This window comes from Pseudochaenichthys georgianus, unplaced genomic scaffold, assembly GCF_902827115.2.
Source record: "Pseudochaenichthys georgianus unplaced genomic scaffold, fPseGeo1.2 scaffold_674_arrow_ctg1, whole genome shotgun sequence".
Classification (NCBI taxonomy): Eukaryota; Metazoa; Chordata; class Actinopteri; order Perciformes; family Channichthyidae; genus Pseudochaenichthys; species Pseudochaenichthys georgianus.
Window position 1 is genome coordinate 1 of NW_027263228.1, and position 103,068 is coordinate 103,068.

Below are 103,068 nucleotides of genomic sequence, written 5' to 3' on the forward strand. Positions count from 1 at the left end.
CTTTCCTCCCTTCCTCCTCCCCCTGTCTCCTCCCCCCTCTCCCCCTGTCTCCTCCCCCTGTCTCCTCCCTCCTCTCCTCCTCCCCTCCCCCCTCTCCCCCCCCCCCCCCCCCTCTCTCAGGGTGATCAGGGTGACTCTCCCTCCCAGCTGGAGGCCTCTCTGCTGGTCAAAGACCGAGAGATGCTGCGTCTGCTGGAGAACATCCAGCGGCTGCAGTTCACTCTGCAGGAGGTGCAGGAGAGCTCGGCCAATCAGATGCTCGAGCTGGAGCGCCAGCTGGCCTATAAGACGGAAGCTATCGAGGTGAGCGGGGACCAATGGGGAAGAAGGGGTTGAAGTTAAAGTAGCAATACTAAATAGGAAAGATCGTCTGGAATTCAGACTTTCATTTCAGAGAAGAAGAAGTATGTATTTGATGTTTTACAAATCAAAAACGTACTTTAAATATGTAAGTAAAAGTACAAAAGTATTGGCATATAAATACACTCAAAGTACCAAAAGTACTTGTTATGCATTGCATGTGTGATGTATTGAAGTACATTTACTCAAGTACTACTTATGTACACTGTTGACGTGTTTAATGTCTTGCTGCTGTATTCCCCTAATCCTACATGTATCTGAAAGCTTTAGTTATTAGCTGATATAAAATGTAAATCAACCGACACGTAAACATTGGCTCATGATCAGGTTCTCCAGCAGCAGAATGTAAAGTGCTTACGATGAGATGAACGCCTTCATGCATCAATGATACCGGAGTAATCCTTTACTTTATAATATATACAATGCAGGACTTTGACTTGTAACAGAATATTACTTAAATCAGATATCCTCCATTGCAGTTAATTCTATTAAATATATACAAAGTAGAAGTTACTCAGATAAAGTTCCTCAAAGTTGGATTTAAATACAGACTATTTTTCATTTAAACTTTCTTTTCCGTTTCAGAGATTAGAAGCTAAACTGCAATCCCAGGTGGATTATGAAGAGATTAAAACTGAACTCAGGTGAGTGTTTCAGTCGGAAAGGTTCGACACTAATTAAATATATGTTCATTATTCAACCATGCGGTTTATTATTATTATTCACAGCACTTGCTTTATGAATTAGTGTATTATTACACATCACTTCACACAATGAACTGCTTTTAAGCATTATTATTAAACTACTGTATATATTGTAATAAACATGTATTATTGTTACAGTATATATTGAAGTAACTTTATTTAAATATTTGTATTTAATTGTTTTCACTTATTCATCAATTTGATTTTTAAATAGTTTCTGATGTGTTCTGATCTCCGTCCGCAGTATCCTCAAGGTGATGACGCTGGCTTCAGCGAACGGCAGCTCGTCCCAGGTACTGAACATTATAACATCGTTAGTGCTATTGTACAGACTCTTCCCCAACGTATGCTTTCCCGATGTCTTTGAATGCATCACCAGTTGCTTTCAGTCAGAAGCAAATCAACAGCCATCAAATAATAACATCTTAACACCTGTGTGTGTGTGTGTGTGTGTGTGTGTGTGTGTGTGTGTGTGTGTGTGTGTGTGTGTGTGTGTGTGTGTGTGTGTGTGTGTGTGTGTGTGTGTGTGTGTGTGTGTGTGTGTGTGTGTGTGTGTGTGTGTGTGAGCAGGAGTCTACGAAGGCTGCAGAGGCCACTCTTCTGGATAAAGAGGCCTTTCTCCCGTCCCACAAGTACCTGGTGGAAAAAGCCCGCATTTTGCACAACGTTGGTGAGATAAGATAAGATGGACTTTTATTAATCCCCGTGGGGAAATTGTTTCTCTGCGTTCGACCCGTCCTAGTGTTAGGAGCAGTGGGCTGCCATTTTGAACGGCGCCCGGGGAGCAGTGTGGGGAACGGTGCCTTGCTCAGGGACACCTCGGTAGCACTTGGTCTTGCCGGGAATTGAACTGGTGACCTTCCAGTCCCTATCGACTTCGCCACCACCGCCCAAGAAGCATTGTTCTCATGTTTGATCTATAAAACCTACAGATTACATTCGAACGTTCTACTGAGAGAATGAAAAGCCGTTTTCCAGCCAGTACGACAAGTGTTCCATTCTCAATACAGCATTCTTATGTTCAATGGAGTATTTTTACTGTGACGTATACGTACTTAACACTTTGATGTCCTAGCCTAGGTAGTATACGTCAGCCATCAGAATATGTTTGCAGAGACGTCTCATTCATCGATAAATAGTTGTCAGGCCACGAACACAACAAAAGCATACATGTGTTCAGGTTACACAGAGAACAATACGTTACTAGCCGTCAGTCGAATGGTTTTCTAATCCAACACGTTGTTGTAAAATCATTCAGTTCCATCAACAAAGACAAATTAAACATGAAACATATTAAACAAGGTGACGGACATTTTCCATCATAAAATAAATACTGAAATTAGTAAAAAACCAGTCGTGGATGGAAACATATTAGATCGACTCAAGTATGGTATTTAAGTACTGTTCTGACGTACTTCCCCGCGAGAAATGTTTGGTTCTAAAAACAACGGCCCGTCCACACGGCGGCGTGCGTTGAAGCTTCACCGTTCACTTTGAATGGTGAAGCTTCACTTTTCGCCGAACTGCATTGTGGGAAGCGACGGGGAGCGTAGCTGGCGTGGCTCGCTGCAAAAGTTGAGCAATGTTCAACTTTTGACGCCTCGGCAGAAGCGTCAGCCAATCGAATCGTATGCCAGTACGAGCTCTAGCCAATCAAACCGCTGCTTGTGTGTCGGGGGCGGGGGATTCACGTGATTGGTTGTTGGTCGAGTTTCAGACACGCCCGCCGGCAAGCGTCAGCGCACGCCGCCGTGTGGACGGGCCGTGACGGTCGTTGTTCCAGGAAGGTTTTCAGCGGGAGGTTTTATTTTGGTTTCCAGAATGTTCTCATCAGATTAAAACGTTTCTTTAAAACCTTATTCGAACCAAAGTTGTGAGACCGTTCCCCGCTAGCTGGGTTGAACTTGACTTTAGGATTCATGTTCGTGTTTTAGTATCTTTGCTTTTAAATTAATGGAAATGGACACGTGCCTGACGTTGTGTTTCCTGTCTCCAGGCGACGAGCGGTCTGAGGACACAGGTAGGGAGTCAGCCAGACCCCCCCCCTCTCTCTCCTCCTCCTCCTCCCACCTGGACGTCCGTACCTCCCCCCCTCTGAACGGATCCTCCTCCAATCACGACCTCCCCCTCCGCCCCTTCTCCGTCTCCCCCCTATCCTCCGGGGACAGGCTGTCTGGAGACCACGTCCTCCACAAGACGCTGCTCTCCTCTCCTCTCCACTTTAAGAAGGAGGGTCTCATGGCCTTCCCCAGCGCTCTCTATGCAGCTAAAGTGTCCCTGATGTCGGGGTCCAGCAGCGGAGACGCAGGCCTGCCCAGCGACCAATCAGAAAGCGGCAGCTCCACGGCGGGCGATGACGACCAGCTGGACACGTCCGACATCGCAGTACAGGTTTGTTGGAAAAATATCACTCGTCAACGGCTTGAGCTTCAATCCTGAGCTTTTTCTCAAAATGGTGGCTTTTTTCAAAAAATCTTAAAATTCGGACTTTCTCAAAATCTATCTTCAATCTCAGGATCCATGCTGATATGCAAGAGAGGGAGTCACACAGTCACAAGATGTTTAGTCAATGTTTACTTCAGATTAGCTCCACGTCAGAAATGAGCATGCTTGTCATATGTCTCTCTCCATAGAGGCTGAGTCATCATGTTCATCACAGAGCTATCATCTGCCTCAAACAGTCCTGATGCTCTTCCAGGTCATCTCACATCCTGTCATGTTCACAGCTACAGTTGGGACACCTTTGTTAGCATGTTACTCTCATGTTGGACAGAGAAGGCAAGAGTACACACATCCTTTACTCAAGTAGAAGTACAGATACTCGTGTTTAAAAATACTCTGGTGAAAGTAGAAGTACTGACTAAACTTCTTTACTCAAGTCAAAGTAAAGAGGCTTTGAAGTGTCCTTCAGTAAAAAGTACCCATAGCAAGCAGCTGCTTTAAAGAGTACCTGACCTCCCTTTATATCAATAGAACAATAATGTCATTGTTAGCTAATGAATGTTTCCATGGTGACCAACGGCAACATGACAACGTTTCCATCGGTCCCTCTTCTTTAGAGAAGACCAGGAAGTGATGGATACACGGATCGTGTTCCAACCAATAGGCACGCAGTGACTCTGAAGAATAATGATCACGCACCAACACACATTCAGACTAAAGGAACCAGCTGTTTGGGAAATGAGAGAAGTAGAAAGTTCAGGTATTTGTGTTCAACATGTAAGAAGTAGAAAGTACAGGTATTTGAGTTCAACATGTAAGAAGTAGAAAGTACAGGTATTTGTGTTCAACATGTAAGAAGTAGAAAGTACAGGTATTTGGGTTCAACAAGTAAGAAGTAGAAAGTACAGGTATTTGGGTTCAACATGTAAGAAGTAGAAAGTACAGGTATTTGAGTTCAACATGTAAGAAGTAGAAAGTACAGGTATTTGTGTTCAACATGTAAGAAGTAGAAAGTACAGGTATTTGAGTTCAACATGTAAGAAGTAGAAAGTACAGGTATTTGAGTTCAACATGTAAGAAGTAGAAAGTACAGGTATTTGTGTTCAACATGTAAGAAGTAGAAAGTACAGGTATTTGTGTTCAACATGTAAGAAGTAGAAAGTACAAGTATTTGAGTTCAACATGTAAGAAGTAGAAAGTACAGGTATTTGAGTTCAACATGTGAGAAGTAGAAAGTACAGGTATTTGTGTTCAACATGTAAGAAGTAGAAAGTACAGGTATTTGAGTTCAACAAGTAAGAAGTAGAAAGTACAGGTATTTGGGTTCAACATGTAAGAAGTAGAAAGTACAGGTATTTGGGTTCAACATGTAAGAAGTAGAAAGTACAGGTATTTGAGTTCAACATGTAAGAAGTAGAAAGTACAGGTATTTGTGTTCAACATGTAAGAAGTAGAAAGTACAGGTATTTGAGTTCAACATGTAAGAAGTAGAAAGTACAGGTATTTGAGTTCAACATGTAAGAAGTAGAAAGTACAGGTATTTGAGTTCAACATGTAAGAAGTAGAAAGTACAGGTATTTGGGTTCAACATGTAAGAAGTAGAAAGTACAGGTATTTGAGTTCAACATGTAAGAAGTAGAAAGTACAGGTATTTGAGTTCAACATGTGAGAAGTAGAAAGTACAGGTATTTGAGTTCAACATGAGAGAAGTAGAAAGTACAGGTATTTGTGTTCAACATGTAAGAAGTAGAAAGTACAGGTATTTGTGTTCAACATGTAAGAAGTAGAAAGTACAGGTATTTGGGTTCAACATGTAAGAAGTAGAAAGTACAGGTATTTGAGTTCAACATGAGAGAAGTAGAAAGTACAGGTATTTGTGTTCAACATGTGAGAAGTAGAAAGTACAGGTATTTGAGTTCAACATGAGAGAAGTAGAAAGTACAGGTATTTGTGTTCAACATGTAAGAAGTAGAAAGTACAGGTATTTGGGTTCAACATGTAAGAAGTAGAAAGTACAGGTATTTGAGTTCAACATGTAAGAAGTAGAAAGTACAGGTATTTGAGTTCAACATGTGAGAAGTAGAAAGTACAGGTATTTGGGTTCAACATGTAAGAAGTAGAAAGTACAGGTATTTGAGTTCAACATGTAAGAAGTAGAAAGTACAAGTATTTGAGTTCAACATGTAAGAAGTAGAAAGTACAGGTATTTGAGTTCAACATGAGAGAAGTAGAAAGTACAGGTATTTGTGTTCAACATGTGAGAAGTAGAAAGTACAGGTATTTGTGTTCAACATGTAAGAAGTAGAAAGTACAGGTATTTGTGTTCAACATGAGAGAAGTAGAAAGTACAGGTATTTGAGTTCAACATGTGAGAAGTAGAAAGTACAGGTATTTGGGTTCAACATGTAAGAAGTAGAAAGTACAGGTATTTGGGTTCAACATGTAAGAAGTACAAAGTAAAAAGTCGTCAGAAAAATAAGTAGTGGAGTAAAGTACTGGTACCAGAAAAATGTACCTAAGTACAGTAACGAAGTATTTGTACTCCACTACTTCCCCCCTTTGATATTGAAGAGTGTTTTCCCCGCAGGTGAAGGAGCAGCTGCTGAAGCACAACATCGGGCAGCGGGTGTTCGGGCACTACGTCCTGGGTCTGTCTCAGGGCTCCGTCAGCGAGATCCTGGCCCGGCCCAAACCCTGGAGGAAGCTCACGGTGAAGGGGAAGGAGCCGTTCATCAAGATGAAGCAGTTCATCTCCGACGAGCAGAACATCCTGGCTCTGAGGACCATCCAGGTCCGACAGAGAGGTGAGGGGAGGAGACCATGCTTTATTCACAGAGGGCCACTAGAGACGAATATAGGAAGGGCCGGGCCGCTCACTGGAGGTATATCGTCTCTTCAGTTCAGCTATAAGTCCAAACCAATCAGAAGCAGGTACAGGATGCTCGTGAGTGTTACCAGCTCAAGGCTGTATTTCAAGCTTGTTGTGGAAATAAGTTACTGGGCTTTTTTCTTATCAATATGTGAGTAAATGTTTCCAACTTGAATTGACTGAATGTATTTGAAAAGGGATCTTATTACCACATGAATACTACTGTGCGATATAAGTTTACATTCATATTTAAGAAGTACGATATAAGACAAGCACAAGTTTCATTCGTGGGCCGTACTCCATTATACTTTTTGAATTTGCTGAGGGCCCCGGGCCGTAGCTTGGACTCCCTGATTTAGTTCTGAGAGAAGAATCAACATGCTGCATGACAAGATAAAACACAATGACCTCTATCGGCTGACGCCAGCAGGCAGGACCAGGGAGACACAACACGGCTCAAGGTCGTGCTCGGTGAGGAGGACAAACTGATGAACTGGGTCAAAGTTATGAGCTCAGGAAAACAGTACGCAGGTCCTTAAAGAGGCGCTATGCAGATGGGTTCCCTTTCCTGTATTTAGGTCTTAATGCGTGTGAATGGTCTGAAAGCCCTGTGTTCCGTCCAGAGGGACTTTCCCTCCGCCCGAAACGCCTCCATTGGACTCCTTTGTTTACGTCTGGAACATAGTGACATCATTATCCAATCCAACTTTATTTAAACTAATGTAAAAGCACGAGACAATAAAACCATCCTTATAGCCACAGACTGAAAGAACCGTCAAACACGATGTAAAAACATTTTAAAACACAACAAAATACAAAATAGAGAACCCCAATTTAGAAAACACAGTCCGATACGTGTTATACGTGGTCTGCAAAAGCACGGGAGAACAAGCAGGCCTTTGAACGAGATTTAAAAACAGGCAAGTCTGATCATTATGGTCATTATGTAACACTCGCTACGTGATAGGCTAAGGGGCGGGACATCTCTCAGCGGTTGACCAATCACAACAGAGCCGGCCAGCTAACGAATCAGAGCAGACTGGGCTCTGGTTTCAGACAGAGGGTGAAAAGAGGTGCTGCAGCACAGGCAGTATGAGAAGAATAAAGCATGTTTACTGAAGAAATAATAATAATAATAGTTTTCTTATTATTTAAAAGTCCTACTTGGCATCACTTTCTCATAGACTTCTATACAATCAGAAACACAGTTGAGTTTCTCCTCATCTCCTCAGAGGACCATGATTACAAAATGAACAGTATGCTGTATGGAAGAAGATGAATCAAGATAGAATTAGCATACTTTTCTCATAGACTTCTATACAATCAGTATACTGAAGAAAAAAATACTGCATTACATTACTCTTGTTCCTTTTTAATCTGGAGCCCTTCAGAAAAAGATTATAGTCTCAGGGACACAACGACATGCTGACTGCAGTGGGGTTTGAACCTGATCCGAACACCAGCACACAACCAACTGCACCACACGCCTCCATAATACAATTATATGTTTAGAGCTTCAACTTTCAGGACCTGTGCATATAATCCTTTTCATAGACTTCTATACAATCTGTCAAAAAGTGGAGTCTCCCTTTAAGCATCGTGCGAGGCTGTGGCACAGTGGCCTAGTGTGTTGGTGTTCGGATCAGGAGAGCACAGGTTCAAACCCCACTGCAGTCAGCATGTCTTTGTGTCCCTGATACACTTCACCCCAAATTGCTCCTGTGGGGATTGCCCACAGTGTTGAGTATGTTAGTCGCTTTATCATCTAATTCAGTGGTTCCCAACCTGGGGGGCGCGACCCCCTTGGGGGGGCGCCAAAGATCGCAGGGGGGCGCCAGGCCTCAGATGATTTGAGGCCAAATATCATATTTAGACTTTTATTTTTTACATATAATTGTAAAGCAATACATGATAGTCGCTACAAGCCTTGTCTATACATTACAATAAAATATAAAAAATAATTGATCAATTAATTTGAATACAAATTCAAGTTAGTATTAAAGGCATAAAAAGAAAGAAATGTATAATTCTTTCGATAGAAATGTTTCTTCTGCCCGCAAAGTGTCCAAACCGGACTTGTCTGGATAAGCGCATTTTTAAAACATAGTCATTGTCCACACCGGTTTCAGTTGGATTATTTGTCACAGTTGCTCCGATCAGATCGGTCTCCTCCATTTTGTAGATTATTTACGACGACTTTTGAATCCACATAAACACATCGGCAAAATCCGGCTTACTTTGAGCACGTGTTTTAAACAGTTTAATCCCTTTGTGAATTGTTTCCACTTGCGCCGTCCTTTAATTTCTTCATACAGCGGGAATCCAAGTTAATTCATCCCGAGTCCAATAGCCATCAAAGTCGCTCCAATAGCTCCTTGATTACGCTTTCATCCTCCTTTAACAAAATACTTCACAGTCATCCAGTTTGTGACAGTAGCTGTAGCATTTTGAGACTTTTCAACTTCAATTACTTAATTAATAATTGCGCCCCCCCTTGTGTGTGTGTGGGGGGGGGGGGCGCGCGCAACTTCCAACAGGCTTCCCTGCTTATGTCGCTGTTTCATTTGAGGGAGCACTTGGGAAAAAAGGTTGGGAAGCCCTGATCTGATTGGCTCTTAATGAGACCATCACTTACTAAATGAGCTCTGTCCTGAACCGGAGAAGACTTCAAACTAGAGATTGAAACCATGACCTCATCACCAGGTAAATGGATCAGGGGAGAAGTAGATTGTCTTATAGACTTCTATGAAATGTGTTAATAAGTTAAAGGCACTTCTGCAATGGCTTCTGAGCCGTCTTGATGTTATCCTTTCTCTGGTTTCTTTTTCACCTGGAGCACTAGTTAGTGTTCCAGCGAGAGCATACACATACTGTATAGTCCATAGCAGATGTCATCATGCAATCGCTATTCGGTGGCTTTAGTTCTGGACCTGTGCGTCTAATCGGTGCCTTTGTTCGACACCGTATGACATGTGTTATGACTGAGGCAAAGTGAGAAGTCGCGTCATTCCCTCACAGACTAAACAATCTGACCTCGATGTAATCCTTTCTCTCGTTCATTTCTTATCTTTGTTGTTAGCGTTTCAGCGACAACATTCCAATATCTTTAAGAGCACATATCATCATGCAACCTTTATTCAGCGGCTTGGTTTCTGGACCTGTGCATCTGCACCCCGCCTTCTCCTTCTCGTCTCCCTCCTCCGTGTTTGTAGTGTTACTTTTAAACTTTGTTTTCTCCCCAGATTCTCAGCGTTTGAAAGTTGAGCTTCCCGTACACTGCACCCTCAGACAGCACGCGCTCAAAGGCAGCCATTGATCTAGCAGTCAAAAGCAAAGCCTTGGAAGTGCTCTCTGATCAGCCATCCCACTCACCCTCTCTCCCCCCTCCTCTCTCTCTTACCCTCTGTGGCAGGGAGCATCACTCCTCGCATCCGAACTCCTGAAACTGGGTCAGACGACGCCATCAGGAACATCCTGGAGCAAGCCAAGAAGGAGATCCAGTCCCAGAGGGGAGGTGAGGGGGAGGCAGAGAGAGATTGGTTTGACTTTAATTGATGTTTACCGTCTTTATCATGCGTTTGGATCACTTTGTTGCAACTTGATATGAAAGGGCGATGTCTATAATGCATTTTTTAAAGAAGCGTTACACAGTTAACTGCTTATGTCGCTGTTTAATAATAATAATATATTTAATTTATATAGCGCTTCTCATCTGCCAAGACAAATCTCGAAGTGCTTCACAACAAGGGATACTGATACGCTTTGAGATAATAAAAGACAAATAATTGTAATAATAATAAGAAATCAAAAAATAAAATATAAAATAGAGTACAAAAATAAAAGTCGGAGATAGCGATAAAAATGGCAGTACTCCAGGTGTGTTTAATTGTCATTGTCGGAACGCGTACATATTTATCATGCTGTAAAACAGTAATTATGGAACATTATGACGCATGTTGTACCTTCTTATAAGGTCAAGTATCATAATACTAAAATTGCATTCGATTCATTTTTGCAAGAACCAAAGAGTAGCAGTATATTCCCACAATATAATGCATTTTTTAAAGAACTGTTATACAGTCAACTTCTTTAATTATCAGTGGAGAAACACGTACATATTCATAATGATTTATAGCAATAATTATGGCACACTATGAAGCATGTTATAATATATCATAATACTAACATTCAGTGCATAAATACTGCTCAAGCATTCAATTTATTTTTGCAAGAACCAAAGAGTAGTAGTTGAAGTAACTTATTCCCACAATATAATGCATTTTTTAAAGAACTGTTATACAGTAAACTGCTTAAATCGCTGTTTAGTAATCATTGTAGGAACAAGTACATATGTATCATGCTGTATAACAAAGATAATATAACATTATGAAGCATTTTATAATTACTTATAAAGTCGAATACCATAATACTCAATAAATACTGCTTATGCAATGAATTTATTTATCCAATATGTATTGTATTTTCTCAAAGTTGTGATGTATTATAATCGCCGTTATAATAAAGAAAAGGTTAAATAAATAAATAACTCTTATTAAAGTAAACAAGCCCACTGGTAAACTTTAAACCACATTATTATACATTTTAAAGGGGACCCATCATGCAAAATGCACTTTGTGATGTCTTTTATACATCAACATGTGTGTCGGTGTGTCGGGGCAGAAAATAAAACCCTCTCTCTTTTCCTCCGTACCCAAATCTCTAAAAACGGGGAACAACGGAGCTGATCCAGATTTGCGTCCGATATGACGTAATATCTGAAACGTGGACCCACGGCCCAATCAGAAACGTTGCTATCAGAAACAATGCCCGACTGTTTTGGACGTAATATGGTCGGTGTTAGCATTAGCATCGCTAACACTCAGAGCTAACCTGTGCTGGAGAGCATGTGTGTGAAGAAGCAGGAAGTAGAAAGGAACTCACCTTGTGGTGTAACCGGCAAGAGAGAGAGCCTTTGAGCTCCAGACTGTTTCAGATCCTTGATAATCCATGATATGGCGTTTCTTCACGGCAGCATTTAGTTTAGACGGTAGCTGCCGGGTCCCGCATGAGCCCAGACCCTCCTCTTTAAAGCTTTATACCCAGAATCAGCACTTTAGAAACAGGAAGTGAAACAGAGGGATATGAGGCGTGGCTAGAATGATCTGATTGGTGTTTTGAGCAAAACACTTCATAGACATGTTTTTTATATATTTGTATATATCTTTGTATATATCGGAGACCTTTGCTATTGCCTGAAAATAGCATGATAGGTGACCTTTAACTGTGACTATTGTCCATTGCAAAACAATTATATGTATATATATTTATTATGAACTTTGATAAAAAAAAACGTGAACCGTAGACATCGGTTGCTAAGAGTTACGCAAAGTTTCAAGAATGCACACGGCATAGCTTCAAACTAAAAAAATGTATGAGCAACTTGTTGGTCCTAACCTTCATCTGGGAAAACACATGTTCAAAAGCTGTTTTTAAAGTCAGAGTCTGTCCCAGGCGACGGGAAGCGTTACACAAATATATATATATATATACATTATAGACATGGGTTGTATCGAAAGTGTTACCTTAGGGTTGAAAATCAACTCCTACACTCAGTGCAACTTCCCAAAGAAGACATTATAATAAAAAGTAACTTGAAACCAAAAAAACATTTGCAAAATGTTTCTACCTTCCAAAAAGTGATTTTAGAAATCTTTCTTACGGTTCAAAAACAAATCAAAGGTAATATGCACACAGTGTAGAAATGGAAATGAAATTATTCTGACCCGAGCTCTTCCAACAACATATATAATAAAATACAAAGTAGTGCAAAAAGTCTATAACACGTACAAGAACAGAAGATGAAATTAAATAATGTAAATTAAGACGCAGTTAAATACGGTTGATTGCGGTTCAGCAGTCGTATGGCCGGTGGGATGACATGTGAATACTTATGAGTAAGCATGCTATCTTTAATGCAATACAGACATGGGTTGCATAGAAAAAGTTACACAGTAAGTAGCAAGTATGCACACGGCACAACTTATCTCATCGGGCAAAACAAGTCTTATCGAAAGTTGTTTTCAAAATGTGTTTTTCAAAGTCAGTGTGTTTTCAAAATGTGTTGTTAAAGTCAGAGTGTGTTGTTAAAGTCAGAGTGTGTTGTTAAAGTCAGAGTGTGTTGTTAAAGTCAGTGTGCTTGTGTCCCAGGCGAGGGGCGGTCTCTCCTCAGCTCGTCGTCGGGCCGCAGCAGCATCGGGCCGGGCAGCAGCTCCGATGACACCATAAAGAACATCCTGGTGCAGGCGAGGAGGGAGATGGAGGCGCAGCAACACGCCATCATGGAGATGGAGGTCTGTGGGAGGAGCCCCTCTGCTGGATCCGGCCCTCAGGTGGAGCGCCTGGGCCCCCCCGAGCGCTCCAGAGCCCCACAGAGACCCCTGTCCATCAAACAAGAAGAGGGAGGAGTCACCCTCTGCATGGCTAACCCAATCAGCAGCCCGCAGACCCCCCTCAGCGTCCTCTCCCCCGCCGCTTTCGTGCAGAACATCATCCGCAAAGTGAAGTCTGAAATCGGGGAGGTGGGGAGCTACTTCGACCAGCACTGGAGCCACGAGCGGGGGTCCATGGTGCTCAGTGGAGGGGGGAGTTCTCTTCCTTTTAATTCAGTCTCCCCCTCCCTGTCTTCCACCTCCTCCTCCGGACCCCCAGTTCTCCCCCGACCGTGGCCCCGCCTGGAAAATGGAGAGTTTCAAACAAACAGCGAGGAGGCATCGGGGGCCGAGGAGGAGCTGGTGAAGGTGAATATATATATATATATATATATATATTGTTGTTTTGTTTCAACCATTTTACCCTTTAGTAGTGATGTTACTGTTACTCCCTGGTCCCCGGCTTGAGCTTCAGCCTCAGGATCCATGTATCTGGGATCCTCTCCAGAATGGAAGTAGTCATCACATGCAGAGCATCAGCTAGTTCCTGAGCAGTGTCCTTCACATGCTGATATCCAAGAGAGGGAGTTACACAGTCACAAGATGGAGGAATTCTGACTTTTTCCTAAAAATTCTGACTTTTTCCTCAAAATCTCAAAATTCTGACTTTTTCCTAAAAATTCTGACTTTTTCCTCAAAATTCTTATTTTTTCCTCAAAATTCTGACTTTTTCCTCAAAATTCTTACTTTTTCCTCAAAATTCTTACTTTTTCCACAAAATTCTGACTTTTTCCTCAAAATTCTTACTTTTTTCTCAAAATTCTTACTTTTGTCCACAAAATTCTGACTTTTTACTCAGAATCTAAAAATTCTAACTTTTTCCTAAAAATTCTCCCTTTTTCTTCAGAATTCTAACTTTTTCCTCAAAATTCAGACTTTTCCTCAAAATCTCCAAATTCTTACTTTTTCTGAATACTTAAAAATGTTAATAATCACTGGTCACCAGCTTGAGCTTCAACCTCAGGATCCATGTATCTGTGATCCTCTCCAGAATGGAAGTAGTCATCACATACAGAGCATTCTGACTTTTTCCTAAAAATTCTTACTTTTTCCTCAAAATCTCAAAATTCTGACTTTTTCCTAAAAATTCTTACTTTTTCCTCAAAATCTCAAAATTCTGACTTTTTCCTAAAAATTCTGACTTTTTCCTAAAAATTCTCACTTTTACTCAGAATCTAAAAATTCTAACTTTTTCCTAAATATTCTCACTTTTTCTTCAGAATTCTAACTTTTTCCTCAAAATTCAGACTTTTCCTCAAAATCTCCAAATTCTTACTTTTTCTGAATACCTAAAAATGTTAATAATCCCTGGTCACCGGCTTGAGCTTCAACCTCAGGATCCATGTATCTGGGATCCTCTCCAGAAAGGAAGCAGTCATCACATGCAGAGCATCAGCTAGTTCCTGAGCAGTGTCCTTCACATGCTGATATCAAGAGAGGGAGTCACACAGTCACTAGATGGAGGAATAGAAAGCAGTATTCAATGTTTACTTCAGATTAGCTCCACGTCAGAAATGAGCATGCTTGATGTCTCTCTCCATAGAGGCTGAATCACCATGTTCATCACATAGCTATCATGTGCCTCAAACAGTCCTGATGCTCTTCCAGGTCATCTCACATCCTGTCGTGTTCACAGCTACAGTTGATACCTTTGTTAGCATGCTACTCTCATGTTGGAGGAGGACACTCAGTATTTTCCCAACACTTATGAAGGTGGTGGAGGTGAAGGTGGAGTCGGACACCTCAATGAGCGGGGAGTCTCCGGGTCCAGGGCCACGAGGAGGCCTCTCCTACTATCCGGCGTACATCCCGCGCGCCCTGAAGCCCACCGTGCCCCCGCTGACCCCAGAGCAGTACGAGATGTACATGTACCGCGAGGTGGACACGCTGGAGCTCACGCGCCAGGTGAAGGAGAAGCTGGCCAAGAACGGCATCTGCCAGAGGATCTTCGGAGAGAAGGTTTGAGTCTTATGAATCCGCTTTCTGAAGTGTGTTATATAGGTTTTTATGTGTGTGTGTGTGTGTGTGTGTGTGTGTATAAACGCCTCCATTGGACTCCTTTGTTGACTTCCTGAACATAGTGACATCATGATGTAACACATGCGCTTCTATTGGCTAGAGCTTGTGATCGGTTGACCAATCACAACAGAGCCGACCAGCTAACCAATCAGAGCAGACTGGGCTCTGGTTTCAGACAGAGGGTGAAAAGACACTACATACTGATATACACCTGCACATCAGCAGGAGAGGACTCTTTAAAGTAGAGACACTCCATACTGATGTACACCTGAACATCAGCAGTAGAGGACTCTTTAAAGTAGAGACACTACATACTGATATACACCTGAACATCAGCAGGAGAGGACTCTTTAAAGTAGAGACACTACATACTGATATACACCTGAACATAAGCAGGAGAGGACTCTTTAAAGTAGAGACACTACATACTGATATACACCTGAACATCAGCAGGAGAGGACTCTTTAAAGTAGAGACACTACATACTGATATACACCTGAACATCAGCAGGAGAGGACTCTTTAAAGTAGAGACACTACACACTGATTGATATACACCTGAACATCAGCAGGAGAGGACTCTTTAAAGTAGAGACACTACATACTGATATACACCTGAACATCAGCAGGAGAGGACTCTTTAAAGTAGAGACACTACATACTGATATACACCTGAACATCAGCAGGAGAGGACTCTTTAAAGTAGAGACACTACATACTGATATACACCTGAACCTCAGCAGGAGAGGACTCTTTAAAGTAGAGACACTACATACTGATATACACCTGAACATCAGCAGGAGAGGACTCTTTAAAGTAGAGACGCTACATACTGATATACACCTGAACATCAGCAGGAGAGGACTCTTTAAAGTAGAGACACTACATACTGATATACACCTGAACATCAGCAGGAGAGGACTCTTTAAAGTAGAGACGCTACATACTGATATACACCTGAACATCAGCAGGAGAGGACTCTTTAAAGTAGAGACACTACATACTGATATACACCTGAACATCAGCAGGAGAGGACTCTTTAAAGTAGAGACACTACATACTGATATACACCTGAACATCAGCAGGAGAGGACTCTTTAAAGTAGAGACACTACATACTGATATACACCTGAACATCAGCAGGAGAGGACTCTTTAAAGTAGAGACACTACATACTGATATACACCTGAACATCAGCTGGAGAGGACTCTTTAAAGTAGAGACACTACATACTGATATACACCTGAACATCAGCAGGAGAGGACTCTTTAAAGTAGAGACACTACATACTGATATACACCTGAACATCAGCAGGAGAGGACTCTTTAAAGTAGAGACACTACATACTGATATACACCTGAACATCAGCAGGAGAGGACTCTTTAAAGTAGAGACACTACATACTGATATACACCTGAACATCAGCAGGAGAGGACTCTTTAAAGTAGAGACACTACATACTGATACACACCTGAACATCAGCAGGAGAGGACTCTTTAAAGTAGAGACACTACATACTGATATACACCTGAACATCAGCAGGAGAGGACTCTTTAAAGTAGAGACACTCCATACTGATATACACCTGAACATCAGCAGGAGAGGACTCTTTAAAGTAGAATCTGTTCTCACTGCAACAATTACTCTCCTGAACCGAGGACTTCTCATACACTGGAAGAGATAGCATAAGCATTTTACACCGAGTAGACATATTTAATAAAGTCCAGTAATATAACTTGTGACTTTTGATATGGTAATCATATTGCAGTTGCATCGCACACAGCCAGCTTGCAAAATAATATGTTCACTCTTCAAACCAAACGGCTTTTGGATGTTCAAAATATAAGCAGCTAATTTGCATATATTTTTCTAGCCGGTAAATGGTGCTCATTACGTCCTTGGCGTCAGGTCTGCATGGGTATCCTAGTCCTATATGTAATCTTTATTAGCAAACCAAATTAACTGAGGCAAGACCAGGTCCAGTGTGTAGACTTAAAGAAAGAAAGAGGATTTGAGTTTGATTGAAAGCAGGTGAACGAGAAGCAGTCTGAAAGTCTTTCGGGGCGTTATCCTAGAAGTTGTCCGAGTGAATAAACTCATGACCATGCATGTTCTTTATCTCCATGAAGAGTGCTTAAACTGCGAGTAAAAAAAGGACTTATAAACATTTGTAATGTAATGTCGCCCTCTAGTGGCTGTTTGCTCAAAGTGCATCACTGAGGCTTTACAGAAAGAGCTTCTGTTCTATGTCATCATCATTTCTTTAATACATTTCTTGTTCGTATTGTCACAAAAAGCATGTGCAGGTTACATGCATCAACCTGTATTACATACACAACGTATAATTAGCTGTATTTCATATATAAAACATATTTAAATGTGTTTCATGGTGCAGTTGCAGGTACAATGAAACAACCTGTATTATATATACACTGTAAAAAAACAAAAACAAACAAAGACCCTTAAATTAAAGTAAAATACTTTAACTGAAATAAAGTGAATAAGCCATTAATTTACGAGAATTGTCCTTAAAGATTTTACAGGAAAACACTGTAATTTTACAGATTTATCCTCTCTTTTACAGTCAATAACATTTAATAAAAGTACAGCACTAAAACTTCTACGGGCAAAAAACCCATAAAAAAACGGTCAAATGACTGGCCAAACAAAAACCATCAAATGAAAGTAAAAATACATTAACTGAAATAAAGTGCAAAAGCAATTAGTATACAGAAATTGTCCATAAAGATTTTAGAGGAAACTTTTCTCTCTTTACAAAATCCATTGTCTTAAAATGTTACATTCAAATACCTTAAATAAAGTTCTGATGAGAAAAACAGTTTACATTTTGTTTTATTAGATTTGTATGATCAAACACTAAAATAAATACAGAACCTAAAGTTTAAGCTAGAATACTGTTATCTTACAGCTTTCTAACATTTCCCAATCAAACAGGTTCAACAAAATGTTCTGTAGGAAACAATTACTCTGAAAACTTAAAATATAAAAATATTTGTAGAATTATAGTACAACTAATGAATACAGCATTTAATATTTAAACATCATACTTATAAACAGTAGAAACAAAAAGTAAGTTGAATTTTTTAAGATTACTTTGAAACATTCTCAACTGAAAATAACAGAAATGGCGACATATGTTCACATTGTCAATTTGAAGGAGCAGTGTGCAGGATTTAGTACGTCTAACAATGGGGATGTAGGCTCCAACCAATGGATAGCTTGTTCACTCACCCTCCTATCCCAAGTCTGTAGGAGAACGAATATTGGCTGCAAAAAACGTGAGGCCCAATCCTGTTTCCTCTGTCCATTCTGCGCTACTGTAGACGTGGCAGTGCAACCTAGAGGACAAACAGATCAGAATCAGAAACGGGTTTATAGCCAGGTAGGTTCACACGTACGAGGAATTTCACTAGGTGTCGTGGTGCATACAAATTTAAAAAATAAAATAGTACACAGATAGCGAACTATATTAAGAACACTGTAATACAAATATAGTCAGATAGAAATAAAATAAAGCAGTAACTTACATCGAAATAGAATGCAATAAATTATAGAATATAAAATATGTGCAGTAAGCAATATTTAAACATTGTATTATTTACCATCCTGTGATCTCCATTATGTAATGCATAGAGTCTGCATTGTGGCTGAGGTAAAGTATAGTCCTCACTGTCCACTGGTGCTCTGTCAAAAGAGTGAACATCACAGCCGTCATCTTAACCCTTTGTTACACAACATACAACCAACATGTGTCAAAAGTGACCCGAATTAGTTTTAATTGTAAATATCTTTGCAATAAATTACGTGAACCATTCAGGATTCCAGGTATTCCTCAATTAACCTGTTTTGGATCAACACCAATTCTAAATTTAAATGTTTCCCTTTCTTACTTTTTGAATAAAAATCATGTTTGTATCACTACACTTCTAAGGCACAACATGGGTCAAACATTACTCGTATTCTTTTGCTATGTTATTTCATGCATGGCTGAGTGTTTCTTTACTATACATTTTCAAAAATAATTAATTTTAGCAGTTATTTGGACCAAGCATGTATGATGTAGTAATACAAAAAGTATTTTAGTTCACAGTGTGACATTAGCTAGTTATGTTAGCTTGTAATATATAGAGCAGAGCTAACTAGCAAGTTAGCCGAACGTTAGCGGTTAGCTGTTTATGCTATGCTAGCTGTTGGCTACTGAACATTAACAAACTAGATTCCGCTGTAAGAAAGTTGTGAAACTGTACATTAAACTTGGCGACAACACTATGATACCCCACTGCATGTTTATGTGTAATTCTCCCGTGTTGGAGACGAGAGGGTGGGGACAGCACTGCAATAAGCTGTAAGCTAACGTTAGCAGCCACCTGTTAAACCGGGTTTCCTGGGCGCAACATCTTGCAAGAAACAGCATGTCAGGGCTTCTTAACATTTAACAACCTATTAATGATGCATACCAACTTAACGGGAAGAGACTCAGCTAACTAGAAGAAGAAAAGTAACCTTAAATAAAAAATAAAACATTCACAAACTAAGTAAGGATTATCTAAATACATGTTTAACTCCATTACAGTTGCAGGACTCACCAGATCTCAAGTCTTCTGTTCTTTGTTGACATCCCGATGCTCATATAACGTGTAAAACGATCCCGATATTAATCCATAAACTCCTGCAGCAGGCATACAGACAGCTGTAGCTCCAGCAGGAGGAGACCCGCTCAAACTGACTTGGATGTTTCAAATGTGAACGACAGGCGCGGACAGTTCTTCGATGCGTTTATATTAACCAATCAGGAGTGTTGTGGACTCATTCCAAACATGCCTGACTTGTCTGCCGTGTTTTGGCTGAATTCTATTTCAAGTGCCGTAGCTCTGGCTGTCGGCCAGAATCCGAAAACCATACATTATACTGTAACACTAAGGTTTATTACTGTAAATTTACCAATGGAAAAAAAACACAGCAACATAAATAAAACAAGGATAACTGTGACTTATTGTTGAGTAAATAACAGTGTGTTTTAAACCTGGGTCCTCCCTGCAGAGATTTTTTGTAATGATATTGTCAACTGTAGATGTTTACAATATAGTAAGTTAGGAATTTCATGAAAACATATTTATTTACTTTTGTTTCAACATTGGATATTTTGTGTTTGTGGTGGATTCAATCGAATATTGAGAACATGATTTATGTAAAAATGTTTTACTTAAATTTTACATTTTTTTTATTTCACGCTTTTTTTACAGTTTTATGTTTACCTTAAAATTACAAAGACAATCTTAAAGTCTTATAATAGTAATACACTTTTATATTACGAGTTACATATTTAATTGAGGGATAAAAACATTTTATTTTACATACATCTGCATATATTTTCTGAAAGTGCAAAAACACTGTAAATATTATATAGTAAATTTACTGTAAAAAAAAAAAAGGAAATAAACGTTATTTGTTGTTATTGTCAAAATACTTAAAATAATGTTTTGGGTTGTTAATTTATAGTTCATATCTGTCATTTTACAGGATTTTGCAAGTTATTTAAAAAAAACATGATAATTACTATAAAAATGTACAGTTATTTCCTGTAAAATTACGATCTTTTTTTATATATATATAACAACTATATAACGCTGCAATTGATAGTGCCGATAAAATGCACCTGCACCTGTATTATATATGTAAACTAAGATAAGATGAACCTTTATTAATCCCCATGGGGAAATGCAGTTGTACAAAGCAGCAACAGGGTAAGCGTGAAAAAACAGGACAGCAAAGATTCATAAAATCAAAAATAAATAAAATCAAGATTTTTTTTTAAATAATAATGATAATAATAATTAAAGACTATGAAATAGGAGATGAGTAAAAATAAGAGTAAATAACTGTCAGTATATATACATGATTGGTCATCTAAGTTATAAAGTACGGAATAAGTTAAAGTGACAAGTGAAAATTGACATCTGTACACATAGTGACATATCTATCTACCTATTTGGTCTACTACTAATAATATGTTAGCATGGGTTGTGGAAACAGTGTATATTTATGTCCAGTGATTTCATTTGATTTCTTTTCATCATTAACCCCTTGTTGTGCAGCCTGATGGCGACAGGCACAAAGGACTGTCCGAGGCGCTTGGTGCGTTGTCGTGGAGGGACGAGTCTGTGGCTGAACGTACTCCTCGTCTTCACTAGCTCTGCGTGGAGTGGGTGGGAGGGGTTCTCTAGGATGCTGTCGAGCTTCCTCCTCGTCCTCCCCTCTGCCACCTCCTCCAGATTGTCCAGTTGTACTCCCACTACAGAGCTAGCCTTCCTCAGAACTTGTTCAGCCTGCCAGTGTCCCTAGTGTTTGTGTTTCCACCCCAGCACACCACGGCAAAGAAGAGCCCACTGGCCAGCGCAGACTGGTAGAACATCTGCAGCAGCCTCGTGCACACGTTGAAGGACCTGAGCCTCAGCTTGCTCTGTCCCTTCCTGAAGAGAGCATCAGTGTTATCTGACCAGTCCAGTTTATGGTTTAAGTGCACTCCCAGGAACTTGTAGCTGTTCACCGCCTCCACATCCTCCCCCTGCTGGTGACGGGGGTCAGAGGCGTCTTGCTGCTCCGCCTGAAGCTCCTTAGTCTTGCTGATGTTGAGCTGGAGGTGATTGTTGTCGCACCAGCCTACGAAGAAACCAGGGCCCTGTACTCCTCCTCATTGTCATCTGTGATGCAGCTGACAATGGAGGAGTCGTCAGAGAACTTCTGTAGGTGGCATGAGCCGGAGGAAGAGCTGCGCAGTGCAGGCAGCCACTCTGGGCGGCGCTCAAGAGAACTATATTTACCTGTAAGAGATATATATTATAAGCTGTGTGATATGGTGCAGGTGCAGGCGACATGCATGAACCTGTATTAATATATACAGTACCTGTGTTGTGTATTAAGTTACACTTCCCTGTGTGCTCTGCAGATCCTGGGTCTGTCTCAGGGCTCCGTGTCCGACATGCTGTCCCGACCCAAACCCTGGAGCAAACTCACTCAGAAAGGTCGCGAGCCGTTCATCCGCATGCAGCTGTGGCTCCTGGACCAACTGGGCCAGAGCCTCAACCCGCCCCTCCACCACGGACACACTCTGGGTGAGACACACACACACACACATTAACACACACACACACACACACACACACACACACACACACACACACACACACACACACACACACACACACACACACACACACACACACACACATTAACACACACACACAAAGAGAAGCCCACCTTCCATAGTCGCTGTAAGTCTTCCTGGTCAGTATGGGTCTCTTTAAATGATATGTTGCCGATGAAGTGGCGTTGGGACACTTTATAGGTATCTTGGGCTAATGCCCGTTTGGCCTGTTCAATTTCAAATGTGGGAAATAAAGACACAAAACAGTAAGTTTAGTCCTTTGAAGAAGACAAATTGATGCATACGTTAAAAAAAGTACAGTCTTTCTCTTTCGTTGTTGTGAAAGTTGTTTTTTAAATGTCCTGTTTTCCTTCAGATGCCGATCAGAGCCCGGTGACGGCCCAGTCGTCCCCCTCGCCGCCCCCCTCCCCCGCTGAGAGCCCCCTGGAGCCCGGCAGCCTGTCTCTGGAGAGCAGCAAGGAGAACCAGCAGCCAGAGGGCCTGCTGCTGCCCCCCCACCCCGACGGAGGGAAGCCCCCCCCCGGCCTCATGGCCCCCCAGCAGCCGCCCCAGCCGCTGGGCATCCAGGAGCTGGTGGCCGTCGCCTCGGAGCTCGACACCTACACCATCACCAAGAAGGTGAAGGAGGTGCTGACGGACAACAACCTGGGTGAGTGCAAGATTCAAGGCTTTTCTATGTTTCGCTTGAGTCTCTTCCTGGTCCGTAAGGGTCTCTAAAGTTACATATCGCAGGTGAAGGCAAGGGGGGGGGGGGGTGATGTGTTGGTATCTTGGGTTTATGTGTGTTAGACTTGTTCATTTAGAGTTCTTGCTAACTGAACGGTGTGTGTGTGTGTGTGTGTGTGTGTGTGTGTGTGTGTGTGTGTGTGTGTGTGTGTGTGTGTGTGTGTGTGTGTGTGTCTCCCCAGGCCAGCGTCTGTTCGGGGAGACGGTCCTGGGCCTGACGCAGGGCTCCGTGTCCGACCTGCTCTCCAGACCGAAGCCCTGGCACAAGCTGAGCCTGAAGGGCCGCGAGCCGTTCGTCCGCATGCAGCTGTGGCTCAACGACCCGCACAACGTGGACAAGCTGCGGGCCATGAAGAAGATGGAGAAGAAAGGTGTGTGTGTGTGTGTGTGTGCACGATGTGTCTCTGTAGGAGCCATGAATATGTATTACACACGGCATCTACTGCACGTCTGTCCGCCCTGGGGGAGGGATCCTCCTCCTTTCTCTCCTCGAGGTTTCTTGTACCTTGAGCAGGTTTTCTCTCAGTGATTGTGCCGCTATGTTAAATGTATTGTGTCTTGATATGTGTCCACGTTGATGTGACACGTGGAGCTGCTGAGATGCAAGTCCTGTGTCAGACTTGATCTGACATTGAAGTGTTATCGTGTCTCTCCAGCGTACCTGAAGAGGCGCTACGGGCTGCTGAGCACGGGTTCGGACAGCGACTCCCCGAGCGTCCGGTCGGAGTGTGTGAGCCCGGCGCTGGCCTCTCTGGACCTCTGCCCCTACAGCCAGGCCAAGAAAATCCGGGTGGTGCTGGGCGCCGAGGAGAAGGAGGAGCTGAGGAAGGCCTACCTCCTGGAGCCATACCCCTCCCAGAACACCATCGAGGTCCTGGCCTCGCAGCTCCACCTGAAGACCAACACCGTCATCAACTGGTTCCACAACTACAGGCGCGTACAACCAGCTCTGTTCAAAGTCAACTTTATTGACAACCTTTCAGTTTGTGTGTACAGACAGAGAGATAGAAATACCATGTCCCACAATCCTGAAAACAACAAATATATATATAAAAATATGTATGAAAATATGTATATACCTATATACTGTACACACAATCAACAGACATGTATGCACACTTAAGACCTAAATAAAAGTACAACAATTATTTCACTGTAAACTGCAACTAGTACTGTACTTAAGTACTATTTTCACGGACTTGTCGTACTTTTTGCTCGACTACTTTTTATTTAACGCTTACTTTTTACATATACTGCACAAACCCATTGCACTGCTGTACTACTACTACCCAGTATTTTACAAAAGTTGTGGGCAGTAAATGTACTTAAGTATTGTCCTTTTGCCACATAGACATGACATGTAACACTCAGGGCTCCTATTGGCTAGCGCTCCAACACATTGTTTGTGATAGGCTAAGGGGCGGGACATCTCTAAGCAGTTGACCAATCACAGTCTAACAGCAGTTTTGTGTGCGCAGGTCCAGGATGCGACGGGAGGTTTTGATGGAGGGTCTGCAAGACAACGACATGGATGCTGAGCCTCACAGCTACTCTCCCTCAGCGACACGGAGCCCCCCCTCAGAAGGAGAGGACCGGAGACCCCCGTCAGGACACATCCTCACCTCCCTGCCTCACGTCAAACAGGAAGAAGAGGGAGGTGAGCTGATGAAGTCCTCCAGGGTCCAGTGTTTCTCCACCGCCGTGCAGTTCCCCCCGCTGAAAAGCGAGCACGAGGACGCAATGTCTGGATGTCGGGAGCCTCACCTGGAGGGGATGAGCAGCCCGGGTCAGGGTCTGTACGCTGACGGCCCCCAGAGGAACGTCCAGTCCAGGCACGAAGGAGGGGGGGAGGAGTCTGGGAAGCCCCCCGTGGATCCGGTGAGCTTCAAGGCTTCGTCGGAGCCGTGCCGCAGCAGTTTGGAAGTTTCCCTGAACTCCCCGTCCGCGGCGTCCTCCCCCGGACTCATGATGTCCGTCTCCCCCGTCCCCTCCTCCTCCGCCCCCATCTCGCCCAGCCCCCCCTCCACGAGCACCAATCACAGCCTGGACCCCGGCCAGCTGCAAAGCCCCAAAGTCAACAGAAGCAGTCAGAGACGCAACGAGAAAATGGCCAACCTCAATAACATCATCCACAGGTTAGAGAGGGCGGCCAATCGAGAAGAAACACTGGAGTGGGAGTTTTAATGAAACCCCCCACCCACGTCTTTTTGCGTGTATGTAGTGCAGATGACCCTCGCGGCACACAAGGGGGTCGTCCTCGCAGTGGAGCCTGGCTCCCGAGAAGACGGGAAGCTCACCGGGAGAAACTGAATTCCCTGCAAGAACTAGAAGAGTTGAGAAAAAAAAAGTTTCTAATTGTGTATTTGTTGTTTTTCTTTTGATAATGCATACTCCTTTGAGATATACGTGACAGCACTAGCTGTTGTTTTACCTATTGGACTTGACATGAAGACTTTTGCAGCTATGGTGTCATAAAATGTACACTGAAGTTCTGTAGATTGCCACTGGGTGAGATTAAAAAAAGACCCCTGTCTTAAGCCATTAAAAGCACTATAACTATTTGAAAAAGAGACATTGACCAAATTTGCTACTTTTTGAATAGCAACTTTTCAGATTGCGTCTGTAAGACTGGACAGTTGAAGTCATGTAACGTGACATCCTACTGACCGAGGGATAGTCCTTTAAGACTCTAAATACTCAACATCTTGTCTGTAACTTAGTTTCTTGGTGATATGTTTTGAACTATTTGTAACTCACACGTATAAAATGTGGTTGTACATGTTGTAGGATTGTCTGCAATAGCCTTCTCTGACCCCGATGTAGCATGGTACTCACCCGACCCACCTGGTATCCTCTGTAGTTAGTCACCTGTGATTATACTTGAGCGAAAACAAGAGAAAAAAAAGTTGAAAACCTGCAAAAAAGAAGAAAAAGGAGAATCTAATGAGTAGAGTACTTTAGTGTTTTAGTTTCTTTGTATACTCCTTGAGGTTTACAGTGTAGGGCCCTCGTGCTTCACTCCACGAGCACAGTTTACACGCTTCCTTTCAGACGTACCTCTCTGACCCTCCTGGCGCTGGTTCTCAGACTGCAACACCTGGTTTACCTCACATTATGTTGATGCGCATCATGCAATGACCATGTGTTTCGTCCTTATACACAAACATGACACACACGTATCGAGCGGTGCAGGGATGACGTTCGCAAAGAGCTTCCTCGACAAAATGTGATTATTGCAGATAATCTTCGACACACTTTTATGAGACTTACACGTTTTATTCAGCAGGATCATCTCCACATATTAACACCACTGTTATAATAGCTAACGAGTGAATGCAATGTCCAGAAGTAAAAAGCTAACGTTTGGATATAAACAAACTAGAGAATGGTCACATGACAGGATACACGGATGCAAACTCCAAAAGCTAATGTTGGGCTGTAAAGGAACGGTCACATGACTTCCCGTCACCACCGCTAAGCTAAAGGCGGCTAATGTTAGGCTATAAAGGAACGGTCACATGACTTCACGTCACCACCGCTAAGCTAAAGGCGGCTAATGTTGGGCTATAAAGGAACTACAGCACGGTCACCTGACTTCACGTCACCACCGCTAAGCTAAAGGCAGTTAATGTTGGGCTATAAAGGAACTACAGCTCGGTCACCTGACTTCACGTCACCACCGCTAAGCTAAAGGTGGCTAATGTTGGGCTATAAAGGAACTACAGCACGGTCACATGACTTCACGTCACCACCGCTAAGCTAAAGGAGGCTAATGTTGGGCTATAAAGGAACTACAGCACGGTCACATGACTTCACGTCACCACCGCTAAGCTAAAGGCGGCTAATGTTAGGCTATAAAGGAACTACAGCACGGTCACATGACTTCACGTCACCACCGATAAGCTAAAGGCGGCTAATGTTGGGCTATAAAGGAACTACAGCACGGTCACATGACTTCACGTCTCCACCGCTAAGCTAAAGGCGGCTAATGTTGGGCTATAAAGGAACTACAGCACGGTCACATGACTTCACGTCACCACCGCTAAGCTAAAGGCGGCTAATGTTGGGCTATAAAGGAACTACAGCTCGGTCACATGACTTCACGTCACCACCGCTAAGCTAAAGGTGGCTAATGTTGGGCTATAAAAGAACTACAGCTCGGTCACATGACTTCACGTCACCACCGCTAAGCTAAAGGCGGCTAATGTTGGGCTATAAAGGAACGGTCACATGACTTCACGTCACCACCGCTAAGCTAAAGGCGGCTAATGTTGGGCTATAAAGGAACGGTCACATGACTTCACGTCACCACCGCTAAGCTAAAGGTGGCTAATGTTGTGCTATAAAGGAACTACAGCACGGTCACATGACTTCACGTCACCACCGCTAAGCTAAAGGCGGCTAATGTTGGCCGTGATGACGGTTAGTCGTCTCATTTGGACACTTGTTAGCAACCGCTGTTTTATAAATTCATATTCAGTGGGTATTTACTGAAATCTTGCGTTAACCACAGACCTTCATTTTCGGTAGCAAGCCAAACACAAACTAAAACAAGACGAGGGACTGAGAAGTGGTAACATGCTAATGCTAAGCTAGGCTCAAGCACTCATTCCTGCACCGCTCTATAGAACCAATGGAGGGGTCAGATCTGTATCATGCCTCAGACGTGATGGAAAACATGAAGCGAGTTTTAACGAACACAATCTGTCTTTTACAAAGAACATGCTGCTCTGAGCTAATATTATGTGTATAACATGATCCTCCTCAACCCGGATTGAGTGCACTTTTTAAAAATGTGGGTCATTTATTGTAGCTAGAATACTGCGATGTGGGGCGGTTTGAAATGCAGACCTGCCGTGAGAAACACTGCAGTGCTGTGAATTGATCTGAGGGCATGATACAGATGACCTCTAATCAACATAATCTAATCTGTAAGTACACTATATTCAAGGACACACAAGGTTACAGGTACCCCTCATCTTTGACCACTTGTGTATTGTGTCTGTGGAAGTTTTTTTGTCATGCTTGCGAGATGTTCTTTATGTGTTTTGCCTCTATTTTATACTCAGTTAACTAGATATTCAATACCTCGTGTATGAACTACTTACAGCACTTAGATTTTGATAATTGTGAGGACTTGAGAGAAAAATTTGAAATATCAACATTAACCGAACTTTAGTGTCCACAAGTCTTTGCCTTTACTGTATCGTTGAAGTTGGTAGTAAACACTTGCACATGTCTACATAGTTCAGAGGACTTGGATTGTATTATGTAGAGATATATATTACACGATTACTAAAAAAAGAAGAATAATATCTTACATTCTTGGAACAAAATGTGCTGATTATATTGAAATAGAGTGTACAGATTTAATAAACCAAACCCATTCAAGCCAGTTCTGGTCTGGCAAGCTTGCCCACGTTTTAGACCTTCTCTCAGGGTAGTCTTGCTTTTTAAAGCTTTACTGAAAAACAGTTGCTCATCAGTGGCGGTGACTACGATAAAACATGATGTGGTGTACAGAAAGACTCCGTTAAATATTAAATGGATCCGTGGAAAGTTGCGTGTATACGGGAAATGCAACTAGGTGGTGGTGTGAGTTGGAGAGCTGTTTCGTAATCCATTACTCAGACGTGTCAAAGTGCAGCGTTGATGGGAAATAGCAGGACGAGGCCGGTGGGGTTTCAGATCAGTAGACTTTGCTCTCTAAAATACTCTTTCTGTTTTCTCTTTGGAGCCACAGAAGATTTTTTTCTGGTTTTCGTACCACCATTTTTTTGTGCATAATATACTGTATGATTAGAAGTGGCATTTCTAATGTGGAAATAACATTGTCTTTCATGGTAACATGGACATATGACTGAAACAGAAATGTATTGATGCATTATCTCTCCATGTAAAGCTCATCTCATCGTTTTGCATGCAAATCCATTCTGGTCTCATGACAGGGGATAGGGCTGTGTTTTTGTGTTGTTGTTCTTGCACAGGGACATTGAGTCAGTCGTTCTACATTAGTGAAGTCCATGCATGGTGCAGCTGATAAATCTGGCTCTCACAAAGTCATCATCAAACAATAACTTCCAGGTAAATATTGAAATCAAGATTATTTTGTGCCATATCATACGCCTCATGCATTATCCTAACGGGAGTACAGTGGTGAAGTGTGATTTCAGACGGGTGTGGGGCTTTTTTGTAAGTTAAGAAACAGAGCAAAGCTTTTTTCATAACGGCAGCCCTACACATGAGATGGTTTTATTTTGACACGAGTCACTAAATAAAGAGGCAATTGGTCGGATTCAAAATTTGAATGATTGTTATCAGAGTTGTTAATATAAAAACACTATTTACAACTCTGACTCTGAGGGTTTGTCACAAGGGGAAAACACATTGGGGAAGTCCGCTGTGCGAGCCAATAAAGAGAGGCGTCCTGCAGGCTTCAGTCACACGTGTCAGGCTCGTCATGTTAAAGAATGGACAAAGGTATGCCAAGCGTCTTGGAAATTGAATTTGCATATGTAAGCCATCATTCAATACATACTTGTTTAAGATCCTGCTGTGTTGTGTTTTTATTTCTTCACGGTGAAGTGCACACACCCACAATACAGATACATACACACAAATGAATGCTAACATTACAACTTAAACTATAAAAACCTCACTGTAATGTGTAGCCTATTTCAGGAATCTAAAACTACAATGTTTTACTGCATTGTATACTAGGGATGCCAGCGATTATTCTATTATTCGCTACAGTCTCCATAATCGAATATTATTTTTAAAAATCGATTTTATTTATATATATTCTTTTTTTTATGTTTTTTTTTTTTTTTTTTCTGGCTTAGTTTCAACCAAAATATATATAAATACATATATGCTAGTAATAGTATTAATAATTGTAAATGGTCATTCGGTCGAATAATCGATTATTATTCGCCAGGGCTGCCGAATAATCGATTTTGATCATGGTCAGTTTCTGGCAACCCTATTGTATACCTCAGTACATTTTAAGTAGTAAAATGTAGTAAAAGACATAAACGTAACAGACCCTGTACTGAAAAAAAATATATATATATAAAGATGGATTTGTATAAATGCCAATCATTCTTTATCCCTAAAGAAACAGTATAACAGTGCTGCTGGTTAATTCATTACAAAACATGCACACGTCTTAATCTGTAAGTAAAATATGTAGTGAAATAAAAAGTTACACATTTCCCTCTAAATGTAAGTTTAGTAGAAATATAAAGTTGCAGTAAAGAAAATACTCAAGTTAAGTATAAGTACCTAAACAATTGCACTTAAGTACAACTACATAACAACCCTGTATTCATTTTATTTCAAGTGGTGTAAAGTAACTAAGTAGATTTACTCAAGTACTGTACTTCAGTAAAATGTTGAGGTATGTGTACTTTATTTGAGTATTCAAATGTTGTACTTGTACCCCACTACAATTCAGAGGTATATTGCTTACTTTCACTCTACTACATTCATTGAATATCTTTACTTACTTTTGGATTATTGATACGAAGTTAACACTTAAACAGGAATTGAGTTACACCTGGAGGAACTTTCACAGGCTACCCTGCAGTTTACAACATCTGATCATTCTTCAATCAATCAATAATTAAAGTCAGAAATATATATATATATATATATATCATTCTGAAATGGACCAATCTGCACAATGACTACTTTAACTATATTTTGATGATAATACTTTTCTACTTTTACTTGAGGAACATTTTGAATACATTACTTTGACTGAAACTGAGTATTCCTACACTGTGGTACTTCTACTTTTACTCAAGTACAAGATCTGAGTTCTTCTACTTTAACTCAAGTACAAGATCTGAGTACTTCTGCTTTTATTCAAGTACAAGATCAGAGTACTTCTACTTTTACTCAAGTACAGGATCTGAGTTCTTCTACTTTTACTCAAACAAGATCTGAGTACTTCTACTTTTACTCAAGTACAAGATCAGAGTACTTCTACTTTTACTCAAGTACAAGATCTGAGTACTTCTACTTTTACTCAAGTACAAGATCTGAGTACTTCTACTTTTACTCAAGTACAAGATCAGAGTACTTCTACTTTTACTCAAGTACAAGATCTGAGTACTTCTACTTTTACTCAAGTACAAGATCTGAGTTCTTCTACTTTTACTCAAGTACAATATCTGAGTTCTTCTACTGTTACTCAAGTACAAGATCTGAGTACTTCTACTTTTACTCAAGTACAAGATCAGCGTACTTCTACTTTTACTCAAGTACAAGATCTGAGTACTTCTACTTTACTCAAGTACAAGATCTGAGTACTTCTACTTTTACTCAAGTACAATATCTGAGTTCTTCTACTGTTACTCAAGTACAATATCTGAGTTCTTCTACTTTTACTCAAGTACAATATCTGAGTTCTTCTACTTTTACTCAAGTACAATATCTGAGTACTTCTACTTTTACTCAAGTACAAGATCTGAGTACTTCTACTTTTACTCAAGTACAATATCTGAGTTCTTCTACTGTTACTCAAGTACAATATCTGAGTTCTTCTACTTTTACTCAAGTACAATATCTGAGTTCTTCTACTTTTACTCAAGTACAATATCTGAGTACTTCTATTTTTACTCAAGTACAAGATCTGAGTACTTCTACTTTTACTCAAGTACAATATCTGAGTTCTTCTACTGTTACTCAAGTACAATATCTGAGTTCTTCTACTTTTACTCAAGTACAATATCTGAGTTATTCTACTTTTACTCAAGTACAATATCTGAGTTCTTCTACTGTTACTCAAGTACAATATCTGAGTTCTTCTACTTTTACTCAAGTACAATATCTGAGTTATTCTACTTTTACTCAAGTACAATATCTGAGTACTTCTATTTTTACTCAAGTACAAGATCTGGTTATTCAATTCAACTCAAATAGCTTTATTCGCGTGACCATAAAGACATACAGTATCGGCCAAAGCTTTGTACAGTTGTGTCATCTAAATACACATTTGAAATATAATTTTAAATTCATCAACATTTGTGAACAAATGCAAGAAAAACACGTTTTCTTAGTAACCAAAGGAAGTTAATTAAATAAAACAATGAATTAGTTTAAAAAGAGTTATGTGAGTTGTTGATTGTTGTGCATGCTGATAGTCAATTCATATAATACATAATACATTAATAGGAAAATAATAATAAAATACCTGAGATGTGGGACCTGGTGTATCAGGTCAGTCTGATTCTCTCATGTTGTGGCAGGCAGAGACAAACTGTCCTTCAATAATGCCGCTTTTTTCATTTCCCCTAGTAATACTTTTAGTTTCCCACTCCCTCATCAGTCCCAGTGTTTACATGATGGCACCGCATGGCGTGTGTTTAAGCCTAAGCCCCGCCCCTCTTGGCCTGAGACGTGGTTCTGACGCGATGACGTCACCACGTAAGTTGTTGGGTTGGAGACTTTGATGGCGTCGAAGGCTCGGAGCTGGAGAGGGACGCAGTAGAGATGGCTTCGGCTCGGATATTATGACTAATGCCTATTTGATCGACGTTTATGTGCTGCTTACTAACTGCACGGGTTTCGGGTGCACCGTTGGCTTCTCATCGGTCCTGCAGCTGGTGAGTTATCCGCCGGTTGTTCTCTTTCCTCGGTTTGTTTTGACAGAAGGCCTCCGTGTTGGGTTCCGCCCTCTATCTCATAACAACAAAAACAGTTGGTAGCTTAGCATGCTAATAGGTAGCCGGGCAGTTTACTGGCTGCTCTGTGCTTCAGCGACTACTGGAAAACTCTGTACAGTAATATACGATTAAAAGACAACATATCATTAACTTTTTAGTAAATGTTAAAATTGGCTAATTGCGATGTTCATATTCAGTTTTTCGGCGTTAGCTTGCTAGCAATACTTTTAACTATTTAGCTAACTATTGACGTTAGCTCCAGAAAAATCCATCCTAAAGCTAACCTTACCCACAGAGAAGTCAGGGCAGCAGGTATGCTGTTTCTGCTAGCTCTACTTCTATCTATTGACATATATCTAATCTAAATTATTATTTAAATAACGTTAGCTACTGGCTTTTATGTGGCAATAAACAGTGGAGGAAAGTAAGTAGTATTTAGTATTTTAGTATCAAGACTTTTAATGCTACTACTTTGTACTTGTATTCGTTTAGTCAACTTCAAATAACGTTAGTATTTATGTTGCTTTTCTGCAGTTCTTATTATACCGGCGGAATTGTGTTCCGTGTTGGAAAGGGACTCAGATCCTTTACTGAAGTACAAGTACAAATACTATGGTCTTAAAATACTCCCCTACAAGTTAAAGTCATGATTTCAAAACGTTACTTTAGTAGAAGTACAACGTAACACCATCAACATGTACACAAAGTACTCATAATGCACAATGCATGGCCTTTGTAGTCCTGCACAATACAAAAGTATTATCAGCTAAATGTACTTCAAATATCACAAGTAAAACTCCTTAACAGTATTGTATTATTGTGGTTAATATATTATCCTGTTTTATACATTTTAGTATTGTAGTTTCTAAATGTGAAATGTATACTTTAAATATTGTTTTAGATAAGTACTTCAGTACCACGTCAGCATATCATGTGCTTTTATATGTACTAAGTAAGTAAGTGTGAGTGTTAAATGAATGTAGTGGAATCAAAGGAACAATATTTACTTCTGAAATGTAGTGGAGTCGAAGTATAAAGTAGCTTTAAGTGGAAATAGTAAAATACATACTGTATATGTCAAAATAGTACTTAAGAACAATACTTGAGTATACTTAGTTATTTCCCGTCACAGCTTGAAATAACGTTCATATTTAACCTAGCACTTGAACCGCTCATTTGAATCCAGTTGAATATCGTTTTTATGACACAAATCTAGCCGACACGTGTGAGTTAATCCCTTTTACCGCTGTTGTTTTGATCACCCTCACACGTCCATGTGAAGTAACTGTCACTCGATGTACTTTATCGCCTCAGTCAGTGTTTTCTTTTCAACTTTAATAACATGAGTTAGCAGATCGAGGCTGTGTTGCGCTGCAGCGTGTCACGGGACAGCAGCAACGCTCAGGCTCTAAGGGGCTTAGCCTTCCTCTCTGAACTCAGACCTGGCTGAGCTGTAAACAGAGCCCTGTGTGTGGCAGATATGCTTTATCAGGTGGCACCGGCAGTAAGGGCTAGACTCCTACGTCAGCCAAGTTATGATGACTTCCCCCCCTCTGGCAGCCTCACGCCACTCTCAATGACCAGGCAGTAATACTCTTAAAATACTCAACAAGTCAACTTTATTGTCGATCTTTCAGTTTGTGTGTACAGACAGAGAGATCGAAATACCGTTACCCACAATCCCTAATACAAAAATACAAATATATATAAACATATTTATAAAACGGACAAGTCAAATCAAGCAATCTGATTGGTTCTTAGCCGTGATATACTGAGCGTATACCACGGGTAGAATTGTAAGTTACTTTTCACAACAAGTCAGGATCCCTCCGCGTCTGAGAAAAACAGTAGACTATACAGTTGCTTTTCATACTGGAACAAGAAAGCAGCGGAGAAGTAACGGGGCAGAAACCCTCCTTTTTACGCAGCGGTCCAGACATAGACATCAAACGGCAACACATATTCAGTGTGCAGTTCCTTTGGCATGAGGGCAGGATATCTAGATACTTCCCAAGGTTTGACTTCATGAATTGAGCTACTTTTAAAGCAAGCAACGATGTTTTCAAATCTGTAATCAAAGAGGTCCGCAAAAACACTATCGGCCAATCAGATTGCTTGATTTGACTTGTCAGTTTTATAAATATATTTACATTTCTTCCGTTACGAAACAAACTTACAAAGCATAAGATGGAAACATGTAAGGTTAACTTGGACCTCCGGGAGGTCTTACTATGGAGGAGTGGATTGAGTGCCTATCTCCAGAAAGCACCTAAACGACGACATGCAGAGCTACGTGAAGAGCAGGTAGACCAACTGGAGAAGTAGCACCATTCCAAAGCTTTCTGATGCGGGTCTTGAAACAAAGCAGAGAAATTATGACCGTTAGTGGCCACAGGTGCGAAAGTTCTCTCTAGAGCTACTGTAAGCCGAATCTCGGGGACCGGAGAAAGTGGAGCAATATTCTCACCACGCCGAGCAACAGCCTAGAACAACCTCAACAAGTGACCTCGTAAGCCATGCTACTGGTGCTGGACAGGTTTTCAGTGGCGGCACAATAAACGGCAACAAACAAATGAATGTAAATAAATAGCTAAATAATGGATCAACGCTCTCTGTCTAATATGTTCGCTAGCTGTTAGTGTTGTTGCATAGCAACCACCTCGCACTATGTTTCGCGCAGAAGGCAACGGAGGGACTATTTTATTTTGAACATCATTATTTACTAATAAAAACTATTTAAATTAGAGTGTGTATTTTCATATTGCCACACTTGGTAACCGTTTTATAAAAGCAATAGCTCACTTCAGGCCGTAATATATGCTCATTATATCACAGCTAAGGGGGTTGTCGACCCTCCGCGAGCATATACCACGGCCTGTCGTGAGCTATTGCTTAAGTATATCCTTATATATACACAATCAACAGACATATTTATTATGCACACATTAAGACATAAATAAAAGCACAACAATCAATAAAATAACAGTCGCTTCAATGTCCTTGGGAAATGTACATTAGTGTAAGACTGTCCGTAGCAGCGTAACAAGTGCCTGGTGCTGGATTTGAGTGTCTGAGTCCAGCAATTGACGACAAGTAAAAGTCCTGATTTCAAAATGTTACTTAAGTAAAAGTGCAAAAGTAACAGCATCAAAAATAAACTCATAATGCACACTGTCCCATTTCAGAATAATACAAAGTACAGAAGTATTATCAGCTAAATGTACTTCAAATATCAAAAGTAAAACTCCTTGTTATGCAGTATTGTATTATTATGGTAAATATATGATCCTGTTTTTATACATGTTAAAACATTGTCGGTGTGCCTTTAACCCTCCTGTTGTCTCAATCATACAGTATATTGTGTTTTACATGTTATTGCCTCAAGGCCTTATGATGTCCTCCACAGTAGGCCTTTGAACATATAACATTTCTGATCACCACTTTCATTTAACTTTGAGTGGTTTAGTCAACTTTGTAACACCTATATTGACCGCCATAGGAAGTGAATGGGTTTATATTCATCCATCAGATCGTACACTACACACCCACAAACCGACAACAATGTTATTTTTGGAATTCATGTTCAGTTTCTCTTCTTGAACATTCACTGCAGTTATAGATAGATGGATGGATAGATGGATGGATAGATGGATGGATAGATGGATGGATAGATGGATGGATAGATGGATAGATGGATAGATGGATAGATAGATGGATAGATGGATGGATAGATGGATAGATGGATAGATGGATAGATAGATGGATAGATGGATGGATAGATAGATGATGGATAGATGGATGGATAGATGGATGGATAGATGGATAGATGGATAGATAGATGGATAGATGGATGGATAGATAGATGGATGGATAGATAGATGGATGGATAGATGGATATCGTTTTATTTCGATAACGTTGTTTTCGTAATCGTTGGAAGCCATAATCGTAATCGCGATTAAAATACGATTAATTGCGCAGCCCTAACGGAAAGTGTTCTGCCGGCGAGCCTTGACGGGGGGCGCTAGTGGAGCACACTGCAAGCGCCGGAGCCTCGCAGCGGCGAAACTGAGGCTCCGTGGTGAACTGTGGTCACATGAAGAGCCGGTTCCTCTTAGTGAGCCGAAAGAGCCGGTTCCTCTTAGTGAGCCGAGAGAGCCGGTTCCTCTTAGTGAGCCGAAAGAGCCGGTTCCTCTTAGTGAGCCGAAAGAGACGGTTCCTCTTAGTGAGCCGAAAGAGCCGGTTCCTCTTAGTGAGCCGAAAGAGCCGGTTCCTCTTAGTGAGCCGAAAGAGCCGGTTCCTCTTAGTGAGCCGAAAGAGCCGGTTCCTCTTAGTGAGCCGAAAGAGCCGGTTCCTCTTAGTGAGCCGGGCCAACTGATCCGGCTCACTAAAAAGAGCTGGAATTCCCATCACTAATACGTAAAGAGAGAGTATCTATAAGGGACGGCTCCATTCAGAATTCAAGCCCTGGTCTGGCAGAAACACTGTGTCTTATCAAATAACTCCAGACTTAATAACAGGTTTGTTGAGTACAGTTTCTCATTAAGTAACTAATCTTTTCCAAATCATCTGGGGCTAGCTTTAACCACAGGAGGCTCTATTTAAAAAAAGAAAGAAGTACGTCCCCAATACCTTTCATTAGCTGGTGTTGACCTCCAGATGTGACGCAGCGGGTAAAATAATATTATGCATCAAGTGTTCGTGTTTATTCCTGCATGTGGACGTTGCATGGTCCGTTCATAGGCCGCCTGTGTGCTGGTAGACTGCAGTTAGTGCTTTAGGATCCAGATGGCTTTCTTTCCATCCCACAGCCGAGTGTAAGTGGTATCTCTTCCCTCACATGCACGCCACTCTGACCACCAGCTATATTTACGAGGCAAAAGAGCTTCTGTGGCTTGACTTTTCTTTGCTGAAAAAGTCTGCTGTTTGCAACTTTGTTTGTTAGGAAAATAATTAGTTTGTCTCCACAGATTTCCATGTCTGACGTGTAAGAGTTTCCAAACAGGATCATCAGGCCTGCTCACTGTCCGATACCGATTGTCTGGTAAGTCGACAAATATATAAGGTTTTATTTGCTGCTTCTTTAAAAGTGCTTTACTCCATTTTATTTGTGTGTATAATTTAGGGCTGCTCGATTATGGCAAAAATCAGAATCTCGATTATTTGGGTCAATAATTGATATCACGATTATTAAAAACGATTATCCATTTACTTTGAAAACACCCATTTATTGAATGAAAAATGTGAACGGTATGTTTTGAACAGTTGATCACCCTGAACTTTAAGTATCACTCAACTGAAAAATCGTTTTATCGATTATGTTGTTTTCATAATCGTTGCAAGCCAAAATCGTGACTGCGATTAAAATACGATTAATTGAGCAGCCCTAGTATAATTGTATCTTTACTGGAGGAGTAGGGGGTTTCATTACATTACGTTCAAGATTTCAATATGACACCGAAAAGGCACTTTCTCCAAAAACAAATACCAACTACTGATCATCCATAAAACCAACGATGAGGGAAAGAAAAGAGAAACACATTGGAGTTCATGCAGAGCTGGTTGGCATTCAGTTATATTTCATGCTTCCAAAACTAAAAACAAACAAACTTTACGACATTTTAAACAACTTATCATATGACTTACATCCTGCCCAACATCCTGCCCCTGCTAGCCAAGCCCCGCCCCCTTTGAGTGCCATTTCATGCAAATCGACCATGGGCTCTGATCAATTCTTTGCCCAGACCCCTGAGGAAGTATTTCCACATGCCTGTGAACAACATCCCAAATGGACCAGGTCAGCAGCTTGACCTGCAGACCCCCCCCTGCATAGCAAAGCCTTTCTTCTGAGCCATTTGAACATCTGCAGTCTCAGCCAGCGAGTTAAAGGACAGGTGGTTGTTGGGTTCCTCGCGTCAGGGTAGCGAGTCCATTCAGAGTAGAAACAGCGATCTGTGTTTATATTAACGTTTTTATTCTATATATACAATTGTTTTACTGGGTCGTGTGCTTTTCCTTATTTACATATCTTTAATTAATATTGTTTTACCTTTTTATTTTATGGTTTTTGTTTATCTTTTATTACTTTTAATCTAATATGGACGAACTGTCTGAAAGCCCCAGGATGAGTCATGTAATCTGAGCCTCAACGTGTGCCTCCTTTGGGGCGCCTGCTGAAGCATGAAAAAACATGTGATATATGTGTAGTGCATGTTATGCCTTTACACAAGAGCTACATGAGAGAAACGACAGGAGATGAGTGGAGAGAGAGAGAGGGAATACTTTGAATCAGGAGATGAGTGGAGAGAGAGAGTGGGAATACTTTGAATCAGGGACATTGCATTGTGTGGTCACTGCCTCAAGCTCAGGTAAACTAAATAGCTTTAACATTCTCCTTAAACAGTGATATACACATTCAAGTCATTCCTTTCAAGCTTCATATTTATGCTGTTTAATTAAAAAATGCAGGTATAATATATCTGTCTTTCTATGCTTTTCTTTGTGGTTATTTGTCAGATGTTGCATTACAAAGTCAGTGTTCAGGTGGTGGTGCTTTCCTCACATATAGCGCACTGTGTGCACAGCATCCTGTATTATTGCATGTTTGCTGTCAGAATAACCTCTCTGTGTTGCTCTCGTGCAGACTGGTCCCGGCCGTTCCTCGTTGGTTGACCCGCTCCTTCCCGGCGCCATGGTAAAGCACCTTCCCTCATGCCTGCTTCTGAAACAGTGACTGCTGTGTGTCCGGGGGCCTGCGCTCATGATACGCAAAACCAAATGTACAACAATTGCCATAAAACACGACTCCACCATTGAGCGAAAAGGAGCAGGGAGCAGAATAACGTCTTATGTGACCTGCCCCTTTCTAAAAAAACAAAATACAAATGGATGGTCTGCCCTTCATCATAACATTTCTTTTTTTTTTTTTCACAGCCAAACATAACAGTATCTTAGGACACTAAGAGAAACACACAAAAAAAATACTTTTTTCCCACTTGACGGTTAACGGAAAGAAACAAAACAACGAAACATCACATGTATAAGGAAAAGGAAAGTGCAACACCCTCATCGGAGTCCGATGAGAAAGTCCCCATTGATTTCCCCTTTTTAAATCAGCGCCGTGTACCAGGAAGCAGACGGTCTAATCGGCTGCATCGGGGTCAAAGGTCGTCCCGGCTGCTGTCTGAGCTTTTACTGGTGTGTGTGTGTGTGGTGTGTGTGTGTGTGTGTGTGTGTGTGTGTGTGTGTGTGTGTGTGTGTGTGTGTGTGTGTGTGTGTGTGTGTGTGTGTGTGTGTGTGTGTGTGTGTGTGTGTGTGTGTGTGGGTGTGTGTGTGTGTGTGTGTGTGTGTGTGTGTGTGTGTGTGTGTGTGTGTGTGTGTGTGTGTGTGTGTGTGTGTGTGTGGACCCTTGTGCTGAACAGAAGTTCTCAGATCCCTTTTCTAAGTGAAAATATTAATTATACACAGTAAAATACTCAAAGCAAGTCAAAGTACTGCATTGAGAACGGTACTATGTGCTTAGGAAGTAAAAGTACTTATGGTAGAAAACAACTCCCAATTCATGAAAATAATTTAAATGAAAACCAGCGAATCTTCACATTTGAAAGCTTGAACTGTGAGATGTTGAACACACACAGGGGAGTGTGTGCTCTATAGGTGCAGCACTCTGCTGAGCCAGCATCCTGCATAGTGTGCCCTCGCTGTCCGTTATCTCCCATCCCTTTAATCTTTCTCCGCACGATGTTGGGACTGAACGCAGCTCAGACTCTTGTCGACGTCTGTCGGCACACGGCCAGACGGTTTCTCTTTTCTTCCACCCGGTCTCCTCTGAAGAGAAACCCCTGACTCGGCTTGTATATCCGTGCCTCACATTCCCCGCTGATGGACATCCCCAGTGTCGCATAAGAACACTGACCTCAAGCCAGCACGAAAGCCCGCTGGTGAACACCGCCTGAATAAAAACCGTAATTTCTCCGAGCTTAAATCAGACGCCTTGCTTCACAGACTTGTGTGAATGAATGTCTGTGTGGCTCAGGAGGGTTCTTGGCGTGTGTTGTGCCAGGGGTGATTACAGTCGATTAGCCTGGGTTGCACATTGCAGCGTGGGTGGGCAGGAGAGGACAGCCGCACAAAGCAGCATCGTCAACATGCTTTTAAATCAACGCTCCGTCACGACAAGGTTTCTAGATTAATTTAGAAGCCACTCGATCGGAGTCGGGACTCTTTAGGAAGAGTAACGCCTGATTTACGCCCAAACGTTCCACACAAAGACGACTGTTAAGATGTTGTGCTGTGAGGGTTATTCACATGAGGACGAGATGGAGGCAGGGTGACGAATGAGGAAATGCCCCCCGGAACAATGTTTGAAATGCCACAGTGAAAGTAAAGAAAGGAGACGAGGGAAAGAAGGTTGTTAAAGCTGAGTCAGTATCCTTACGGGTCTCTCCCCTGCAGGAGGAGGAGGGCCAGCAGAGCTTGGAGTGCATCCAGGCCAATCACATCTTCCCCAAGAAGGCCCCCGTCCTGGAGGAGGAGAACATGCAGGTGAGGAAGCGGCTGCTTATCTCGTGCTCTCCAGTTAACCTGTGTATGTGTCTGTTCCCTGTGATCAGTTGCATACTCACCGACACACACATGTGACTTCAGACCGCGTTCAGTTCCACCTGAACGGGCAAGTGGTATGTGGTGCCGTCTCATCCACAAACAAACAGTTATTTTATTGCATTTGTGAAAAACAAGTGTTGTTCAGGGCTGAGAATGCTCATCTTGTCGTGAGGCATGATCTTTGCAAAACAGATGTTGAAAATTCCTTATTGGAAAAGTAGTAAACTTGCTGGTTTCTATAAAAAGTTCACGAGCTGGAAACAGTTCCTGCTGTGACACATATCAGTATATCAGTATGTAGTGTCTCTACTTTAAAGAGTCCTCTCCTGCTGATGTTCAGGTGTATATCAGTATGTAGTCTCTCTACTTTAAAGAGTCCTCTCCTGCTGATGTTCAGGTGTATATCAGTATGTAGTGTCTCTACTTTAAAGAGTTCTCTCCTGCTGATGTTCAGGTGTATATCAGTATGTAGTGTCTCTACTTTAAAGAGTCCTCTCCTGCTGATGTTCAGGTGTATATCAGTATGTAGTCTCTCTACTTTAAAGAGTCCTCTCCTGCTGATGTTCAGGTGTATATCAGTATGTCGTGTCTCTACTTTAAAGAGTCCTCTCCTGCTGATGTTCAGGTGTATATCAGTATGTAGTGTCTCTACCTTAAAGAGTCCTCTCCTGCTGATGTTCAGGTGTATATCAGTATGTAGGGTCTCTACTTTAAAGAGTTCTCTCCTGCTGATGTTCAGGTGTATATCAGTATGTAGTGTCTCTACTTTAAAGAGTCCTCTCCTGCTGATGTTCAGGTGTATATCAGTATGTAGTGTCTCTACTTTAAAGAGCCCTCTCCTGCTGATGTTCAGGTGTATATCAGTATGTAGTGTCTCTACTTTAAAGAGTCCTCTCCTGCTGATGTTCAGGTGTATATCAGTATGTAGGGTCTCTACTTTAAAGAGTCATCTCCTGCTGATGTTCAGGTGTATATCAGTATGTAGTGTCTCTACTTTAAAGAGTTCTCTCCTGCTGATGTTCAGGTGTATATCAGTATGTAGTGTCTCTACTTTAAAGAGTCCTCTCCTGCTGATGTTCAGGTGTATATCAGTATGTAGGGTCTCTACTTTAAAGAGTCCTCTCCTGCTGATGTTCAGGTGTATATCAGTATGTAGTGTCTCTACTTTAAAGAGTCCTCTCCTGCTGATGTTCAGGTGTATATCAGTATGTAGTGTCTCTACTTTAAAGAGTCCTCTCCTGCTGATGTTCAGGTGTATATCAGTATGTAGTGTCTCTACTTTAAAGAGTCCTCTCCTGCTGATGTTCAGGTGTATATCAGTATGTAGTGTCTCTACTTTAAAGAGTCCTCTCCTGCTGATGTTCAGGTGTATATCAGTATGTAGTGTCTCTACTTTAAAGAGTCCTCTCCTGCTGATGTTCAGGTGTATATCAGTATGTAGTGTCTCTACTTTAAAGAGTCCTCTCCTGCTGATGTTCAGGTGTATATCAGTATGTAGTGTCTATACTTTAAAGAGTCCTCTCCTGCTGATGTTCAGGTGTATATCAGTATGTAGTGTCTCTACTTTAAAGAGTCCTCTCCTGCTGATGTTCAGGTGTATATCAGTATGTAGTGTCTCTACTTTAAAGAGTCCTCTCCTGCTGATGTTCAGGTGTATATCAGTATGTAGTGTCTCTACTTTAAAGAGTCCTCTCCTGCTGATGTTCAGGTGTATATCAGTATGTAGTGTCTCTACTTTAAAGAGTCCTCTCCTGCTGATGTTCAGGTGTATATCAGTATGTAGTGTCTCTACTTAAAGAGTCCTCTCCTGCTGATGTTCAGGTGTATATCAGTATGTAGTATCTCTACTTTAAAGAGTCCTCTCCTGCTGATGTTCAGGTGTATATCAGTATGTAGTCTCTCTACTTTAAAGAGTCCTCTCCTGCTGATGTTCAGGTGTATATCAGTATGTAGGGTCTCTACTTTAAAGAGTTCTCTCCTGCTGATGTTCAGGTGTATATCAGTATGTAGTGTCTCTACTTTAAAGAGTCCTGTCCTGCTGATGTTCAGGTGTATATCAGTATGTAGTGTCTCTACTTTAAAGAGTCCTCTCCTGCTGATGTTCAGGTGTATATCAGTATGTAGTGTCTCTACTTTAAAGAGTCCTCTCCTGCTGAAGTTCAGGTGTATATCAGTATGTAGTGTCTCTACTTTAAAGAGTCCTCTCTTGCTGGTGTTCAGGTGTATATCAGTATGTAGTGTCTCTACTTTAAAGAGTGCTCTCCTGCTGGTGTTCAGGTGTATATCAGTATGTAGTGTCTCTACTTTAAAGAGTCCTCTCCTGCTGATGTTCAGGTGTATATCAGGATGTAGTGTCCTCTACTTTAAAGAGTCCTCTCCTGCTGATGTTCAGGTGTATATCAGTATGTAGTGTCTCTACTTTAAAGAGTCCTCTCCTGCTGATGTTCAGGTGTATATCAGTATGTAGTGTCTCTACTTTAAAGAGTCCTCTCCTGCTGATGTTCAGGTGTATATCAGTATGTAGTGTCTCTACTTTAAAGAGTCCTCTCCAGCTGATGTTCAGGTGTATATCAGTATGTAGTGTCTCTACTTTAAAGAGTCCTCTCCTGCTGATGTTCAGGTGTATATCAGTATGTAGTGTCTCTACTTTAAAGAGTCCTCTCCTGCTGATGTTCAGGTGTATATCAGTATGTAGTGTCTCTACTTTAAAGAGTCCTCTCCTGCTGATGTTCAGGTGTATATCAGTATGTAGTGTCTCTACTTTAAAGAGTCCTCTCCTGCTGATGTTCAGGTGTATATCAGTATGTAGTGTCTCTACTTTAAAGAGTCCTCTCCTGCTGATGTTCAGGTGTATATCAGTGTGTAGTGTCTCTACTTTAAAGAGTCCCCTCCTGCTGATGTTCAGGTGTATATCAGTATGTAGTGTCTCTACTTTAAAGAGTCCTCTCCTGCTGATGTTCAGGTGTATATCAGTATGTAGTGTCTCTACTTTAAAGAGTCCTCTCCTGCTGATGTTCAGGTGTATATCAGTATGTAGTGTCTCTACATGTCTCCATGCCTCAATGTTCAAAAAGCTCTTTATTGTTCTCATACTGCCTGTGCTGCAGGACCTCTTTTCACCCTCTGTCTGAAACCAGAGCCCAGTCTGCTCTGATTGGTCAGCTGGCCCGCTCTGTTCCGATTGGCTTCTATTTTCATCTTTGCAGTGACTTTACTTGTAATCGCGATGTCCGTGTGTTTCCTGCAGCAGTTATCAAACAGCTGATCTGAGTGTCTGAACGCTTTATCTCCCGCTGTTGCTAGGTGCCGTTTCCTGAGCTTCACGGGGAGTTCGCGGAGTACGTGGGGCGGGCGGAGGACGCCATCATCGCCATGTCCAACTACCGCCTGCACATCAAATTCAAAGAGTCCGTCGTCAACGTGAGTGTCTCTCAAAACTCTGGGGAAGCTTCTGGTAATGTTTTGTAACTGGAGTCAGAGCCGGTGATCTGTCCTCAGGGGCAGCAGGGCCTCCCTCCTCTTCATCACTTCTGCTCTTCTTCTCCCTCTCTCCCTCCTCTTCCTCCTCTCTCGCTGTTGCCTTGGTTGCATTTGTTCCACAGGGGAAGCATCACACCTCTCTCTCTCCCTCTTTTCTCCACGATGAGAAAGAGAGAGCTTCGTCACCCCAGGGTGGCTTCTCTCTCTCTCTCTACAAATAATAAAAGCATCCCCATGTTTGCCACCTCATGTGTTCTCTGAGTTATCTTTTTTTCTTTAAACTGTTCTTCTACTCCTCACATCAGACACATGATGTATTACAGCCTAGTGCCACGCCACATGTATGCAGGCATTGAGAAACCCCCTGTATCTCATGCTTCAGTTACAGGCAGCTCGAACTCAAGTGTTTCTGTATTGCACTAAGAAACGTTTAAATACCTTTTGATATAGGATATGTTGAGACGACCAAACGTCTCAACATATCCTATAACGTCTGTAAACAGGAAAGTTGTGCAATGACAAATCTTGCGCAACAGAAAAAGCTTTGACGGTTTCCTTTCCTTCCCTTTTAAAGGTTGGGGACTTATTTCATCAACAGAGGCTGGTGATATCCTCCATTTTGTTATTTTCAGTAGATATTAAACACGGTGCTGCAGCTCGGGCTGCTCGATTAGGGCAACAATCATAAGCTCGATTATTTGGGTCATTAATTGTAATTGCGATTATTCATTGACTTTGAAATCATCCATTTATTGTACTTTAAAACAAATACCAATAATAATTTGAACTTTTTAACTGTTGAATTATACGCTCAGGGTAATCAGCTGAAAAACCTAAACAAAATAAATTATACATTCATGTCTACATTTAAATAAATAATATCAAAAATAATAAATACCAATAAACAAGATCAACAAACATGTTGCAGTGTCACAACCTGAACACTCCTTAAAGGTGACATGTCATGCTTTCCGGTTATCGCCCGTCCCCTTGTTGTTATGAAGGTTTTTATGCATGTAAGCGGTCTGCAGAGTCAAAACCCTCAAAGTACACCCCCCTGTAGCGAGTCCAACTCTAACACAGAGAAGACCTCCCCAAAACGCCTCGTTAGAGACACGTCACTGTCCATTTGATTCTTCCGGGGACATCATGATGTCATGTCGTACCCGGAACTAAATGGACCAATCCGTGGAGCCGTTACGTTACGTCCGCGGAGCCGTTACGTTAAGCCCCTGCCGATTGGTCCAAATTGACCAATCCACGGACTTCCTCACACACTCAGGCAGCTCTGCTGATCTCTCCTCCCTGGCTGCAGGCTGATAGCAGACAGTTGGGATCGCGGCGAAATTCTCTCTGCAGACCCATTCTCACAGCGCTCTTTCTTTCTCGATATCAAGCCACACTTATTGTTTTTACTTCGGCTGTGACTTTGTGTGTGCTCAGGGTGAGTTTCGCTGTGTATCGCTAAACAAGGAAGTAACACCTCCACGGAGCTCAGCGCGATTCACAACGTCCCGACTGGTCCCGACCAATCGGAGCACACTGGGCTCACAGGGAGGGGGGCAAGAGCTGCAGCGAGCCGTTTGGTGGAGAGAGTGAATACACATACTTTACAGAGATGCTGTTTGAGAAACCAATGTGAGTTTGGAAAATTGCACAGTATAAATCTATTCTCGTCGACCTCAACGATGGAATTATGATCAGTGGAAATGGCCATGACATGGGACCTTTAACATATAGCCAACATTTTGGTAAAACATATTCCACTCACTCCACTGGGTCAATAATTGATATCACGATTATTAAAAACGATTTACTTTGAAAACATCAATTTATTGGAGAAAAAACATTTGAACAGTATGTGTTTAATATCCTGTAAAGATAGCAGTACATGAAGTTAATAAGATAACTTAGGTTCGGTAGCAGGGCCACATCTCAACCACACCTACGGTCACCTGCCACCAGTACCCTGAACTTTAAGTATAATTCAACTAAATAAAAAAAAATACGATTTTCATAATCGTTGCAAGCCATAATCATAATCGCGATTAAAATACGATGAATTGAGCAGCGCTAACTGCAGCTGTAAATACTCAAATACATATACTGTGCAAAATAAATATATATCAGATTTCATCCTGTTTGGAAAATGGGTGCTTGTGTTAACTACACTGCTTATTTTAGGCATCTTGAAATAGAATTTTATAAAGAAAATAAACGTATGTAAGAGGTCTAAGGACTCATTCATGAGTACAGAGCTCTGAGCATAAGATAAATACCTTTTTTTTCTGATTACATCCTGATTTAAATTAGAATTTGAACCTCTTTAGAATATCTAATTCAAGCAAATGTACAGTTGTGAGTCTTCTGTTTCAGTTGAGGTGTCAAAACGATTTTTGTTTCTGTATTGGATTCAAAACCTACGTATACTATCAGCTCGAGAGCCCTTCATTTGAAGTCAATCTCAATTATTGGGGTGCTTTTATTTCAGTTACTTTGTATATTTGGAGAACTGGAACAGGTACCAGATCCAACGTGATGGTATTGGCTCAAAACATGCCTTCTGTATAATCACATTGTTTGGTTCACAAACCCTCACATATAGAGGACACATGCAGCGGTCCTGACGGGTGCATCCCTTCGCTTGCTTCCTGTACCTTCCTGCTGACATTGATTGGACTTTAACGAGCCTCTGGCTTTTGGCTCACATCGCACAGCCATCGTTCTCCTCGCACATATTTGGACGGGTTTATAGAGGAGTTGTCAGCGTTCACAGTGTGGGTGGTGATGCAGAAAGCGAGTTCGTTCACTGTCAGGAATTTTGACAGTGGCCAGATTAGGGGTGTAGATTAAATTGTGGCTGCTCAAACATCCGGCTGGGCTGCAGTGACACACACACACACACACACACACACACACACACACACACACACACACACACACACACACACACACACACACACACACACACACACACACTCTGAGAATAGTTACGTACAGGCCAGCATCACTTTCATTATTGTTCTCTGTGTTTTGTTTTGAATAGAGTTGTTGTTGTGAGATCTCAGTAAGTAACCCCGCAGAGCTGCACGGAGTGGAGTGTGTGTCTTCAGTGTGTAATGTGTGTGTGTCTGGAGGAGTTGCTCGTTCAGCCTGTTTAACACCAGCTGCTGATTGCAGTATGTTGCACAGAAGTGAGTGTGAAGAAATATCCACTAAAATCATTCGATAGAGAGGTGCCGTGATGATGTGTTTTTGTAGACTAACGCTGAAGTTAGCCTCAACAAAAAGACTAACATGTTTCCATTGGACTTTTTGCAGGAAATAAAACAAGGATGCAAACTCCTGAAGTAAAACTCTAATGTTGGGCTATAAAGGAACTACAGCACGGTCACATGACTTCACGTCACCACCGCTAAGCTAAAGGCGGCTAATGTTGGGCTATAAAGGAACTACAGCACGGTCACATGACTTCACGTCACCACCGCTAAGCTAAAGGAGGCTAATGTTGGGCTATAAAGGAACTACAGCACGGTCACATGACTTCACGTCACCACCGCTAAGCTAAAGGCGGCTAATGTTGGGCTATAAAGGAACTACAGCACGGTCACATGACTTCACGTCACCACCGCTAAGCTAAAGGAGGCTAATGTTGGGCTATAAAGGAACTACAGCACGGTCACATGACTTCACGTCACCACCGCTAAGCTAAAGGCGGCTAATGTTGGGCTATAAAGGAACTACAGCACGGTCACATGACTTCACGTCACCACCGCTAAGCTAAAGGAGGCTAATGTTGGGCTATAAAGGAACTACAGCACGGTCACATGACTTCACGTCACCACCGCTAAGCTAAAGGCGGCTAATGTTGGGCTATAAAGGAACTACAAGCACGGTCACATGACTTCACGTCACCACTGCTAAGCTAAAGGCGGCTAATGTTGGGCTATAAAGGAACTACAGCACGGTCACATGACTTCACGTCACCACCGCTAAGCTAAAATAATAATAAATAATATATAATATTTTTATAGCGCTTTTCAGGAAACCCAAGGTCGCTTTACAAGTCAGGTAGGGGGGGGGAGTAGGGGGGGAAAAAGGCAGACAGGTTAAGGGGGTGGGGGGGGGGAAGTAGCGGAAAAATAAACCTATTAAACTAACTATACAGTGGGGAAAGCCTTGGTAAAAAGGTGCATTTTGAGGGCTTTTTTGAAAATGTCCAGGGTTGGGGCGCTGCGGATTTCGGGGGGGAGAGAGTTCCAGAGGGTGGGGGATGCCACACTGAAGGCTCTGTCACCAAAAGTCCAAAACCTGGTGCGGGGGGTGGAGAGGAGATCCGGTCCAGATGATCTTAGCTTCCGGGATGGAGTGTGGTAGCGGAGAAGCTCAGACGGGTATTGGGGGGCGAGGGCATGGAGGGATTTGTAAGTCAGAAGAAGGAGTTTATAGGTGATACGGTGCTTGACTGGGAGCCAGTGGAGGTGGATCAGGGTGGGGGTGATGTGCTGCCAGGGCTTAGTGTGAGTGAGCACCCTGGCAGCCGAGTTCTGCACATACTGGAGCCTGTCCAGGGCTTTACTGGGAACCTCGAACAGGACTCCGTTGCAGTAATCCAACCGGGAGGAGACGAATGCATGAATGAGGGTCTCGGCCACGGAATCAGAGAGTGATGGTCGTAGACGGGAGATATTCCTGAGGTGATAGAAGGCAGACTTAGTGACGGATTTGATGTGTGACTGAAATGAGAGAGTGGAGTCAAGGATGACACCCAGGTTACGGACTTCGGGAGACGGGGAGATGGAACAGCCGTCAATGTGGAGGAGGAGATCCCCAACCTTCCGGAGCAGTGCTTTGGGGGCCACAACCATGAGCTCAGTCTTCTTACTGTTGAGTTTGAGTAGATTTGCTGTCATCCAGGTTTTTATGGCATGGGGACAGTTGACCAAAGACTGTGGAGGGAGCTGGGCGGATGGTGAGGTGCTGAGATAGAGCTGAGTGTCGTCAGCGTAGCAGTGGAAAATGAGACCAAATTGACGTATGATCTGGCCAAGGGGGAGCATGTAAATGGTGAAAAGTAGGGGACCAAGCACGGAGCCTTGGGGGACACCATGGTTGACTGGGGCCGAGGGGGAGGATGAGCCGCTGATGCTAACAAACTGAGACCTGGTTGATAGATAGGACTGAAACCATGACAGAGCTGTGCCAGTGATGCCAAGGTTGTCAGAGAGGCATTTCAGGAGGACTGTATGAGAAACAGTGTCAAAAGCGGCAGAGAGGTCGAGGAGGATGAGAATACTGATTTGTCCGGAGTCAGCAGCGAGAAGGAGGTCATTAGTGATCTTGAGGAGGGCGGTCTCTGTGCTGTGATGTGCTCTGTAGGCTGACTGTAGGGGTTCGTAGAGCTCATGGTTGGACAGATGTTGATGAAGCTGGGCGGCGACTGCTCTTTCCAAGGTTTTGCTAAGGAAAGGAAGGTTGGAGATCGGTCGGTAGTTGTTCAGCTCCTCAGGGTCCCAAACCAGGCTTCTTGGGGATGGGAGTGATGGAGGCGGTTTTGAAGCAGGAGGGAACTATTCCAGATGACAGAGAGGAGTTGATGATGTCTGTTATGATGGGGCAGAGGGTGGGAAGGCAGGCCTTGACCAGCACCGTGGGCATGGGGTCAAGGGAGCAGGTGGAGGCCTTAGCATTGGTCACCAGCTTCGAGACCAGTGGAACATCCACTGGGGAGAAGGAGGAGAGAGAGCATTGGGGATTGAGGGGTTGAGCTGGGAGTGTGCATTTCTGTGTCAGGGGCCAGTGCAGAGAGGGGGAGGGGGCTGGCACCAGGAGTTGTTGATGAATGGAGATCACCTTAGCCTGAAGTTAGCTAAAGGTGGCTAATGTTGGGCTATAAAGGAACTACAGCACGGTCACATGACTTCACGTCACCACCGCTAAGCTAAAGGTGGCTAATGTTGGGCTATAAAGGAACTACAGCACGGTCACATGACTTCACGTCACCACCGCTAAGCTAAAGGTGGCTAATGTTGGGCTATAAAGGAACTACAGCACGGTCACATGACTTCACGTCACCACCGCTAAGCTAAGGTGGCTAATGTTGGGCTAGAAGGAACTACAGCACGGTCACATGACTTCACATCACCACCGCTAAGCTAAAGTGGCTAATGTTGGGCTATAAAGGAACTACAGCACGGTCACATGACTTCACGTCACCACCGCTAAGCTAAAGGAGGCTAATGTTGGGCTATAAAGGAACTACAGCACGGTCACATGACTTCACGTCACCACCGCTAAGCTAATGTTGGGCTATAAAGGAACTTCAGCACGGTCACATGACTTCACGTCACCACCGCTAAGCTAAAGGAGGCTAATGTTGGGCTATAAAGGAACTACAGCACGGTCACATGACTTCACGTCACCACCGCTAAGCTAAAGGAGGCTAATGTTGGGCTATAAAGGAACTACAGCACGGTCACATGACTTCACGTCACCACCGCTAAGCTAAAGGTGGCTAATGTTGGGCTATAAAGGAACTACAGCACGGTCACATGACTTCACGTCACCACCGCTAAGCTAAAAGAGACTAATGTTGGGCGTGATGACGTTTAGTCGTCTCATTTAGACACTTGTTATCAAATGCCGTTTTTAAATCCACCAGTGGGATATTTACTGACTTATTTTATGTCGTAGAAAAGCACGTTAAAATCTCTTCAGCTTGTGTTAACCACAGACAGGCTGACATTCAGAAAACCTAGTTGTGTTTCAGGCCTCATTCCTGCACCAATCCATCGGCCATATAAAGGCATCTAACATTATAGAGTTGCATTTTAAAATGTCTTTGACCAATAAAGTGACTAAAGGAATCTCTCGGTGCAATAAAGCAGTTTTTTCTCGAGGTGTTTATATTATGCAACTTGCTGTTAAACAAACAGCCCTAATAATAAAGCTGCCAATCAACTTTTACAAAAGCTCCCATCAGGCAGCGACCCTGTCACTGTTTGCTGCTGTTCAGAGCTCAGTCACAAGCAGCTCTCTCCCTGCAGTATTCAAAGTATGCTCTGAAGCACATAGCACCTCTCTGTGTAGGGACGCCACTTGCCTTTGAACAGATACCACTGCAGCTCTATGGGCTCAGAAGGGAAATGCAGCACAGATACACTCTCACGCTCAAAGCATTCTCTTTCACTATGTCATCTTATTTGTTCCATGTCCTATATATATATTCATGCTGCTCTGTTGGAGGAGCCTGTGGCCTCTGATCTACACTACTGTGCTAATGACAATAACGCCTTGAAAGTGAAGAAGATGATGTGTACTAACAGAGTTCAGGGAGATGTGAAGAATTAATGGAAAGACACCTGGACAAGTCGTCTGTGGGACTGTTTGCACAACGCGGCTGAAATCAAATGTTTTTTAGCATGAAGGCACTAATCTGCAGTCAAGCACTACTTTTACTGACTGCATGTGTGTGGTTGGTACATTCCCATATATTAGAGATAAAACATCTGTCTGAGTCCTCTCTCTCTCTCTCTCTCTCTCTCTTTCTCCCCCCCCCACAGGTTCCTCTTCAGCTCATCGAGCATGTGGAGTGTCGGGATATGTTCCAGCTTCACGTCACCTGTAAGGACTGTAAAGTCGTCAGGTATGGTCAACAATACTCTCCTGCAGCATAAAGGCATTCCTGCTTTCACTTCCTCTTCGTCACAGGTGTAGGACACTTGCTTTAGAGTCACCTTCATGTAAAGCAAGCATGTGGTAATTCATTCCTCTGTTAAAAAGACAACGATAATGCTCGGTGTCTCCATCTACCTCTGCATCTACGAGCCACTTTTGTTTAGTGTACTGCTGGACGTCTTGCTGTAAACACAAATACTTCTTCTCTGTCGTCTCGTAGACTTTCTCTTTCATTGTGATTTCAGGTTATCCTTAAAGTGCTTCACTCCTCAAACACTTCACTGTCTGTCAACACTCGGTGCAGCCGTCCCATTACTGTCAATCATAAATACAGGTGCATCTCAGTGAGAGCTGTTGGACACCGACGGACTGCTTTGAAACCCAGGAGATATCTGAAACAGGATATAAACACAATACAATGTATATAAATAAACTACATATAAGCGATCAGCGGCAATAAATCACATTTTAAAAGCCCACGTTCATAACTACGACCTATTTAGCGATAACATCCACAATGTTGATTCTCCGTACCTTTCAGAGGCACGTCTGGCGCGTTAAGCATTCGTTATGTGATCGTAAATACCAGACGTTATTACAGCTACCATTTAAAGAGTTCTTCACGTGTAGTGACTTACTTGGAGAGGAATGACTGCATAACAGTTTGAGTTGTATGCAGCTGAACCGGCATCCGTCTGTTGGAGCAGCTCACCTGCACCATGAGGCCTTTTGCACGGTTAGCTTTTGTTCTTCTAACCCTCAGACGCATACGTGGGTCTTTTTGACCCGGTGAGGTGGTTTTCTTAGAGTATCTTTGCAATTACATTTTTGTATCATTTCATATTCCAGCTATTCCTCAAAAAACATGTTTTGGATATCATGCCATTCACATGTTAAATTTACATTTTAAGAAATTGTAGTTTTTGTATTTCTACCCCAAGCTTCCATAAGTGGGTCAAAATGACCCACGTGCATTTCCTATGGGATTTCGTTTTTCTCTCAAAATGTAAAAGAAATGTCTAAAATTATAAATAGTGAAAATGAAATCTAAAAAATGTTCTAGTGTGAACCAAAATATCCATCCATCCATCTTCTCCCTTCTCCGTGGTCGGGTCTCGGGGGTAGCAGTTCCAGCAGAGAGCCCCAAACGTTCTTTCCCCTCATCAACCAGCTCTGACTGGGGGGTCCCAAGGCGCTCCCAGGCCAGAAGAGATATAACCCCTCCACCTGGTCCTAGGTCTACCCCTCGGTCTCCTCCCAGCTGGACGTGTCTGGAACACCTCCCTAGGGAGGCGCCCAGGTGGCATCCTAACTAGGTGCCCGAACCACCTCAACTGGCTCCTTTCGACGCGAAGGAGGAGCGGCTCAACTCCGAGTCCCTCCCTGATGACCGATACAAGTGATTTGTCTTAACCAAAATGACAACAATGGCATAAAAACACATATTATTCTAATACGGGTCCTTTAAAGTGTCTGGACCCTACACTCTTCCATAAGTGGGTCCTTTAGACCCACTTATGGAAGAGTGTAGGGTCCAGACACTCGGGCATCTAATGGCACATTTCCACTGCAGCGGGGTAGCCCCGTTAAAGCGTCCCAAGCGTCCTCGCTCAGGCCTCGGGCTGCCTCGCTGGCCGGCCGAGGCCGTGGCGCATTTCCATTACAGTTTGGGACCTGGGGTAGCAACGCAGTGTAGGCGGGGCGATCAGCTTTTTGGCGGGCTTTTTGGGCGGAGCGACGCTGGGTAAAACTGCAGTGGCATCATCTTCATCTTCATTTTTGTAGCTCCTCCGTTTACAAAAATGCTGCAAGCTTGCTTCTAGATATGCGACGCTAGGGATGATCTCGCGCGCGATCTTGTGACGATTCTCTCTGGCCAATCAGCAGTCGAGAGGGCTGACGTCTCTAGTTCAGCCCTGGCCTGATAGAACCACGGTTTTATGGGGCCGGAAAAAGTACCCGCTAGCCGGGGCTACGCTATATGGAAAGGCCACCAAAAACTGGCCTGGCCGCTTGAGGACGGTTTAAGGACGCTTAAACGGGGCTGCAGCGCCATAAGGGTTAAATATGTTATTGTTGACCTGTTGGAGGAACATGACACTGCAGATTGTCATTATCTAAATGGAGGAAATAAACTACTACGGTATTATGACGATTCGGCGATGAAATCATTTCTCAGATTTTCTCCTATTTTTTTTTTTTTAGGTTTAATTTTTGGTTCATTTTATGCATCGTTTACAAGTTAAAAGACAAAGAAACATGCCGTAAAATATTATTTAGAAATTGAAAAGTGTTATTTTACATGAGGAATGAGCAATGGTGAAAAACAATAACACATGTATTAATAAATAAATATAAAAAGTACACAAAAAAATCATAAAAGAAAATCTCTAAAATGATCATTCCTGGTCTCGATCTCGTAGCCTCGTGACTTCTCAAATATGTTAAGCGTTACTAAGGTGTAATGCTCTGACCTTTGCCCCCAAAGACAAAAAACATGCCGTAAAATATTATTTATTAATTGAAGTGTTATTTTTACATGAGCAATGGTGAAAACAATTAATAAAAAGAAAAATATGAATAAATTAATATAATAGGTACACGGTAATATAATAAAAATAAATATAATATTTGCATTGAAGTTTCTCGTATCCTTGTGCCTTCTCAAATATTTGAAGCATGATTTCGTTCTAACGTTTGCTCTGACCCCCCCCCCCCCAGGTGTCAGTTCTCCACCATTGAGCAGTGTCAGGAGTGGCTGAAGCGCCTGAACGTGGTGGTGCGCCCCCCCCCTCGCCTGGAGGAACTCTTCTCCTTCGCCTTCCACGCCTGGTGCATGGAGGTCTACGCCGGGGAGAAGGAGCAGCACGGGGAGCTCTGCAGACCAGGTCAGAAGAATAATAATAATAGATTACATTTGCATAGCGCCTCTCAAGGGACCCGAGGCCGCTTTACACGGGGAACAAACAAGACCAGACTTCAAGATTTTACTATTAACCTTTAAAATCTACATGAACTAGCACTTCCATACCTATCGTCATTAATTACCCCGCACATATCTACCCGGCTCCACGATCACATAATGCCTCCTAATGTCTCCTTTCCATCCCCAGAATTCACAAATGATCCGTAGGTGTCAGAGCCTTTTCATTTCGAGCACCTCTCCTTTGGAATCGTCTTAAAGGACGCAAAGCTGTTTCCGTTGACTCCTTTAAAAGCACACTCAAAACCTCTGTCTTCCTTGTAAACTAATTTCCATCACCTAGTTTCCACCTACATTACCATCACTTCTGTCACATGCTTTTATCACATGGCAATACTTATGTTGATGTATAACAGGGGTGGGGAACCTCCGGCCCGTATACGGCCCGCGGGGCAATTTGGTACGGCCCTCGAGGTAATTTATAAACACTCGCAAAAAAGAAAAAAATGTAAGAAATCTAGACCGCAAACAAATTAAAAAGCGAGTGCCTGTTTTTCATGGCCAAGGTCAGGGTCCTTGAACACAACACGAGCCTAACGTGTCATCACGTGGTATATGTCTCATCTGACAGGGGTGCAGTTCTGACGGAGAGCACCAGAACGCAGCTCCAGCACTTCAGAAACTGCAGTACCCATAAGGAGCCGTGCACATGCCGCAGTTTCTGCGTGTCTGTGTCTTTAGTTGAAAGCCCAGTGGCGATCTGCTCATCTGTCATACAGTCAATAACTTTGTTGTTATTAGCATCTGGTTAGCTAGCTATGCTAACGAATATAAGAAGCTTTTTCTCCAACCAGTGAGGTAAAGGCACATCTTTATATGATCATTATAGTTATAAAAAATAAGAGAATAAAGTAAACAGGTATAAAATACTATATGACAGTAAAAAAAAGTTGTTATTAATAAAGAAGAATACAGTTTGAAAGGAGAGTGATTTGTAAAATATCCATAAAGAAAAAGTAAATCTGCTTCCAGTTCTGTTTCATCTGGTGTTGAGAGATGTGTCCATAGATCTCCTGATGCTGCTCTCAAAGTGCACCAGATTGATGCTTTTAACTTCAACATTTAAAAAACAATCTTCCCGGGGGAGCATGCCCCCAGACCCCCCTAGAGGAGGTTAGGTCCCCCCCCCCCCACTTAAATCATGTTCACATGGATAGGAAACTAAATACATTTGCACACATCTTGTGTCCACATCTCTCTGTGTTGGTGGTCACGCCACACCGTGCACGTGCATGCATACGCGAGTCATGGTGAGAGAGGTTGCTTTTTCTTTGCACAGAATGAAATGAATGGGCTGTGATTTTAGTTCTGTTAAGCAGAGGTCAATAACTTGTACGGCCCTCTGAGGATATTGTAAACATTGAAATGGCCCTTGAGAGGAAAAAGGTTCCCCACCCCTGATGCATAATGTTTTTATAATGTTTATGCTATTTTTGTTTTTGTATTTTGCTTTGTCCAGCCCTTTGAGGCATTTCTTGACATGTGGGGCTTTCATAAATAAATGTTGATTTGGACAAACAAACAAGAGGGGCAGATAATAAAGTAACGGTGAGCAGGTGAGTTAGGTACCCCCGTCTCCTGATGACCTCGTGTGACCCCTCAGGGTTCGAGCCTGAGTGTCTGTTTGAACTGCTCCACTGAGATAGGGTGCATGCAGTCGACTAAAGCTCTGACCTGCTCCAGCTGTTCTTCTGACGGCCCCTCTGAAGTGGCCCTACTTTGTGTGTAGTCGCACCTAACTTGTGTTTCTGAGCACTTGCTGCCGCTCCGACGGCTTCCAGTTATAATGTTGTAGCTTTTCGGTGAAACCCCGGAGACGTCACAGCAGGCAGGAAGGACAACTTGTTCTGACAGATAACAGCGATCCAAACCAAAAGCTTTTAATAAATATCACCCGGACCCCGCGTGTGGCTGCCGCTCAGCGTTGCACTTCGATATGTGCAACATGTATGAGTGCGTGACCTTTGATCTCCGCACTCCGATTGTCCTCCTCGCTCGATGGCGGTCAGACTGAGCGGCGACCAGCTGTTCAATACAGAGTGAGAGAAAGCAGCATCCATTTAGTTTGAGTAGTAAACAAAGGGAGGTACAGGAGCTCCAACAGATGATGAGACTCGAGGGAGTGATGCTGGTTCATCACGTTGTCGAGGACTCGTTGTCTTTGTTACGAGAAAAAGCAGAGGGAGAGTTTTCCTGATGAGATGTGGAGGAAGCGGCCCGGAGCCTTTCCACTCAGAAACAAAGGCTCTTATGTTGACTCGGGTCTTATCGGCAGAGAGGGCAAGAGTACACACATCCTGTACTCAAGGAGAAGTACAGATACTCGTGTTTAAAAGTACTCTGGTGAAAGTAGAAGTACAGGTATTTGTGTTCAGAATGTAAGAAGTAGAAAGTACAGGTATTTGTGTTCAACATGTAAGAAGTAGAAAGTACAGGTATTTGAGTTCAACATGTGAGAAGTAGAAAGTACAGGTATTTGTGTTCAACATGTAAGAAGTAGAAAGTACAGGTATTTGAGTTCAACATGTAAGAAGTAGAAAAGTACAGGTATTTGAGTTCAACATGTGAGAAGTAGAAAGTACAGGTATTGAGTTCAACATGTAAGAAGTAGAAAGTACAGGTATTTGTGTTCAACATGTAAGAAGTAGAAAGTACAGGTATTTGTGTTCAACATGTAAGAAGTAGAAAGTACAGGTATTTGGGTTCAACATGTAAGAAGTAGAAAGTACAGGTATTTGAGTTCAACATGTAAGAAGTAGAAAGTACAGGTATTTGTGTTCAACATGTAAGAAGTAGAAAGTACAGGTATTTGTGTTCAACATGTAAGAAGTAGAAGGTACAGGTATTTGTGTTCAACATGTAAGAAGTAGAAAGTACAGGTATTTGAGTTCAACATGTAAGAAGTAGAAAGTACAGGTATTTGTGTTCAACATGTAAGAAGTAGAAAGTACAGGTATTTGAGTTCAACATGTAAGAAGTAGAAAGTACAGGTATTTGTGTTCAACATGTAAGAAGTAGAAAGTACAGGTATTTGTGTTCAACATGTGAGAAGTAGAAAGTACAGGTATTTGTGTTCAACATGTAAGAAGTAGAAAGTACAGGTATTTGTGTTCAACATGTAAGAAGTAGAAAGTACAGGTATTTGTGTTCAACATGTGAGAAGTAGAAAGTACAGGTATTTGTGTTCAACATGTAAGAAGTAGAAAGTACAGGTATTTGTGTTCAACATGTAAGAAGTAGAAAGTACAGGTATTTGTGTTCAACATGTGAGAAGTAGAAAGTACAGGTATTTGGGTTCAACATGTAAGAAGTAGAAAGTACAGGTATTTGTGTTCAACATGTAAGAAGTAGAAAGTACAGGTATTTGTGTTCAACATGTGAGAAGTAGAAAGTACAGGTATTTGTGTTCAACATGTAAGAAGTAGAAAGTACAGGTATTTGAGTTCAACATGTAAGAAGTAGAAAGTACAGGTATTTGAGTTCAACATGTAAGAAGTAGAAAGTACAGGTATTTGAGTTCAACATGTAAGAAGTAGAAAGTACAGGTATTTGAGTTCAACATGTAAGAAGTAGAAAGTACAGGTATTTGAGTTCAACATGTAAGAAGTAGAAAGTACAGGTATTTGAGTTCAACATGTAAGAAGTAGAAAGTACAGGTATTTGAGTTCAACATGTAAGAAGTAGAAAGTACAGGTATTTGGGTTCAACATGTGAGAAGTAGAAAGTACAGGTATTTGGGTTCAACATGTGAGAAGTAGAAAGTACAGGTATTTGGGTTCAACATGTGAGAAGTAGAAAGTACAGGTATTTGGGTTCAACATGTGAGAAGTAGAAAGTACAGGTATTTGGGTTCAACATGAGAGAAGTAGAAAGTACAGGTATTTGAGTTCAACATGTGAGAAGTAGAAAGTACAGGTATTTGGGTTCAACATGTAAGAAGTAGAAAGTACAGGTATTTGGGTTCAACATGTGAGAAGTAGAAAGTACAGGTATTTGGGTTCAACATGTGAGAAGTAGAAAGTACAGGTATTTGGGTTCAACATGAGAGAAGTAGAAAGTACAGGTATTTGAGTTCAACATGTGAGAAGTAGAAAGTACAGGTATTTGAGTTCAACATGTGAGAAGTAGAAAGTACAGGTATTTGAGTTCAACATGTAAGAAGTCAAAGTAAAAAGTCGTCAGAAAAGTAAGTAGTGGAGTAAAGTACTGATACCAGAAACATGTACTTCAGTACAGTAAGAAAGTATTTGTACTCCACTACTCCCACCTCTGCTTATCGTTACCTCCCCTCTCTCCGCAGGCGAACACGTCACCTCCTGGTTCAAGAACGAGGTGGAGAGGATGGGCTTCGACACTCAGAACGCCTGGAGGATCACAGACATCAACAGCAAGTTCAGGTGATCCCAGCTTCCACTCACAGATCCTGCTGCCGTGGCGATGACCCCGCTCTGCTCTCAGCCCGTGGCTCAGACAGAGGGGGGTGTGTTCTTGTCCCCGCGCTGATATGAGCCTGCCCAGCGTTAGGGGTCTGCAGACAGAGGTTGCAGTCAAAGTGTCCCAAAGATCAGCTCCTATCGTCTTTTCCTGTCCACTTTGACCTCTGTGTGAAACGTCAAATGTATTTATTATAAACGTGTTAGGCCTTAGAATCTCTTCTTCATGTCTCTTCTACATCAACATGTGTCCCCTCTTCTTCGTGTCTCTTCTACATCAACATGTGTCCCCTCTTCTTCATGTCTCTTCTACATCAACATGTGTCCCCTCTTCTTCACGTCTCTTCTACATCAACATGTGTCCCCTCTTCTCTATGTCTCTTCTACATCAACATGTGTCCCCTCTTCTTCATGTCTCTTCTACATCAACATGTGTCCCCTCTTCTTCGTGTCTCTTCTACATCAACATGTGTCCCCTCTTCTCCATGTCTCTTCTACATCAACATGTGTCCCCTCTTCTTCATGTCTCTTCTACATCAACATGTGTCCCCTCTTCTTCATGTCTCTTCTACATCAACATGTGTCCCCTCTTCTTCATGTCTCTTCTACATCAACATGTGTCCCCTCTTCTTCATGTCTCTTCTACATCAACATGTGTCCCCTCTTCTTCATGTCTCTTCTACATCAACACGTGTCCCCTCTTCTTCATGTCTCTTCTACATCAACATGTGTCCCCTCTTCTTCATGTCTCTTCTACATCAACATGTGTCCCCTCTTCTTCATGTCTCTTCTACATCACCATGTGTCCCCTCTTCTTCATGTCTCTTCTACATCAACATGTGTCCCCTCTTCTTCATGTCTCTTCTACATCAACACGTGTCCCCTCTTCTTCATGTCTCTTCTACATCAACACGTGTCCCCTCTTCTTCATGTCTCTTCTACATCAACATGTGTCCCCTCTGTGGAAAGAGACTCTGAAAGTTTCAGGAACAAAGTTTCTCTCTCTTTTTGATCCATTTCTATAAAAACCTGTCTGAAAACGAGCTGATCAGATTGTGGCCACTTTATGATGTCATAACGATGTGTTGTCTTGGTAACCATTAGCCAATCAGCAACCAAGGTAACGTTCATATTTCTCCTTTGGATTTGTATAGTGTTGAACGCTGAACACAAAGCACTCTCTCCCCCCCCCCCCCCCCTCTCCAGGCTCTGCCCCAGTTACCCTCAGCAGCTCCTGGTTCCCGCCTGGATCACCGACAAGGAGCTGGAGAACGTGGCGGCCTTCCGCTCCTTGAAGAGGTTCCCTGCGGTGGTGTACAGGTCCGTTCGTTACCTCCACGCAGCCACGCAGCACTTTGCCTATTCTACCGTCTCCAGATAGTATCTTCATGTTCTCCGTATCAGTGCGGCTTTATTAACCACAGCTAGTCACTGATGGATCATAATAATAATAATAATACATTTATTTCGGGGGCGCCTTTCAGAACACCCAAGGACACCTTACAGGGTTACAGATTTACAATTTACATTTACAATTTTACCTTACAAATTAAAACAGTGGATTTAGTGAAGTATCAGCCGGGGTAAGACGAGACAGACAACAGGAAGTGGACTACAGAAGGACACAAAAGGACACAAAAGGACACGGGGTACAGATTATAGAGAAAGTGCCAGTTTGAACAGGTGGGTTTTGAATGTCGTTATGGAACCAGACTGTCGGACGTGTCGTGGCAGCGAGTTCCAGAGTCTGGGAGCCGAGCAGCTGAAAGCTCGAGCACCCGTGGGTTTGAGGCGAGAGCTTGGGACGGTGAGAAGTCCTGGATCATTCCCTCCAGGCTACGTCTGTCTGGCTGCATTCAGAGTACAGCTCCCTGCGTCGCGGCTGCAGTCATTCCTCGCTTCCTTTCCTTTTCTCAAGGCCTTGAAATATGATATATTGGGTAAAGAGATAAATCACTTCTAAGTAGCAGCCAGATGAATGTTATGGATGTTGTTTCAACAGTTCAGTCTCATGGCCTGTGGGACGAAGCTGTCCCTGAGTCTGGTGGTTTTAGTCCGGATGCTGCGGTACCGCCGGCCAGACGGCAGCAGACAGAACAGTTTGTGGCTGGGGGGATGGGGGTCCGTTATAATGCGGAGGGCGGATATATGAATATAGGCTTTGGAAAAAGGGGATCTTTGTCGAGCGGGGAGTTGAAAAGTAGCAGAAAATATACCGTACTTTCCGGACTACAAAGCGCACCTGCATATGAGCCGCAGCAGCTAAACTGTCCGTCTGTCTTGCTCTCGTTCTGTCTCTCGGTTCCACTTTTACTTTGGCGCGCTACCTGTCTCACTCTTTTCCGGCCTCCAGCTTTTCCTGCTGGAGCCCGCCGCTTAAAGGTGGCGGGCGCGGACCGGTCCTAGAGCCCGTAGTGTTAAGGTGGTTCATTTTACCTGTAACATCCATAGATGTAGGAGGTCCCCTAGTGGCCGTTAGCGGTACAAACAAAATGGGGGAAAAAGTCGCGGCTTATAGTCCGAAAAGTACGGTACCTCTTTTAAGACAGTGGAGCTAACATGATGTTGTGTTTTGGCTAACTTCTCTCACACACACACAGGCACCAGACGACGGGGGCAGTGATCGCCCGCTGCGGCCAGCCGGAGGTGAGCTGGTGGGGCTGGAGGAACGCTGACGATGAGCACCTGGTTCAATCCATCGCTAAAGCCTGCGCTGTGGTGGGATCCCCCAGGAAACACCTCACCAACGGGGGGGGGGGGCTACAGCAACGGCACCGACCTGCCAGACACTGACTTTGGTAAGAGCTTAAAGGTCTCCTATTACACTATTTGTAGGCATACATTATAGGCAGTGGCGGCTGGTGGAAAATATTTTGGTGGGGCTATTGATAGAGTGAGTAAAACATTTTTTTATGAGAAATGACCCCTTAAATTAGGACTTCTGGTGATGTAATGGCGCGTTTCCAGTGCAGCGTGGAGCTCGCTTTAATGCTGCGTTCAGACCGGACGCGATGCGAATATTCGCTTCGCTCTAAACGCTCCTATCGCATCGCTCTAGTTTCACCGCAGCTGTCAGCTGTGTTTACTCGCATCATTCAAACAAGACGTGCTGGCTCGGGAGCTACAACAACATGAACATATTTTACCATGATTAAATTGTAATACACGTTTCTAAATGATGCCGACGTAACAACATACTGATACCGGTTAGTAAAAACCATGAATTAATGCTTTGACAAGTCTGCAGACAGACGGCAGGCGAAAAACCTTTTAGAATGCTTGTTCCCTGAATGGAGCTTGGCTAAGCTAACGCTATATATGCTCCGACCGTACACACTCACAACAACGGCCTACAGACATCAATAAACCAGCGACTGTATTCTCCATGACACAGACAGTCAGTTTGTACTTGTTTCACTTGTGTCTAGTTTCTGAACAGATCGTATCTGTCCCCGGCTGTTTGAAGAGCAAGCATGTGAAACAAAAGATAGCATTTACCTGTTTGCATCCAGCTAGCCATGTGAGAAGCCTTGTTGATACGTTTTGTCTTTTCACGAGCTTGCTGTGATATATACAAATCGGGTTGGTCCGGTCCAAGGTCTTTAAGTATCAATTTATCTCCCAAACTTCTCCTTTCAAAAGGATTGGAGAGTAGCTCTTGGGCGGGCCGAGGCTCCGGCGACTCCACCTGCACACCATTCTCATCCAAATACTGCGTCACCTTGGTTACTCACGAGTCTAAAAAACAACTCACGTCAACGCACGTAAGCAACATGGGCGCCAACGTGAGCGCCCACGTGACCAAAATATTTGACGGTGCTGATTGGCTTAAATTATGTTTCGGCGGCACAGTTTACTATTGAGACTTTTGCAACCTGCTGGTTGCTGCTGTTTCGCTCGGGGGCTCCGCCCGGTAATGATAAACTAATGCCATGGGCAGGAAACAGGTGACTTATCAGTAACTTTAGACATCGTAACACAATTTTAAACGAGATTGTATTGTAGATTATACATTTTTGTGATACTAATTGTATGATATTTACCTTGTTCATTCAAAATTAAAATATAAAATATATATATATATATATATATATTTTTTTTTTATTTTGTATCTGGCAAGATACATGGCCCCTATGGGCCGGCCGCCACTGATTATAGGTCTGAGATATATACCGTCTATAAAAAACATGTCCAGATTCATAGGAACTCAAAATGCTATTGCCCCTTTAAGCGTTTATTTAATTGACCGTTAGTTGTTCTGATAACCTCAGCAGTAACAGCCTGGGTCGCATTGTGACGTATCCTCTCTGGTCCCGTGTGTGTATCAGAGTCCTCGTTGACCCACAGCACGGAGGTGGAGACGTTGGCCTCGCAGCCTCACAAGCTGCTGATCCTGGACGCTCGCTCCTACGCCGCTGCTGTCGCTAACCGGGCCAAGGGGGGCGGCTGCGAATGCCCAGGTAGGTCTCCTCCAATCGGATGGGAGCAGGTCGAAATGTGCCGTGGAGCCAGGGAAATGTGTTTCTGTGGGAGAAATGAAAACCTGCACCTTTTGTATTTGTGTTTTTATCTTGTGGTACAATGTTTGCATTTTCACTATTTGTATCTTGAATTGGAAATGTTACTTTCAACTTTGTATACATTTATTTTTCAATTTTTTATTTGACATTATACTTTATACAATGTGTGTGTATATATATTTAATTTATATGAATATATTTATTGTAATTTATCTTTTTATTTCATATTATAACTTTTTTTATTCTTATAAATATTTTTATTTTGTTGTATTTTATATTTAGCTTTATTTAATTTAATTTCTTTTAATTGTTGTCTTTTCTTTATCATTTTATGTTTAAATACTTTTTTTTTTTTTTTTCTAAATTGATTTTGTATTGATTTATCCTAAAATGGAGCCTTTGTCTCCTGACCCAGTTTCCCCGTGGAGAAACAAACAGTATGTTCCTGATGTCTCTCTCCTTTATGAAACCCTGCTGCTCCAGAGTACTACCCCAACTGTGAGGTGGTGTTTATGGGCATGGCCAACATCCACTCCATCCGCAAGAGTTTCCAGTCGCTGCGCTTCCTCTGCACTCAGATGCCCGATCCAGCCAAGTACGTCTCACTTTTACTCCTCCACATTTCCCCACCTGACTCTGCAGGATCAAAGTCAGAGTGCCGTAACCGTAGGTAACGCAGCTGTGTTTTGGTGTTGGCTGGCCGTACATCTGTGCCTGATTTAGAAACCCCGAGAGCAGGATCTGTTTCCATCTGGACGCTGCGAGGACGTGTCATTCAATCGCTCTTGCTTACGTTGTTAGAAGTGGTTCAACGATGGTATCGGGAGACGAGAACAGACCAAAACTCTAACGAAGTCCATCCAGTACGTGTCCATGTTCCTTATAGGGTGGATTATATCTGTGATGTAGCCTGAAGTGTCTTTTGCACACAATTAAAATCTCACAAAAGCAATTTCCTAATGTGTTTAATATGCGATGCCCGATTGCCTGCAGACTGAACCAGTTTAGATTTCCAATTTCCGACCTTCAAGCTGTTAATCCCAAAAGTAAACAAAAACAATCTCTGACTGCGGGCAACATTTAGTTTAGACTCGATTTGTAGACATGAACTTTGATCAGAACACAAAACTACTACAGGCAGAATAAGTACAAAAAACACAGACATCATTTCTTGTTTTTACTAAAAACAGTCGAATATTCTCAATTTTTTCTTTTTTTTTCTTTATTTCTTTAATTATTTTTTCATTCATATTTTTGATTTCATTATTGTTATTTATTTATTGTTAATTTTTTTGTTTTTCAATATTATTATTATTATTACCGTACTTTTCGGACAGCCGCGACGTTTCCCCCCATTTTTTGTGCAGCTAACGGCCACTAGGGAACCTCCTAAATCTATGGATTTTACAGGTAAAATTAACCACCTTAACACTACGGGCTCTAGGACCGGTCCGCGCCCGCCACCTCTAAGCGCCGGGCTCCAGCAGGAAAAGCTGGAGGCCGGAAAAGAGTGAGACAGGTAGCGCGCCAAAGTAAAAGTGGAACCGAGAGACAGAACGAGAGCAAGACAGACGGACAATTTAGCTGCTGCGGCTCATATGCAGGTGCGCTTTGTAGTCCGAAAAGTACGGTATATATTTTCCTTAATATCTTCTAACATTAAAGTGTTACATCAGGCAGCTGCTTCTCAATGAAGTCGGGGAAGATGTTCCCAGAATTGACTTGCTGATGTTTACGCATAATTTTCATTAAAAACACTCAAATATTCTTAACATTTTATTATAATTAAATGTATTGTACATCTTATTATTCTTACAATATTATGTATATGATCCTACATTGTTGTGGTGCATCAGGCAGCTTCCATGAAGGGTGGGAAGATGGCTTCTCCAAAGTGGTGACTGCTGCTGCTTCATTGCACTTTTCTCTCGTGTTTTATTGCCAAAAATGTCTCGCCCGTCTCGCTCACAGACGCTCCATGTTTATAGACTAAACACTCAAAACGCTGAGGATAAGAAGGCAGATAAGGCAAGGGAAACATTAACCCCTCAATGAAGTAGGTCAAAGTGTGTGCATGTCTCCATCCGGTTACATTACACTATCCAAAAGGGCAAAGTCACGGGCTTTACTTTACCTGCATACCAAGGCTGCATGTATACACCTGTGGCCACCAGGGGGCAGGAAAGCATCCCTCCAGAGTCATTGTAACCGTAGAGACGCACTGTCTTTCATGTGCTTCTGGGCACCAGTGCAAATATAATATTTACTCTTTTTAATCCCTTTATTTATACCTCTCCAGCTTTTTAGCGGCTGGCTTGTCCCTCCTCTAGTGTGGGGCTGAGCAGGTTGAGGGATAGTCATATGTGAGCACTTATTAATTAAAGAGGCCCTTTCCCCTTTCCTGTTGTTCAATAGGTTTTAGTGCACGTAAATAGTCTGCAAAGCCTACAATTCCGTTGTTAAGCATTTCCAACACATTGTACTGATAGGCTAAGGGGCGGGACATCTCTAAGTGGTTGACCAATCACAACAGAGTCGGCCAGCTAACCAATCAGAGCAGACTGGGCTCTGGTTTCAGACAGAGCTTAGTCGTTACGTTTTTTGATTGAATGTTGTATTTAGCCTGCTACTTTTTCAGTATATTAGAGATATTATATAAATGGTTTTAGTCGCGGCGGTTTCGCTCTGAGCTAATTGAATCCATAGAGATGTTGTTGACGGGCGAAGCAAACCTCAAGAAGCTATTAATGCTGCGGTATGTGGCACGAGGCCATGACCTGTCCAGGCTGAAGACTTTTCTCTTTGCCGCTGCTTTTTTGTGTGTGTGTGTGTGTGTGTGTGTGTGTGTGTGTGTGTGTGTGTGTGTGTGTGTGTGTGTGTGTGTGTGTGTGTGTGTGTGTGTGTGTGTGTGTGTGTGTGTGTGTGTGTGTGTGTGTGTGTGTGTGTGTGTGTGTGTGTGTGTGTGTGTGTGTGTGTGTGTGTGTGTGTGTGTGTGTGTGTGTGTGTGTGTGTGTGTGTGTGTGTGTGTGTGTGTGTGTGTGTGTGTGTGTGTGCAGCTGGCTGTCTGCTCTGGAGAGCACCAAGTGGCTGCAGAACCTGTCTCTGCTCCTGAAGGCGTCTCTGCTGGTGATGAACGCCGTGGAGCGGGACCACCGCCCGGTCCTCGTCCACTGCTCCGACGGCTGGGACCGCACGCCTCAGATCGCCGCTCTGTCCAAGCTGCTGCTGGACCCGTACTACCGCACCATAGAGGTACAGAACACACTCCTCGAGTTTCATCACTGACCAGAGAGGGCAAAGTACTCACATCCTTTACTCAAGTAGAAGTTCAACATGTAAGAAGTAGAAAGTACAGGTATTTGAGTTCAACATGTGAGAAGTAGAAAGTACAGGTATTTGAGTTCAACATGTAAGAAGTAGAAAGTACAGGTATTTGAGTTCAACATGTAAGAAGTAGAAAGTACAGGTATTTGAGTTCAACATGTGAGAAGTAGAAAGTACAGGTATTTGAGTTCAACATGTGAGAAGTAGAAAGTACAGGTATTTGAGTTCAACATGTAAGAAGTAGAAAGTACAGGTATTTGAGTTCAACATGTAAGAAGTAGAAAGTACAGGTATTTGAGTTCAACATGTGAGAAGTAGAAAGTACAGGTATTTGGGTTCAACATGTAAGAAGTAGAAAGTACAGGTATTTGAGTTCAACATGTAAGAAGTAGAAAGTACAGGTATTTGGGTTCAACATGTAAGAAGTAGAAAGTACAGGTATTTGAGTTCAACATGAGAGAAGTAGAAAGTACAGGTATTTGGGTTCAACATGTAAGAAGTAGAAAGTACAGGTATTTGGGTTCAACATGTGAGAAGTAGAAAGTACAGGTATTTGAGTTCAACATGTGAGAAGTAGAAAGTACAGGTATTTGAGTTCAACATGTGAGAAGTAGAAAGTACAGGTATTTGAGTTCAACATGTAAGAAGTAGAAAGTACTGGTATTTGGGTTCAACATGTAAGAAGTAGAAAGTACAGGTATTTGAGTTCAACATGTAAGAAGTAGAAAGTACAGGTATTTGGGTTCAACATGTAAGAAGTAGAAAGTACAGGTATTTGAGTTCAACATGAGAGAAGTAGAAAGTACAGGTATTTGGGTTCAACATGTAAGAAGTAGAAAGTACAGGTATTTGGGTTCAACATGTGAGAAGTAGAAAGTACAGGTATTTGAGTTCAACATGTAAGAAGTAGAAAGTACAGGTATTTGAGTTCAACATGTAAGAAGTAGAAAGTACAGGTATTTGTGTTCAACATGTAAGAAGTAGAAAGTACAGGTATTTGAGTTCAACATGTAAGAAGTAGAAAGTACAGGTATTTGTGTTCAACATGTGAGAAGTAGAAAGTACAGGTATTTGAGTTCAACATGTAAGAAGTAGAAAGTACAGATATTTGAGTTCAACATGTGAGAAGTAGAAAGTACAGGTATTTGAGTTCAACATGTAAGAAGTAGAAAGTACAGGTATTTGTGTTCAACATGTAAGAAGTAGAAAGTACAGGTATTTGAGTTCAACATGTAAGAAGTAGAAAGTACAGGTATTTGTGTTCAACATGTAAGAAGTAGAAAGTACAGGTATTTGAGTTCAACATGTAAGAAGTAGAAAGTACAGGTATTTGTGTTCAACATGTGAGAAGTAGAAAGTACAGGTATTTGTGTTCAACATGAGAGAAGTAGAAAGTACAGGTATTTGTGTTCAACATGTGAGAAGTAGAAAGTACAGGTATTTGAGTTCAACATGTGAGAAGTAGAAAGTACAGGTATTTGAGTTCAACATGAGAGAAGTAGAAAGTACAGGTATTTGGGTTCAACATGTAAGAAGTAGAAAGTACAGGTATTTGAGTTCAACATGTAAGAAGTAGAAAGTACAGGTATTTGAGTTCAACATGTAAGAAGTAGAAAGTACAGGTATTTGAGTTCAACATGTAAGAAGTAGAAAGTACAGGTATTTGAGTTCAACATGTAAGAAGTAGAAAGTACAGGTATTTGAGTTCAACATATAAGAAGTAGAAAGTACAGGTATTTGAGTTCAACATGAGAGAAGTAGAAAGTACAGGTATTTGAGTTCAACATGAGAGAAGTAGAAAGTACAGGTATTTGAGTTCAACATGTAAGAAGTAGAAAGTACAGGTATTTGAGTTCAACATGTGAGAAGTAGAAAGTACAGGTATTTGAGTTCAACATGTAAGAAGTAGAAAGTACAGGTATTTGAGTTCAACATGTGAGAAGTAGAAAGTACAGGTATTTGTGTTCAACATGTAAGAAGTAGAAAGTACAGGTATTTGGGTTCAACATGTAAGAAGTAGAAAGTACAGGTATTTGGGTTCAACATGTAAGAAGTAGAAAGTACAGGTATTTGAGTTCAACATGAGAGAAGTAGAAAGTACAGGTATTTGGGTTCAACATGTAAGAAGTAGAAAGTACAGGTATTTGGGTTCAACATGTAAGAAGTAGAAAGTACAGGTATTTGAGTTCAACATGTAAGAAGTAGAAAGTACAGATATTTGAGTTCAACATGTAAGAAGTAGAAAGTACAGATATTTGAGTTCAACATGTGAGAAGTAGAAAGTACAGGTATTTGTGTTCAACATGTAAGAAGTAGAAAGTACAGGTATTTGAGTTCAACATGTAAGAAGTAGAAAGTACAGGTATTTGAGTTCAACATGTAAGAAGTAGAAAGTACAGGTATTTGTGTTCAACATGTGAGAAGTAGAAAGTACAGGTATTTGTGTTCAACATGAGAGAAGTAGAAAGTACAGGTATTTGAGTTCAACATGAGAGAAGTAGAAAGTACAGGTATTTGAGTTCAACATGTAAGAAGTAGAAAGTACAGGTATTTGAGTTCAACATGTAAGAAGTAGAAAGTACAGGTATTTGTGTTCAACATGTGAGAAGTAGAAAGTACAGGTATTTGAGTTCAACATGAGAGAAGTAGAAAGTACAGGTATTTGGGTTCAACATGTAAGAAGTAGAAAGTACAGGTATTTGAGTTCAACATGTGAGAAGTAGAAAGTACAGGTATTTGTGTTCAACATGTGAGAAGTAGAAAGTACAGGTATTTGAGTTCAACATGTAAGAAGTAGAAAGTACAGGTATTTGTGTTCAACATGTAAGAAGTAGAAAGTACAGGTATTTGAGTTCAACATGTGAGAAGTAGAAAGTACAGGTATTTGAGTTCAACATGTAAGAAGTAGAAAGTACAGGTATTTGAGTTCAACATGTGAGAAGTAGAAAGTACAGGTATTTGAGTTCAACATGTAAGAAGTAGAAAGTACAGGTATTTGAGTTCAACATGTAAGAAGTAGAAAGTACAGGTATTTGAGTTCAACATGTGAGAAGTAGAAAGTACAGGTATTTGAGTTCAACATGTAAGAAGTAGAAAGTACAGGTATTTGTGTTCAACATGAGAGAAGTAGAAAGTACAGGTATTTGAGTTCAACATGTAAGAAGTAGAAAGTACAGGTATTTGTGTTCAACATGTAAGAAGTAGAAAGTACAGGTATTTGAGTTCAACATGTGAGAAGTAGAAAGTACAGGTATTTGAGTTCAACATGTAAGAAGTAGAAAGTACAGGTATTTGAGTTCAACATGTGAGAAGTAGAAAGTACAGGTATTTGAGTTCAACATGTAAGAAGTAGAAAGTACAGGTATTTGTGTTCAACATGTAAGAAGTAGAAAGTACAGGTATTTGTGTTCAACATGTAAGAAGTAGAAAGTACACGTATTTGGGTTCAACATGTGAGAAGTAGAAAGTACAGGTATTTGGGTTCAACATGTAAGAAGTAGAAAGTACAGGTATTTGGGTTCAACATGTAAGAAGTAGAAAGTACAGGTATTTGAGTTCAACATGTAAGAAGTAGAAAGTACAGGTATTTGTGTTCAACATGTAAGAAGTAGAAAGTAGAGGTATTTGAGTTCAACATGTAAGAAGTCAAAGTAAAAAGTCGTCAGAAACATAAGTAGTGGAGTAAAGTACTGATACCAGAAACATGTACTTAAGTACAGCAACAAAGTATTTGTACTCCACTACCTCCCACCTCTGTAACTGACACCGGCCTTTGTTATACGTTTTTATTTTTTATTATTTAGGAAAACAAATTTAAATACTCCTCTAGTATGTTCTTTACTTGTTCTCAATTTAATATTATTATTGGTTTTAAAGCTTAAAGCTGTAAAGTAACAAGTCCTTAAATCTAAGACCTTGTTAACCTATGTTATACTTTTTAATATTCTTATTATTTTGGGGCATTTTTATGTTGTGTGATACTGTATATTTTTATTATTTAATTTAATTAAATAACTGTATCATTTGGGATAATTCTTTCTCTAGACATTATTATTATTATTTAAATGTATTGTTTTAATTCCCCTTGTGTTTTAAGGACGTAATGTCTGTAATGAAAACACTGTATAATGTTGCTTATCTCATTATTACCCTGTTCTTTCCATGTTCTCATATATGCTCTACCGTCTCGTGCCGTCCTCCTGCAGGGCTTCCAGGTTCTGGTGGAGACCGACTGGCTGGACTTCGGCCATAAGTTTGCGGACCGCTGCGGCCACGGAGAGAACTCGGAGGACGTGAACGAGCGCTGCCCCGTGTTCCTGCAGTGGCTCGACTGCGTGCACCAGCTGCAGAGGCAGTTCCCCTGCTCCTTCGAGTTCAACGAGGCCTTCCTGGTGCGTGGCAGCGCCGAGCTCTCTCCTCAAAGCCACAGAGACCAGTTGTTCTCCTCGTTATTATTTTATAGAAAAATGTATTTTAGCTTATTTTCGTATTTAATTGTTTTAATAATAATTGATTCTATTCTATAGGCGCCCTTGAAGGCTCTCAAGGTCGCCGTGCAAACACATACAAAACAAGATACACAATAACACCAGCATAAGAAACATAAACAAGACAATGCAGTCCATCACACATCCTCTTTTATTTATTTGATTTGTTATAAACTGCATTGTCTTGTTTATGTTTCTTATGCTGGTGTTATTGTGTATCTGGTTTTTATGTGTTTGCACGGCGACCTTGAGAGCCTTGAAAGGCGCCTATTTAAAATAAATGAATTATTATTATTATTATAAATCAATCAAATAACCAAATCAATAAAAACAGGATGTGTGATGGATATTGATCAGGGTGGATATGCGAGTGTGAAGAGATATGTTTTGATTAATAATTATTATTATTCAAAGTCATTTTTATATTTTATTAATTATTTTCTTTACAATTACTTTTTTATTGTTGTTATTTTTTACTATTTTTATATTTTATTAATTATTTTCTTTACAATTATTTTTGTATGACTTTTTTATTGTTATTATTTTTTACTATTATTTTTATTTTATTAATTATTTTCTTTACAATTATTTTCGTATTAATTTTTTATTGTTACTATTTTTTACTATTTTTATATTTTATTCATTATTTTCTTTACAATTATTTTAGTGTATTATTTTTTATTTTATTATTTAATTATTATTCTTAGTAGTTGTTTTTATATCTGATTACTTTTTTTCACATTTTATTGTAGTATGTTGTATTTTCCCTCATGGTTTGTTACGTCAGGCAGCTGCTACTTCGTGGAGTCAGTGAAGATGGTTTTCTCTATAGTTTACAAGCAGGAACTCTCATTGGTTCCGAGTGCTGTTCAATTATACTGTTTCCTAGGAGATGGTTAAACATTTCTGAGATATTTTATTGTCCATCATCTTCCGTTCCACGAGCAGTTACTCCTGCATCCCTGCTGTTATTATCAAACCTGAGGTGTGTTAACAAGCCTGTGTGTGTGTGTGTGTGTGTGTGTGTGTGTGTGTGTGTGTGTGTGTGTGTGTGTGTGTGTGTGTGTGTGTGTGTGTGTGTGTGTGTGTGTGTGGTGTGTGTGTGTGTGTGTGTGTGTGTGTGTGTGTGTGTGTGTGTGTGTGTGTGTGTGTGTGTGTGTGTGTGTGTGTGTGTGTGTGTGTGTGTGTGTGTGTGTGTGTGTGTGTGTGTGTGTGTGTGTGTGTGTGTGTGTGTGCAGGTGACGCTGGTGCAGCACACCTACTCCGCCCTGTTCGGCACCTTCCTGTGTAACAGTGGGAAGGAGCGGGAGGACCGGCACGTTCAGGAGCGCACCTGCAGCGTGTGGTCGCTGCTGAGGCCGGCCAATCGGACGCTGAGGAACATGCTGTACTCCTCGCACTCTGAGATCGTACGTCCTCCATTACTTTCCTCCGTCACTGTCCTGAAGGGAGAGAAACAGTTCTGCGTTAGAGCTGGTTAAGACTCCAGAGAAACGGTAGAATAGGTTAAAGATGTAAATAGACTTCCATTACAATTCTTCAATTGCTTTTTGGGAAAGTTGAGCCCCGGAGTCACGCCGTCCTTCTATCGACTGGAACTTTTGCTTCTATGTGGTTACTGGATTGTTTGTGTTTGTTCTTGGTCTGTGAGACAGGGTTTTAGGACCAGTGTTTTACACAAATATGACAACAAAATTGTCATTAACAAACATTTTTCCATCCACAATATGATAGTCTGTATTGTTGTTATTGTTAACTTACTGACTTGAGTACACAATAACAACAACAGTTCTTGGGAGTCAGAATCCAGCGGATGGTTTGAAGTTCTACTATTATTTGTGTTATTTGTTGTTGTTGTTTCAGGTTCTGCCCCCGGTGTGTCACGTCCGTAACCTGATGCTATGTTTTTATATTTTTAATTTTTTTATCAATATGTTTATTGATTTTCAGTTTACAAAAAATCACACACATAGGACGAAGACATGGAGCCAAAAGCAATACATATATACACAGGACAACTACTTTACATTGAAGAAAAATAACAACACTAAATTAAATTGGTACATACCACAAGGGCGCTCGAATACATCGGCAACCATCCAGTTTTCCAGCAATAGGACCGTATTTCTACAGAGGATATCAGTCATTTACATTTTAACATTATCGCATTATAGCGTTATCACGTTATCGCATTATCACATTATCGCATTTTAACATTATCGCATTATAGCATTATCGCGTTATCGCATTTTAACATTATCGCATTTTAACATTATCGCGTTATCGCATTATCGCGTTATCGCATTTTAACATTATCGCATTTTAACATTATCGCATTATCACGTTATCGCATTATCACATTTTAACATTATCGCGTTATCACATTATCGCATTTTAACATTATCGCATTTTAACATTATCGCATTATCACATTATCGCGTTATCGCATTATCACGTTATCGCATTATCACATTTTAACATTATCGCGTTATCGCATTTTAACATTATCGCATTTTAACATTATCGCGTTATCGCATTTTAACATTATCGCGTTATCACATTTTAACATTATCGCATTTTAACATTATCGCATTATCACATTATCGCATTATCACGTTATCACATTTTAACATTATCGCGTTATCGCTTTATCGCATTTTAACATTATCACATTATCGCGTTATCGCATTATCGCGCCCCAGGTTCGCTCAGAAATTGAGATAGGTCGTTGTTCTTGGTATACTCTGTGTTTTTATTTTCTATTGTTAACTTACTGAGTCAGCGCTTCTTGGGAGTCAGACACCTGCTGATTGTTCATTCGCTAAAACTAGACAGAAGAGGTTTCCTTTGACTAAATAAGACGTTTATTCCTCGCGCTTTCAACTATAACTTCCAAATGACAGGATGAAGATATCATAACGTACATTCCCAAGTTGATGTTGTTGTTTCAGGTTCTGCACCCGGTGTGCCACGTGCGAAACCTGATGCTCTGGACGGCCGTCTACCTGCCCAGCTCCTCCCCCACCACGCCCTCCGATGAGTCCTGCGCGCCCTACCCTGTCCCGGGGGGGAACCCGGAGGACGCTCCGCTGGGAAGGTGAGTCGGGAAACGCGTCTATTTTCAATTCTGACGTCTTTCATTTTTTATTTAACCCTTTGCAGTCCGGGGCTAATTTGGCCGTTTTCACATACTTTTGATTTGTCTTACTAAAGTCTTAGCGTGTCAACGTGTGGTATCTATTTGTTTAAGACAACCTCACCGATATGAGCTGATCGTTATTTTTTACATTTTGACATACGACACGACAGGAACATTTTGGACCCGAAATCGCCCAAACAACAGATTTTGAAAGTGATATTATTTGTACTACTAACACAAACATGCTCAGCGAAACATTTTGAAAGCTGGAAAAATATACCTGGGATGTCACTAAGTGGGTGTACAAGTTTATTGAGGTAGCATGAACCCATACACACATGTTATTAACAAATAGCAGGTGTTTTAACACACATTATGTCACCCTCAAAACTAATTATTATATTTAAAAAAGTTATTTTATTCATTGAACCCTTGCAGCATCGAGGCTTTGAATACAGGACAAGCTAAAAACAAGACCATGTTACTCACAATAGTGGCTTGAAAAGACAACAGTGTGCACTATTAGACTCTATCAGAGGGAGATGCAGAAACAGCAACAACGACAGAAGACCGTGAAGTCCAGTTGTGTGCTGACATTTCATTGTTTGCTCATCACTGTGATGACATCCTGTTTCCTGTTAGCCATGGCCCGGCCGCTCAGAGCACACTGACTTCCCATTTGTTCATCTGTACATTAATATTGTGTATTCCATAGAGCAGTGTTTCTCAAACTTTTTCATACCAAGGACACTTAACCAATAAAAAAACACTCGCGGACCACCTAACTCCACAAATATCCCAATACACATCGTTTTTCTAGAACAGATTACAAATCGCCTGACAATGGTACAAACAAGTGGCAACATGTGTGATGAAGTTGTTGCCCTGAGCTTTATCATGCAATAGAAAGTGAAACTTAGGCTCGTTCCATTGCGGAGATATTCCCGCGAGAGTGTGAAAAACTTAAATGTATTTATTTATTTCAAATGTGAAATGTTACCAATATACTCACGGACCACTAGGGGGCGCGGACCACACTTTGAGAAGCACTGCCATAGAGCATGAACTTGTTGAAGGACGTTATTGAGGATGTTGAATCTATTCCTGACAAAATGGCAGAAAGTGTCCATACTTGTGTTGGGTCGATTTTAAAGCGGACTCGAGCCTTTTCTGTTCCTGAAAGTGTCCGAAATTAATTCAGCATCCTCAATATACGTAACAGAACATCACCAACATTTCCCAAATCAGCCGAGCCATTTATTAGCTATTATCTGCGCATGTTAACTGATGCAACGCGTTAGCATCCGGTAGTTTCTACGTGCTGGGGACCCCTAGTTTACATTTCTATCATAACACGTTGGGGTACTTAAGTTACAACTATTCTTTACTTCTGTGCTCCTCAGACGTCCGAAGACTCGCTCCTTCGACAACCTGCCGAGCGCCTGCGAGCTGAGCGGCTCTCTGCCGCCCAACCGCCGCTCCAGCGACCCGAGCCTCAACGAGAAGTGGCAGGACCACCGGCGCTCGCTGGAGATCAACATGGCCGCCGGTCCGGAGGAGGAACCGGAGCAGGAAGAAGTGATTCCTAACGGGGCGGGGCCTCATCCGAAGGAGGGAGGGGACTCTGAGCTGGAGGACCGCCCTCAGACCAGGGGGCCGGACGCTGTCAGGGGAAAGGAAGGAGAGGAGGAAGCGAAGGAAGCAAAGGAGGCGGAGCTTTCTGTGGCAGTGGGCGTCGCCGAGGGCCAGGTGGAGAACATCCTGAAGGAGGCGACGAAGGAGGAGGCGGGAGCAGAGATGCAGAAAGAGGAAGGAGTTATTAATATCAGTAAGAGTGCGAGTGGCAAGGAGGTGAAGGAGGAAGGAGGTGATCAGTGTGCGAAGGTAAATGGTATTCAGGTGGAGAAGGACGGGTTGGCTAACGGTCACCACCAAGAGAACGGAGTAACGGACGCTGAGGAGGAAGAGGAGGAAGAGGAGGATGAGGAGGATGAGTGTCCGCCTGTGAAGGAGGAGAAGGAGGAGGAGGCGACTCCAGAGAGTGTAGAGATGTCTTGTGTACAGGAGGAGGCTGTAAAGGAAGGTGAGCGTCCTGCAGCTCTCCGGACTCTAACCAACGGCTTCACCTCCTCTCCCGAGGAGGAGCCGCTGGACAAGAGAGCCTCCGTGATGGAGAGCTCCACAGAGACTCTGACGGAGGAGGTCTGCAGCCGGCTGGAGCCCCCCCCCAGGCCGGAGGCGGGGGAGCAGCTCCTCAGGACTTTGAGCGGGAAGAGACCCTCGCTGTGTGCCTTTCAGGAGGGGCTTTATAACGGCGACGTCTCCGAGCTGCACGGGGTCAAAGGTGACGGGGAACGGGCTCCTCTCAGTCGGCAGGTTTCCCTCGCCAGCTGCAGCTCCCTCCCCCCCCGCTGCTCGCTGCATCGGTGGTGTCATCACCACGCGCCGCCGAACCGCGCCGCCATGGTTACCCCCGAGCAGCAGCCGTCCGTCCGCAGCCACCTGGACGACGACGGGCTGACGCTGCACAGCGACGCCGTGCAGACCCGGCTGCGGCAGATCGAGGCGGGACACCAGCTGGAGGTGGAGACGCTGAAGAAGCAGCTGCAGGAGCTGTGGAGCCGCCTGGAGAGCCAGCACCACGCCCACCGGGGACACGGGGACACGGGGGACGAGGAGGGGGTGAGGACACACTCACACACACACACACACACACACACACACACACACACACACACACAGGATATACACACACACACACACACACACACACACACACACACACACACACAGGATATACACACACACACACACACACACACACACGCAGAGGATATACATGCACACACACACACACACACACACAGAGGATATACACACACACACACGCAGAGGATATACATGCACACACACACACACACACACACACAGAGGATATACACACACACACGCAGAGGATATACATGCACACACACACACACACAGATGATATACACACACACGCACGCACGCACTCACACAGGATATACGCACACACACACACACACACACACACACACACACACACACAGAGGAGATACATGCACGCACACCCACACACACACACACACACACCCACACACACACACACACACACACACAGAGGATATGCATGCACACACACAGAGGATATACATGCACACACCCACACACAGAGGATATACATACACACACACACACAGAGGATATACACACACACACAAACACACACACCCACACACAGAGGATATACACACACACACCCACAAACACACACACCCACACACAGAGGATATACACACACACACAGAGGATATACACACACACACACACACACACACACACACACACACACACACACACCCAGAGGATATACATGCACTCACACACAGAGGATACACACACACACCCAGAGGATATACATGCACTCACACACAGAGGATACACACACACACACAGAGGATATACATACACACACACACACACACACACACACACACACACACACACACACACACAGAGGATATCACACACACACACACACACACACACACACAGAGGATATCACACACACACACACACACACACACACAGAGGATATACACACACACACACACACAGAGGATATCACACACACACACACACACACAGAGGATATCACACACACACACACACACACACACAGAGGATATCACACACACACGCAGACAGAGCTTTCACAGCGTGACTTCAGACGGTAAACCTCGTAACAGCTTCAGGGACGCTGGAGGTAAACAACAACAGACCGTGTGTTCATAAGAAGAAGAAGAGCTGTGCAGCATCTGATCAGATCGATGCTTCCGCCTCTAACATGTGCTCCGTGTTCTTCCAGACCTCCATGACGGACTCGGAGTTCAGCCTGGACCCGAACCGCCTGTCTCGCTGCAGCACGGAGCTGTTCTCTGAGGCCAGCTGGGAGCAGGTGGACCGGACGGACTCCGAGGTGAGAGGGGGGGCACCACCAGGTCTCTCACGCCCGTTCACACCAACGCGGTTCCAGCTCCTCCAGAGCTCTTCTGGCTCGGAACCGGTTCTTCTTTTCAGCCCCCGTTCTGTTCACACCGCCCAGAGCCCGACTGGTGCTGCCGCGGCTGCGTCGTGACCTCACCGTTTACGTCGCTGATTTTCTCCCCAACGGCGTCGGCTCGATAATCGTGTTGCTTTTAATTAAATAACTGCTTCCCAACCGTTGTACTTTCCTCCAGAGGTTCTTTGTTTATTCACGTGTTTCAGCGGCATGGTATAACACAGGGGATGTTGGCATAGCAACCGAAGCTAAACTGACTATCTTACTACTTGTTGCTATCCTATTGTGGCATAAGCCGTTTTTTTACCGCCGTATTTTTCATTATGATTCTTCTTGGTCGGCATGACAACCTGTGCAGCCCACGTATCGGTTCCATCCGATAGCTGCTATAAAACAGAGCGTCTGCCTCTCTCCACTTTGATCAACAACAGCGAACGGATGGTCAAAGTGAGGCACAAAGAAACACGAAGCCGGGTTAGTGTTGCCTGACTTTAATAAGTGTGTGGTTGCGTTCTCGTCACTTTGCTCAGCGCTACCGCTTGTTACAAGTTTCATTTGCCCTACAAAGTCAAAGTCCGCTTTATTGTCAAGAATTCTACATGTTGCACATCCAGAAATATCAAAATATCGTTTCTCGAGGTCCTACAGTGGGACATACCTCAAACAACAAAAGGGCCGATAACCGGCGTATACAGCTTAACATGTTAATAATATGTTAAAGTGTTCAGCGGAGAGGGCGGAAAAGTGACCGGTGCCGTACTCGCCCTAAACCGTTCTTGCTCAGGTTGATCCCGCCCCCGACGTAAGCGTGACGGATGCGGTTCTTGCTTCTAGACCGACAGCTTTTTGGAGCTTGAAACGAACCGGGTTTCGGAGCTTAGAGGCGGCTCCGCTGCGGTGTGAACAGGACAACCGGTGCTTTTCCGGCTCTAGCTCCGAACCGGCCCTGGAACCGCGTCGGTGTGAAAGGGGCATCAGTGCACCATGCCCTATGTTCAGAGCTGCAGCTGCATGCACCAATGATTGAAGAGTGATCGGACTATAATAAGCACAATAATATATTCTGTAATAAGTTTGTTTTCAGGAGATTTCAACACCGTTACTGTGACGGGGTTTCACTTACTGACTCATCCCAAATTAGGAAATGCTGTTCTTCCAGCAGCGGAAAGCTAACGGGTGCTACACATAGAATACAATAAAGCATCAGCAGAGATGATATACATATCCAAACAACACATTAACGTGTGTGTGTGTGTGTGTGTGTGTGTGTGTGTGTGTGTGTGTGTGTGTGTGTGTGTGTGTGTGTGTGTGTGTGTGTGTGTGTGTGTGTGTGTGTGTGTGTGTGTGTGTGTGTGTGTGTGTGTGTGTGTGTGTGTGTTGCAGGTGACGCGCTGGTACCCTGACCACCTGGCTGCTCAGTGTTACGGCTGTGAGAGCAGATTCTGGCTCGCCACCAGGAAGCATCACTGCAGGTGAGGATCACACACACCTTCACCCTCTAACCCGTCGTCATCCTCCTGTGTGTGTCCTGAGGCTTAGAGAGGCGTGTCCTGTTTGAGCTGAGGTGTGTGTGTGTGTGTGTGTGTGTGTGTGTGTGTGTGTGTGTGTGTGTGTGTGTGTGTGTGTGTGTGTGTGTGTGTGTGTGTGTGTGTTTCCAGGTGGGGTTGAATGAGGTAGTCGATAGCAGCCTTTCTCTTATTTTCAAATCCTTCATTCTTATCAGGAATTTATGATTATTTAGCCGAGTAGTTTATTATTTATGTTTATTTTACTAATGCCCTTTTAAACCAGAGATCTCTGCAGTGCGTCCTACTGCTCAGGATGCTCAGGAGCTACAGTGTGGATATGGCCTGGCTCCTCCAGCAGAGCAGCATGAATATATATAGAACAAATCAAACGGATACAATAGGGCACGAGAATGTTTTTCTGTTTAAGTTATGGATTCTTAACGCAAAAGTCAAGAGTTAGCGACATCATGACACACGTCTGCAGCAGGAAGTGTGTGTTGGTGTGTGTTAAGTGTCTGTATGTGTGTGTGTGTGTCAGTGTGTGTGTGTGTGTGTGTGTGTGTGTGTGTGTGTGTGTGTGTGTGTGTGTGTCATGTTCTCCACTGCTCAGGCAGTTCTTATGCATTGTCTCCCCCCCCCCTCTCCTCTACAGTGGCAGGGAGCCTTTCCAGGAGGTCTGGTGAGATCCAGCTCCCCTCCACCCTAAATCCCCCCCCCCCCCTTTAGTATCCCTGCACCCCCCCCCCCCTCTACACTCCCCCCCCCCTCCTCACCTGTTGCATCTGGTTCCTTCATCCTGTTGTAGTTGTCATCAAATTTCTCAGAGAAATCTCTTTTCTTTGTCTGAGATTTGAGTGTGCTGCCATTCGGAGGTTTTGATTGGCTGTGCAGTAGCGTCAGGGGGAGGGCTGTGATTGGTCGAGGGGTGATTGGTATTTCACCCTAAGATTTTTGAATTAGGGATGCAGGATATCGTCACAGTGCAACTTTTTTACTGCTTTATTGAAACGGACGGTTCTCGGTTTGGAAATATAACATGAAGCTTCAAAGATTATCCAATTCGGCTATTTAATAAATCTCCTTTTAATTGAACACATATTTGGTTTTAATGATTAATTAATAAAAAAAACACTCAACACACATTCAAAAATATCCTAGTTTCTTTCTTCCTTGTTTTAATGTTTGTCTCCCTTATTATAGACCAATAAGCAAAGACGTGAATCCAGAAAGTAATCAACATTCAAAATGATGGCTCGTCGTCTCAAAGCGTATGCAGTGCTCCCCTTTAATGTGTGGGCTCGCCTCAGCTTAATAATGAAGGTTTCACATTTATTATTGATCAAGCGTCTTCATTTTGTGTTTAAATTAATGCTTTTAACTTAAAAAATTTACAATAAAGTCTAAAAAAGCCTCTTTAAAAAAATGATAATAGCAACATCAGGTTTCTCAACATCCTGCAGCCCTGATTAAAACAAGCAGATTTCCACAGCCTCTCCACTCCTCCTGTCACTACCCCCTCTCCACCTTCACCCCCCCCCCCCGGCAGCATGCCGCCCCAAACCAGCCGCCTGCATCTCACCCCCAGGCTGGAGAGTGGAATAGATTCATATTTGTAGTTTTAGTTTCTGCTCAGAGTGAGTAGGCAGGTAGAAGAGTGTGTGAGTGAGTGTGTGAGCATGGCCTTACATCAGAATCTGAGCATGGGTTTTATAAAGGTATTAATGTGTGTTTTTATTAATGGGCTGGTTATTAAAGAACAGGCATGTAGTGCAGCAGAAAACTAGATGAACTCATTCTAAAGAAACTGACTTTTTTTAAAACTTGTAATAATGTGTCTACGGTCAGCTGGTTTACAGGAGACACATTTTATATCAGCATCCTGTTCTGTTCACACTAGGTTTGGTTTACAATCAGCTCGAGATCAACATTAAGCCACTTTATGATTCTTACAGGTTATACGTCTCCACATATTAACACCACTTCATGATGAAGTAAACATCTATTGGGCTATAAAGGAACTACAGCACGGTCACATGACTTCACGTCACCACCGCTAAGCTAAAGGCAGTTAATGTTGGGCTATAAAGGAACTACAGCACGGTCACATGACTTCACGTCACCACCGCTAAGCTAAAGGCAGTTAATGTTGGGCTATAGAGGAACTACAGCACGGTCACATGACTTCACGTCACCACCGCTAAGCTAAAGGAGGCTAATGTTGGGCTATAAAGGAACTACAGCACGGTCACATGACCTCACATCACCACCGCTAAGCTAAAGGGGGCTAATGTTGGGCTATAAAGAAACTACAGCACGGTCACATGACTTCACCACCGCTAAGCTAAAGGAGGCTAATGTTGGGCTATAAAGGAACTACAGCACGGTCACATGACTTCACGTCACCACCGCTAAGCTAAAGGGGGCTAATGTTGGGCTATAAAGGAACTACAGCACGGTCACATGACTTCACCACCGCTAAGCTAAAGGAGGCTAATGTTGGGCTATAAAGGAACTACAGCACGGTCACATGACTTCACCACCGCTAAGCTAAAGGAGGCTAATGTTGGGCTATAGAGGAACTACAGCACGGTCACATGACTTCACTTCACCACCGCTAAGCTAAAGGCGGCTAATGTTGGGCTATAAAGGAACTACAGCACGGTCACATGACTTCACTTCACCACCGCTAAGCTAAAGGCGGCTAATGTTGGGCTATAAAGGAACTACAGCACGGTCACATGACTTCACGTCACCACCGCTAAGCTAAAGGCGGCTAATGTTGGGCTATAAAGGAACTACAGCACGGTCACATGACTTCACTTCACCACCGCTAAGCTAAAGGCGGCTAACGTTGGGCTATAAAGGAACTACAGCACGGTCACATGACTTCACGTCACCACCGCTAAGCTAAAGGCGGCTAATGTTGGGCTATAAAGGAACTACAGCACGGTCACATGACTTCACTTCACCACCGCTAAGCTAAAGGCGGCTAATGTTGGCCGTGATGACGTTGAGTCTTCTCATTTAGACACTTCAATTCACCAGTGGGGTATTTACTGACGTATTGCATGTCATGGAATATAAATATCTTCAGCTTGTCTTAACCACAGACCTTATTTCAGGATAACAACCAAAAACACACATTCAGAAAACCATTGACTTCCAGACGAGGGAACAGGAAGTGACAAAATGCTGTCCCAGGCTTCTCTAATAATGCAACATAAAATATATTAAAGACATGAAAAAGAAATAAAATAGTGAAAGTGACATGTGTTACGTTCTTTAAGTCTCATTCCTGTGGGTTAAATACTCAAAAAATCCAGACTTTTATGAAATAATCACCATTAAAATCAGTTTTTTGTATGGGGGACATTTCCTGGTGTGTATCGGTGACTGTGTGTATAGGCTCCCGCAATGACCCCTGTTTCTGTGTGTGTCTGTGTGTGTGCAGGAACTGCGGTAACGTGTTCTGCGCCAGTTGCTGCGAGCAGAAGATTCCCGTGCCAAGCCAGCAGCTGTTCGAGCCCAGCCGCGTCTGCAACGGTTGTTACGGCAACCTGCAGCTAAGCCCCGCCCCCCCGGAGCTGGAGAAGCGAAACGATGCACCTGCTGCAGGGAGAAACACCGAATGTCCCGTAGACTCTTAAGTGTGTGTGTGTGTGTGTGTGTGTGTGTGTGTGTGTGTGTGTGTGTGTGTGTGTGTGTGTGTGTGTGTGTGTGTGTGTGTGTGTGTGTGTGTGTGTGTGTGTGTGTGTGTGTGTGTGTGTGTGTGTGCTGCAGGTGTGGAGTGTATATACAAAGAGGCTGTGCACAGGGGTATGTGTGTGTGTTTGTGTGTGTGTGGCACTGCTGCACCCCACACACACCCCCGAGGATGGAGGAGTGAGGATGGACGTCCTGGAAGCCACTGGACGCTGGAGTTTCTGCGTTTCATCTTTTCAACGACACACTCATCTCACTCTGGACTCTTTATTCATGAAGGTGTGTGTGATCGGGAAGAAATCATGACTTTAAAAATGTCTGGGGGTTTGTCGCCGTAAATACTGTCGTCGTACGATATATTGTCCCGTGAACAACTGCCGTGTTATTGTGTTGATAAGACCATTTTGTGCCACTGATATAATGCTACTAGGGAAGTAAACTAACGCATGTACAACCTTTTAAAAAAACAAAGACTATTCAGACACTTGAATTTGATCAACATATTCAAATAAATGTAAAGTATTTTAATAATATTTTTGATGAATAAATAAAACTAAAACAGTAAAATACTTTAATATTTTTATTTGTAAGTTATATTCAGAGATTGGAATTTAATCAAACATATGTACATACCCTTTATAAACCAAACAAATCTGAATTAATTAATCAAGTATAAAGATTATTGGAATTAAATTTAGAAAAAAATTCAAAACACTTATTTCAATAAAAAAACAAAGTAAATATTAAGAATATTCAGACATTTTAATAGAAAAACAATATTTAAAATACCCTCAATTAATTAGACTTAATCAAATTATATTACATTTGAATCATAAGGAATATTAAGACATTGGAGCCGGAAATACATATTAAAAATCCTGAATTAATGGAGCATTAAAAATTGTATAAACGGTTAATTATTAAGCAATTAACCAAATTAATATATTAAATATGGTCTTATAATGCTGCATCATGTTGGCTTAAATGTTGGTCATGTAAACACAATAATGTGGAAGTCGATATATATCCCATAATAAGTAGAAACATTAGTTATGGTGACAGTCTGATGAACTCTTAAAGGGCCAGTTACCAAACATTACCAAACCATGTTTCCTCTCTAACCGTGCTTCTACATTTATTCTATTTTCCCAGTTTGAGAGAAGTTAATAAGGGCTTACACTATATATATATATATTTCTGTTGTACACAAATCCATTAAATGTCTGAAGATAGTGACATTTGTTCTAGAAAACAAGCTGATTTTATTCAAATCCCTCATTATAGTGTACTGGCCCTTTAAGGATTTAAGGTGTACTGGCCCTTTTAGGCTTTATGGTGCACTGGCCCATTAAGGATTTATGGTGCACTGGCCCTTTAAGGCTTTATGGTGTACTGGCCCTTTAAGGCTTTATGGTGTACTGGCCCTTTAAGGCTTTATGGTGTACTGGCCCTTTAAGGCTTTATGGTGCACTGGCCCTTTAAGGCTTTATGGTGCACTGGCCCTTTAAGGCTTTATGGTGCACTGGCCCTTTAAGACTTTATGGTGCACTGGCCCTTTAAGGCTTTATGGTGCACTGGCCCTTTAAGGCTTTATGGTGCACTGGCCCTTTAAGGCTTTATGGTGTACTGGCCCTTTAAGGCTCCCGGCTGAATCTTTTGATTGATGAGTGGGTTTTTATCGCTTTTGACGCAGAATTATTTTGTATTTTTCTGTGTGATGTTTGTTGAGATTCAGAGCAGAGTGCAGACAGGAAGTTGGAGTTTTTATGAGTTTATTTTGGTAACACTTTCTATTAAAAAAGCACATCTATAATGCATTATAAACACACTTTAAACTACAATTAGAATGCGTTATAACTCTAATCATACCACATTATAAAACACTGCATTATGACTCGTAGGTAGTGTCGTAATCCTGCATAATAATCAGCTCTTAAATTACATTTCTATTAAAACATGTCTTTTTTTACATCGACAGTAAATCCTTACAAACTTGACCTTTTGAAACAATTTAAAATACTTTTGATCTGATAGTTGTTATAAAGCATTAAGAATATTAAATAGTATGGCTACAAAGTAGTATTTAATTTGTATGGCTACAAAGTAGTATTTATACTCTGTTTACTTTCTACATTATTGGTTTTGTTTATTTAATATTGAAAAACCCAAATATTGCCTTTTTTTATGATATAAAGCATTTTCTGACGAGGATAATTACTTTAATGATTCATTATCAAAATAGTTGGGGAATTGTATATAAGTGTAATTACACCGGGCTATAAGCAGATAATAGTTGTGTTTATAATAGTACAGACATGTGCTTCATAGAAAGTGTCACCAAGAATGAATATCTCCTACGTTAACGAGGGTCAATTATCATTGTTATTTGTCAGCGATGTTTTGAACAGCTGATCGACTGTTATTCAGCGAGTGTGTAACAAAGTGTGTGTGACAGTGTGTTATTGTCACACACACGCACACAACAGCCTCCCACTTTTATTACCCAGCAGGCACTGGGCGTCTCCTCGACTCTTCAGCCTCTCAAAGGAAGTTTAACACCTCCAAAAAAAATGTTAAAGCTAGTCATTTGTGATTGGGCGTTTTAATCATGACATCACAGGTGTTCTCCGCTCTGATTGGCTGAGGCGTGGAAGAGCGTAGGCAAAAAGGGCTCTTTAAGAAGTAGAGGGTGTTTCTCAATGTCGAGGACGCTTCCTTGGTAGGACATGTCTTCCGAGACAGGTCCTTCAGAAGCGAGGCAAGGATCGGTCCTGTCAATCGGAGAACGATGAATGGAACAGGCTAGCAAGTGTGCAAGTGTGCGTCATATGAGAGGCCCCCGCCTTCAATTTTCCGCCAAACATTTGGGAAATTGGGCCGTGCGCAAAGCATTGTGGGGATTTTAAGACCGCGGAGGATACACTGGTGCAGCCTCGAAATGTCCCGCAACCAAGGATTCAGCCCTCGGTAGAATTCCAAGGATCCTGGACATTGGGACAGTCCTTCGGCGGGACTCGATGACGTAGCATCCTTGAAATAGTGGCTCTGGAGGATCCTTCCTCGACATTGAGAAACACCCAGAGACTCAAGCACCATCCAATGACCTCCTCGCACACACACACTTTGTTTTTTGTAAGATAAGTGAATAAAATAATATATTCAGATATAGCATTTAAGACAAATGTATAGAATCCTTGAATAGTGGCTCACTTAATTAGTCACCAGAGGTTTTTTGTTTTTTTATTTCTTTGTTTTTCTTATGTTGTTTAATTGAGAAGAAATATAATTTGTTGATGACAGGTGTTTTTGTTTTTTTAAATAGAGAAGCAGGACGTCCTGTTTCGATGCTGCCGTGGTTTTTCCCTTTCAAATGATTTTACTTGAGTTGTTGAATTGCTGTTTTAAAAAAAAGAAAGAAACCCAGACACTTGAAATTGCCACAGGATAATCAGTGTTGATGCTTCCTCTGTTTTATATCAGCCAATCACGAGAGGACGTGTACAGCTAAAGGGGTTAGCATTTAGCATCGTTAGCATATTGAAATCATCAGTGTGTGCGGCCGGTGAGGCGTCTATGCACTGAGAGGTCCCGAAAATAAATAACCCCCCCCCTCACTCACACACCATTACACCCATCTACAAGCACTACCTCTACTTTATACACACACACACACACACACACACACACTATTAGCTCACACACACCACGCAGAACTGCCTTTGTTATTGTATTTTCCCTTAAAGGTACAGTACACATTTTAATTTTCTTTTAAAATCTTTTTTTGGCGGGGGATTTACGATCTTTGAATCCCCCGTTTGGACTATCAGAGGAATTTAAAACGTTGTGATGAATCATTGAACCGAAGCGAAGTGTTTCCTCTCCGCCCTCCTGTGTTGGTGGTGTTTAACTCAGCAGCGCCACCTTTAATCCTAAACATCACATAAATGCTGAAATTATTGTATATAATGCTACTGCCTCTGATTTCACATCTAAAGTATATATTTGCGTAAATCTGACCTGGGATCCTATTAGGGCTGTACCGAATATTTAGATATTTTTTCATAGAATTTTTTATTTTATTTTCAGGCTGCTGTATTTTTATTATATTATTTGTATGTAGTTTCAGATTCAAGTGATGCAAATATTTGCCAAAAACCTTTTCTGAATTAATTTCAATATTTTTTGTTGGCTAAAAAATACAAAAATTGGTACAAAATGCAGATTTTTTTATTTGAATTAACTCATTTAATTGGATGTTTTACAATACATATGCATCATTCACACTTCCATAGCTTCACCTCAATACTTAAGGAGTCTTAAAAAAATAAACATAAAAGTGGTAAAGCCCTAATAACGCTTAGTTAATTGTGAATAATAAATATTAATGTAAAACATCCAAATAAGATGCTCAAAAATTTAAATTAACTAATTTGGTACAGACTTAATAATTCTTATTAATTGTTATTCTTTTCCAAATCTCCCAAATAAATATTAATTTGTCTTAAATATTGAAAATGATTGTGAACAATTTATCACCTTTTAAATACAGATTTAATTAGAAATAAATAAGACGTCCCTTTCCACCACCCTCACAGGCCGGGGCTCATCCACCAATCCATGAATGTGAAACGTCTTAAAATATATATTTTGCACACGACACAAAGTAGACACTGCCACAGGGTGCGTCACAGCAGAGCTGAGAGTGTTGCTTTTCACTATTGTAAAGCGAGTGTGTGTAAACATGTGTTCATGACACACACACACATCCCTCGCTGTGCTTAATTTTATTCTCCTCCTAGGAAGTTCTCTTTTTCTGCATTTGTTTTATTTCTAACTCACGCTGACTGCTAAGGCCCAGTCATCACCCGAGTGTGTGTGAGTGTGTGTGTGAATGCATCGAGAGTGTGTGTGTGTGTGTGTGTGTCTCTTTTAGTGGAGACTGGTGCCAAGCAGTGTAGTGTCGGGTCTCTCACAGAACGACAGCTCGTGCTTCAGTTTGAGTTTTTCTCCCGTCTGTTTCTTCGAAGCACTTTGAACCTCCTCCGGAGTGTGTGAGGAGTGTGTAGCTGTACATAGCGACTTCCTGTCACAACAAGTGCTCCTCGTTCAGTCTGAATATTTGGTTTCTGTCGGATTTACTTTTAAAGAGCATTACATTGTTGTAGAATTAAAGGAGAAATAAACTAGATAAACCTACCGTGTCTGTCTGCTCTGAACACACACACACTTCAATATCTATTTCATTACTTTTCTTATTCTATGTGTTAATTAGTTTAGCATACTATACCATGACTTAAAGGTGGGGTAGGTAAGTTTGAGAAACCGTCTCGAGATTGCTAGAATTTGAAAATACACAACCGGAGAAAATCTGCCACTTCCTTAGAGCCCCTCCTCCAACACACACGAACGCGCACATGACCAATGAGGGCACGAGATAAGTTTGTGCCCCGATGGAAGGCTGACAGGCAGGTAGGCCATCCAACCGATTGGTTGTACTTTTTATCAGTATCACGGCTTCTACAGATGACTTTTTTTATGGATTTTTTGTCAAAGCACTTCAGATATTCATTGCTATCAGATGTTAAGAGCATTCCATGGAATATAACAAAAAGTGTATCTCGAGCCGGTTTCTCAAACTTACCACCTTTAAACGTTCTGTGTCTGTCTGCTCTGAACACACACACACACGGGAACACACTTCAATATCTATTTAATTACTATTCTTATTTTACTATATGTACATTTTTGACTATACCATGACTTAAGTTAAAAGTGCTATAAGCTCTCACACTGATGGTATATCTGCAGCTGAAACACATAAGTAGTAATACAAATGCCACTTCAATCTCATTAGTATGCAGAAAAAGTGACAGGTCGCCCCGCCCCTTTTTGACCGGAAGTCCCGCCTTATTTGACCGGAAGTCCCGCCTTTTTATTTTGAAACCGGAAGTCCCGCCTCGTTCGACCGGAAGTCCCGCCTCGTTCGACCGGATGTCCCGCCCCCGCTTCCGGCGGATGTCCCGCCCCCGCTTCCGGTTTTCAAAATAAAATAAAAAATAAATTAAAATTAAAAAAATGAGAAAAATAAAATGCCGTTGTTTTCAATCAATTAATATGCCTAGGATATATGTCCCGCCTCCTTACCACTTCCTGTGTGGTTAATCCTGTATACAGTATCGAATGTAACTTACAAATACTTGCAAATAACATGAAATTAATCAAAAGTAAGGCATCTTAAAAACATATATTTAAACCTCTCTGTTTTTGCAAACAGGACATGACAGGACATGAGGGGAGAGAACATATGGTGGAGGAGGGGGAACACACACACACACACACACACACACACTTTCCCCGCCCCTCACCCTCTCCCTCTGTCTAAATAAAAAGCCATCGTCTTTAGTCACTCTTAAATATTTTTCAAGTCGAGAGAAAATGGCCAAGAGACGTCTTGATATGAATTTAATCAGCGAGACACCGGTGACAACTTACAGCCATCCGTTGGGTGCTCCAAATCAAAGTAAAGCATATAAAAAACAGATATTTTAAAAAGTCAGCCTTTTTGCTAGAGGATAAGGGAGGGGGAAAACCCCAAACCCCCTATGGAGAAGTCATAAACCCCCTATGGAGACAAACATGTTGTAACCCTAACCCTAACCCTAACCCTTAAATATATATATATAGAAAGTCAGAGAATATTTATCAGAGGATAAACCATATACATTTGTACAAGTCGACACTGGTGCATTTTGTAAGAAAACAGAGTTTTCGTACTCAGACCGCTGCAACAATTTCAAGCAGATCTCTGTGATATGCAGTCGCTGTCCGAATATAATGATGGCTTTAATTATTTGTTAACAGTCATAAATGTATTTAGAAAAACCTGTGCTCAAACATTAAAAAGAAAAAGAAGGGTAAGGTTACCAAAGCTTTTTGATACAGGTTTAACACACAGCGAGATCCCTAAAAAGTTACAAACAGCTGAGGGGAAAGAATTCTTTAATAAAGTTTAATAAAGTTTTTCAAAACTTGTTGAAGAAAAATGGTATACAACATTATATATAACCGCCATTGACATAAAGGCATGTATGGTAGAAAGATTTAACCGTACGCTGAAAACTAAAATGTGGAGGTATTTTACAGCTAAAAACACTCCTAGACCTATGATAGTGTTTTTTATGTATGACAACTCTACAACTGGTAGAAAGTTAAGTACTTTTTCTGAGCAGATTTTCTTTAAGACTGTGACTCTTAACAAACCAACCCCCGAGAGACAGACATACTCATCCACTTTTCAACGTATTTTGTTTTTGTCTTTCTCGCTTTTTTTTCCATTATATTTTTGGAAAAAACTACATAGTGATTGCTAGCAAAAATACAACATGCAACTAATACATTATACAATATTACGACTTTTGGCGATATTTTCAACACAATATACTTGTACCTTTTTTTTTTTTTGTAGGACTTCAAGATATGTTGCATGTCATGCATAAACACGGTGTCATCTTTCTTGAAACTGACGTGCTGTCCGTTTTACAAACAAGTTATGTTTATGCTTCTTCATCCTATGAATGTTCCTCCCCCGTCCCTCTTCACAATAACAATCAAGGTGGATCTGTGAAATGAAACACCTCTTCCCAAAGCGTGACTACCCTATTGAGGGCATGCGTCTAGGGCAGTAGGGTCTAAATCGATGGGCCAGATATACTAACATGCAGAACGTACGGTATGTTTGAAAAAGACTAACCATTTATCCAGTTCAAGCTGTCTTTAAGATGTGACATCGCGCTCTGACTATTTCCCATAAAATCGTGACAAACTATTACTTGTTCTTACATTTGACCTCTTGCTGCTTGGTTGAAAATGATAGATGAAAAAGAACTTTTTTAAAAAGAGTCAAACCACAAATGTTTTAAGATTGTTACAAAATGTAAAAAATAAAAAAGGTCTGGAGACAAAATTAATTCAGGTGACTCTGGCTTTATTAGGACAACAGACATATAATACAAATGGGTTAGGGGTTAAATATAACCATCGTGGACTTAATAGTCTAACAAAATACTTTTATCTGAATACATTTGTTCTTTTTAAGAGCACTTTTTGAAATTATTTATTTATTATTTCAGTGGAACAATCCAGTGTTTGTTAACATTAACGCTTTCTTCTCTTTTTCTTGTGTTACTAAGATACTTTTAAACACACTTTGGTGTATGCAACACTTGTTCAGATAAAACAAGGTTTTTTCTTTTCTGATAAACTTACATATTTTAGTTATTTTATGTTACCAAGATACTTTGAGATACACCCTGATGTACACAACACTTAACAAAGGGTATAATATGAAGTAGTTGGTAAGGAAGGGGTTTTTCTTTAAGGGTGCAAAACTTTTAGAACAGGGTAAAATATTCATTAATTTGTATTGAATTGAGTTTTCTTTTTTTGATTTTCAACATACTATATGACTTTTACATATTTCTGACGTACTATACTTTTTTTTTTTGACTTTTTTCTGTAGAATCTTGACAAAACTATTACTTGTTCTTAAATGATGACCTATTGCTGGAGATGAGATGAAAAAGCTACAACGCTTAAAGAACTTTTTTCTAAAAAACTCTCAATTCTACACTGACTCCCCCCACTCAACGCAATAAGTCCCACCCCACTCAGCAAATCATCTAAAACGAAGGACCCCATCAAGACGACCGTTGAAAACTAGCCATGGATCTGAGAAAAACCAAGTCTGATGTAGCCTACCCTTATTATCACCAGGATAATGGATATGGGCTTAATGACTGGATGGTACAAAGTAGGGGAGAGGATGTTCCCGAAGAAGAGCTCTCCTCTATATGTAATAGTATTGTAAACGAAACATTTAAAGTGGTCCCGGAATCTTCATTTTTCAGAAACATTCTGTAACATTACCGAAGAAATTACACTTACTCTTTTTCTTGTGTTACCAAGATACTTTTAGATACAGTTTGGTGTCTGAAAACTGAAACTGGGTGAATATAAAGTACTTTATAAGGAATTCGGATTCTTTTAAAGGCAGATTTTGGCTTTTTTCTCTTGCCAAGATACTTTTAGACACACTTTGAGGGATGCAAAACCTTAAAACTAGAAAATGAAGTACAGTCTGATTAGATTTTTTCTTAAAGACTGTTTCTCTAAAAGGTAAGTTTGTGATTTTAACAATTTTCCCTGACACTTGGCAGATTTGTGTGTAATTCTCTCACAAAGGAACTGTAAGATACACTTTTTATGTATGCAAAACCTTAAACTTTTTTTTTTTTTTTGAAAATAAAATACTTTGTCTGAATACATTTTCTTTAAAGGCACTTTTTTTATTTTAACGCTATTTCAGTGGAAAAATACAGTTTTGTTGACATCAAGGCTTTTTTTCTCTTTTCTTGTGTTACTAAGATACTTTTAGACACACTTTGATGTATGCAACACTTGTTCAGTTAAACAATGGGTTTTTTTTTCTGATAAACTTACATATTTTAGTTATTTTATGTTACCAAGATACTTTGAGATACACCCTGATGTACGCAACACTTAACAAAAGGGTATAATATGAAGTACTTGGTAAGGAAGGGGTTTTTCTTTAAGGGTGTAAAACTTTAGAACAGGGTAAAATATTCATTAAATTGTATTGAATTGAGTTTTCTTTTTTGATTTTCAACATACTATTTGTACACAATGACTTTTCCATATTTCTGATAAACTATACTTTTTCCGTAAAATCATGACAAACTATTACTTATTCTTAAATTTCACCTATTGCTGGAGATGAGATGAAAAAGCTACAACGCTTAAAGAACTTTTTTTCTAAAAACTCTCAATTCTATAATTGACTCCCCCATTCAACGCAATGAGCCCCACCCTCCACTCAGCAAATCTTCTAAAACGAAGGACCTCACTAAGACGATCGTTGTAAACTAGCCATGGAGCAGAGAAAAGCCAAGACTCCCCCCGCGAGTTGCAGTCAGGAACAGAGTCCACCAGCGACACCACCATGTGGGAAACCCGAATCTTGCAGTACTACTGCTGCTGATGCTACTCCTCGGGTCAAGAAGTCTCGGTTTAGGGACACAGTGAAATCGGAATTGTTTTATATTCTGGAGATGGTGATGTATCGGTACAGAAAAGAAATCTGCAAAGAATGCCGACGCAGTCACCCCGACCAGAGGCAACACGATTGTCGGAATGACATGCCCGATTTCTTCTTCAGAAACAATTACAAAGCGTTAATGAAAAGACTTTGGCTCGCCGACTTCGTTGCAGTGATTGACCAGAGTCTTATTGAAAAAGGCATTTGCGAGGATAAAATGAGGATAGGACGCGCTTCGGAAGCCTTTCTGCACAAGCTTGTAAAATGCAGATGCCTCAAGGAGAGACTTGAAATATCCATACAGAGTTGGATGGAGAAGAAGAAGAAGACTAACAAACAGCAGTCGGATGGAGAAGAAGCCAGGGACTTGTTCAATGCAGTGACTTTTTTCTTTAAGTAAAATAAAAATGGGAAACTACTATGCAAAACGCTCTGTATATATTGATCATAATGTAGTCCTTACCCGTTTAATAAGTGTGATGATGGGGACGATTGAAAACAGAATGAGTAGTGACCCCCGTGTAAGCAGAATGGCTGAAGTTTGTAAACTAGAAGACATTTTGGATATCGTTCGTTCTGGCAGTACTATTCCGGGTCATTGGGAAATGATTGTAAACGAAACATTTAAAGTGGTCCTGGAATCTTCATTTTCCGAAACATTCTGTAACATTATCTCAGAAATGAAACAAACATCAACAGTGTATCATGTGCTCTCATTGTATGCTCTGTTTGTAGATGTAATGCATCTTTGCGTCGAAAACAGCATAGACGTGAATATTTTGACTGAAGTGAAAAAACTCCATCACGATATCTCCAGTAATATGGGGAATTCTAAGCTGGAGACTGTCCTGGGGATGCTACAATCAGTATAACTATTGATTTTGCGTGTGAAAAAAATAAAAAAAGTGTTTTTTTACATCTAAAAACTGTTGTCATCATTTTAGCAAGGGGAGCGTGTCTGATACATGTGTATTACAGTCCTTCTTGTTGTGTTTTTCAGTGTTTTCTGTGTGTCTGTACACACAAAGCACGCGTCATTATCTACTTTTCAGCTTTTATACACAAAGTGTATCTTTCAGTAACTTTACCAGAGAATTTAAGCATAAATCTGTCAAATGTTCAAAACAGCCTTGTTTCACTGAAATACCCTCAAAATGACAAACTGCCATTATTACGAAATCTCCTCAAACAGAGTACTTTCTACAGATGAAGCCTTCCCACTCAACGCAATATGTCCCACCCACTCAGCAAATCATATAAAACTAAGGACGACCGTTAAAAACTAGCCATGGATCTGAGAAAAACCAAGTCTGATGTAGCCTGCCCTTATTATCACCAGGATAATGGATATGGGCTTAATGACTGGATGTTACAAAGTAGGGGAGAGGATGTCCCCGAAGAAGAGCTCTCATCTATATCATATCCATGTAAGGTTTTTAGGACAAAAGAGGACCATGATAACATGACATATGAAGAATATCTTTCTTTAAAAGATGGTATTATAGATAACCTTTATAGAAACAGTATATCTCATACCACTCGCCAAGATCGCAAACGACAATTAGCAGAAAAGAATAGAAAAAGTAAAGAAAAACGAAGAAAAAGAAAAAGCAACATGAAAAGGAGAAGAAAAATTAAAAGCAAACGCAGAATGCGAATGAAAAGAAAAGGGACCATAGGACGGAAAACTAAAAAGACAAAAAGAAGGAAGGTGAAAAGAAAAAGAAACAAAGTGAAGAAATTTAAACTAGAGGATGGTGTTGTAGAGCCATTACCGGATCATAATAATCTTATAGAACATCTCCCGCTAACCGACTGCTGCGAATGTGTTGAACAAATACCAAAAGCAATGTCAAAAAACAGAGCATACAATGAAAGCACATGATACACTATAAATGTTTCGTTTACAATACTATTACTATATATGAAAGCAAAAAAATAAAACACATTTTCATTGTGTAATGGTTGTTTAATTGAAAAAACACAACATTCAACACAATTCATAGAAAACATATTACATTTTACCAAGTTAATGTCGTAGTGCATACAAGGTAATAGACTTAACGATTTGCACTGCTGCTTCTCTCCGCGTTTCATTGACAGTGATCGGTATGTCGTTCAATTCACACAGTCCAAGTAGATGTTTAGGGGTCTCTTGGAAGTATACGAAAGCATTTTTTATATCAGATAAATGCATTAACATCACATGTAAATTCTCTATCCTTTCACCCGCAACGATTATAATCTGCTTTGCTTCTTCTTCGGTTTCTCCATTATTAGCTCTGAATGTAATCCTTTCTGGGGCTTCTTGTGCTTCTTGTGGTCTGTTGAATACCTGGCGTAGGATTTGTTTAGCTGTAAGGACAGGTACCATATAATTGTCTTCAAAAGCTTTGTCTATGTCGTCACACGTTTTGGCGTATCCTTCGCTGTAATGACAACCGACACTAGAATAGAGATCCTCCAACAGTCTTTTAATACATATTCTGGCACTGTCGCCAATTTGGGCAATTCCACAGTATCGCGCTTTTTCTCTCATTATACTGAAGCAAAGTTCTGCCATTGCTTTTGGTATTTGTTCAACACATTCGCAGCAGTCGGTTAGCGGGAGATGATCTATAAGATTATTATGATCCGGTAATGGCTCTACAACACCATCCTCTAGTTTAAATTTCTTCACTTTGTTTCTTTTTCTTTTCACCTTCCTTCTTTTTGTCTTTTTAGTTTTCCGTCCTATGGTCCCTTTTCTTTTCATTCGCATTCTGCGTTTGCTTTTAATTTTTCTTCTCCTTTTCATGTTGCTTTTTCTTTTTCTTCGTTTTTCTTTACTTTTTCTATTCTTTTCTGCTAATTGTCGTTTGCGATCTTGGCGAGTGGTATGAGATATACTGTTTCTATAAAGGTTATCTATAATACCATCTTTTAAAGAAAGATATTCTTCATATGTCATGTTATCATGGTCCTCTTTTGTCCTAAAAACCTTACATGGATATGATATAGATGAGAGCTCTTCTTCGGGGACATCCTCTCCCCTACTTTGTAACATCCAGTCATTAAGCCCATATCCATTATCCTGGTGATAATAAGGGCAGGCTACATCAGACTTGGTTTTTCTCAGATCCATGGCTAGTTTTTAACGGTCGTCCTTAGTTTTATATGATTTGCTGAGTGGGTGGGACATATTGCGTTGAGTGGGAAGGCTTCATCTGTAGAAAGTACTCTGTTTGAGGAGATTTCGTAATAATGGCAGTTTGTCATTTTGAGGGTATTTCAGTGAAACAAGGCTGTTTTGAACATTTGACAGATTTATGCTTAAATTCTCTGGTAAAGTTACTGAAAGATACACTTTGTATATAAAAGCTGAAAAGTAGATAATGACGCGTGCTTTGTGTGTACAGACACACAGAAAACACTGAAAAACACAACAAGAAGGACTGTAATACACATGTATCAGACACGCTCCCCTTGCTAAAATGATGACAACAGTTTTTAGATGTAAAAAAACACTTTTTTTATTTTTTTCACACGCAAAATCAATAGTTATACTGATTGTAGCATCCCCAGGACAGTCTCCAGCTTAGAATTCCCCATATTACTGGAGATATCGTGATGGAGTTTTTTCACTTCAGTCAAAATATTCACGTCTATGCTGTTTTCGACGCAAAGATGCATTACATCTACAAACAGAGCATACAATGAGAGCACATGATACACTGTTGATGTTTGTTTCATTTCTGAGATAATGTTACAGAATGTTTCGGAAAATGAAGATTCCAGGACCACTTTAAATGTTTCGTTTACAATCATTTCCCATTGACCCGGAATAGTACTGCCAGAACGAACGATATCCAAAATGTCTTCTAGTTTACAAACTTCAGCCATTCTGCTTACACGGGGGTCACTACTCATTCTGTTTTCAATCGTCCCCATCATCACACTTATTAAACGGGTAAGGACTACATTATGATCAATATATACAGAGCGTTTTGCATAGTAGTTTCCCATTTTTATTTTACTTAAAGAAAAAAGTCACTGCATTGAACAAGTCCCTGGCTTCTTCTCCATCCGACTGCTGTTTGTTAGTCTTCTTCTTCTTCTCCATCCAACTCTGTATGGATATTTCAAGTCTCTCCTTGAGGCATCTGCATTTTACAAGCTTGTGCAGAAAGGCTTCCGAAGCGCGTCCTATCCTCATTTTATCCTCGCAAATGCCTTTTTCAATAAGACTCTGGTCAATCACTGCAACGAAGTCGGCGAGCCAAAGTCTTTTCATTAACGCTTTGTAATTGTTTCTGAAGAAGAAATCGGGCATGTCATTCCGACAATCGTGTTGCCTCTGGTCGGGGTTACTGCGTCGGCATTCTTTGCAGATTTCTTTTCTGTACCGATACATCACCATCTCCAGAATATAAAACAATTCCGATTTCACTGTGTCCCTAAACCGAGACTTCTTGACCCGAGGAGTAGCATCAGCAGCAGTAGTACTGCAAGATTCGGGTTTCCCACATGGTGGTGTCGCTGGTGGACTCTGTTCCTGACTGCAACTCGCGGGGGGAGTCTTGGCTTTTCTCTGCTCCATGGCTAGTTTACAACGATCGTCTTAGTGAGGTCCTTCGTTTTAGAAGATTTGCTGAGTGGAGGGTGGGGCTCATTGCGTTGAATGGGGGAGTCAATTATAGAATTGAGAGTTTTTAGAAAAAAAGTTCTTTAAGCGTTGTAGCTTTTTCATCTCATCTCCAGCAATAGGTGAAATTTAAGAATAAGTAATAGTTTGTCATGATTTTACGGAAAAAGTATAGTTTATCAGAAATATGGAAAAGTCATTGTGTACAAATAGTATGTTGAAAATCAAAAAAGAAAACTCAATTCAATACAATTTAATGAATATTTTACCCTGTTCTAAAGTTTTACACCCTTAAAGAAAAACCCCTTCCTTACCAAGTACTTCATATTATACCCTTTTGTTAAGTGTTGCGTACATCAGGGTGTATCTCAAAGTATCTTGGTAACATAAAATAACTAAAATATGTAAGTTTATCAGAAAAAAAAACCCATTGTTTAACTGAACAAGTGTTGCATACATCAAAGTGTGTCTAAAAGTATCTTAGTAACACAAGAAAAGAGAAAAAAGCCTTGATGTCAACAAAACTGTATTTTTCCACTGAAATAGCGTTAAAATAAAAAAAGTGCCTTTAAAGAAAATGTATTCAGACAAAGTATTTTATTTTCAAAAAAAAAAAAAAAAGTTTAAGGTTTTGCATACATAAAAAGTGTATCTTACAGTTCCTTTGTGAGAGAATTACACACAAATCTGCCAAGTGTCAGGGAAAATTGTTAAAATCACAAACTTACCTTTTAGAGAAACAGTCTTTAAGAAAAAATCTAATCAGACTGTACTTCATTTTCTAGTTTTAAGGTTTTGCATCCCTCAAAGTGTGTCTAAAAGTATCTTGGCAAGAGAAAAAAGCCAAAATCTGCCTTTAAAAGAATCCGAATTCCTTATAAAGTACTTTATATTCACCCAGTTTCAGTTTTCAGACACCAAACTGTATCTAAAAGTATCTTGGTAACACAAGAAAAAGAGTAAGTGTAATTTCTTCGGTAATGTTACAGAATGTTTCTGAAAAATGAAGATTCCGGGACCACTTTAAATGTTTCGTTTACAATACTATTACATATAGAGGAGAGCTCTTCTTCGGGAACATCCTCTCCCCTACTTTGTACCATCCAGTCATTAAGCCCATATCCATTATCCTGGTGATAATAAGGGTAGGCTACATCAGACTTGGTTTTTCTCAGATCCATGGCTAGTTTTCAACGGTCGTCTTGATGGGGTCCTTCGTTTTAGATGATTTGCTGAGTGGGGTGGGACTTATTGCGTTGAGTGGGGGGAGTCAGTGTAGAATTGAGAGTTTTTTAGAAAAAAGTTCTTTAAGCGTTGTAGCTTTTTCATCTCATCTCCAGCAATAGGTCATCATTTAAGAACAAGTAATAGTTTTGTCAAGATTCTACAGAAAAAAGTCAAAAAAAAAGTATAGTACGTCAGAAATATGTAAAAGTCATATAGTATGTTGAAAATCAAAAAAAGAAAACTCAATTCAATACAAATTAATGAATATTTTACCCTGTTCTAAAAGTTTTGCACCCTTAAAGAAAAACCCCTTCCTTACCAACTACTTCATATTATACCCTTTGTTAAGTGTTGTGTACATCAGGGTGTATCTCAAAGTATCTTGGTAACATAAAATAACTAAAATATGTAAGTTTATCAGAAAAGAAAAAACCTTGTTTTATCTGAACAAGTGTTGCATACACCAAAGTGTGTTTAAAAGTATCTTAGTAACACAAGAAAAAGAGAAGAAAGCGTTAATGTTAACAAACACTGGATTGTTCCACTGAAATAATAAATAAATAATTTCAAAAAGTGCTCTTAAAAAGAACAAATGTATTCAGATAAAAGTATTTTGTTAGACTATTAAGTCCACGATGGTTATATTTAACCCCTAACCCATTTGTATTATATGTTTGTTGTCCTAATAAAGCCAGAGTCACCTGAATTAATTTTGTCTCCAGACCTTTTTTATTTTTTACATTTTGTAACAATCTTAAAACATTTGTGGTTTGACTCTTTTTAAAAAAGTTCTTTTTCATCTATCATTTTCAACCAAGCAGCAAGAGGTCAAATGTAAGAACAAGTAATAGTTTGTCACGATTTTATGGGAAATAGTCAGAGCGCGATGTCACATCTTAAAGACAGCTTGAACTGGATAAATGGTTAGTCTTTTTCAAACATACCGTACGTTCTGCATGTTAGTATATCTGGCCCATCGATTTAGACCCTACTGCCTTAGACGCATGCCCTCAATAGGGTAGTCACGCTTTGGGAAGAGGTGTTTCATTTCACAGATCCACCTTGATTGTTATTGTGAAGAGGGACGGGGGAGGAACATTCATAGGATGAAGAAGCATAAACATAACTTGTTTGTAAAACGGACAGCACTGTCAGTTTCAAGAAAGATGACACCGTGTTTATGCATGACATGCAACATATCTTGAAGTCCTACAAAAAAAAAAAAAAGGTACAAGTATATTGTGTTGAAAATATCGCCAAAAGTCGTAATATTGTATAATGTATTAGTTGCATGTTGTATTTTTGCTAGCAATCACTATGTAGTTTTTTCCAAAAATATAATGGAAAAAAAAGCGAGAAAGACAAAAACAAAATACGTTGAAAAGTGGATGAGTATGTCTGTCTCTCGGGGGGTTGGTTTGTTAAGAGTCACAGTCTTAAAGAAAATCTGCTCAGAAAAAGTACTTAACTTTCTACCAGTTGTAGAGTTGTCATACATAAAAAACACTATCATAGGTCTAGGAGTGTTTTTAGCTGTAAAATACCTCCACTTTTTAGTTTTCAGCGTACGGTTAAATCTTTCTACCATACATGCCTTTATGTCAATGGCGGTTATATATAATGTTGTATACCATTTTTCTTCAACAAGTTTTGAAAAACTTTATTAAACTTTATTAAAGAATTCTTTCCCCTCAGCTGTTTGTAACTTTTTAGGGATCTCGCTGTGTGTTAAACCTGTATCAAAAAGCTTTGGTAACCTTACCCTTCTTTTTCTTTTTAATGTTTGAGCACAGGTTTTTCTAAATACATTTATGACTGTTAACAAATAATTAAAGCCATCATTATATTCGGACAGCGACTGCATATCGCAGAGATCTGCTTGAAATTGTTGCAGCGGTCTGAGTACGAAAACTCTGTTTTCTTAACAAAATGCACCCGTGTCGACTTGTACAAATGTATATGCGTTATCCTCTGATAAATATTCTCTGACTTTCTATATATATATTTAAGTATATTACCTACCTACCTCCCTCTGTTTACAGCATGCTTGTCTCCATAGGGGGTTTATGACTTCTCCATAGGGGGTTTGGGGTTTTCCCCCTCCCTTATCCTTTAGCAAAAAAGGCTGACTTTTTAAAATATCTGTTTTTTATATGCTTTACTTTGATTTGGAGCACCCAACGGATGGCTGTAAGTTGTCACCGGTGTCTCGCTGATTAAATTCATATCAAGACGTCTCTTGGCCATTTTCTCTCGACTTGAAAAATATTTAAGAGTGACTAAAGACGATGGCTTTTTATTTAGACAGAGGAGAGGGTGAGGGGCGGGGAAAGTGTGTGTGTGTGTGTGTGTGTGTGTGTGTGTGTTCCCCCTCCTCCACCATATGTTCTCTCCCCTCATGTCCTGTCATGTCCTGTTTGCAAAAACAGAGAGGTTTAAATATATGTTTTTAAGATGCCTTACTTTTGATTAATTTCATGTTATTTGCAAGTATTTGTAAGTTACATTCGATACTGTATACAGGATTAACCACACAGGAAGTGGTAAGGAGGCGGGACATATATCCTAGGCATATTAATTGATTGAAAACAACGGCATTTTATTTTTCTCATTTTTTTAATTTTTAATTTATTTTTTATTTTATTTTGAAAACCGGAAGCGGGGGCGGGACATCCGCCGGAAGCGGGGGCGGGACATCCGG

The 103,068-nt window shown here is 41.4% G+C and overlaps 2 protein-coding genes across 2 annotated transcripts; both read left to right on the plus strand.

Moving 5' to 3' along the window:
* Positions 1 to 120: 120 nt before the first annotated feature.
* cux2b (cut-like homeobox 2b) lies at positions 121 to 26,523 on the plus strand (the record flags this gene model as incomplete). Its single annotated transcript, XM_034079637.2, has 14 exons — positions 121 to 303; positions 946 to 1,004; positions 1,309 to 1,357; positions 1,635 to 1,734; positions 3,061 to 3,455; positions 6,094 to 6,310; positions 9,788 to 9,889; positions 12,583 to 13,172; positions 14,577 to 14,822; positions 21,848 to 22,013; positions 22,422 to 22,715; positions 22,975 to 23,163; positions 23,449 to 23,725; positions 24,271 to 26,523. Coding segments are annotated over 14 exons (3,573 nt in total), but the record flags the coding sequence as incomplete, so codon positions are not given.
* A 5,724-nt stretch (positions 26,524 to 32,247) lies between these two features.
* On the plus strand, positions 32,248 to 89,598 carry LOC117443746 (phosphatidylinositol-3,5-bisphosphate 3-phosphatase MTMR3). Its single transcript, XM_034079636.2, is given in 23 exon segments — positions 32,248 to 32,403; positions 37,432 to 37,505; positions 39,105 to 39,155; positions 40,916 to 41,005; positions 44,369 to 44,485; positions 47,592 to 47,612; positions 52,108 to 52,190; positions 54,944 to 55,110; positions 59,506 to 59,602; positions 60,845 to 60,958; positions 62,239 to 62,388; positions 62,390 to 62,436; positions 63,967 to 64,098; positions 64,642 to 64,753; positions 67,215 to 67,410; positions 71,688 to 71,873; positions 73,208 to 73,378; positions 74,921 to 75,066; positions 76,512 to 77,790; positions 78,998 to 79,108; positions 80,576 to 80,664; positions 81,353 to 81,379; positions 84,152 to 89,598. Coding segments are annotated over 21 exon segments (3,534 nt in total). The 5' UTR covers positions 32,248 to 32,403; positions 37,432 to 37,505; positions 39,105 to 39,152; the 3' UTR covers positions 84,348 to 89,598.
* Positions 89,599 to 103,068: the final 13,470 nt, after the last annotated feature.